The sequence below is a fragment of the Staurois parvus genome, unplaced genomic scaffold (assembly GCF_062004578.1).
Source record: "Staurois parvus isolate SC_StPar_1 unplaced genomic scaffold, SC_StPar_1.0 ptg000984l, whole genome shotgun sequence".
NCBI lineage: Eukaryota > Metazoa > Chordata > Amphibia > Anura > Ranidae > Staurois > Staurois parvus.
The window spans coordinates 19767-163945 of NW_028318780.1; the positions used below are offsets into that span (position 1 = coordinate 19767).

The window sequence follows — 144179 nt, forward strand, 5'->3', positions numbered from 1 at the left end:
GTGGCCGCGCATGCGCGGTCAGAGTGGGACGACGTCATATGAACGAGAGAACCCAGAACCACCTTGCGCCCGTCATTACCTTATATGGCGGGCGGAGGTGGTTAAAGAAATTTGGATTTGGTGACCTGGAGCAAGTAAACTGGTAAGAAAATTTTCTGACACTCCTTTACAGCCTGCTTGTTCCAGGTGTGCAAACCATTCAGTAAATATACTGTACTTTTTTTTTTTTTTTGTCTGAAATGAACTTTATATTGAATGTCCATCCGTGTAAATCATATTCATATTTTCTAACCTATCAATGCTCCTAATACTCTGGATCTTTTGTTCTGCATAGCTATTGACAATTTTTTTTTTGCTTATTGCTTTTACAGGTTCTTTAAATCACGCAGCCAGCAAGAAACTGGACTTGGAAGCGTGGTTTCCTGGCTCGGCTGCATTTAGAGAGTTAGTGTCTTGCTCAAATTGCACTGACTATCAGGCACGAAGGCTGCGCATCCGTTATGGACAAACAAAAAAGATGATGGATAAGGTAAAGTAATAGGCTAATTTTAGTCAGCAGTTCCCCTGAGAAGATTGCCTAGCTCACTCTACTAGTAGGAAGAATTTAAAAATTGGAGTGTCCAAAACTCTGAATTCCACCACAAACAAAGTGTCAAATACTTTGTTTTTGTTTATTTGACCACTTTCTTTTACTTTCACCTTTGGTGGTAATTATAGAGTACAATTTTTAGTGGCCACCTTTTGGAATAGAGGGAAAATATTCCAATGGGGACAATAGTTCTAGTGACGGGTGGGGGGGGGGATGAATTTTCTTTCACTTCCTGTTTTGGGTTTGGAACAGGAAGTGAGGAGAATCGCCAAAATGAGACACAGATGGCAAAAAAATCTATACCCCTACTCTATCCAAAATGGAAAAAAGTTTTGCCTTTAGTTTTACTTAAACTATTCAGCTGTGACACTTTTCTCAGTATTTTTTTTTCTATGGTGGGTTCTTGTCAAGAATATACTAGCCATGAATATGTTACGTTTATTTTGGCTGGGATCTGCAATAATCAGCCATCCAGACTGGTATGATACTATACAAAGGATTTGTTTTAATACCTGTGGGGGCTTAGAAATACATGTATTTTGCTGTTTACATAAGTATATCAGGAAACGCAGCAGCTGCTTGTATTGCTGTTAGCAAGTAGTCCTTGAGTGAGGCCTAAGGTGTGAATCAGTGTGAGGGGGGGGCTCCATTCAATGGATCTCCAGATGATAAAAGTGAATATTTAATGTTGAACTTGATCAAGCTAATCATTACATAGGATCCCTTCATGTCACTTGCAAACTAAGGGCTCGTTCACACTTGACTGTTTTCCAACTCTTGTCAAACACCCCTATAGCGTTTGACAAGCATTGGTTTGCGGAGCGTTTTTTAACGCTCTGCAAACGCTGCATGCGTGGATTAGCAGCGGTTGCTAGGCGTTTGCCAAGCGTTAAAAATGCCCCACAAACGCCTAAAATGAAGTTTGAATGGTGTTAACGCTCCGCAACCACATCACAAACGCCGGCCGGGCATTTGCGGAGCGGCACCATAGACCATAGTAAAAACGCTTCCCAAATGCCTGTCTGCCGCTTGCAAACAAGGCTAGTGTGAACGTAGCCTAACTCTTCCGATATTCAGAGAGTAAAGATGATCTATACTGAGAGAAATATGTAGGCTGCCTTTTCTGACCTCCTTGTTTTAAATGTTAGTTGCCTGGCTGTCATGCTGATCCAATTGTTTCAATACTAACCATAACTAGCATGCAGATCAGAAACAGTAGAATTCAACAATGGCTGCCCACATCTCTCTTTACTTTCTGTACTGTTTTCATTTAAAGTTGTATTAAACCTAAAAAATTGACAGGCAGGGAATTCATGGCAGAAGAGACCCTATTGGTCATGCCTGTCAGAAGCAATGTATACTGAACTGCACATGCACAGCTCAGAGTACATTGTGTACTCACTCTGTGGGAGTGATGTCATCATGGCCCGTATATTCAAGAGACTGAAATGAGTGAACCCAGAAGGAAGCCCGGGTGAAGTTGGAAGTGCTCTCCCTCTGACAGTGCACCACCTCCAGTGGTAGATAGGTCCGTTAAAAATCTAGGATTTGATGCATACTAGCACATTATGGTATAAAGCTGCAGGGGGACTGAATTTAAAAAAAAAAAAAACTTTCCGCAATTTACAGTGGGGATCAAAAGTTTGGGCACCCCAGCTAAAAATTTGTATTAATGTGCATAAAAAAGCCAAGGAAAGATGGAAAAATCTCCAAAAGGCATCAAATTACAGATTAGACATTCTTATAATATGTCAGCAAAAGTTAATTTTATTTCCATCATTTACACTTTCAGAATAACAGAAAACAAAAAAATGGCGTCTGCAAAAGTTTGGGCACCCTGCAGAATTTATAGCATGCACTGCCCCCTTTTGCAAAGCTGAGACCTGCCAGTGTCATGGATTGTTCTCAATCATCGTCTGGGAAGACCAGGTGATGTCAATCTCAAAGGTTTTAAATGCCCAGACTCATCTGACCTTGCCCCAACAATCAGCACCATGGGTTCTTCTAAGCAGTTGTCTAGAAAACTGAAACTGAAAACAGTTGACGCTCACAAAGCTGGAGAAGGCTATAAGAAGATAGCAAAGCGTTTTCAGATGTCAATATCCTCTGTTCGGAATGTAATTAAGAAATGGCAGTCATCAGGAACAGTGGAAGTTAAAGCAACATCTGGAAGACCAAGAAAAAAGCAACATCTGGAAGACCAAGAAAAAAGCAACATCTGGAAGACCAAGAAAAATATCAGACAGAACAGCTCGCAGGATTGTGAGAAAAACAATTCAAAACCCACCTTTGCCAGATCTTTCTGGAGGGATCGTGCAGTCAGACACTGGAGTTGTGGTACACTATTCCACTATAAAGACATACTTGTACAAATATGGTCTTCATGGAAGAGTCATCAGAAGAAAACCTCTTCTACGTCCTCACCACAAAAATCATCGTTTGAACTTTGCAAATGAACATATAGACAAGCCTGATGCATTTTGGAAACAAGTTCTGTGGACCGATGAGGTTAAAATTGAACTTTTTGGCCGGAATGAGCAAAGGTATGTTTGGAGAAGAAGGGGCACAGAATTTAATGAAAAGAACCTCTGTCCAACTGTTAAGCATGGGGTTGGATCAATCATGCTTTGGGGTTGTGTTGCAGCCAGTGGCACAGGCAACATCTCACGAGTAGAAGGAAAAATGGATTCAATAAAATTTCAGCAAATTTTGGATGGTAACTTGATGCCATCTGTGAAAAAGCTGAAGTTAAAGAGAGGACGGCTTCTACAAATGGATAATGATCCTAAACACACCTCGAAATCCACGGGGGATTACATCAAGAGGCGTAAGCTGAAGGTTTTGCCATGGCCTTCACAATCTCCTGACCTCAACATAATTGAAAATCTATGGATAGACCTTAAAAGAGCAGTGCGTGACAGACAGCCCAGAAATCTCAAAGAACTGGAAGACTTTTGTAAGGAAGAATGGGCAAAGATACCTCAAACAAGAATTGAAAGACTCTTGGCTGGCTACAAAAAGTGTTTACAAGCTGTGATACTTGCCAAAGGGGGCAGTACACGATATTAACTCTGCAGGGTGCCCAAACTTTTGCAGATGCCATTTTTTTTTTTTCTGTTATTTTGAAAGTGTAAATGATGGAAATAAAATCTAGACATTCTTATAATATGTCAGCAAAAGTTAATCTGTAATTTGATGCCTTTTGGAGATTTTTCCATCTTTCCTTGGCTTCTTTATGCACATTAATACAATTTTTTAGCTGGGGTGCCCAAACTTTCGATCCCCACTGTATATACTATATGGTCAGTACTTAACCACTTGCCTACCAGGCACTTTTACCCCCTTCCTGGCCAAGCCAATTTTCAGCTTTCAGTGCTGTTGCACTTTAAATGACAATTACGCAGTCATGCAACACTGTACCCATATGAAATTTTTATAATTTTTTTCACACAAATAGAGCTTTCTTTTGCTGGTATTTAATTGCCACTGGGTTTTTTTTGTTTTTTTCACTATAATAAAAAAAAAAATTTATAATAGCAAAAAATTTGAAAAAAATAAATATTTCTTTGTTTCTAACAGGTAAATTTTCTCCTTCACTGTTGTGCATTGATAAGGCGGCACTCATAGGCAGCACTGATGAGGCAACACTGGTGGGAATTGATGAGGAGGCACTGAGGATGCTGCACTGCTGGGCACTTTTGGGGCTGCAATGTGATTGGCCTTTTACCTTGTCATGTGATCCGTAGGTATTACAGACAGCGCTGGGTGAGCGCTGTGGGGGACGCGTTCTGGGCCCAGAACTGGAAAACTGCGCTGTAGCCATCATTCGGCTATAGCCCGGTTGTCAAGTGGTTAAAGCGGTATTAAACTGGCTGTACATTTTTGACCTATATTGCCTCAGAAAGATGATTGATGATGATGATTTTTGTCATTAGTTATAATAAAGCACAGCTTATTCAGTAAACAGTCCAAGTGGCAAAGCATTAAGTGTCAAGATCAGTGACCTTTACTAACCAATTTCCTCTAAAATGTCAGCCAGTCAGTGTTCTGTATATTGAAGTCCGAGTATAAATTAAGCATTGCACCAATAATTACCAATCAAAATTATTTCTTTGCTCCTTGCATTGTTTTAATGAAGTTTGTTTTGTCTCCGAATTGGTTGTGCTGAAGAGCTCAAAAAAAGTCATCCTCTCAGGCCCGCACCCTGTCAGACTTACAACGCACTGTTACTCTCCTTATGGCCTGCTCTGATGATGCTGAAAACAGATTACGCCGGAATAATGTACGAGTAGTGGGCCTGCCTGAGGGTGCTGAAGGGGACAATCCTGCTGTCTTTGCAAATTCAGCACTTGCCTAAAAAAACCCTCAGCAATCGATTTACCCGGCCTACCAGTTGGAATGGGCGCATAGAGTTCCAATGGGCTCCAGGACCCCATGCTCCTTCTTGGTCTGGTTACTGAATTACCTGGACCTTATTTTGGCGGAGGCAAGAAAACAATCCCTGAGGTTTGAAAATGCAGATTTGTACTTTTTTTTTTTTTTTCCTGAATTTTCATCTGAGCTGCAAAAACGTCGCAGATCATTTGTTCATGTCTGGCAGAGGCTCAGTGTCTTCAACATAGAATATTGTACCCCAGCAAACTTCACTATTTTGATACCCCTGCTTCTGCGGTGGACTGGTTGGACTCTCTTTCCTGATTGAAAGTCTACAAGTGTGCCTGATGCTTTCCTTTCTCCAAGGATGTGGTCGGTGAAATGTTCTCCTTTTTTATCCCCCCCCCCCCTTTCATTTTGCTATGTGGCCTCGATTCACAGACCGAAGCAATGAGGTTGGTCCTACATTCCACTGGAAAGGGGAGGGTTCCCTTCCTCCCACCATTGCCAAGTGCTTTAGTGTTTTACATGTTTAGGGCGATAGTCTCCTGGCTGAGTTGAATTGTTGGCTGGAGAAACAGGGATGTTATTCTGACTTTTTGGGGTTGTCCGGGTCCTGTCCACGCAGAAGTTCTGGAAGATTTGGCATGACCGCAGAAGCACACATCAGCCTCAGTTTGGTGCCAGATGGCCTTTATAAGGAGGCTCATCACTTCCTCAAGTTGCTAGATGATCTCTAGCCCCCCATGCCTTGTTCCTGTTTCCTGTGTTATTGTGACCTGGACTCGGCTTGCTCTTGGACCTGTCTACTTTGCTTAACCCCTGATCTGACCTTGGCTTGGTTCACGGAAACTCTCTCTCGCTCCTCTGTGTATGACCTCGCCTATCCCATCTGACTACGTCTGCTCTGATTCCCACGTACCTGACCTTGGCTTGAACCGGCTACCTAGTAAATCTCTAAATCCCGGCAGGGCTTGCATACCTTGCACATGCGCCACCTGTCTGCAGACCTATCTCCACACATCAGCTGTGAATTTGATAAAGTCTGGGGCGGCTGGGTTGCTTTAGTGGCAGATCATGTAATAATTATATTGGATTGTTAATGTACATTGCTTAGTGGTCTTTCTGGCCAGTGAATTCCTGTTCCTGGACTATGTGACAAAAATGCCTTTATTGAACTGGTGGGGAGAGAGTTTTTGTAACCTGTAGGATGTATGTGTTTTTGGGTAGGGGGGGGGGGTCTTATCTCTCCTGAATGTATACTGAAGTTCCCTGTACAACACGGGCATGTTTCTCCTCTCTTTTGTATATTGTATTTATTTTTTGTTTTGTAATTGGTCGACTTACTTGGCTTGTTAGCCGTAGCTTGTTTTTTGTTGTTAATTTGTATGTTTTCTAAACCATTTCTAATAAATAGTGCAATATTTAATTAAAAACTGAATCTCAAAAACTAAAAATGTTCCAACTTGTATGTTGCAGGCTGAATTTGTGCATATGTTAAATGCTACTATGTGTGCTACAACGCGAACCATCTGTGCAATTTTGGAGAATTATCAGACTGAAGAAGGAATAACTGTACCAGAAAAACTCAGAGATTTCATGCCTGCTGGTCAGTATAACAATTAACATCCTTTTTACATCTTGAATCTGATTCCAGTTCTGATTGTCCATATTTTTGTGTTAAATTATCATGCTGTTTGACTGTAAATTGCTTTTGAGCAATCTAAACCTAGCCTAACTGCTTTTCAAAGGAAAGGGGTGATATGATGTTCATCACTGTTTATTTTAACCCCATGCACTATCTGTACATGCTGCACCGCCATCAACTGAATGGGTTGTGTTCTGTGCAGTACTGCCTGCCAAATGGGGTGGGTGTGGATTTTTGCTGCAAAGCATCACTGTTGATGCTATATAAATGTATAATAATAAGAATCACAACTGTGCTATGTGAACATCCCCATCCACTGCCTTTTCAGCCTTTTAAGGAACCCTTAGTCTTAGATGATTTTGTCTATTTAAAAATCCACTAGCTGCTCAAAGCATGCACCCCACAAGTGTGAAAGTAGAAGTCCAGGGCTAAGTAGGTGTCCCCACCGTCCTGCCATGACTGAGGTTGATTTACTAAAGGCAAATGGCCTGTTCACTGTGAAGGTGTGTTGATATATATATATATATATATATATATATATATATATATATTTTTTTTAAATATTTTGTTTTTATTATTGTCAATATAATTATTTCCTTGCAAACAGTTATTCTTTGCTGGGGAATTTTATCAGAGGTTAGTGAAATTTCACTTTGCAAAGTGAACAGCCTATTATGGACATTTCCCAAAACATTTTTGGCATGTGATTTATCTGTAAAAGTATTCCATGAATAGACATCCACAAGCCCTGAGAATGATGCTGGGCACTGCCCACTTGGATGTGGCAAAATTAAATTCTTTAGTATTCTAGTTTGTAATTTTTCTGTCTGGGAAGGAGCAGTTTTGAATTTTCCATAATGTAGCTAACAAGGTGTTTCGCTATGACAGGTAAGTTAGAATTGCCAAGACTCCAGAACAGCTCTCTTAACTAATTGCCGACCGCAGATAGCCGAATGACGGCTGCACTGTGGCCGGCCAGTTCTGGGTGGACGTCATATGACGTCCTCCCAGAACGCGCTCTCCTGCGCGCCCCCCGGGGTGCGCACCCGGCGATCTCTGTGATCGTTGTGTCCTACGGACACAGCTGATCACGTGACGTGGTAAAAGGCCAATCACAGCGGCCTTTACCACGTGATCAGCCGTGTCCAATGACACGCTGATCACCGGGAAAATGCAAATGCCGGTTCTCGGCCGCACTTTCCTCACGCTGTCAGATCGTGAGGAAAGTACTGCCGAAAACCGGCAGTTGTCAGAGCCCTGATGATTGGTGCCCAGCAGTGCCACACACAAGTTCCACCCACCTGTGCCCAGCAGTGTCACCACCTGTGCCCAGAAGTGCCACCCACCAGTGCAGCCCAGCGGTTGTGCCAGTCAGTGCCCAGCAGTGATGTTAGTCAGTGCTACCTATCAGGCGACACTGATAATGGGTACTGAGACAGCACTATCAGTGCCGCCTCATCAATGCACATCAGTGAAGGAGAAAAATTACCTGTTTGAAAAATTTTATAATAGAAACAAAAAAACTTTTTTTTTTCTTTTCAAAATTTTTTGCAATTTTTGTGCTTAGAGCTTTCTTGTGGTGGTATTTAATCGCTGCTGGGCACTTTACTTTTTGTGCTATATTTGTGAGAAAAAAAAATGATAAAAATTTCATATGGGTACAATCTTGCATGACTGCGCAATTGTCAATCAAATTGCAACAGTGCTGAAAGCTGAAAATTGGCCTGGTAAATAAGGGGGTATAAGTGCCCGGTAGGCAAGTGGTTAAACAGCCTAATTCACTTTTCCACCAATATAGGGTGGCAGTAACCAGCCTATTAACTGACTGCCAGTCACCTTTCTAGTGGAAGTGAATGTTTCCATACACTTTTATATGCCACACACACCTCACCAGGTATTGTGTGTGTGTGTCATCCCAGGAAGGATTTTCACACAGCACACCTGAAAATTCATTCTAGGGTCATTATTCATGGTTAACTCGAAATTGATGGCTTTTAACTTTTTTTGCTGCCAGAGCTGTTTTTGCACGTTTAAAAAAAAAAAAAAAATAATAATAATAATAATTTTAGGCCTGAAGATTGCATAAACCTCCCAAAACGTATATTTTCTGAAAGTAGACACCTTTTTGAGAATAAAGTAACGATAGTTGCAATTTTTTGTCACAAAATTATAGTGAAGGTCTAGGAAATGCAAAATTTCAGTAAAAACCTAATTTTAGGGCACAAAAATGCATTAAATTACCCAATTTGTAAAATATAAAAGATTGAGGTTGTACGAAGTAAAGAGATACTCAACATGTCAAACATGCACCCATGAAATGGCAACAAACCTCAGTACCTTATATTTGTAATAGGCAAAGATTTAAAGGCCCCATATAGATCATCAGTTTGGCGTTAAGGAGGTCTGGTGCCAGGAATATAGCTCTCACGCCTGCGTGCATGGCGATATGCAACATGTATATCGCAACTGACATTTGACATTTTTACACGTGCGTTAATTTCTTAAAATTAAAAAAAAAATTACTTTTTTTTTTTTTTCCACCCATCGTATAGGGAACAGAAATTCCCATATATGATGATTTTTGGTGATAGGTCCTCTTTAACCCCTTCCCACCAGCGCCTCCTGGCCCTTTAAGAGCTTCAGAAGCCGGGATGGGCGGAGGTCGTCACGGCGGTTACATGATCGGGAAAGGTCACGATCGAAGAGCAGAGCGGGACCTTTCCGTGAGTACCGGACATGTGTGCTGTGAGCGCACAGGGTGTGCGCTCTCAGCACATGTTTTTTGTTAATTGCACACAAATATGTGGCTGCTCGGCATCTAGGCCCAGACGCTGGGAGGCCACAGATTGTGTGTGGCTGGCGTGAAGGGGTTAATGCGATGTCAGGGTCTTGTGCAAAGAATAGGGGAAAAAAAAATTCTAGTTTGGGCCTAGGCACTTACCTCTGTGGAACTAAAGGCTACTTGTGAACCAGCTGCTACTTCTACTATGCAGCTTGCTGCCTTACAAATTATTATACAGTGTTTATATAGCGCCAAAAATTTTGCTCAGCACTGTACAATATAGTGGGGGACAATACAGTAACAAAACAATATACGAGAGGTTTGAGGGCCCTGGTCTTTCGAGCTTACAATCTAGGAGGGAGGGGATAGTGGTACAGGAGGAAGTGGCTGTGGGGGATGGAGTGGTAGGTGGAGTGGAGGAGATTGGCTGTTAGGTGAGGGTGGGGTAGGCTTCCCTGAAGAGATGGGTCTTCAGGGTGTGCCTAAAGGTGAGGAGGGTAGCTGACAGTCTGATGGATTGTGGTAGTGAGTTCCAGAGGATGGGGGAAAGTCCTGCAGTCGGGCATGGGAGAAGGAGACCAGGGAGCTAGAAAGTAGGTGGTCTTGTGAGGAGCGAAGACTACGGGTCGGGTGGTATTTGGGTATCAGGTCGGTGAGGTAGTTTGGGGCAGTGTTATGAATGGCTTTGTACGTCAATGTTAGTAGTTTGAATTTAATATGTTTGTCATTCCCTCCATTGGCTTCCGATTGCCTGAGGGGGGTGGCAGATGTGGAGCAGTTGGAAAGGTGGATGAGTCTGGCCACTGAGTTCAGGATAGACTGAAGTGGGGATAGTCTGGGAGGAGGTAGGCCGGTGAGGAGGGAGTTGTAGTAGTTGAATCGTGAGATAAGGGAGTGAATGAGTTGTTTGTTGTGTCTGGGGTTAGGAATGTATGTATTTTGGAGATGTTACGGAGGTGGAGCCTGCATGAGTTAGCCAGCGATTGTACATGGGGTTGGAAGGACAGATGATATTTGGCAAGATTTTAGCTTAGGAGCTGGCTTGATCTGGGGCGATCAAAGGGTTAACTGTGTTTTACCACACTGCGTGCTGTGTGTATGCTTTACTATGTAAGCACGCTGCTTTGTATGGCGTTGCTATCGAGAGGCATACGAAGCAGCGTGCTGGTGCTGACGGGGGAAGAGATCTGTATTGTTTACATACAGACATCTTTCCCATCAGTGATACTCTGCGATCGCCGGGTGCCAGTGGGGAATCGCCCTCCGAGACTCGGTGATTGACAGCTGAAGCCGCCAACCCGGAAATACAAAATCACATATATAAACGTGATTTTGCGCTGCCCTGTAGCAGTAGTTCAGCTATAAGGCAGTTGGGAAGCAGTTAACTTCTTCGTGAACAACTTCACACAGAAAACAGTTGACAAGTTTCAATTCCTATGCCCTGTATTCACGTGAATATTTTGGAACCAAGAAGAGGATAGCATAAAACGCTCCCAATTTCTGAGAACGGACTTGAATTACTTTACTATTGCTTGTAAAGGAGATTTGATGTAGGAACATCTTTTGTCTCTAAATTTTGTAACTGCTCATTTAAAAGTTTTTAGCAGAATGTGGGCAGACTGGGTGGGTGATATCAATCTTACCTCCTTGGGCCTTAGAGCTGAGGTTCTTGATAGAGTACATTTTCCATGTTCTCTGCTACTCTTTGTCTAAAACATTTGAAGGCAACCTTAATAGATGATCTAACTAGGTATTTGTATACTGTGCTGCTTGTTTGTCTTGTAATGATGGGCTTACATGTTGTGGCTACAATTTGTAGTAAAATGGCTGATTGATTGCCCTATATCTATGTATTAAAGTAAAGGAATAAGTGAGCGTGCTTTTTTTTAGAAATTAAAGCAGCTAGGCACACGGGATAATCAACAAAAAATCCTCACAAGAAAATATCTATAAAAGTGCAGCGCTAAAAAGTTATCATACATATATGAAAAACACAATGATTAAATGTGAATAAAAATAGTCCCAGCAACGGTGACTTGGCGTAAAAGTGCACACTAACCCGATGTGCACATTAAAAGTGCTCATGGGGCAATCATCAGAGTAGAAATGGTGTTCTCTTGGTCAGAGAGGATCCCCGGGTGGTGCAGAGCTGGGCAGGAAGAGAGACTCCTTGACTACCGAGAACAGAATGATTATCCGCCTGAAGAAAACGACTCCTCCACTGGGCAAAAAAAGTATCTGGAAAAGGTTGCTCCCTACGGGGGGGGGGGGGGTCAAGAAAAGATGCCCATAGTGAAGTATTGCATAAACAATTTATTGTAATAAAAATGACAGTAGCAGAGGGGATGCAGCCAGTAAAAACAAGTAAGTACAGACAGGACTAACCGTCCTGTCAGATGTAATAGCCGCTGGAGCTCCACGATGTTCCGACGGCGTGTGTAGGCTCCTCCTTACGCGTTACGTGCCAAGCACATCCTCAGAGAAAGAACCAATGGGCGCAATGACATATCGATCCAAATTAAATAGACAAAATGGCACATGCGCAATTGCTCGGTGCCATTTTGTTGAAGTCCAAATAGTGCACAACCATTGAAAAGATGGCAGTAAAATAACAATTGTAAGTTGTCAAACAAGGTAACCAAATACCTGTTTAACAGAAGAATTAAACAGGAAAAAACAATAATGCAGGTAAAACCACACAGGGGAATGTGGAATCACAGGACAACAAAACAGGGGGAGGGGAGGAATAAAGGGGAAGGGGAGGAACATATTACTTACATTTTAAGTAACATATTAAAAAAACAGCCACAAATTAAAAGGACTGAATATATAAAAATCTTAACACTCATTAAGAGTTTAAACATCAATAAAAGCAAATAATAACTCCATTAAAAAGAAAAAAAAAGGGAATGAAAAAATTGAATACATAAAATGAGAATTGACAAGGAAGAAAGTTTGGGAAACTGTTGATTTCAACTATTGTCTATGAAGCAATTCACGTCGAGTTTGACGTTTAGACCCCTTGGGTATGAGGTTTCTAATTGGCAGATATATCTAGTTTCAAGTTGGGAAACTGCCCGAGTCTTATATGTGCCTCTCCAATGTGGGACAATAGTATCGATCTACTCTGATGATTACTCCATGAGCCTTATGAGCTCTACATTGCACTTTTAATGTGCACATCTGGTTAGTGTGCACTTTTACTCCAAGTCACCTTTGCTGGGACTATTTTTATTCACATTTAATCGTGGTTTTGATATATGTATGATATCTATCTATGTAAGTGTAGCGCGAAAAAGTTATCTATCGGTTCAGCTTGCTTGTCCTTATGCACCAAATGGACAAGACTGTTTTCTGTTCTGGATCACACAGCATCTGGCAAATGCCTTGCCATCCCATGCTAATGTAACAATTTTTCAGCTGCATGGTGAGTGCTGTGTGTATGTTTTTTGCCTGATTGCATGTCACATCTAATTATTTCCTGTGAAGAAACTCTGTAGTTCTCAACTGCACCAGCTGTACACAAACTATCTGTTCTCATATTTCACATGAAAGTCAGTGGCATACTGATTGCAATTTCTATACAGAAACGGCTGCCACAGGCATGTTAAAAAGGTACGCCACTATAGGCAACAAATTACACTGTGTGAAACTACATGATCTTGTGCAGGTAGGAATGTTTATAGTGACTTAACGAAAAGATTGTTGCCCGCTACTGAAATATTGAGGTATGAGATTTGACTCCCACCTTTCCCCAGCCTCTGTCCTTCACAGCATCACATGCTGACTATAACTACCCCACTCTTAGCCCTGAAGAGTGGTTGGGAGACCTGGCTTTCATCTTTCTTGCTGCTCCAAAGAAGCTTACAGAGAAGGCACAAGGCTGCATGATTATATGGATGTTTGGCAGCGTTTAGAGTAGGAGGGGGTAGGGGTTGTGCAGCTTGTCTGTCTTTGTAGGCAGAGGGCTGCAGAAAGAAGGGGAGGGTGGCTGAAGTGCTGGCTATAACTCCCCTATATGCCTACAAATTGGGCTTTAGCCTGGGCTGGAGGTAAAGCCATCACTGACCTAAATTAAAATGGCACTTACTTTGAAAGGGACCAACACAGGGTCCTTTGGGGGACAGTTTATGAAGCATTTTCATCATCTGGAAAGAGTATGTATGCAATAAGTGGAAAGTGTGCTAAATGGAAAAAACGACAACCAAGAATACTCAGAGCAAAAAGGAAAGTATACATGAAAAGCCTAGGAAGACATTTTGACAGAAGGGAGGTTAGAAACTGCTGAAGAGCAGAAAGACCTGCCAGCTACCAGGCCAGAGGTGCGATTTTAATACCTAGTCATCCTGGCTCCACCATGTTACTTCTGGTTCGAGGCTGAGATGGCAAGGTGAGCAAAGCCCCACAGGAAATTCTGCCTATCAGTTGCTGTGGTACTGTAATTATGTGCATACGGCCAGGAGGTAGCAAAGCTGGACCAGAAATTACACAGCACACCACTGTGTAAGGAAAGCAGCACAGTCGAGAGATAAAAGTAGTACTTCAACACTGCAGTTTAATAAATGCAGCATAATAATGCAGGAAATCCCTGCCACTAAGGGTGCCTGGAAGCCTTCCTCCTTTGAGAGAGTTCTCACAGCCACTGTCAGTCACCACTGTCTGTTCCTGGGCTAATCCTCTCCCAGTTCTCACACTTAGAGCCTCTGGGGGACAGATGCAGCATCCACCTAGGTAAGTATGGCTTAAAAAAAATAAACTTCTTTTTAATACTTGATGTAATTTGCTTTTTACCTGCAGTTTAAGTTGACAAATGGATCTCCTTAAATTATCACTGTTTTTCTTCCCTACAGGACTTAGGGATATAATAACATTTGTGAAGCCAGCTCCAATTGATCAAGAACTGACAAAAAAACAAAGGAAACAGGATGGAGGAAAAAAGAGTCAAAATAGTGATCTAGAATCTCAGATGCAGAAAATGGAAGTCAACAGTGCATAATCCATGCCGGTGCACAGGACCTATTAACCATTACAACAGACCATTACATTATTGGACTTTAGTCATTTTCATTTACTCCTGCAATATTAGTCATGCTCTTTTGTTTGTTCCTGTTTACAACAAAGACCAGTTGGACTGTTTAATTCAGGGGATATTACGGTGGCAAAGTGGAACCAAATGTACTCATATATATAAATAAATAAGAAAAAGCAGGCTGTTAAAACTGTGTTTGTGTTTAGTGCAATACAGGGCAGTTTGTTGACGAGAAAATTAGTGTGTATTTTTTATATATACACTTTTTTATATATATATACATACATACAATTTTTAAGAGCTTATATATTTTTTCTTGTTCAAGTATTTTTTTTTTTATTTGGAAAACGCAAAAAATCACCACCAGAAGTCTGCAAGTAACAGCAGTCTCCTCGCAGGGAGAGCCTCCTCCTGTAACACTGTATCCAAAGATGGCAGAGGTTAACACATTCACCTGGGAAACCTTTGGGAGTGTGTGAGCCAAGGACCAGATTGCATTTAGTATATAGGAGAAATGTAATTTAACATTTAATGGAATTTATGGCTCCAGCCAAGCTCTCTAATCCCACCGCATTGCATCCAAAACTAAATAACTTTAGTTATACTTTCATTTACAGTTTAGGGGTGAATCTCCTTAATGGGAGTACAGAGAGCAATAAAAACAGATAAGTGCTCTAAGCCCTCTGCACTTTATTCAAAACTATATAACTTTAGTTATACTAATTTACAGTTTTAGGTCTTTTGCCATAGATAATATTGCTACATTTCCATACACTAAAAATATAAACTTAGTCTAGGTACAGTTTGGTGATATTTTATAAAGTATTATATTTTTCTAGGTTTTTGTCTCTACACTATTATGATCTTTGATCTTCCATTTTGTTCAGGTAGATCTCCACCATGCCAAGGTTTGGTGGAGTCCCTGCTTTAGACCATAGGTTTGAATCATTATTCTAGGAATCCTCCTATAAATACTGGAACTAGAAGCCAGGGTACCCCTTCTTGGGATGCTTTGGGAGGACAGAAATTACAAACTGTCTTTCTAAATTAAGCCATGGCCAAGCTCAAGCAACATAAAAGCAATGAATAGAGCTGTCTCCCTCTTCTTCAACCTACCTTTTAACATTCTATGAGGTAAGCTGTAATTTGGAAAGCCTTTGGACATCTAGATTTCACTAAGACATTTGATACAGTAAGCGTAAACTTTAGGCAAAACCTTTTTTTTTTCCCACTTTGGCTAGAGCTAAGGAAATTTCTTGGGGACCCCCAAGTCACCAGAACTAGTTCCTCTATTGAAAGATCTTCCCTCTGACTTTTCTGGGGACAACCCAAAATGGGGAATTTTTTTTTACATTCACAGGTAATGGTAAAAAGGACAGAGAAGGTGAATCTCCTTAATGGAGTACAAACGGCAATAAAAACAGACAAGTGTTCTAATCCCTCTGCACTCTCTCCAAAACTAAACATTAGTTATACTTAAAATATCAAAAGACCTAAACTGTAAATTAATGTGTCTGGACTTGACAGCAGTGTTCCTCAGGGCTCAGTTCTGGGACCAAATCTGTTTAACTTGTTCATAAACGATATAGAGGTCTAGATATTTGATTGAATCACAGCATCTTCCAGTAACTGGACTAGGTCAGTATACCACACTGGCCGATCTGGGGCTATGAGTACTATTTAGAATGCCTTTCACCTTGATTCCACATGGACAAGGGAAGCATCTTCAGGGGATGAGAATTTTAATGATCTCACAGAAACTCCACTACAACTATTACTTCCACCAGTGGACTTACAGGAACTAAAGACAAACCTGTGCAGTCTTGTTGAACTGAGAAGCTAAGAGATGCACATTTAGCATTCCCAAGGAGGACAAATGTCCAGATGCTGCCAGCTAAACAAATCCACTTGACAATTAGCCAAGCAGATACACAGTGGCAACACCTAGAGCATGTCATCAAGCAGAGCTCAGAATGCACTCAATCTTTCTTGCTGCAGCAAGACCACTTGACCCTTGCTGATTCTTCACACCAAAGACATGTCATTTTGGATCAGAGGACACTAGATAAACAGGTAGCATATCTCCTCTATCAATGTGGATATTCATTTTTGCCCAGAAAGACGCTTTACCCCCTTCCTGTCCAGGGCAATTTTCAGCTTTCAGTGCTGCCACACTTTGAATGACAATTGCGCGGTCATGCAACACTGTACCCATATTAATTTTTTACCATTTTTTTTGAGACCGATTAAAGCTTTATTTTGGTGGTATTTATTCACCACTGGGATTTTTATTTTTTTTGCTATGTAAATGAAAAAGTCCAAAAATTGAGAATAAATATTTCATCAAATCTTGGCCAAAATTTATTCCGTTATCTTTTTAGTAAAAAAAAAAAATATATATATATATATTTTTTTTTTACATAGTCACCCTAGCAGTACAGTGTCACCATGGTGACCCTCTACTACTTGTGGGGGGTGATGAAGTTTTTTTTTTTTTTTACAGCGATTGCTTTTACACCCATATAGGATGTAAAAGCAATCATTTCTCTGTCTGCATTCTTGCAGCCATTGAGAACTACTGTGTGAGCTGTGATTGGTCAGAGCTTGGCACATGGTACAAGGCTGCTGTGAATAGCCTTGTACCATGTGACCTCTGATCATTCACAGATTTCACACGTAGTAAGCAATGAGGTCACGAGTGACATCTTGCTTACTACTTTGCATGTGATCACTGATTGGCCAATCAGTGATCACATGATCGGGACCTTGTACAGAGGACACAGCCGGCACCGGAGCGTGCGCAACTAGAAATAGCGGGTGCCGTTTATGAACGGCAACCCGCCCCTTGGAGTGCCACAGTCCTGCCGTTTAAAAACAGTAGGCGGACAGCAAGTGGTTAAATTGTTTATTACACAGAAGCTGTATATTAATGCCTTGAGATTTACCCTTGAAAATGTTTCTGAAATTACCAAAGATGCTCACATTTTTCTAACTGGATGCAATTGCTTTTCCTGGATGAAAGTTGTGTAAAGCATATGTGAAAACATAATGCAGCATAAAAAATGACTTTCTTCTATGGAGTCTGTTTATATTTACAGGAACACAAAAGATTTGTATATGTACTGGTAAAAAAATGCTAATTTCTTTAAAGTACATCCAAAAAAAAATCTCCAAGTTCTTATCTAAAATTTTAGAGCCTGTGTTCCAGGGTTCCCCCCCCCCTTCAACATTAGTCTATGGGAACACAACCTGTTTGAAGCAAGTCAATATGTGTGCTCTTTAAGGCTACGTTCACACTAGCCTTGTGTGCAGGTGGCAGAGAGGCGTTTGGGAAGCGTTTTTACCGCTTCCCCAACGCCTCTGCCAATTCTGCACATTACAGCACATGGTGCTGTTCTAACGGAAGCGTTTGCGTCGCGTTGCGTCAAAACGGACGCCTCTGGACGAGTCAGGAGGCTTTGAAGCCTCCTATTCTCGTCTATGGTGCCGCTCCGCAAACGCCCGGCCGGCGTTTGCGGGGCGTTTGCGGAGCGGTAACACCACTCAAACTGCATTATAGGCGTTTGTGGGGCGTTATTAACGCTCGGCAAACGCCTAGCAACCTCCGCTAAACCGCGCATGCGGCGTTTGCTGAGCGTTAATAACGCTCCGCAAACGCCGGACCAACGCTTGCCAAAAGCTATAGGGGCGTTTGGCAAGCGTTGGCAAAACAGCCTAGTGTGAACGAGCCCTTAAGCTCACATCGCTTCATTGTTGAATTGATTGCTCTGTCTGTTTGAAAAAAAATAAATCCTTTTGTAAAATAAGCAAGTCAAATGTAGGTCTGCTGTAGGTCAAACCCACCTTTCACCAAAATTGCAAATTAACCCATAAGTGGCTCAAACAGATACTATCAACACAGACCCTTACAGTGGTGGTAATTGAAGGCATCAGCCTGGAGTCTGCCAGTTTTATTCTGCATTCATTAACTATTGAAGGCCTGACCTGAAATGAACATGCAGCCAGTTGCATTGAGAAGTCTGAACTCTTGCCTTTCATGTTTGTTCCAGGTCACTCAGGGGTGCCCAACTCCAGTTTTTGAGGACCACATCCAAGCCAGCATTTTCATATAAACAGTAATTTCCTGTCAAACCACATTTTAACAAACAGTAAATTTTGGTAATGTGTGCAAATCCTGATCCTTAAAGACTAGAATTGGTCCTTTAGACTAGGTTGTGAAGCAAAGATACAGATCCTGCACTTACCACCACTGGCCTAAAAGAAGAGGAGCAAAAAAAAAAAAAGACATTCTGGCTGTACAACTTTCCTCTGAAGAGCCTCAAGCAAAGGATGGTCATAGTCATGGAGGGCCAAACACATCCTCTCCAAAACCAGCCACAGACTTGTGGATTGGGAAAAAAAAGCCCTGTCTGTATGCACTTTAGAGTAAAAAAAAAAAAAACACAACAACTACTACTAGTGCTGGTTGAAGCATAATAAAAGTTATGACAGATGTGACAAGTTTTAAAATGCCTGTCTGAACTTTTGGCATCCACATAATAGTCTTGACATATTAGTTCACAACAGCCTAAGTTTCTTTGTTGTGCTGTTTTTATAATGGAGACGCCCGGAGGATTTTGACTTCATCAAGCGGTCTGTCCTGGTTGTCTGTTTCCACCATGCCCAGTCTGTTCAGTGTTCCAAGGCCCTGGGAAACGCGTCCAAAAATAGTGTGTTTCCCATCCAACCATTGTGTAGGGGCCAATGTCAGGAAAAACTGACTTCCATTTGTATCTGGTCCAGCATTTGCCATGGCAAGAATGCCTGCCCCTGTGAAGAAGGGAAAAAACAAAATAACTATATCCAAATCTGTCATTTTAACACTGAACAAAAAGTTGACAGACCTTTTTTGTGTAAACAAAAAAAATTATTTCAAAAACATGAACAAAGTAAAAAAGGGAAATTATATATATCTTTGTAGAGAACTAGAACAGGATTGTATTATTTTTCTTTGGTAAAACATATTTGTTAGTTCTTTTGCAAAGCAGCTAATCTCCCAAATCAACCTGAAAGGCCGAGCAGAAAAATTCCTTTTTTTCCTAGTTCAGACCTGCTCAGCCATGGGATCATGTGTTGCGTTTGAAAATGAACCCAACTGTTAATTGAATGACTAACCCATAAAACACAAAATATGGGGTCCATCAAAAAACATGGCAATAGAAAGAACTGCTCAGGCATAATAAATATTAATGGGACCTATGCGAAACATTTTAACCAGTTCATTAAATATAAAAAAAATATATATATATAGTCACCCATGGACTTAGGTATCACTGCTCAAATGCTGTATATAAACCTTTAGAAGAGGTAGGCAAACACGCAGTGTGCCTGGGGCCGTAGGAGTAAACTTTTCTTCTGGCAGGAGAAAAATAGCATCACATATGCATTAAGGTGTATCAAGCGCTTGAGCATTCTCCCATTTAATGAATATCAATTTATATTACAATATTACAAATATGTTTTTGAACATATTGGTAATTTTTTTTGCGGCAAATCACTTCTCTCCTAAACATGCTGGCATTGGGGTTTTTTTTTTGCCTCTAAACACCTGTGTGTCCAGTATTAGAGTACCTCCACTCTAAAAGCAATAGAGTCACCTTTGTACAGTAGAATTGTCAGTCTGGAAAGAGGGTCATGTTAGATCAGTGTTTCTCAACCTTTTAACAGTTGGGGCTCCCTTGAAAAGTATATTCAGTCACAAGGCACCCTGTCCAAGGCTTGTGTGTCACGGAACGCACACAAAATTGCGCTCATTCCTGACACGCAGACAAATGCTCTGCTCTTTAGGGGTATCCCATACATTGGCAAAAGCGGGGTGTTTTTGGTGTGCTGCAATTTTAAAACTAGGGTCAGGGATGAGTTTCCCTGCATTTCTGCGGGTAAGGCAGCCCACTGAAATGAACGGGCTGCCCTACATACACACAGCCACACAGACGTGAACCAAGGGTTTGTTCACCTGTGAGGTTGGAGGGCAGTAAAACCACACCACTGAGCTTTTACCACCCCTAACGTCTCCCCCTTTAGCTGCAGAAACAGCAGCTGGGGGTATACACATGCTGTGGCCGCAGCTGGAAGTATACCTCCAGGTGAATGGAGTTGAACTACAACCATCTGCAACTGTGTGCGCATTGCACGCAGGTGTGGCGATTGATGCTGGGGTTAAACCAGGTGGTGAGGAGGCAACATATTGCCTCTTTACCACCTGTCTGTCAAATGCCTCTAAAAACTTATCCGAGCATGGATTGCTTTTCAGAGGAGCAGTAGTCCTTGCTGCTATTACAAACAAGTCCTAAATAAGCAGTTCTGATAAGACAGGAATAGGGGGTCGAGATTAAAAGTAAAATACATATATATAGAATTCACAGAAGATTCACAGAAAAAGAAAATTAAAAAATATTATCGAGATATGCAGGACTATAAATCCAATAATGTTTACAAATGGCAAGAGGATGTCACAAGTATTAATAGTGAATCCAGGAGTTCTTCACCAGGAATAGGAAATGAGAGGACGACAGGGAACTCACCTATAGTTAAAAATAAAAAATCCCCTCAGGGTAGAAGTAAATCCCCTATGAAAAATAAGGAACAAAAGCAAAATGGGACACCAAAATATAATGTACCAGTATTCAATAGGTTTGAACCTTTTAATAACTGGGGTACTTTAGTACCTCATGAGTATGGTTATCCGCCAATGAGGGAGGATTTTCAGAGGGGGGGGGTATGGGGGACCCCCATGGAGAGGGGGAGGTGGAAGGGGGTCATTTCAGATGAAGGGAAGAGGAGGACCCTTTTATCCACCCAGGAGAGGAGGAGGAGGGTGGAGACCTCCTATGAACCAACAGGGCCCCTATTGGCAAGATGTAAAAGGAGGGGATGTAGAGGGGGGAAAAGGAAAAAGAAAGAGGTTAACCTAAATCAAGGGATCTTCAATTTGAGTGATTCTGTTTTAAATGAAGAGTTGAAAGTTTTATCATTAGGATTGAAATATGCACCGGACAAAAAACTTAATAAATTGGAAACTTATATTGATTTACATAAGTTTGTGAGGAAAGTAAATTTAAAGAAGTATTGGATTAATAGAAATGACAAGAATTTTGAGTATAAGAGTGAAAAGGGAGAGGAAAATTTTCTGCATACGCAGTTGAGGAATAAATCTGTGTTTAATCCGAAAATTGCTAATAATTGTTTTGTAGAAACTTTTAGAAGAATGGTGGAATATGATCTGGAGGATCTATCCATTCCTTTTATGAGGAGTAAACAGGATTTAGTAACTGGTATAAGAAAATTGGAGGAAAATAAAAATATCGTTATAAGGCCGGCAGATAAGGGTGGTGGTTTGGTGGTATTAAATAAGGTAGATTATTATACAGAACTAAGTAGATTGGTAGACGATGTTGAAACATATGAGTTGTTAAGGGGTAACCCTACCAATAAATATAAGAATTTGTTAGTAAAACATATCAAAGAGGGTGGCAAAAGAGGAATACTTAATAATAAAAAGGAGATAAGATATTTGGTACCATCTGCCCCAATAATACCAGTGATCTATCAACTACCAAAAATCCACAAAGATCTTAAGACACCCCCCAGGAGACCCATTATTAGTGGGATAGATTCTTTGTTTTGTAGATTGGGTGAATATGTGGATAAGTTTCTGCAGCCTTTAGTTTCTATGTTTCCAGCATATCTGAGGGATAGTGGTGATCTGATCAATTTGATTAGGGGGATTGGGAAGAGGGGAGATGTGTGATGGCTAGTGTGGATGTAAATTCCCTGTATACTAATATTAGACATGCGGATGCACTAGGAGCAGTTAAGTGGGCTTTAGAGGCTAAAGCAGGATTGAAATCACAGCAAAATGAATTTATACTTAATAGTTTAAATTTAGCTATGTCACATAATTATTTTTGGTACTCTGGAAAATATTATAGGCAAGCAAGGGGTGTGGCCATGGGGGCCAAATATGCACCATCGGTGGCGAATTTGTTCATGAGTAGGTGGGAAAGTGAAGCCATTTTCAAGAGAAGAACTACAGAGTTGCTAGTCTATAGAAGATTTATTGATGATATTATTATAATCTGGAAAGGTACAAGAGAAACATTGGAAGAGTTTATCCGAGAGATGGGGAATATATCAATTACCAAAATTATTAGTGAAGAAGCAGTGGATTTTTTGGATTTGACAATTTATAAGAAAGATGATAGGTTTTGCACTAAAACACATTTCAAACAAGTTGATAGGAATGGATACATTCCAAATTTTAGTTGTCATCATAGAAATTGGCTAAAATCCATCCCTAAGAGTCAGCTTATTAGAATAAAACGCAATTGTGATGATGAAGGTACTTTCTTGGAGCAATCTGAGTTGTTATTGCAAAGGTTTAGGGAAAAAGGATATGGAGAAGAAAATCTGGCTGTTTCATTGGAACAGGTTAAAAGGATAAGTAGAGAAGAACTCTTAAAGAAAAAAGAAAATGAAAAGAAGCGAGGAGATTTGGCTTTTATTACAGGATATTCTAAGCATTATAAATTGGTTGAAAACATCATTAAAAAATATTGGCCAATTTTAATAAGAGATGAAACTCTGAGGAAAGTGCTACCTATGAAACCGTTGTTTATTTATAGAAAACCACCAACTTTAAGAACGCGACTTGTGAAAAATGTTCCAGATGCACCTAGGAAATTGGTAACATTTCTTGATAGGGCAGGTTTTATCAAATGTGGGAGATGTATGGCTTGCAGATCCTTTAAAGGGGATAGTAAAAGGCATTATGAGGATTTTCAATCCTGTTTTAATGGTGCATCCTATAAGATAAATAAGTTTATATCATGTGATAGTACGCATGTCACTTATTTGTTGGAGTGTTCTTGCAAACTCCAGTATATAGGGAGAACAACAAGAAAATTTGCCACCAGGTTGGGAGAACATATTAGAAACATAAAGAAGGGATTTAAACATCATAGTTTGTCATATCATTTTAGAAAATATCATAATAGGGATCCGGCATCGTTGAGATTTTGTGGGATAGATAGAGTAGAGGCCCCTTGGAGAGGGGGAAATATGGTAAAAAATGTTTCTCAAAATGAAACGAAGTGGATATACCAGATGGGTACATTGTATCCCAATGGGTTGAATGCAGATATTGATATAAACTGTTTCTTGTCAAATTGGTAGAATATAGTTAATGTCCAAAGTGCGGTTTCATGATTAGGGGTTATTTGTAATTTTATTATTTTATATTTATATTTATTTTTAATTTTATTTTTATTTATTTATTTTTATTTTTGCTTTTATTATTTTTTAATTTTTATTTATTTTTATATTTATTTTTATTTATTTATTATTAATTTTATTTTTATTTACATTCATTTTATTTTAAATAATTAATGTATTTTAAATTTCCTGTCTCTACACTTATGTTTAGGGTTAGAAGACATGAGGTTATGAATAAAAGTAGGGTTTTTAGTGCAATTGTAATTATTTTTTGTTGTGAGGAGACCTCACATGGGATGGCGGTGATGGATGGGTGGGCGGTTTTTTGTCCAGGGTAATTAGTGGGAGGGATCTCCCACTGCTTTATAATCGGCTTGGCAGAGGAAAAGAGCGTCTTGATAACGCCCTGTGGGTGGGGCGAAACGCGTTGACGTATTTCCGGTTGCCTGTTCCGGCGTCTGACGTCATTTCCGGTGAGTGGAACGCACGCCGAGCGGTGCGTTCCAAGGGGCCATTTTTGCATAGTGGATGAGTCTGCATCTGAGGTCTGTCATCCTGCTGTATACCTGGCTGTGGGGTCTCTATACAGAAGTCGCTGTATATGAAAGAAAGATTGTTTTTAAAGAAAGATCGTTTTGCTTCAATAAAATGCGGGTTAAATTCTGCTAAAATGTGAGTGGTCTGGAGAAAGTCTTTTGATTGGAAATCACTACGGTATCACACTATGGTCTTTTCTTCTTCCTGATTTTCTTTGGGGGATCCGGTGAGAGGAGTAACCAGAGGAGGTATCCATATCCTAGAGGAGGCAATATTTGGAGGTCATATACAAAGTAAAGGGGGTCCAGGAGCCCTTAATATCCCTGAAAGGCATTTGACTCACCATTATCTGGTGAGTGCGGTTAATGTTGGTTTTGCACTGGTGGATGGTGGAGGTATCACAGGCACGGAAGAATCCAATGAAAATATAATATAATAATTTTTTCACGGGACTGTTATTTTGGTATAATTTTTTCACGGGACTGTTATTTTGGGATTTTTGTCACTGGACTTATTCATTTTAAGTCATATATATTTTTTCATTAATATTTCAAAAACAAAAAAATTTTTTGTGTCACAGTTTTTAAGTTTGTAATATTTACCAATTATTAATTTTATGGGTTGGGTGATGCAATTTATTGTTTTGTGGGTTTGCGCTGGTATAAATTGATATAAGTTTTCTTGGTTTATGCACCTATGTACAGCAGCATCTCACGGGGAATAGTGTGTGTACTAAGAGAGTCCTGGGCGCTGAGGTTTTTTTCTTTTTTTTTTTTTTTCTTTTTTACATATATATATATATATATATATATATATATATATATACACACGTATATATATATACACATGCACAGCATTATGAAAAGTTACAGTACCTTAGCTTCCATCACACAACCAGGTACTACACTCTAAGGGGAAGCAGAAAGCACAGAAGACACTCCTTCTCTTTGGTTTCACTTTGCTCAGTGGTCTGACAGCTCCCAGTACCGATGTACAGCTTGGCTGGGGATCAGGAGCTCAGGCTCGGGCTCAAGTGACAGCCATTCTCCCCACGGCACCCCGGTTGAGAAAGGCCGTGTTAGATGCACGAGCAGATTTGAATATACTGACAAATTGAAGCTAATCTCTGTTGCAGTAACTGCTTAAATAGTGGTAGCCATCAGTTTTGTTCCTTTTGGAAGAAAGTTTACATAAAGTAAAAGCATACCTTACATTTTTATATACTCCAAAAAACACTCATGCAGTCTTGACTTCAGTGTTGCCCTGCTGCCCCCCCCCCCCCCAAATTCCACCCTTGGGATTCTAGGCTGTGTCGCACAGCCATACTGTTGTGAGTATTGTTTGATCAAGGCAACATCCTTTTTTTTTTTCTTGAAACCCAAGTGCCAGGCTTTGGACCTTCTCCCGCTTACAATAAATGATATAGTCCAGTAGACAGTAGTATGACCTGTCTCTGATTCTTGTTTCCCTCCATGGGTGAAGTCAGTTGTAGTTTATTGATCATTGAAAAAAAAAAACAAAAAACAAATGAGGGAGAAAAAGAACATTAGACAGCAGCACCGAAAAGGGGAAAAAAAAAAAAAAAAAGTACAAACCTGTAAATTTAAGGTCCGCATGCATTTCATCTGCAAAATGTTTGCCATCATATATAGAGCCTCCTCCACGTCCTAAATGAGATAAGAACAATAAAATCATTGGGGAACCCATAATATTTTTACCCTAAGTAAAGTTTTATCTGAACTCTTTGCACATTTGCATGAGGGGAGGAAGAAAAAAAAAAAAAAAAAAGATGTACAGCCGAAACTTCCTTTTTTTCGGCATTTGCATACAATTAGAGAAATTTCTTTTCATCCAGTCCCAGATGCAACAAGAAGTTAGAGGAAATCTTCCCACACGAGAGGAATTCCCCTCTTGCACGATGCACCTGGAAACAGATGTTCCCGTTGGAAGATTTCCCCGCAACTTTTATTCTGGGGGCAGCTCTAAAGTTTTGGATCCCCCCCCCCCCCCCACTTTCTGGTTTTGGTGAAAATATTAAATTAGAACAAACATACATTCAATAGCATTGAACTCTATGGAACACGATTTTGCATTGACGTCTATGGAACACCGCATGCAATTATCGGCAGCTTTTTTTTTTCCTCTGCAAAATGCAGATAACCCTACGATATATTGGTGCATCCCAAATATCTAAATCATAACCAGCATGAATCTTTTCAGCAATCTGAGCTACAGCAGCCATTCTATTGGATTGGACATGGGCCAGCTTTCACTGTCCACATACCATACTGTGCAAAAGTTTTAGGCAGGCGAGAAGAAATGCTGCAGAGTAAAAATGCTTTATAAAATATATGATCTTAAAATGAATACTTAGAAATGATGGTGCTGTGGTGGATGGCACAACCTACCCAGCCTAAATGGGGTATTGAGTGCCATTGGATAGGGTTTCCTGTTTGATTCCAGCAATCAAGGCTGGTGATGAAATGCAGGTACAGTTGTACAGATGGTGTCTTTCAGCTTTGGTATGGGTGAAAAAAAAAAATACAACCCATATGCGTGTGCTTGTAAACGCCAGTGTCAATGGTTTGCAGCTATAAGAAAGGAACCACAATCAATTGTTGCACAGTCAAAGTCATGGATTTTGTAGGATTAGAGTCAAGTAATTAACCAATTTCTGCCAAATTTTGGCTATAACATGGTAGTGTTTGACAAATGCATGATTATTGGACCAAACCACTGCTTGAGATGTCTTCCCAAGAGGCACCTGCCCTTTCTGCCCAGGAGGCTGCCAAGGCTCTTGTGGAGTGTGCATGCACCCTGGAAGGCGGCTGTTGCTCCAAGTTTTGTATGCCAACAAAATAGCTTCACGAATCCACCTGGCAACAGATCTTTTGGAAGGCCCTTACCAGTAAGCCCACTGAACAGAATCAGGAGATGGCTAGATTTCCTAAAATCTCTAGTAACATTAGTAAGCTTTAGTAAGCTAGTTACCATTAGTAATACTTTAGTAAGCATCTTCTTATGTCCAAAAGTTGAATAGTACCCTCTTTTTCATTTTTGGGGAAACTACAAAAGGAAGGTATGAAAATGATGAAAATCTGAGGACCCCTTCAAAAGGTACATAGGATCATAGGCCTAAGTATCACCGTATCTTCCAACACCGATAAGTAGGGGTCCTTACAGGAAAAAGGCTGCAAGTCCCCTACCCTCCTGGCAGAGGTAACAGGCAAAAAAAAAAATAATTTTCAGCATTCGAAGCTTGAAAAGAACAGCTTGACAAGGGCTCAAATGGATCCTTCATTAGGGCACCCAGAACTAGGGACAAATCCCAAGGGACTGTTTTAGGAGTGTGCCTTTGCCTAGCTACAAGAAACCTTTTAACTAGGGACTCGGCTGCTAATTTGCAGTCCACAAACACTGATAAAGGCCACCACTTGCACCTTCTTCAAGGTGCTGGTCGCTAACCCCCTATCTACTCCAGCCTGCAAAAAATACAGGACTATCAGGATGGAAACCCCGATTTTCCAAATCTAGTCCTCCATACCTTGGAGTAAATATGCCAAGTGCAAAGCATCCTGCTGCTCAGAAGAGTATCAATCACTTTTTCTGAACACCCTTTAGATCTGAGAATCCTCTTTTTCAGAGTGGTTGTGCCCCCAAGGACTTTATACATGTTGTTTGGACCCGCCCAGCAAAAGCAAAGTTTTGGTCACAAAGTAATGTCTGTCATTAATCTCATGGTGGATATTCCCTTGACCCCATCCCCTGGGGTCTGTTTGTTAGGTTTGGTGAAAGATCTGGTTCCTAGAGTGACAGATAGGACATTTAGTTGTCTTTTATGTCAGAAAAGTCATCACATTGTGTTTGAAAAAACAGGCTCCCCCTTCCTTCACTTTTTGGAAATAAATTAATATAATTTTGCCCTTGTATAAAAATACCTATTTGCACAGAGGGTGCTTCCAAAAGTATGACAGAGTGAAGGCAAAATGGTTAGTGGAACAGCTACTGACACTTTACCACCCTTCACCATCTGTATTCTTCATTGTGTCTCATTTCTGGATATGTGGGGTATGCCTTGGGTACAGTAGGTCTGTTTTTGTAACAAAGCAGAAACCACATTTGCTGTTTGTGGTCTGTTTTTGGGGTGTAGCCATACTCCCATCAGGATGCCCCTGCGTGGGTTTAGTGCCTGAGGTTGGTGAATGTTCTGATGTTGTTGCTGTATGCACTTGCACTCTTTTTGGAAAACAAAGAAATAAAAAAAAGAAAAAAGAAGAAGGATCTCTTCAGGGCTAAACAGAAATCCAGTCTCCATTTATGGCCTTTGGAAAGAAAATTTATTTTCTAGATCCTTCCATTCTATAAAAAAATCATTTCCCTAAGAGGTGTGTAGGTGTGTGTGTGTGTGTGTTACTTTTAACCACTTGCCCTGCAGATATTTACCCCCCCCCCACACTTAATGACCAGGCCTCTTTTTGCTGCTCGGCACTGCACTAATTCAACTGGCAATTGAATTTACAACCTTTTTTTCACACAAATAGAGCTTTTTTTTTCGGTGGTATTTGATCACCTGTGCACATTTTATTTTTCACGCTTTAAACAAAAAAATATGACCAAAAATGTTTAACAAAAATTATATTTTTTACTTTCAGCTATAAAAAAAATATATAGTAAAACCAAGTTAGTTATAAATTTAGGCCAAAATGTATTCTGCTACGTTTTTGGTAAAAAAAATCCCAATAAGTGTATGTTGATTGCTTTGTATGAAAGTTTTAGAGTCTACAAACTATGGTATAGATACTGCAATTATCGCCTTTTTTTGCTATACAGCGCTGCACTAGTTTAACTGACAATTGTGCGGTCATGCAACACGGTACATAAATTAAATTTATGCCCTTTTTTTCACACAAATAGAGCTTTCTTTTGATGGTATTTGATCACCTGTGCGCTTTTTATTTTTTGCGCTATAAACAAAAAATGATATTCTCATTTCGGTCATAAAAAATATCCAACAAAAACTAAAAGTTTGTCATAAAATTTAGGCCAAAATGTATTCCGCTACATGTTTTTGGTTAAAAAAATCACAATAACTGTATATTGATTGCTTTGTGTGAAAGTACACATATACCCATGGCATGTGTGAGCAGAAAATCATTTAAGTGACAATTTTGTATAAAAAAAAAAAAAAAAAAAAAAGGGTTTTTTTGTCATTTTCCAAAAACTTGTGGTAGAAAAATTCTTCTATTCATTCAACATGCCTCTCAGCAAATAGTTTGGGGTGTTTACTTTCCAAAAAGGGACTGTTTTGGGGGGTGGGGGCATTTTAAGCCCAGCATTAGCAGTTTATGCCGCACCTGAAGAGCAAACCTTTTCTGACACTTTGTTCACATGAAAAAAAATCTGTATTTTTTGCTAGGAAATTAATTTAAACCCCCAAACATTATATATTTTGTTTAAAGCAGACACTCTAGTGAATAAAATGGTGGGTGCTACAATTTTTTATGTCACATAGTACTTGCGCAGCGATTTTTCAAAAGCAAATTAAAAAGAAAAAAAAAAATTTTTTTTCATTACTTTTCATGCACAAAACCTCAATGTATTGGCCAGATATTTGGTAAACTATAAAAGATGATGGTATGCAGAGTAAATAGATACCAAACATGACATGCTTTAAAACTGCGCATGCCGGGGCGTGGCTTTGGCGCATGGAGCGAGAGCAGTGACACTGCACAGCTCCCAGCCCGGACTTCCGCTGCAGGCTCCCTCTCTTGCTCACGGGCCCTCCCATGGGGAGGAATCAATACCGGACCCCTCGGAGAACAACGGGGAGCCAGTCCAGCGGTGACATGAGCCGGTACGTGACCTGATCCGAGGCCTCGGGTGCCCCGTCTCCAAGATGGCGCCGGCATCTCTCCCCTGCTCGTCCCCTGTGGATACAGAGATCCATACAGAAGAAGGGCAGGTAAGCCCTTGGGGCTCTCTCTCTCTCTCTCTCATCCTGGGGACCCTGATCTGCAGGCACAGCACACACAGGGCACACAGAGAACATGCAGCCCCTCTCCAGCATCTCTCTGCTCTGAGGATGGCTGGGATCTGCAGTCCCAAATGAAATCCCTGCACTCCTATCTGAAATCCCTTCCTACAAAAGCAGATTTTGAGCTTCATGTGAAACGTATTGAAAGCACATACGAGCAGGAAATTTCTGATCTTAAATAAGACATATGGAAGAGACTGAAACTACAGCTGACAAGTTTGTGTAACCGCTTTACAAACCCACGAAGAGACCCTTAACTCCCATACGGTTCTAATACAACAGCTCATGTACCAGCAGGATGACATTAAGAATAGGAGCCGCCATAACAATATCCGTATCAGGGGTATTCCCGAATCCATTGAACCTAAAGATTTGGCCGCAGCAGTTACCACCATTTTCAATCAACTGCTCCAGCAAGCTAAAGACACCCATATTGAGTTGGACCGTGTACATCGCACACTGGACCCCCGGACACCTGACCCTTCTTTTGTCCGTGATACCCTGTGCAGGGTCCACTACTTTAAGGTCAAGGATGCCATTATGCGTGCGGCCAGCACGCAGGACACCATTCTCTTTAACGAAGTGCCAGTGATGCTCCTTCCTGACCTTTCCCACCAGACTGGCTATGCGCAGGGCTTTGCGCCCTCTCACTCAGATGTTGCAGGAGAGACATATCCGCTACCAGTGGCAGTTCTCGTTTCAACTTCACGCCTCCCAGAACGGTAAATCTGCTCAAGTCCCTTGGGGACTTGCCTAAATTTCTCGATGTGTTCAAGCTACCTCAGGTGTCCCTCCCTGATTGGCCCTTTCAACTACCGACCCTGGCCTTCCATTCCCCTCTTCCTGGCAGCGGTCCGATCGCAAGAAGAAGCGTTCCAGATCTTCCTCCCAAAAGTTCCCTCTTCCCTATCAGCGTGAATATGGAGGTTTTTCCTTTTCCTCCAGTTTTTGCACATGCTGTTGGTTACTTCTGTTAGATCTGTGCCTTATATTTGTACCGGATGGGTTTTTTTAGGTTCTGGGGCTGTGGCCTGCGGCTGGTCCCTGGGTTTTGCCACCATTTGCCATGACGGACAGGGACGCCTTCAGGCCCTAGTCTCTGGGGCTTTAGGCCCTTCCTTTGTTTCATCCTCACCTCATCCTTGCCATGCTCTGCTTATGTTTATTTGTTGGGGGCAGGGGCCTATTTTCTCATGCCCGTTTGAGGGATTATTGAAAACGTTTTGTAGAGGGGGTCGCTGTCACCTGAGGGTGACCTCCCTCAAGTTATCATTTGCCTGTGGGGGGCCTGGGTCGGGATTGGATACATGCGCCTTTGACGTTCCCCACCTAGGCCCTCAGTGTATTACGCAGCATCACACTATATGTTATTTTGACAGTTTGACTGTCTACTAGTTCTCTCTTTTTTTTTTCTGCTCTTCCTTCCTTGGCCCTTTTTTTTTTCTCTTATTTGTTCTCCCTCAACCAACTATGACTCTGATTAAATTTTCCTCTATTAATTGTAGGGGCTTTAACACACCATAGATGTGGAACGCAGATCTTGCTACTCCAGGAGACTAATTTTCGCTCCGATGGTATCCCAGCCCTCCACAATCATTACTATACTCAGTGGTATCATAGTACTAATCTGCAGGCTAGGTCTAGGGGGGGTGTCGGCGGCCTTTCATCATACCTTCGGCCCAGAGGACTCCCTAGTCGATCCAACTGGTCGCTACCTCTTTCTTAAAATTGAAATACCAAGATTTTGTTTTTACAGTGGCAAATATTTATGCTCCCAATATAAATCAGGCTCCGTTTCTGGCATGGGCCCTCTCCAGGCTGTCCGCTTTTGGGGGTCCCCGTTTCATCGTCAGAGTGGACTTCAACGTAGCTCTTTCGGCAGATTTGGACACTTCAGCGGGTAAATCTTCTCTATCCTTATCATCCTTATCTCAACTTAAGTTGCGTTTGCATGACTTACACCTGTTGGATGTTTGGCGCATCCAACATCCTTCGGAACGAGACTATAGTTATTACTCTGCGGCTCATGCATCATACAGTCGTATAGACTATTTATTTCCCAGTCTTTTCTAGATTGTCCTATTTCATCCTCTCTCGGTCATTTCTTATGGTCAGACCACGCCCCAGTCCATCTTATGATTCAGGACTGACCGTCTTTGCGCCGCTTTTCGTGGCGCTTGAACGGTACCCTACTCAAAGATTCTCTATGTATCGCAGAGGTCGTGAAGACTATCCAGGACTTTATTCTGGACCACACATCGGACACTACCGGCCCTCTTAACCAATGGGAGACCCTCAAATGTGTTCTTAGAGGGGTTCTTATTAAGCATGGCTCTCGCTTGAAAAAAGCTTGTACGACAGAGATGCGTCGTTTATGTTCGCTCATTGCACGCCTCGAATTGTCTCACAAACGTACGTTGGACCCGGTGCTCGCGGTGGACCTCTCTAACGCTCGTAGAGATTTACTCCAACTACTAGATTCCTCCTCCCTTGTTGCACGAGACAAAGCACGCAACACTCATTACTCCCTAGCTAACAAATGTGGTCAGCACCTGGCGAGTGTACTCCACCCTCGACCGTACCGTCGTCCTATCCAACACATCAAGACGCCTGACGATACTAAAATCTATCACAATAAGGGCATCTGTTCTGCTTTTGAGCGCAACTATTCTCAACTCTATCATCTCTCCGCAGCGAATCTTGATGCTCCTCCCGTTTCTCCCCTGCCGGCTATGTCCCAATATATTATGGAGATGGCGTTACCTGTTCTAGATCCCCAAGATGCATTGGATCTGGAGGAACCCATCTCAATTTTAGAAGTTCTTGGGGCAATTAAGGCCCTGAAAACTGGTAAGTGCCCAGGTCCGGACAGATTCACCCCACGCTTTTCAAAACATTCGCCACCCAATTAGCTCCGCTTCTGGCCCAAGCGTTTAATGCAATCGATGATCGAAACGTACCTTCATCAGTTTTTTTATCCGCCACTATTTCGGTTATTTCTAAGACGGGTAAAGACCCTTCTCATTGTGGTAGTTATCGCCCAATTTCTTTACTTAACCTGGACGTTAAGCTTTTTGCTAAACTTTTAGCAAACTGTCTTTCTCCTTTCCTACAAACCTTGATCCACCACGACCAGTTTGGCTTTGTCCCAGGTCGTGAGGCTAGGGATAATACTTCTAAAAAAATCCATCTTATCTCTTATATCAAGCAACACGACTTAAAGGCTTGCCTACTTTCATTTGACGCTGAGAAGGCGGTTACCTTGGAACAGATCAGTTTGGGTTCCTGGTTCCTTGCTCGGATTATGTCCCTCTATTCTCATCCTTCAGCATCTGTCCTGGTCAACAGTATGGTTTCTTCGCCCTTTCCCATATCAAATGGGACCAGACAAGGTTGTCCCCTTTCACCCCTTCTCTTTGTTTTGATAAGGGAACATCTTGCGAGAGCCATACGAGCCAATGACTCAATCTTGGGCATCCACACTCTCTCCGCACATCATAAATTATCCTTATACGCCAACGACCTTCTAGTTGACATTCAACAGCCACTTATTTCCCTCCCCAGTCTTTTCCATGAATTCCGTAGATTTGGTTCCTTCAGCAACTTAATAACTCTAAAACAGAAGCCCTCAATATTTCTTTACCTCCCAATGTACTGACGAATCTTCGGCCTAACTTTGCATTTCAATGGTGTCCGAAGGCTATCACTTACTTGGGGATCCAGATTTCGGCCGATCTTAATGCTCTATTTTCCCTTATTTACCCTTACTGTTCCGTATCCAAAGGGATTTGGCTTCATGGGGCGCTTCAGCCCTGCCCTGGTTCGGCCGCATCAACATCCTCAAGATGGATACTTTGCCTAAGCTTCTATACATTTTTCAGACTGTACCAATCACTGTCCCTAGAAGTTTTTTCCTTTCATTATGCTCCCTTTCGATTACATTCATTTGGCACCGTGGGTTTTCCAGATTAAAACATAGGTTACTTACTTATCCGAAACTCGAGGGTGGAATGGGTTTACCGGACTTTGAGCTTTACTACAGAGCCACATTGCTAGCCTGGATGCTTGATTGGTTTCCTAGACTCCGTAAAACCTCTTGTATGATTGAACAAGATCTCTCTGAGGGTGATCTTCGGGCATTACCATGGGGGTATGATTGGGAATATCTAAGTTTTCCCGGCTTGTCCCCTTTGACTTTAGCTGTTATAAGGTTGTGGTATAAACGAGGCATAATTACTCTTTTATCCTCCGATCCCTCTCCCTTATCACCACTCTTCCTCAGGAGTTGGGCTCTTCCATCATTGGACCCTTCACACACGCTTCTTGGCCAGTGGCTCGGGACTTTATCTGCCCCCAATCGGGTCTTCCGCTCCTTCAGGGTGGGTCTAGGGATTGGTTCACCACTCTACACCTATCCTCCTTTTGCAAGCTCTTGCACTCTTCCTCCAACATTCATCGCTCACTTTCTGAGATTGAACAGCTGTGTTCCCTCTCTGAACCACCGAGACACGTCCTAGCCTCTCTCTATAAAGTGCTCCACAACGCTCTTCACTCTGAACTCCCTCCCTACACTAAGGCATGGGCTCGAGACCTAGGTAAGGACATCTCAGCAGAAGATTGGTCCACGTCGTTCCACTTTTCTTGTGAGTAGCAAGAAATAGACGATGTATGAGTAAAGAATTTTAAGCTTCTTTCTCGATGGTACAGGGATCCCCTCTCCCTACACAAAATCTTTCCTTCTACACCTGATCTTTGTTGGTGCTGTAATACAGATGTTGGTACACAGCTCCACATTTGGTGGGATTGTGATCAAATACAACCCTTCTGGCGACAAGTCTATGCTATATATAACCGGGTCTACGGTGAGTTCTTGGCCCCTTCGCCAGAAATTGCCCTTCTATCTACCGGGCTCATGGGCAGCACAGAAGAAAAGTCTGTTACGCTTCTGTCTGCGGCCCGCCAATTGATACCCCTCTTTTAGAAAATGGCTACCCCCCCCCCCCCCTCCTTTACCGATGTGGGTCTCCGTGCTTAATGATACCATGCGTATGGAGGAAATGTTGGCGTTTACCAATGATACCTATGATAAACATAAGTTGCTTTGGTCGATCTGGCTCCATTTCTCCTCCTCTACGACTCTCCAAAATATGTGTTCTCCTGTTACACTCAAGTTGAGCCGTGTTCCCACGACCTATTTTTATTTTGGCTCATCCGCCGATTTGACAATACGGTCCGTGGCAGGCAGCGAGCTCGCTTCGGTGAGATTCGGTTGAGGAACCACCCTACTGTGGCTTTCTAATGTCCCCGTCTCCCAACTACCTCTGTTTTCCTCCCCCCCCCTTTTTTTTTTTATTTTAAGTTTACATTTTTGGTTGTATGGAGTTCTCTCATATTGTTTCAGACATCCGCCCGGGGATAACCCCGATACCTTATGTTATACCTCCGTAATATAAGCTATTGATCCTTTCCTCTGGCAATTTTACTGCATAATTTTATTATGTCCATAACCTCATCTGATTTTTTTTGTTATCTACTTGTACATGTTCTGTTTACATCTCATACGATGTCTGTTAAATTTATGCAAAATAATAAAGACAAATTTGCCTTTAAAACTGCGCATGCCCCTGTGTAATGGTGACAAACTGCATACATTTTTAATATCCATAGGCAACATTTTAAAAGCCGTTACAAGCTACCATTTTAGATTTACAGAGGAGGTCTAGTGTTAGAATTACTGCCCTTGATCTGACGTTCACAGCAATACCTCACATGCATGGTGCAACCGCTGTGTACATACCAGCACAGGGTCAATGTTTGCGCACACAGGTGTGCACGCGTGGGGGGGATGAAAGGGTGGGGTTTTTTTTGTTTTTTTTTCGTTATTTTGATTTTTTTTTTATTATTTTTACACTGTCTTTTTTTTTATCACTTTTAATGCTATCACAGGGAATGCAAATATCCCCTATAACTTCAATGGGCATTGTCATTCTTTTTTGAGAAATCTGGGGTCTATCAGACTCTAGATAACTCCTCTATCTAATCAAACCAAGATCGGTGTGATCAGATGCTTTCCCAATTTACAAATGGCAGTTTATATCCTACGAAACTGAACTGATGAAATGCTCGTAGCTTGCGATTTCTTAGGCTATAGAGATGATTGGCATCATTCTGGTCTCCAATCAGCTCTATGGTCAGCTGGCAGAAATACCAGCTGCATTCTCAGGTTCCTCCAATGGCACGGGACTGCCCGAGAAGGCTGTGGAAGACAGCAGGGGAGGGGGTCATCATTTTCCTTTGCTTGTAAAAGCAATCCTGCAGCAATTAGCCACTAGGATTGCTTTTACATGAAAGCCGATCGCCGGCTGAAAAAAATTATACCAGGATGATGCCTGCAGCTGTAGGCATCATCCTGGTATAACCATTCAAAGTCCAGTGATGTACCAGTACATCGCTGATCCTTGTTGGGTATTTGCATTTAAAAATCAGCACTGACATACACTTCGTATCATGAGAAAAATGTGTAAAAAATTTGTAAACCGAGGCATTATTTTCAATGGATTTTCATTCATAAACTGAAAATTACATTAACATAGGTATTTTTGTATGCAGCCTGTGGACTGAATGAAAAAAAAAAAAAAACGAACAAATCTCTGCCAGAAAAAGTGTGTGGTATGCCTATATTCTATACCTCCCAGCATCCACCCACTTCTAATGGTGGGCACACATTAGGTCGCGCGTTGCCACATGCGCCAGTTCCAAGATTGTACAAATGTCTAAACAGTAACACGCTTGAATAAAAATTGTCCACGTATAAGTGGTACCCCATATGAAAAAAGGATGGCACCAAGTCCCAAACTATCTTGCCACTATTCCCCATGTAGTCTGGGCATCTGGGGGGCTCCACGTGACTATCTTTTCCCTCGTAAATCCAAAACTTATACGTATAGCCTATTGCCCTCTCACAGCTCTTATACACCTTGACCCCATATCTGGCACGCTTGCTGGGGAGAAATTGTTTGAATTTAAGGCAGCCAGAAAAATTAATGAGGGACTCATCAACGCAGATATTTTGCTGGGGAGTATAGACATCTGCAAATTTTTGGTTAAGGTGATTTACGAGGGGCAGAATTTTGTGGAGACTGTCAAATTCAGGGTCACCTCTAGGATGACAGAGTGTATTGTCATTGCAACACAAACACATTGCATAAAACACATGATACTCTCATACCTATGCCTTGCTATGGCAGCACAGTACACGGGCATGTGAAGAATCGGGTCTGTGGACCAATACAACCGCAATTAATTTTTTTTAGTAATGCCCATGTTGAGGGTTAGGTCCAAAAAAAATAAAAAAATTTAAATTCGGAAACCGTAATAGGTTTCCATGCAAAATGGTCTGGTAAGGTTTGAATTTGGGTTTGCGGAGATAAATTGTTGTGCATATAAATTGCTTTGATCCACAATCAATGCGTACAGATATTCTGTGAAAAACAGCTCCAAAAAAAAAAAAAAAAAGAAGAGGTCAAGGGGAATAGTTATATTTGCTGTTTCCACCTGAATTCTGGGTTGGGCACTGAATTGTGGGGGGGAGGGGAGGGAGTATGGGTGCTGCAGAATTTGTAGGCTGCCAATCTGAATTTGCAAGCACATCCGGAAGGATACTAGGGGCTCTATGGGCCTGTGTGCGAATTCTTGGTGGTTGCGGGACAATACCGCACTAGCTTATACTACACTTGTGGGACTTGCCACATCACCAAGTTACACTGCGGTGCTGGTATGGGAAAAACCAGGATGTACTAGGCCACTGGTGCTCGCCAGTTCACCAAAAGGTAGCACGGCGCTAGTACTGGCACTCTGCTGCATACGAGAGTCATTAAAATTTACCGGCAAGTGCTAACAGAGATCAGGCCTGATTCTGTGAACACTGCGGTTTTGTGTGCAATGTGTCATGTATGACCTACTGACACTGCACTTGCTGGGGGAGAAAAGGGGGGGTAAGCGTAGGGGCTAAAACGCAGGTGCTGGCAGGTGCCGGAGCTGATTTCGCCAACACTGTGTGTTTCGGGAAACTATACGAATGTGAACGCTGGTATAGTGCTGATCTGATCAAAGATATTGATCCGTTCAAACACTATACTAGCAATGGAGGTTTATTGTGTATGAGAGTTACTGGCAATCAAGGGGTTAAATGTGATTACTGATATACTGACAGGCAATCTGGCTATCTGGGAGTGGCGGGAAAACCACGGGAGCGCGAATCATACATACATACATATATGTGATTTTGAGCATCCGTGCCGCCCTGTAGCAGTATTTCTGCTATAGAGCGGTCAGGAAGCAGTTACAAAAGCTGTTTGTGTTACGGCGCTGCGTTACTTTAACTGACAATTGCGCAGTCATGCAATGCTGCACCAAAATTAAATTTACGTCCTTTTTTTCCCCACAAATTGAGCTCTCTTTGGTATTTGATTGCCTGTGTGTTTTTTTATTTTTTGCGCTATAAAAAAAAAAACTGACAATTTTGAGAATGCAAAAAAACAATATTTTGGACTTTTTGCTATAAAACATGCCCAGTAAAAAAATTTAAAAATCTATTTTTTACATAAAATTTAGGCCAAACAAAATGTATTCTGTAACGTCTTTGCTTACAAAAAAAAAATAAAATTTGCAATACGTGTAAATGAATTCGTTTACGTGAAAGTTAGAGTGTCTACAAAATATAGATACTGGAATTTTTTTTAATTTTTTATACTAATATTGGCGGCAATCAGTGACTTATGCTGGGACTGCGGCACAGATTTTGACACGGGGGGGACTGACATCCCCAGTGACACCAATACAGTGATCAGTGCAAAAAAAAAAACACAACACTGACACTACCAATGGCACTGGGGAGGAAGGGGGTTAACATTTGAAAGCAATAAAAGGTTAACTGTGTAAAGGGAGAGTTTCACTGGGGGGGGGGGGGGGGGGGGTGGAATACACTCATCCAGAAGGCTCTGCTAAGCGTTCTGGACCAGTGTGCTCAAACTGACAGGGAGGAGAGAAGCAGTGTAAACACTGCAGCCGTGCTACCTGTCAGTGTTTGCCGGTAATAGCCGAGCTCCGGTGAGGACACCCGCGATCGGTGGTGTCGGTAGGGCGGGTGCGCGCTCCCTACCCGAAATGCAAAATCACATATATACTTGTGATTATGCGCAGTGGTGCCGCCCTGCTGCAGTATATGTACTGTGGCTGGTTGGAAAGCGGTTAATCTCGACCCCCTATTCCTGTCCTATCAGAACTGTTTTTTAGGACTTGTTTGTAATAGCAGCAAGGACTGCTGCTCCTCTGAAAAGCAATCCATGCTCAGATCACTTTTTGGGCAAATCTTCCTCAATCTGTTCAGAACATACACATGGGTGGTTGCCCAAGAAAACCTCATGCAGCAGATGAAAGACACATCATGTGTACTTTTCTTCAACATCGGAAGATGTCCAGTACTCCCATCAGCACAGAACTGGCGGGAACCAGTAGGACTAAGGTACACAGTACCAGTGATCTCATGGAGAAGAGAGAAGTTTGGCCAGAAGTGGTCTTCATGGAAAAATTGTGGCCAAAAACCATACCTCCAAAAGTAGAAACAAAGCTAAGCAACTCAACTATGCACATAGGAACTGTGGTGAAGATAAATGGCAGCAGATGCTCTGGACTTGGAAGTCAAAAGTTGAAATATTTGGCTTTAGCAGGAAGTAGATTGTTCCATTGTTGTAGATACCATAACCAATACCAATAATACCATTTCAGTCTTTGCAGAGGACACCAAGCTGTGCAGTGGAATAACATCCTTACAGGATGTCTTCAACTTACAAGCTGACCTCAATGCACTGTTTAATTGGGCAACTATGTGGCAAATGAGGCTTAATGTTGATAAATGTAAGGTTATGCAGTTGGGGGCTAAGAATATGCATGCATCGTACATACTAGGGGGAGTACAACTGGGGGAATCAATGGTGGAGAAGGATCTGGGAGTTCTGGTAGATCAAAAGCTTAATAATTGCATGCAATGCCAAGCTGCGGTTTCTAAAGCGAGCAAAATCCTCTTATATTAAAACGAGGTATAGACTCCAGAGAGAGATATCATATTACCCCTGTACAAATCATTAGTAATCCCTCATCTGGTTCAGTTTTGGGCACCAATTCACAAAAAGGACATTGGGGACCTGGAGAAAGTACAGAGAAGGGCAACCAAACTGATAAGAGACATGGAGGAGCTCAGGTATGAGGAAAAATTAGAGGAATTGAATGTATTCTCTCTTGAGGAGATTAAGGGGGGATATGATCAATATGTATAAATACATCAGTGGTTCATATAGTGAACTTGGTCTAGAGCTATTCAGCCTGAGGTCATCACAAAGGACAAGGGGGCACTCTATACATCTGGAGAAAAATTAAATGTAATCTCCAAACACGGAAAGGTTTCTTCACAGTGAGAGTTGTGAAAATGTGGAATAGACTCCCTCAAGAGTTGGTTCTGGCCAGCTCAGTGGATTGCTTTAAAAAAAAAAAAGCCTTGATTCTCTCTTAGATACACAGAATATAACTGGATACTAACATTCATAGGTAAAAGTTGACCCAGGGAATATCCGATTGCCTCTTGGGGGATCAGGAAGGAATTTTTTTCCCTGCAGGAGCAAATTGGATGGTGCTTTGCTGGGTTTTTTTCCCCTTCCTCTGGATCAACTGTGGGTATACGTTTATAAAAAAAATTTTAATGGTTAAACTGGATGGACTTTTGTCTTTTTTCAGCCAGACTAATGAGTGTCTGCAGGCAACAGAGAAGCATGGTGGAGGTTCCTTGCAAGTATGGGGCTGCATTTCTGCAAATGGAGTTGGAGATTTGGTTAGGATCAAATGGTGTCTCTCAATGCAGGCAGATACTTCATCACGCTATACCATCAGGGAAGCGTGTGATTAGCCCACAAATTTATTTTGCAGCAGACAATGACCGCAAACATACAGCCAATGGTCATTAATGTGGTTCTTACATGAAGGTAAAAATTGGATTTTTCTACATACTTACCTGTAAAATCCATTTCTTGGAATACATCACGGGACACAGAGCAGGCCACAATAATGACTATGTGGGTTATATAGGTGGACACTGGCCGACCAATCAAACATGAAGTCCTCCCCATATAACCCTCCTACACAGGAAGGACTCACTTTTTGTAGCAAGCAATGAAAATCTGAGGGGGCTTGTCCAAGATGGCGACCGGAGCGGCCGCATAATCCGGAGCTCTGACGACCCTGCATCTAATCCGCTGCCATCCTGGCGGCAGCAGATTGAAGGAGCCACCCAGAGGTCCCGCCGCACCTGCTTGTGCCAAGTGGTTTTGGCTCCCCTCCGCGGCAGCGGACCGTCGCGAGCCCGGCGTCCAGCGAGGAAACAAGTGAGTGCGGTTTGTGGTGGGAGGGGGTGTTTTAAGATCATTGGCCCCCCTCACTCGGACCATCGGGATACCTTACGCAGACCAACAGGCCCCCCCCCACCCGGACCCAGGGGACTTCAGCCTGGAATAAAGGCCTTGAGGGTCCCCCATTATAGGGAGCTGCAAAACGGCCCACGCTGGGCCTGGAGGCCTGCTAAACCTAACAGACAGCTACTTGGGGGATACAGCAGTGCTCCCTGCACCCCCCCTGAAAGGCTCTGGAGCCAGCACCATAGGGAGCCTATAGTTCTTTAGCCCCTGTGCCTGCCTGCCTCCCCACACAGTTTGAGGCCTACATTTGGGACCCTGGCCTTTACTGCGATTATATACTACAAGCTTATAATTACTGGGGGGCTTGGCTTGAGCCCAGAGAAGATGGCAGCTTAGTTCCAGGAGCCCTGACACACGGAGGTAGAAGCACGTGCTCACAACAAAGAGACACCGCTGATATGGGGAAAGCGGATAGGAGACCTGCCGCCCCACGATCGCGGTCCCCCCGCCAGAAGAGCGGTCCTGCCAATCGCAGCATTCTGGATTTATTCCGGTCCCAGACCCCAGAACACATTGAGACCTCCTCCCCTGCTGCCCCCTCCCATTCGCTTCACAGAGCACCCCATTCACAGAGCAGGAGCCCAGCCGCAGCACCCACAGCCTGCCATTCTGAAGCCTCCCCTCTCACTATAGGGGATTTGAAAGCAGTAGCATCAGATATTAAACAGACCTTCTCTGCAGCAATTGCTGAGTTACATATCGACATGCAGGCAGTGGAGGATAAAGTTATCACGCAAGACCTTGCCATCCATGATATACGCAAACTGGTAGATACGCACACTATGCACCTAAGAGAGCTTGATTGTCACATCGAGGACCTGGACAACAGGGGAAGACTACATAATTTAAAGGTTATGCGGTGTCCCTGAAGCAATTGAAAGGGGCCAACTCACCCAAACGCTCTTAAGCATTTTTAATGATCTTTTGGAAAGACCACAGGAATCTCTTATTGAGATTGAATGCCTCCATAGGGCTCTGCATCCTAGAGGTAGAGACACTGGTCCCCCGAGAGATATAATTTGCTGCTTAGTCCGACTTAAGGAAGAAATATTACGCAGAGCACGAGATCGAAACCGCGTGATATATAATGGAGCAGAAATCAAATTGTTTCAAGATCTCTCCCTTCTCACCTTACAACGCAGAAAGGAGTTACGCTCTTTACTGGACCTATTGCGTTCCAGGGGTATAGCATACCGCTGGAGATTCCCGTTTGGCCTCTCAGCAACACACGAGGCGATCAGCTCTCCTGAGATTCCCGGAAGATATTGCACCATTCTGCGAGATCCTAGATATGCCAATAGTGGAAATACCCAACTGGTCCGGTGAATCCCACCTCCCATCTCTGACGGATGAAGACCCAATGGAGGCCCAATCCGTTGGAGACCCTGGAGGAGCAAGGCAACGCAGACCATTTCACCGCACCTCGTCCTCTCCTGTACGACGAAGGCTCATCATTGGGGACAGCCTACCAGCTGATCGCAAGGCACGTCAAGAATGACACTTCTCCTTTCTCCCTCCTCCCCTCCCACCCGTGCATCACCATTCCCCCATTCTATAGCTACTTCCACACCTGAACATGTGATTTTCTTCTAAACCATGGTTCCATTTCACCTTCAATGGAAAACCTACTGTCCGCCCTGAGATAAGACACTAGGGTATGTGTATCGCATCAGATTGCTCTAACTCTCATGTATACTACCTGTTCATTATATGTTTATACTGCTTCTGAATGTATACACTAGGATTATATTAGCTCTTGCTCTCTGCGGGCTGCATGGTAGAGGTGCTATTAGAGCCGTGGTTCATAATCTTGCTGGCTCTGGAGTTTGTTTGTTTGGACAGTAATGCATAATGCATCCATGGATAGCCTTGGCTGAGACCAGAGTTTTGTTTTGTTTGAGATCCAAGGATGCAGACCACTCAATTGCCTTGATGTAAGTCTGCGTCACTGAATCTGTACTGCATTTTGCAATTGATGTCCTCAGACAGGGAATCTATGTGATTGAGATTTTGAGTTTGAATTGCTACGGTTTATTACGGCCTTCTTGCACTGCCTGTTGGGAACATATTCTGTGGTCCATGAGCAATTCCAGAACAAGCTTTCTCACTCTTATTCAATGTTTATATTGTGGTTCTGTGATGCTGTTACTGTGTGACCATGCTATACACTGATACACATTCTGCCCATAGCGTCTGTTCATGAGCTTTTTAACTACATATAAGCTCATAGGAACCTTTCTCCGAATATCATACTCTCCTACACGTTTATGATCATACCCAGATTTATACATGAACACTTGAGACACTATATGCAATGCACTCATACGCTTTTCTTCCCCCACCCATCCTTTGTACACCGCCTCCCTCTCCTCTCATATTTTGGCTGCCTTCACATTCTTCCCAGTATAAGGTGTGATTACCTTAGAAACCCATGTTCCAAGTCATCTTTAAACGCAAACCCCCTAACTGCCCTTGGACAAGGTGTTAAGATATGTCTAAGGCATAAGAGTTCTTTAATTGTTATGCATACTACTGGTTCAGGCTATGGTTGTGCAAGTTTCTGATAGGTTTACATAGATGATAATGGACCGCGCTCTCGACAGGACACAGATTCACGATGCTACCTCAGCGGTTTATCACAACCTTGCTTATTCTGGGGTTGACCTGCATAGCAGCCTGCTGCACAGTATGGAACGCCTTGGTTAGGGCCAATATTTCTCTTATATCAGAGTTTTAGGGATGCAGTTTGACCAGATGGTTTGCCCTCGGTCCGCATTCCTGAATATTTATGCGTTATGCAATTGCTGTTTCCTTGCAAGGTTTCTCATAAGATTAATATCTTCAGTCTGAACTGACACAGTATAAGGAGATCTTTTTGCATGGTCTTGTGATCGCACTGTAAGGCTCATGGACAACTACAGAACGAAACTTACTAATAATGTATACTACTTATCTTGTGATACTATAGTATTATAAATGTATGACTATGCCACATCCTGTGCCACATCCAACAACATAGCCCCACCTTGATGCCTTCCCAAGACAGTTAGTACATACAACTAGACACATAGGAACCGTCCTTCAGAACACCATACCTTCATATTTATTAATGAGCATCCCTAGATTTGCAAACGATTACCCACACTATTATAGCTAACACACCTCTACATATATCTCCTACCTGTGCCCCGTTACTATGAATTGGACACCTCTCCCTACAAAAATTTGCTGACATCCACCGTGTGTCACTGCTACCTTCCATTGGACCCTATCTGGTACACACTTTTCGTCCCTGAGATACCTAGTAGGTCCTAGATGGTCTTCCTGGGACTTTTCCGCGACCCGCCTCTGAGGCCGCCTCATCTCAGATTTGAATCCCATATCAATGGGATCCCACACAATACATTAAGTATCTCACCAACACATACGATTGTTAATACAGGACGGCGTAGCTGGACTACACTGTCCCCGGAGTTTGTTTCGTAAGAGAAATTTTAGGAATACTTACCACCACATTTGCATTTGAGTTTTTACTATGAGCGCCTAACACTTCTCACCTCTACTATTTTCTGATTTCTTGACTCTCCCTCTCTATCTTTTTCACTCCTATTTCTACTTTTCATTTTCTCTAAGGGGGCTGTTTGGTGGAGGGGGGGGGGGGTTGTTGTGTTTTTTTTCTTTCTCTTGCACCCATCTGCTACACTTATAGACCTTGAGTAGTACTTTTTCTCCCATACAAGACAATGTCTACTAAACCCACATCTGTACGAGCCCACCATACACTTTGTGGCATCTCTTAATGCAAGAGGCCTAAATATACCTGAGAAACACTCACAACTCCTGACTTAAATGAAAAGCTTGCGAGCAGACGTGCTCTTCATCCAAGAAACTCATTTTCGTGCTGATCATATCCCTAAATTTTCCAATGCTAATTACCCAACAGTCTACTATTCAGTTAACACAGGTAAAAGCAAAAAGGTGTGTCCATTTTGATCTCCAAAACACTCCCGTTTACAATTACTGATTCTCTTAAGGAAGAGGAACTTTCCCTCTGGATCCTTGAAAGGCACCATCTACAACAAACCGCTTACTTTAGCCAACATTTACAGCCCAATACGGCACAAGTGAGCTTTTTCCGTAAGGTTTCTAAAACACTTGCAACATTCCAATCGGGTATCTTGATTCTTGGGGGCGATTTTGATGTAGCACTGAATCCATTGGAAGACACTTCGACAGGCTTTTCATCGAAAGCCTTCTGAGCACTTAAACAGATTAAAATTGAACTGAATGACCTTCTCCTTCATGATACATGGAGTACCCTACACCCCTCTGACAAAGACTACACTTTTTTCTCCGCACCTCACAAGTGTCATTCCAGAATCGACTATACACTTTACACACATTAAAATCAGCCTCCATTGAAACAATGATTCTTTCTGACCATCACCCGATCATGATGACCATAAATCTTCCCGATGCCCCATTTACATCCAAAACATGGAGATTAGATCCCTTTCTCCTTATGGACTCATCCGTTACCCTACAAATTCGTGAATCTCTGACCAATTATTTTAAGGAAAAAGCATCCCCGGAGACAACACCTCTCATACAATGGGAAGCACACAAATGTGTGATACGTAGGCTCCTGTTTTCAATCACTGCTTCTCGAAAACGTCTCAGGCATCTTTTACTTCCATACTCCAAAAAGTACATAAACTTGAATGCTCACATAAACGCCCTAAGGCTGTAAACTCTGCGAACGAACTTGATCAGGCATGCAAACAACTCCGAGACATAGTGTAAAAGAAATCCAAGCGTAATTTTACTTTATCTCAGAAACTCTTATGAACATGGAAATAAGAGCGGCAAGTTTTTAGCCAGGGCCTTGCAATCTAAAAAAGCGGCTCACACCATTCATCAACTTAACTCCAAACAAGGTCACCTAATTAAAACTGAGCAGCTGAATTTGAGAAATATTATACTACCCTCTACAACCTACCCTTATAGCCCCAAAACCAGCAAGGGATACTAGACCACGTGAGGTCATTATCCAGACTTTTCTCGCCCAATATCTTCCTAACCCCATTTCCCAATCACAAGCAAGAGAACTAGATGGATCACTGACAGAACTACAACAGGCCATCACACAACTGAAACCAGGTAAAAGCCCAGGTCCAGACGGACTTATATTACAAATCTTTCAGACATCCTCGCACACCCATTCCTAAAGGCCTTCAATGCACGAGATACCCCAGGACAGTCCATGCACCATCTTTCTGAAGCCCACGTCACGCTTATACCGAAAGAAAACAAAGACCAGACATGGCCAGCGAACTATCTTCCAATCTCCCTCCTGAACGTTGCTTTAAAGATTTTTGCCAAAATACTGGCCAATCGCTTATTACGCATCATAAACCCTATTATTTCCACTGACCAGGTGGGGTTCGTACCCGGTAGGGAGGCTAGAGACAATACGATCAGGGCAATAAATGTACATCATTGGTTGACACAGAAGAAACAATCTGGCTTTTTCTTCTCTCTAGACGCTGAGAAGGCCTTCGACAGATTGGCATGGGACTACATGGAAGCAGTTTTGACAAGCCTTGGAATTCCTCCACGCCTCTTGACATTTATCATATCTTTATATACAATACCAACAGCTAAAGTGAGAGTCAATGGCCTCCTTTCAGATGCCTTTTCGATAAGCAATGGGACCAGACAGGGATGTCCATTATCCCCCCTCCTATTCATTCTTACGTTGGAACCTTTTTTGAACTGCATTAAACAGAATGACAACATCAAAGGAATATTAATCAATGGCAAAATTCACAAAATAGCGGCCTTTGCTGACAACATCTTAATTTTCCTGACACACCCACATATTACGCAACCTAACTTACTACACGATTTCAAATTATTCCAGTATTTGGCCAATTTTAAAATTAACTTCAGTAAATCCCAGGCCCTCAATGTTTCCCTAACCCAAGATACGGTCAGACAGGCAAAAGCGAACTTTCCTTTCGCATGGCAGTCCGAGGCCATCACTTACTTAGGAATTCAATTACCGACTCACCTTTCAGAACTCTATACTAAAAACTTTTTACCCATCCTACATAGCATCACCAAAGATATACAGACATGGGACAAAATGTTTTTCTTGGTTTGGCAGAGCAGCTATTCTCAAGATGAACGTGCTTCCTAGACTTCTATACCTGATGCAAATGATTCCTATCAAACTGCCTAATTCCTTCTTTAAGTCCTATAAAACATTATGTACCCCGTTTCTATGGTGTAATAAATGCCCCAGAATCGGTTTTGAACAACTTACCATGCCTAAGACGAGCGGAGGTATTGGACTGCCTGATATCACCCGCTACTACAGAGCCTGTCACATGGCAAGAATAGTAGATTGGGCACCAAACCAAAACCATAAGGCTTGTGTTAATTTGGAAGCTGCATTTTCAGGGACCCCGCTCGCCACCTCCCCTTGGCTGAAAAACTCCCACATTCCGTCTGAGTTCAGGGAACACCTTCCTTATAGGCCCTACTCTATCGTGTTATCACCTGATAAGCCAGAAACCAGGTTTCTCTTCCACCCCTGGCCCACTCACTCCTATCAAAATGAACTCAGACTTCCCCCCGGTATGACTCGTGCCTTTCTCGCCGGGTCTAACCCCACAGACAAATTTGAATTTATCAACTTTTCAAAGATGACACGTTATTACCCAGAGACCTCCTTCTGATTAAATGGCCATCCCTAACCCTGACGCCAAGGATGTACAGACAGCTCCATCACTTTATACATAGCTCCCCACATTTAAGAAATTTTACTAGACCACTTACCCCATTTGAAAAACTTTGCTCAATAGACTCCCCCCAGAGACGTGTTATATCGAAGCTCTACACATGCCTCGAAAACACCATTGACCTTTCGTCTAGAAAAGCTTGCAAGGCCTGGAGCGCTGACTGACAACTCCAACTATTGCCAGAGGACTGGGATCACATTTATGAACATATACACAAAGGGTCCATATGCTTCTCCACACAAGAAAATTTTAAACTATATTCTAGATGGTACAGAGTTCCGTCCCTGCTTCACAAATTTGACCCGAACATTTCAGATTCGTGTTGGAGATGTCACCAGGCGACGGGTACACTCTTGCATATCTGGTGGGACTGCCCATTGCTACAGCCTTTCTGGGGGAAAATCCAATCCATAAATCACACAAGTAACTACGTTCTCTCTAGACCTCTCCCCCGCACATTTCTTGCTCCACCACTCCACACTTCCATTTAGGACATACTGTAAATCACTCGTCATGCACATGGTAAACACGGCAAAACAACGTATCCCAGTCCACTGGCGCTCAACACGTTCCCACTATTCGACAATGGTTTGCTAGGATTAACAAAATTGAGTTAATGAAGGAGTTGATTTCTGTAGCAAAAGAGAGATTCAGGAAAACATGGGCTTGTTGGAGTCATTTCAAAACCACCACTACCCATCACCTATGCATGAACAGCCTACACCCCCTGACTGGTGGACAAGGCGTTGCCTAGAACAGCATTGTGTCTAATCAATCAAAGACGCATTTGATACACATTTGGATGGGCTGAAACGCAGCATCGTGTTCTTTCCTTTTGGGTTCTTGACCCACATGTTGCCCCATTGAATGATCTTGCACGTACTGCATCCTAAGCTATATGAATACCTTTCTGGCTCGTACAAAATAATGTGATTATTTTACAACTACCCATTCTAAAATCCCCTTTACTCATTTCCCATCCCCCCCCCCACTACCTCTCTCTATATCTCCTCCTCTAACTATTCTCCCTTCTATCTTCTTTTTATCTCACACCTTTTATACACTTCCATTATTATATCCCCAATAAAATACAGCATTTAATTTCTCATACAGGTGTGACTAATTTCACGTGGCTCACATGCTCCTGAAATGGACACACAAATCATAACATACACATCATCATGTGCTATCCTTACCCAACACCTCACATTCCCTTAACATAAGGGCTCACAACTAATTAGATCAGTAATCAATATACCAATATCAACTTATCTATTATACTCTTTGTATCTGCTGGTTCGCTATATACATTTGATGTAATGGTATATCTCACGTCGATTTGTACTGCAGTTTAAACCCGTGGCCCGTCTGCGAAACGGGATGCTACATGTTGTGTCTATGTTCGGACTGTGATCCGTATTTGTATGTATATTGATATGCCTTACTTTTTCTAATAAAAGTATTTTTGAAAAAAAAAAAAAAAAATCCAGAAAGAGGGGAGGGACCTCTGTGTTCTGTGATTTAGAAATGGGTTTTACAGGTAAGTATGTAGAAAAAAATCCAATTTTCTTCATCGTACATCACGGGACACTGAGTAGGTCATAATAATGACTATGTAGGATGTCAAAACGCAATAAAACCTTGAGGGGTGGGTGACATCACAATAACCACCACCAACATTCCAAAAGGAGCTGTTCAAAAACACTGCAGTCAAAGGCAGAATCCTCTGTGGCTCTGACCTGGTAAATAAAACCTAAAACCTGGTAAATGTATGAACCGAAGACCATGTAGCAGCCTTGCAAACCTCAGAAACTGATGCTTGGTGGTGGATAGCCCAAGATAAATGAATGTATCGGTATATTACTAAGTGATGATGCAAAATAATAAACCAATTTGTAACAAATTAAAAACCCCCGAGGCCAAAAACCACTTTCACCCCAAAAGTCCAAAACAGTCCAACTTTAATTCAGCGTCTCTGTGTAAAAATAACCAGTGATACTAATATTTTCTTAGTGAATATTCTTCTTCCACAAGTGCCAAATAATCCTCTTCCTCTTCTTAGTGACCTCAAAATAATATAAAATTGCATATAGTGCATTGTCTACAACGCACGATATTCAACATAGCAAAACGCATTTACAAAAATTGTGCCAAATGCGTGCAAAATCCACTCTACCATGTGTGCACCATCCGTCATCCTTACTCTTACCCTCTTGTATATTAAAAAAAACTTCCACACAATCTTCCTTTGTGGTTAGGTTACTAAATCCGTCCGCCTTTACATAGGAAATATACCTCCAAAGGAATCGCATATATTATTGTATCACAAAAATACTTTCATTCTGCTCTTGCTCCCCTCTTGACAAACTCCCAGTGGTAGTGTGCACATTGACCTCCACCTCTTATCTTATGCACCTTACCAGATGACAAGATCCGTAAGATTTTAGAAAAAGGGGGGCTCCTCTCATATAAATCATCCAGTTCTCGAATGGCATCAAAACATGTGACAAAGTACAACCAACATAGTGTAGTAGGCAAAGAACAAGGAGTCCTGGAAGTGATGGTTTGGCCCTCACAGAGCCCCTGATCTCAACATAATGTTTGTCTGTGATGACATGAAGGATTTGAGGCAGCATACATCCACAGAAGATCTGTGCAAAGATTTGAGCAACTTGATTTTATGGGAGGTTTTCTGTACAGTGAGTGGTTTGTTCTTTAGTCACTAGATTTTTTTAAAAATATTTTTAATTGATTTTATTCAGGGAAGTTTTGGGAATAGTATAATCATTGTCTCAGGATCAGACATCAAAAAAAAATTTTGATTTAGCTGGGTGGCACTCAGCAGCATGAAAAGGTAATTTACTTAGTAGCCAGATGTCTGGAACTACCTACCTGCCCCAGTTCCTTCAAAATCTGTGTCCAAGTATACCTAGAAGAATTGATGCTGTTTTGAGGGCAAAGGGTAGTCACACCAAATATTGATTTGATATGATTTCTCTTCATTTACCATTTTGGTAATTTATATACTTTTAATACTTCTATTTCTGAAAGCATTCATAATTTACATCAGTATGACTTGGTCACCCATGACCCTGTTGCAGATTTGCTGGTTTTCCTTCCTTGGACCACTTTTGATAGGTCCTGAACACTGCAGACCGAAACATCCCACAAGAGTTGCAGTTTTGGAGATGCTCTGACACAGCTGTTTAACCATTACAACTCGGCCCTTGTCAAAAGTTGCTCAGATCTTTGCACTTGCCCATTTTTATGCTTTCAACACAGTAACGTTAGGGACAATGTCTGCACTTGCTGCTTAATAACATCCCAACAGCTTTCAGATGCCACTGTAACAATTATAGATTGCAGGGCTCGACAAATCACAGGTTGCCATGGTGACCAGAAATTGTTCACACACTGCCTCCCATAGCCGTCAATGGGAAATTGCGCCCTGTGCTGATCACATGCACTCTCCCAAACTGAGCGATACACACCAAACTGAGCATCAAGAAGAGTCTATCAGCAGATGGATTGTGGACAGTGGAAGGAGAGGATCAGAGAAGACAGGATGAAACATCATTTTTACACAATGCGAAGGATTAACCCCTTAGGATCCACAGTGAGTATAAGAAGCATGCTTTACTGCATATACAGTCTGATTTTACGGTTGTGGGTTTAGTAACATTTTAATTCTTTACTAACATGATAGCTTTTGACTGGATGCATGTTCTATGAGTGTGTGTATATACAGTCAGGTCCATAAATATTGGGACATGGACACAATTCTAACATTTTTGGCTCTATACACCACCACAATGGATTTGAAATGAAAAGAACAAGATGTGCTTTAACTGAAGACTGTCAGCTTTCATTTGAGGGTATTTACATCCAAATCAGGTGAACGGTGTAGGAATTACAACAGTTTGCAGATGTGCTTCCCACTTGTTAAGGGACCAAAAGGGACAGAATAATAATCATAAATCAAACTTTCACTGTTTAATACTTGGTTGCAAATCTTTTGCAGTCAATTACAGCCTGAAGTGTGGAACACATAGACATCACCAGACGCTGGGTTTCATCCCTGGTGATGCTCTGCCAGGCCTCTACTGCAACTGTCTTCAGTTCCTGCTTGTTCTTGGGGCATTTTCCTTTCAGTTTTGTCTTCAGCAAGTGAAATGCATGCTCAATCGGATTCAGGTCAGGTGATTGACTTGGCCATTGCATAATATTCCACTTCTTTCCCTTAAAAAACTCTTTGGTTGCTTTTGCAGTATGCTTTGGGTCATTGTCCATCTGCACTGTGCAGCAGCGTCCAATGAGTTGTGAAGCATTTGGCTGAATATGAGTAGATAATATTGCCCAAAACACTTCAGAATTCATCCTGCTGCTTTTGTCAGCAGTCACATCATCAATAAATACAAGAGATCCAGTTCCATTGGCAGCCATACATGCCCACGCCATGACACTACCACCACCATGCTTCACTGATGAGGTGGTATGCTTAGGATCATGAGCAGTTCCTTTCCTTCTCCATACTCTTCTCTTCCCATCACTCTGGTACAAGTTGATCTTGGTCTCATCTGTCCATAGGATGTTGTTGCAGAACTGTGAAGGCTTTTTTAGATGTCGTTTGGCAAACTCTAATCTGGCCTTCCTGTTTTTGAGGCTCACCAATGGTTTACATCTTGTGGTGAACCCTCAAGATGGTGAAGTCTTCTCTTGATTGTTGACTTTGACACACATACACCTACCTCCTGGAGAGTGTTCTTGATCTGGCCAACTGTTGTGAAGGGTGTTTTCTTCACCAGGGAAAGAATTCTTCGGTCATCCACCACAGTTGTTTTCCGTGGTCTTCCGGGTCTTTTGGTGTTGCTGAGCTCACCGGTGCGTTCCTTCTTTTTAAGAATGTTCCAAACAGTTGTTTTGGCCACGCCTAATGTTTTTGCTATCTCTCTGATGGGTTTGTTTTGTTTTTTCAGCCTAATGATGGCTTGCTTCACTGATAGTGACAGCTCTTTGTTGCTGTCAACTCTCAAGATGAGATCCAGATTCCAAATGCAAATAGCACACTTGAAATGAACTCTGGACCTTTTATCTTCTCATTGTAATTGGGATAGTGAGGGAATAACACACACCTGGCCATGGAACAGCTGAGAAGCCAATTGTCCCATTACTTTTGGTCCCTTAACAAGTGGGAGGCACATATGCAAACTGTTGTAATTTCTACACCGTTCACCTGATTTCGATGTAAAAACCCTCAAATTAAAGCTGACAGTCTGCAGTTAAAGCACATCTTGTTCCTTTCATTTCAAATCCATTGTGGTGGTGTATAGAGCCAAAAATGTTAGAATTGTGTCCATGTCCCAATATTTATGGACCTGACTGTATATGCTAATACCTCTTTAATTCGTTCTGCGGGACCTTTGGTATAGCGGAAAATTTGTAAACTGAAACGCCGTTACCCATAAGAATGCACTGAAAACCAATTAATCCGTTCCAGAAGTCAGAAAAAAGTAAACGCTATTAAAATATTGCATGAGTTATTTTATCAAGTCATGCAGTATTTTAGTAGTGACAACCATGTGTTAATGCTTCAGCTGTCAGCGGGGTTCCCACTGCCGGAATTAAAAAAAACATAGTGGAGTCCCCCCTCCCATCCATACCAAGCCCTTCGGGTCTGGTATGGATTTTGAGGGGAACTCCTACGCCAAAATATAAAAAAAATTAAAAAAAAAAAAAAAAGGTATGGGGGTCCCCCCAAAATCCATAGCCCAGCAGGTAAGGAAAAGGGGGGTGGGGGAATGAGCGAGAGCCCCCCTCCTGAACCATACCAGGCAACATGCCGTCAACATGGGTGGGTGCGTTGGGGCAGGGGAGCCTGTTTTTAACCACTAGGGGACCGGCCACAGTACATTTACTGCTGCAAAGCACCCCCTGTAGGCAGGATCACGTATATAAACGTAATCACTGTTTACATGCTAGGAGCGCGATCGCTTTGCCTGCAGCACCGATCGTGGCCAAGGGTGTCAATTACCAGGTCCCAGCCGGTGATTACCCGCCGGCTCCCATTTCAAGGTCCTGGAGTGGCCTAGCCAGTCTCCAGATCTCAGTCCGTGTTGCCCAGCGACAGCCCCAAAACATCACTGCTCTACAGGAGATCTGCATGGAGGAATGGGCCAATATACCAGCAACAGTGTGTGCCAACCTTGTGAAGACTTACAGGAAACGTTTGACCTCTGTCATTGCCAACAAAGGATATATAACAAAGTATTCAGATGAACTTTTGATATTGACCAAATACTTATTTTCCACCATAATTTGCAAATAAATTCTTTCCAAATCAGCCAATGTGATTGTCTGGATTTTGTTTTCTCATTTTGTCTCTCATAGTTGAGGTCTACCTATGATGCCAATTACAGGCCTCTCTCATCTTTTTAAGTGGGAGAACTTGCACAATTGGTGGCTGACTAAATACTTTTTTGCCCCACTGTGTATATATATATATATATATCTTAGTTACATCTTTTTCTGTAAATATTTTTATTGCACCCGTTTGACCTTTTAGTAATAAATCTTTCCTTCTGAAGTGTTGAACTGTTTCTATAGCTCTGTATTGCAATTTACAAATTCCTGCCTCTAAAGAGAACGCTACTGTGTTTGTTTAACCCTCTGTATAACCGTGTTATACAGACGATTACCTCAAACAACCATTATAGTGTTATAACTGATATCGCCAAGTTTCCTCTTTCTCTGTACAAAAAGGAGGTGGTGGCAGTGTGAAAGGTTAATTGCATAATTAACCTGATCCAGTAACAATCGCTCAGGCTGCCGGTACATCGATGGTGGTCCAATTAGCTGGAAAATCGTTGTGCAGGGTGCAGCTGGGTGTGGCATTGTTACGCATGTGACATCGCGGTTTTAGATTGGCTAGTACTTCGGTCACGAGTTTGGTGAGAAGGGCTGGGGTCAACACCGTGGTCGTCACATATTGGTGACAGCGATCGTGGGAGCGTCACATATTGGTGGCAGCAATCGTGACACAGACTACATGGGGAGTAGTGGCAAGATAGTCTGGGACTTGGTGTCATCCTTTTTCCATATGGGGTACCATTTATACGTGGACAATTTGTATTCAAGTGTGCCACTATTTAGAGATTTGTACAAACTTGGAACTGTGTGCCCACGATTAGAAGTGGGTGGATGCAGGGCAGTATATTCTAATGGTGGGCATACTACACACTTTTTCTGGCAGAGATTTTTTATTTTTTTTTTGTATGCAGCCTGTGGACTGAATGGGAGAAAAAAAAAGAGAAGAACATAGCATATACAGTAATACCTCGGTTTACGAATGCCTCCGTTAACGTAATTTTCGGCTTATGAATGAAAATCCATTGAAAATAATGACTCGGTTTACAAATGTTTTACAAATTTTTTTTCACAATATGAAGTGTATGTCAGTGCTGATTTTTAAATGCAATTGCTGTCTTTTTTTTTCCTTCACTATAGCTCACAACATTAGCTGTCAGTTTCCCTGAAGCTAAAGGATACTTTGTATCTTTTAAGAAAGTGAAAGGAAAAATTTTCTTATGGGGAAATAAACTAAAAGAAACTCTTTTAGCTGGAGGGGGAAAGTGACAGATGAATTTCTGAACTACTGTATAGTGAAGAAAAAAAAACAAAAAACAAAAAAAACAAACGGTAATTAAATTTAAAAACTGGCACCTGACAGCTGAGTGTAAAAGAATTTTTTTAATTGCAAGCAATTCTTTTACATTCAGCTGTCAGTGGGGAACCCCGCTGACAGCTGAAACATTAACACATGGTTGTCACTACTAAAATACCGCATGAGTTAATAAAATAACTCATGCTGTATTGTAGTAGCGTTTATCGTTTTTCTGACCTTCAGAACGGATTAATTGGTTTTCAATGCATTCCTATGGGAAGCAGTGTTTTGGTTTACAAATTTTTTGCTATAGGAAATGTCCTGCAGAGGGAATTAAATTCGTAATCCGAGGTATTACTGTATACCCAACAAGGACCAGCGACATACTGGTACATCACTACACTGAATGATTATACCAGGATCAGGGGCGGACTGACCATTTGGAAACTCGGGCACTGCCTGAGGGCCCGGGGTCAGTAGAGGGCCCGGGGTCAGTAGGGGGCCCCATGAGATGCCCCTGGTACCTTTTTCATAGGTTTGAGTTTGGGCAAGGACACAGGGGCCCCCTGAGTTGTCAGTCCGCCCTTGACCAGGATGATGCCTGCAGGCATCATCCTGGTATGGTTTTTTTTTCAGCCAGCGATCGGCTTTCATGTAAAAGCAATCCTAGTGGCTAATTAGCTGCAGGATTGCTTTTACAAGTAGCAGGAGATGATGCTCCCCTCCCCCACCGCCTTCCAAGGCCTTCTCGGGCAGTGCCGTGCCATCGGGGCAACCTGAGAAAGCCGGTGTTTCTGCCAGCTGACCATTAAGCTGATTGGAGACCAGAATGGTGCCAATCATCTATATAGTCTAAGAAATTGAAAGCTACGAGCATTTCATCACTTCAGTTTCACAGGATATAAACAGCGCCATTTGCAAATTGAGAAAGCAGCTGATCACACCGATCTTGGTTTGATTAGATAACGCAAGAGCAGAGGAGATATCTATAGTCTGATAGAACCCAGATTTCTCAAAAAAGAATATATGACAATGCCCATTGAAGTTATAGGGGCAAATGCATTCCCTGTGAGAGCATTAAAAGTGATAAAAAAAAACCCTGTGCCAGTATGGAAACCGCGGTTGCACCATGCATGTGAGGTATAGCCACAAACGTCAGATCAAGGGTAGGAATTCTAACATTAGACCTCTGTAAATCTAAAATGGTAGCTTGTAAAGGCTTATAAAATGTTGCCAATGGATATTATAAACGTATGCAGTTTGTCACCATTGCACGGAGCATGCACAGTTTTAAAGCATGTCATGTTTGGTATCCATTTACTCGGCATGCCATCATCTTTTATATTTTACCAAATAATTGACCAATATTTTGTGTTTTTGTGCATTAAAAGTAAAAAAAGTGTATTTTTTTAAAAAAAATTGCATTTGAAAAATCACTGCATGAGTACTATGTGACAAAAAATTGCAGCACCCACCATTTTATTCACTAGGGTGTTTGCTTTAAAAAAATATATGTTTGGGGCTTAAATTAATTTCCTAGCAAAAAATACTGAATTTTCTTCATGTGAACAAAAAGTGTCAGAAAAGGCTTGATCTTCAGGTGGTTAGAAGAGTGAGTGATGTGTGGCATAAACTTCTAATGCTGGGCATAAAATGCCCCCACCCCCCAATACTACCCATTTTTGGAAAGTAGACACCCCAAACTATTTGCTGAGAGGCATGTTGAATCAATAGAAGAATTTATTTTTTTTACAAGTTTTTGGAAAATGACAAACCAAAAAAAATTTTTTTTTTTCCACAAAATTATCACTTAAATGATTTATTGCTCACACATGCCATGGGTATATGTGGAATTACTCCCCAAAATACATTCTGCTACTTTTCCCGAGTATGGGGATACCACATGTGAGAGACGGTTTTGGCAGTCTAGCCAAGTACAGGACCCCAAAATCCAATAAGCACCTTCAGGCTTTTAAAGGGCTTTATTTCCTCATCACACTTCATGACTACCTATCACAGTTTCAGAGGCCCTAAAAAGCCAGGATAACCTTCGAAACTGTGATAGGTAGTGAGGAAGTGAAATGAGGAAGTTACGCACCTTCAGGCTTTCAAAGTGATCATTGGATTTCAGGCTCCTGTATGTGAATTAGAATTAGCAGAATGTATTTTGGGGTGTAATTCCACATATACACATGGCTTGTGCAACTGACAACTTTGTGTGTAAAAAAAAAAAAAAAAAAAGTTTTTGCCATTTTCCAGAAACGTGTGGAAAAAAATAAATCTATGGACTCAATATGCCTCTCAGCAGATAGCTTAGGGTGTCTACTGTCTGAAAAAAGGTCATTTGGGGGTGTTTGTACTATCCTGGTATTTTAGCACCTCAAGAAATGTGATGGGCAGTCAGAAAGTAAAAGGTGTGTAAATTCTGTTTTCTATACCACAGTTTGTAGACGCTATAATTTTCACACAAAGCATGACTGATATATACACTTATTGGGATTTTTTTTTAACCAAAACATGGAGTAGAATACATTTTGGCCTAAATTTATGACGAAATTTAATTTTTTTGGGATATTTATCACAGAAATGAGAAAAATTTTTTTTCTAAAAACTTTGTTTAGAACGGCAAAAATAAAAAGTGCACAGGTGATCAAATACCACCAAAATAAAGCTCGATTTGTGTGAAAAAAGGACAAAATGTAATTTATGTACTGTATTGCATGGCAGCACAATTGTCAGTTAAACTAGTGCAGCACTATATAGCAAAAAAATGGCATAAATTGCAGTATCTATACCATAGTTTGTAGACACTATAACATTCACACAAAGCAATCAATATACACTTATTGGGATTTTTTTTTACCAAAAACATGTAGCAGAATACATTTTAGCCTAAATTTAAAACCAACTTTGAGTTTACACTATATTTTTTTATAGCCGAAAGTAAAAAATATTGTTTTACTTCAAAATTTACAGTCTTTGTTTATAGCGCAAAAAATAAAAAGCACACAGGTGATCAAATACCACCAAAAGAAAGCTCTATTTGTGTGAAAAAAAGGATGTAAATTTCATTTGGGTACAGCATTGCGTGACCGCAATTATCAGCTGAATTAGTGCAGTGCAGAGCAGCAAAAATTAAGGGGGGTAATCCTCTAGACGGCAAGTGGTTAAATGTAATTACCGTATTTTTTTCTCTTCACTATAGCTCAGAGATTCAGCTGTCACTTTCCCCCCAGCTAAAAGAAAGAAAGTTTCCTTTTAGTTTATTTCCCCAAGTTCAAAGAAACAATGTTTCCTTTTAGTTTCTTAAAAGAAACAAAGTTTCCTTTAACTCATGGGAAAGTCATAGCTAATTCTGTGAGCGATAGTGAAAAAAAAAAAAAAAAGCCGGCAATTGCATTTAAAAATTGGCACCGACATACACTTTGTATTGCAAAAAAAAAAATTTGTAAACCAAGTCATTATTTTCAATGGATTTTGTAAACCGAAAATTACGTTAACAGAGGTGTGTGTGTGTGTGTGTGTAACACATAACCCATGTATATTTCCAGCATTCTGATGGTGTCATGGGATTCTATAAATTAGAGCCAAGTTCTAATTTTTTGTATCGGATGTGGGAGGTTTTCTGTATGGTGGGTGGTTTGTTTTCTGGTCAGAGGATTTTTTTAAAAATATTTCTAATTGGTTTTATTCAGGGAAGTTTTGGGAATAGTATAACCATTGTCTCAAGATCAGACATTAGAAGAAAATTTCAATTTGGCTGGGTGGCACTCAGCAGCATTAAAAGGTAACTTACTCTCTTCTTACAGGATACATGAAGAATGTGAAGTAAAACAAGCTTTTAACCACTTGCCTACCAGGCACGAAAATTTATACCCCCCTTCGTGCCCTGGCCAAATTTTCAGATTTCAGTGCTGTCTCAGTTTGGATGACAATTACACGGTCATGCAACACTGCTACCCATATGAAATTTTTATCATTTTTTTCACACAAATAGAGCTTTCTTTTGGTGGTATGTACTCGCCGTTTGAGGTTTTATTTTTTGCGCTGTAAACAAAAAAAAGAGCAAAAGTTTAAAAAAAAGTTTCATTGTTTCTATTATAAAATTTTGCAAACAGGTAATTTTTCTCCTTCACTTATGTGCTTTGATGAGATTGCACCGATAGGCAACAATGATAGGCGGCACTGATCATTAGTGCCCTGATGATCGGTGCCGATCCGTCCTCTGACAATTGCCAGTTATCGGCAGTACTTTCCTCACGCTGTGACAGCGTAAGGAAAGCAAAGCCGATAACTGGCAAATGCATTTACCGGTGATCTGCTGTGTCATTGAACACGGCTGATCACGTGGTAAAAGGCAGCTGTGTTTGGCCTTTCACCACATCACGTCAGCTGTCTTTCTGAAATAAAATTGAAATACAGTGTTTTCACGCAGGGGACCAGGTATTCTTAGATGTACAATTTCAATTCAGAAAAAATAGCATTACAATGCTACAGACAATGGGGGAAAATAACATCTCCTGGCATGAGCAACAGGTAACAAAATGTCCTCTCAGGTGCGGTCCTGAAACATGTTTGGGGAAACTATGTTACAAGGGAACTCAAACAAAAAACATACTGCTGAATTACTACTAGTGACATACTATCATATGTAATTTTCAATATTGCTAACAGTCCCACTTTAATGGAGAAATAAAGAGAGCCTAGCAACATTGCCCTTCAAATCAGTAGATAAGACAAACAGAAACTAGCTGGTTGCTATGGAAGGACAAATGAACCCTTGCTATGAATTACTGACATGCAACAATTATTATTATTATACAGTATTTATAAAGCGCCAATAGTTCGCTCAGCACTGTACATTACAAAGGGGGACAGAACATGTGACAGAGCAATACCAATACATGAGGGGATCGAGGGCCCTGCTCTTTTGAGCTTACAATCTAGGAGGGAGGGGATGGTGGTTCAGGAGGCGATAGCTGTGGGGGATGGAGTGGTAGGAAGAGTGGAGGAGGTTGGCAAGTTAGCAGGGGGTGGGGTAGGCTTCCCTGAAGAGATGGGTTTTCAGGGTGCACCTAAAGGAGAGGAGAGAAAGTGATAATCTGATGGGTTGGGGCAGGGAGTTCCAGAGGATGGGTGACACCCTGTAGAAGTCCTGGAGGCGGGCATGGGAGGAGGAGACCAGGGAACTAGAGAGGAGGTCTTGTGAGGAGCGGAGTGTGCGTGCTGGGCAGTACTTGGATATTAGGTCAGTGATGTAGTTCGGGGCAGTATGGTGGACAGCTTTGTACGTCAGTGTTAGGATTTTGAATTTGATCCGTTGCGCAATCGGAAGCCAGTGGAGGGATTGGCAGAGGGGGGTGGCGGAAACGGAGCAGTTGGAAAGGTGAATGAGTCTGGCAGCCGTATTCAGGATCGACTGAAGCGGGGATAGCCAGCGGCGAGGCAGGCCAGTGAGGAGGGAGTTGCAGTAGTCAAGTCGTGATATGATGAGGGAGTGGATGAGCTGTTTAGTGGTTTCTGGAGTTAGGAACGCGCGTATGGCTCTTTAGTGCTGCAAGGGTTAAAATTTCACTAAATAGCTTTGTGCAGGATAGAGTAAAAACCCTGCTGTTTAAAAGCAATTTGATGTTTCTTTTTTTTTTTTTTTTTTAATTTAAATATTTATTAAATTTTTCATGTTAATACAAAAACCCAAAAAGGGAAATAATTCTCATACAAATAGACATTTATTACATTTCTACCTTTCCCTTTCTAAAAACTCTTTTCTTTCCCGTCCCACTACCCCCCCCCTCCCGCCCCTCCTCCCCCTCTGCAGACTCTAGCCCATTCTAATCTCTTGAGGCTTATTAATTTTTTGTTAACATCTTAGTTCATATTGTCCTATATTTCTCTTTCAATCCTGCTCTTTCCCACTTTTCCCATCTCCTGAAATAAACTCTCATCCTATCTTCCTGCATATGGTATGATCTTTCCATTCTACCTATCTGGTTTACTCTATTAATCCAGTCTACCTCCTTCGGTACCTCAGCTTTCCGCCAAAACTTGGGTATCAACCCTTTCGCTGCATTCAAGAAGTACCAAATACCTGAATCTTTATATTTATTTACAGACGTCTCCACATTGTGTAGGAGGCACGTCGTTGGGTCTAACCCTATGTCAATTTCAGTTATTTCTTCAATCAACTTGACTATTATCTTCCAAAAAGCCTGGATTTTCGGACATTCCCACCATATGTGAAACACCGTGCCTATCTCTCCACATCCTCTCCAGCACATATTTGAATTTTCCCCATTCATCTTGTGCTCTACACTCGGTGTAATGTGCCATCGTGTCACACACTTATAATTAACCTCAACCTCTCTCATACTAACATTATCGTGTATCAATCTAAACATCTTTCTCTGTCTATCCTCATCAAACCCAACTCCCATATCTCTTTCCCATTTTGTCATAAAGATTAACTTTGTGTTTGTGTCTAATTCTGTGAGTATTCTATACACTTTTGAAATACCGTGCTTCCCATCCCTTCGTGTCTCTAACAACCTTTCAAACATATTCCACTCCTGTTTTATTCTCAAAGGTTTCGGTAGATTTCCAATAAAACTTTTCAATTGATGATATTTCCACTCATCTATTCTAATAAAAATGTCTCCCTTCTTCTCTATTAACTCTTTAAGTGATCTCAGTTCCCCCTCCACCAAAACATCTCTCAGTTGGGTATCCTCCTTCCTAAACCATCTCCCTGATATCTTATTCTTTCCCGGGGGAAAGTACTCAGTATTTGTGAGAGGCATTAATATTGAATTAAATTCCCATTTCATAGTTTTGTGTAAATTGTCCCATACCCTAAAAACATTTAAAGTGTAGATACTTGTGCTTTCTTTAATTCCCCTGAACTGTGGTGGAACCCATATCATCTGACTCAATCTAATGCCACTAAGATCGTTTTCAATTGTTACCCAACTTTTTCCCTTATGGTTAAATGTCCAGTCATATATTCTTGCTAAAACCACTGCTTTATAGTATCTCTTGACGTCTGGTAGACCCAATCCCCCTTTCTCTTTAGTCCTACTCAATGTTTCATATGCTATTCTAGGTTTTTTATTCTTCCATATGTATCTTGTTAACAATTTTTTCATTATCTTAAAGAAAGCTTCTGGAATTTTAATTGGTACCATTTGAAATCTATACAGTATTTTAGGCATAATTACCATTTTGACTAAGTTTATACGTCCTATCCAGGATGGATTTCCTCCTTCTAGTCTTTTTAAATCTTCCCTGATCTCATTTATCAAAGAGATATAGTTTAATCTATACAAATGCTTAGATGAGGCAGTGAGTTTTATTCCTAGGTATTTTATCTCTTTTTCTCTCCATATAAAGGGGAATTCTTTTTGTAGTTTTTCTTTTTCTTCCTTTAATATATTAATATTCAGGATCTCTGTTTTCGTTGGATTAATTTTTAAATTTGATAGTTCACCGTACTCCTTCAGAATCTTCATTATATTTGGGAGAGTTATTCGGGGATTACCCACGTAGAACAATAGGTCGTCCGCGAAAGCCGCTACTCTATGTTCTATGGATTCTATCTGAATTCCCTTTACCGATCCACTATTTCTTATTATTGACAACAGAGGTTCAAGTGACAATACATATAGCAGAGGGGACAGAGGACAGCCCTGTCTTGTACCATTAGACATTCCAATGGGTTCTGATCTCTCCCCATTTACCGTGATGATTGCAGTAGGCTCCCTATATAATTTACTTATCCACTCTCGCATTCTATCACCTATCCCCAGCACTTTTAAGTTGTCCATCATAAAGCCCCAGTCTACTCTATCAAATGCCTTCTCTGCATCAATTGACAAGAGAACCACCGGGACTTTCCCTCTTCTACTTTTCTGAATAAGCATCAGGGTTCTCAAGCCGTTATCTCTACCTTCTCTCCCCGGTACAAAGCCCACCTGGTCTCCATGGATCCATTCAGGCATCAGATCTCTCAGCCTGTTTGCTAACACCTTTGCATACAGTTTAGTGTCTGTGTTCAATAATGAGATAGGTCTATAGCTGGAGCACTGAGATGGGTCTTTCCCCTCCTTGTGAATAAGTACTACATGGGCCTGTAGGGATTCTCTCCTCACTTCCATCCCACCTCCCAGAGCATTCATATATTTCTCCAACTTGGGTAACAGTACTTCACTAAATGTCTTATAGTACTTAACTGTATAGCCATCCGGGCCTGGACTTTTTCCCCCTCCTGTGCTTCTTAATGCTATTTTAATTTCTTCCTGGGAAATTTCTGCATCTAAAGAGTTCAACTGTGCTTCACTTAGTTTTGGTAATCCCGCATTTTTTAAGTATGTCATCTTTTTTTCATTAATTCCCTCTTGGGCTTCTTTTAGATGGCCTTGGGGGCTAATATTATATAACTTTTTGTAATACTCCGTAAACACTTTAATAATCTCTTTATTTGAGTGGACCAACTCCCCCTCTGAACTTTTTATCTTTTCTATATAGTTCCTATTTTTCTTTTTATTCAGAGCTCTCATTAGATATCTTCCTGGTCTGTCTCCCCATCTATATCTCTCGTTCAAAACCCTGTTGTATACTCTTCTCTTCTCCTCATCCATCAACCTCTCTAGCTCATCTTTTTTATCCATTAACTTCTGTCTCGTATCTTTTGTTATTTTCTTCTTATGGATCTGCTCCAAGTCCAATATTTCTTTTAAGAGCCCACTGACCCTCTCTCTTCTTTCCTTTTTCTTCCTTGCTCCTGCCGCAATCAAGATTCCTCTTATGAATACCTTGTGACTTTCCCAGACTGTAGCTATCGATACTTCCTCTGTTTCATTCTCCTTAAAGTATACCTTAATCTCTTTCTCGATTTTCTGAACTACATCCTCATCCAGAAGAAGAACCTCATTTAACCTCCACCCTAATCCTCCAGTCCATCTTCTTCCCCATCCCATCTTCATCACGACCGGAGCATGATCCGAGAACGTCCTTGTCTCTATGTCAATTTTTACCAGATGATCTATAAGTTGGTGGTTTATTAAGATGTAATCTAATCTCGAGTATATCTCATGTGCATTAGAGAAGAAGGTATAGTCTCTGTCTTTCATGTGCGTTATTCTCCAGGTATCCACTAGTTGGCACTCATGCATCACTTTTTTCAAGGCTCTCAGAGACCTACTCCCCTCTCTTTGCACGGAAGAGGTATTATCCTTTTGTGGGTCCATACAGAAATTTAGGTCTCCAGCTACTATCAAGCGCCCTTTTTTAAATTCCATTAATTTTTTCAACAGACCCTTCATATACATCTCCGAGTTTTTGTTGGGGCAGTATATATTGGCTAAAGTACACTCAATCCCCTGTAGTCTACCTTTTAAGAATAAAAACCTCCCCTCCGGGTCGGTTCTTCTATCCTCCAGCTCAAATCTCATATTCTTTGCCAAACCTATTGCAACCCCTTTTGCTCTTTTAATTGGAGAATCTGCATAGTACCATGTTGGATAGTATTTGGATCTCAATTTCACGTTTGCCTCAATCTCAAAATGCGTCTCCTGTAAAAACACCACTGACGCAGCCCTATGATGTAACTCATTAAACAACCTAAATCTCTTCCCTGGACAACTCAGCCCGTTCACATTATAGGTTATAAACTGTATTTCTTCCATCATTCCCAATTAACTCCATCTCTCTTCCAAATTGCCTCTTCCTCTTTATCCCTTCTGTCATGCAGAGTATTGACCCAATACCTCCTCCCCTCCCTCTCTCCCACCCAACTCTCATCCCCTCCCCCCTCCCCCCCCCCACTTCCCTCCCCCATCCCTCCACCCCCACTTCCCTCCCCCATCCCTCCACCCCCCCGTCCACTTCTCCCCTCCCTCCCACCCTTCCCATCCTTTAGGCTTACATTTTGCCTATATATCTTTTGTGGGGTCAAACCCACCATAGATTACCTCCTTGGGGTTGAACTCCAACCATGGACAGATCCCCACACCTCCCACCACCTCAGATACCCCAAAAGTATTTCCATCATCAATTCAAGATGTTCCACCTTTCTTAAGGTCCCGAAGGAGAAAAGAGAGAGAGAGAGAGGGTGGCGTCAAGCGGGAGAAGAGGAGAGGAGGAGAAAAAAAAAAAAAAAAAAAAAAAAAAATTATTAAATAAATAATTAAAAAAAAAAAAATAAATAAATAAATAAATAATTAAATAAATAAATAAACTTCCCCTCTCTCTCCCTCTCCTCCCCCTCCCTCCCAGCGCCCTCCCTCAATTCTCTACCTCCCTCTTCTAGCAAACTGCCACTCCTCTCTCTCTCCACCTCCCAGACCCCCTTCTTCCACCTCCCAACCAGGGACTTCCATCCTTTGTAATTCAAGTCTATCACAGAAGGTTCTTAAGTCCTCAGGAAATCTCAATTGAGCTGTAACTCCATTCTTCCATCCAATTAGGCACTCCGGCGTACCCCATCTATAGTGCACCTTTTGCTTTATCATCTGTTCTAACAGGGGTTTTAAAGTTCTTCTCCTCCACAATGTCTCTGGTGTTAAGTCTGCAAAAATCTGTATATTCTTTTCTCCATAATTAATACTTGATCTTCCCTTGGTCTTTCTCCATACTTCTTCTTTATCCTCCCATTTCTGAAATTGGACTATTATATCTCTTGGTTTCTCTTTTCCACTTCCTTGTTGATTTTTTCCTATCCTGAAAACACCTTCCAGGTTAATCTTTTCTGTTTCTGATCTTTCCATAATGGAGTTTAATATTTTACAGATAAGGCCTCTTGTTTCTTCTCCTTTTACCAATTCCGGAACTCCTCTCACCCTAATGTTGTTTCTCCTTTCCCTGTTTTCTTGTACTTCCATTCTATATAACAGCTTTTTTTGATCTTTCTTAATTTCCATTGTCCTTTTCTCCAGATCAGAAATATATTGAGCATGGCTTTTAACTCTTTCCTCTGTCTCCTCCACCCTTGATAGCATCCGGCCCAAATCATTTTGTATACTTGTCATTTCATGTTTTAATGTTTTTTCTAAGTTCTTGAACATATCTGCCATCTCTTTCTTGTTTGGAATTTGTAATTCACTTTCCGTGTCTCTGCTCTCCAATTTTTCTGTTAGATGCTGACTGTTATATTCTTTTCCCAGAGAGAGTCTAGGGCTACCTTCTGTACTCATTTCCATTTCACATTTTTCACCAACGCTTTGAGATCTATCTGGGGTCACATTTCCTTGAGATGTATATTTTTTTATCGTGCCAGTTTGAGACCCCCTTGGGCCACTATTTTTAACATTTTTATTTTTCATCTCTTCTATGCGTTCTTTTTTTTTTTTTTTTTCTTTAATAGGGGAAACACAAAGATTTATAACAATATATACCAGGGACTCCTATATTTTTTTTTTCCTTCGAGTTCTCTACTTAATATTCCTTCCAGGCTGCTTTTAATCTCCTCCTCTCTCTCCGTCAGACCCCCCAGGGAAACCCCCTTTCACAACACCTCCTTCGTCTTTAGACAACAGAAACAGTCATTTATATATCACAATAATCCATCCAGGCTGCTCTCACTCACCCTTCACAGCTGCAGCTCTAACAAGTTCCTTAGTTGTCACATTCCATAGCTCTCTTCAGGGAGGAGGGGGGGGGGTTTCCTCCGGGTCTCTTTGTTTTCACTCCTCTGTAACAAAGTCACTTCCATTCAGGGGGGGGAGGGAGGCATCTTGCTGCATACTTCTCCCATAAGAATGTCTCATGTACTGGGAGGGGAGCAATCCGATATCTTCCTCTCTCCTCTCAGCTCTAAACACCAGCCGGCATTTCCCCTACCCAGTAATTCTCTGCGGCTGACACGTGGGCAAGCCGAGCCTCCTCGTTTCCTCGGCAACCCTGCTCTCTCTCCCCTGGGACGAGTCTCCAGCCTGTCTTCAGTCCGACAGCACAGTTCACTTCCTATTCATAGTGCCCGGGACCACGGCTTCAGCACGTAACCCACCATACTCTGGTAGGTCCCCACGGTCTCTGTTCTCCAGTATCTGTATCCGAGGCGGTGGGAAAGGACGGAGAGCTTCCACACCACGCTCTCCTACACCGCCATAGTTAGGCTCCTCCCCCGGAGCAATTTGATGTTTCTAATAATAAAGGATATGTTCCCCATTTTAACAAAAATAAATGCACTTTTTTTGGATTTACTACTTTGTTTAAACACCTCCCACCCGTCATATAGTACAATGATGGGCGCAAGGTGGTTCTCTCGTTCTGGGACGACGTCATGACATGGTCCCATTATAACCACGCATGCGCGGCCCAGGGAGCGTGCGGCGATGCGCTGTGTCCCTCGGACACAGCAGATCACCGATCAACGGAAAGAGCCGAAGATGTTGGCTCGGTCATGTGATCTGCTGTGTCCAATCACAGCTGATCACATGTAAATAGGGAAATGCCGGTTATCTGCACTTCTCTCCTCACGAGCTATCACGCTGATAGCTTGAGAGGAGAGCTGGTAATCGGCATCCCTCAGAGGGGACATGTGCCCTGATCATCAGGGCACTGATGATCAGTGTGCCCTGATTTGTGTAGCCCCAGCAGTGCCACCTGTCAGTGGCCATCAGTGCCAGCTGTCAGTGCTCATCCATGCCACATATCAGTGCCCATCAGTACCACATCAATGCCACATATCAGTGCCTACCAGTACACATCAATGCCACATATCAGTGCCAAATATGAGTGCTGCCTGCCAGTGCCGCCTACCAGTGTCCATCAGTGCCGCCTACCAGTGTCCATCAGTGCCGCCTACCAGTGTCCATCAGTGCCGCCTACCAGTGTCCATCAGTGCCGCCTACCAGTGTCCATCAGTGCCGCCTACCAGTGTCCATCAGTGCCGCCTCATTAGCGCACATCAGTGAAGGAGAAAAATCACTTATTTACAAATTTTATAATACTAAGAAAAAACATTTTTTTTTCAAAACTTTCAGTGGTTTTTGGTTTAAGAAAAAATAAAAAACCCAGAGGTGATTAAATACCACCAAAAGAAAGCTCTGTCTCAAAAAAATGATAAAAATTTCATATAGGTACAGTGTTGCATGATCGCGCAATTGTCATTCAAAGTGTGATAGCTCTGAAAGCTGAAAATTGGCCTGGGCAGGAAGGGGGTATACGTTAAACAAATATAATTAGTGTAGCGCCATTATACAGTCCTTTCAACTTAATGAGATCAAAGTCCTCCACAAATACCACAATATCATGCACTTTTACCCCCTTCCTGCCCAGGCCAATTTTCAGCGCTCTCACGCTTTGAATGATAATTGTGCGGTCATGCAGTGCTGTACTCAAAATGTTTGTTCACACAGCTAGAGCTTCATTTTGGTGGTATTTAATCACCACTGGGTTTTTTTTTTAATTGTTGCTAAAATTAAGGGAAAAAAACACCAAAAATTTTAAGAAAAAAAAACACTTTTTCTTCGTTTGTTATAAAATTTTCCAAATAATTGTTCCTCATAAATTTAGGCCAAGATGTATTCTGCTAAATTTCTTTGGTGAAAATAACCCAAACCATTATTGATTATTTAGTCTGTAGGAAAGTTATAGAGTCTACAATCTATGGTATATATCTGAAAATCCTGAAGTACTGATGGCCAATTTCTTGAGGCCCAAAAATGTCAGGACAGTACAAATGATCCCTTTTTGCAAAGCAGACAGTCCAATGTATGCATGGCAGGTTTTTTGAAGTTGTAACTTTTTGTCATAATTTATCGGAAAATTAAGTAGTTAAAAAAATTTCACAATTTTTTTTTTTTTCACAAACTAAATCAGTGCAGTACAGCGTCATCATATAATTGGTGTGGCGGTCATCACGGACAGTGGTGACAGTACAAAAAAAAAAAAAAAACAACAAATTTCTTAAATTTTTTTTATTACACTAACAATTTTTTCCTCATAACACATTGAGACCAGAGTAGTGTATTGTTACCCTAGTAACTAGTGCCATTTTGGGGAAGCAATTTTTTATTTTTTTTTCCCCACACACGATTGCTTATAGCAAAGAATTTCATTGCTATAAGAAAGCATTTAGCTGAATGAAATCTATTTATTCAGGGTTTTTTTTATGAGTAGCCATGATTCGCCACAGCTAATCACATGACACAGATGGGATGTGATTGGCCTAGTCTGTACCATGTGATTACTGTAACCAATCACAGCTAGTGACAATTGTATACAATTGATGGAATGAAAGGAAGCCATCCATTATTTACAATTGTCATGTGACCTGCTGTGATTGGTCACATGGTACTGGCAATGGCCGGTACACAGATCTGTCAGCGGCTGTGTCCCTTGACAGCCGCTGACAGATCTCACCACAGCGGGGCCAGTGTGATCTGGGAGGACATCATATGATGCCCACCCCGAACGAAGAGAGTCCCTCTTGGCAGTCACTTTGCTACTGCCAGGCAGGAACTGGTTAATATGATTTCTTTGCCTTTAACCATTTCACTGTCAGAGCAGTTTTTTGCACACGTTTAAAAAAATTATTTTAGGCCTGAAGATTACACAAAACCCATTCTATATTTTCTGAAAGCAGACACCCTAGAGAATAAAATAGTGGTAGTTCCAATTATTTTATGTCACACGATATTATTGAAGGTCTAATAAATGCAAAATTTCTGTAAAAAAAACAAAAAAAACTAAATTATACTAAAGTGAATTTTAGGGCAAACAAACACAATAAGTGTAGTAGACTGGGTCATCACAGCATGCAAAAGAGTGAAAACCTTACTGGAGCAGCTGGTCACACAAGTACCACCGTAGTGGAGAGGACACCAGTGCCCATGAATGGTGCCAGGGGAAATATTCCCCTGCCCTGCACAAAACGGCCAGGAGACTTGCATCAGCATTTCATGCATCCGTCAATCCACGCACGCTGCATCTGGACCTGCAGAGCCACAGCTATCCAGCAAAAAGCAAAAACAGCACCAGGGTTGAACGGAGCAGCCAGTAAAAATCGTACACCATATGCAACACATACCGCAGTCTTGGTACCCAGTGAGAATACATCCTGGACTCGGAGAGTGACAGTGACAGGCCCTGGCCTGGGTGCTCCAACTTCCAGCACCAAGCTCCCAGCCATCTAATTTTAATTATTTACTTTTTCTTTTCTTTTTTTTTTTTTTTTTTTTTTTAATAGTTGGTTTATGACAGGAGGGAGCCACCAAAACGTGAACCTGCACCCTGCCGGCCACACAGCAGCTCCCTATGCAAGTTCTGCCCAACAGGGGAATATATGCCAACATCCCCAGAGCTCACCTCCGGCGCCCGAAACGACAGACCTGGAGGCAGGATAGAGAAGATGCCCTCAGGCAACATGGCATTGTGCCCCACCCCTACAGTTCCACCTCATAGGGCTTGGTTGCTTGCTCAAAACAAAGAACTGCCTCTGGCCCAGGAGCAGAGGGAGAGCAGAAGTGACTTAAAGCGGAGCTCCACCCAAAAGGGGAAGTTCCGCTTTAATGCATTGTTCCCCACTCCCCATTAAGGATTGGCACCTTTGGAGAGCGGGGGGGGGGGGGTGTTAGCAGGTACCTGAATTTGACAGGTAACCGCTCCCACTTCTGCTGCAATCGCCTAGGCGATCGGAAGCAGAAGGAAGTTGTCCTCCCTCCCCATAGGCTTCTGGGACACATGACAGGTCCCAGAAGACTAGGGAGCCACTCACAAAGCGCAGCCAGATGTGAAGCCGCAAGCTGTCACAGCCGGATGCCCACATTAAAGATGCCAGCGCTAGGGAGAAAAGACAGTTGGTGAAACCGCGGTGGTGAGGACACTGCTGGACCGAGGGACAGGTAAGTGGCTGTATTTTAAAAGTTACAGTTTTTGTAGCAGCTGGCCCCGATAGGCCAAAAACCCCCTGCCTAAATTTTTGGGGCAGCCCTACTGGGTATTTGGGACACCCACGGAGGGAGAAAGAGTGAACTGCAGGATGGATGGGGGTGGGTTCAGACACTCTTGTGCCCCAAACATTAAAAAGCCCCAGGAACCATATCTGCAACATATGTCTGCACCACAGTAGCCATTGCCACATACTAACCCAGGGAGGGGGACCACATGCAGGATAAATGCAAAGGCACTGGGGAACCCCTTGGATCTAACACCCTGCCTATAGGTGGTGATAGGACATCCAGGAGCCCCATGGTCCCAGAGTAGTACCCCATGTCACACCTGACACTCCTCACCCACAATAGGGTGGGGGATAGGAATCAGGGAGCGCAGGCCATTAGGGGAGAAGGAGAACCCCGCAGGGCCGACCACCTGCACCCCACCCTGTGTTTGGGGAGGGAAGGACATCCACTTACTAATCCAGTGGAACTAGCAGGTGTCACTCCTGAGACAAATCCTCCTCTCCACTGAAGTGGGGAGGCTGTCAGCCATAGTAAGACTGTGATGTGGACTACAGGCGCCCGGTCATATGTGTCCCCACGAGGCGTTTAACTCGTCGGCCTGCCGGTCTACACGCGCACGCTGGCCAGACTTGGATAACCACTGGATCTAGAATATTGAGTCCATCGACCAGCTCAGCTGTTTATTGAAGATTGCTTCAGGAAAAAAAAATCAGCTAAGGAACCACAAGTCCTTACTCCTGAACAATAGGCAAGGAAAAAACAAAAAAAAAAAAAAAACCTGAATTGCCTAGGCAGAGAACGGGGTTTATATCAGCCCGGACTGCCCATAGGCAGTGCAGAGTTTTATTCTGCCTACTGTCCTACTCCTGTAGGTGGTGATATAACCCTATGGTCAAGAATAAAAGACGCTGTGTTTATCAATGAACGCAAGAGAAATATAGTTAACCTCATGAAGCTGGAGAAGGCAACATTTTACATATTTTTCTGGATGTGCTGGGTGACATTTCCATTACAGTTTTCCTGCACTCAGGGTTTAGGGACTCTTTAAAATACCCTGTACTGACAGCACAGGGCTATTGCCTTCTCACACAAAGTAGAGTCCTGGCTTTTCAGCAATCTGACAAGTGCCCCCAAACAATATACTGTAAGAAATGCTGTTTATTGGCACAGTGTCTGAGGAATTGAGGGGGTTGGAATTATGGTCCCCTGGAGAGTCTGGAAATTGCTTTGTTAAAGGCTCTGTTCACACCTGTGTTTGAAGAAAAAAAGAAAAACCTAATTGCATCTTCAGTGCACTCTCATGAAAATGCACTCTAACGATCAGAAAATCGTACAAAAATACCGCTTTCGAAGCAAACGTACGGAAATCTGAGTGTTAGTACACAGCTTTTGTCTGAAATTATTCAAAGGGACAAGCACAAAAATTTCTCTTGTACTCTGCCAGCCAGGATCTCTCCAGAGTCGAGACGTCAGCCATCAGTGGGCTTTAGTCCACTGCCAGCTAAATCTGGGTCACACGAGAGCAGCACCAAGTGCACTCCTGTGACTCACAGAAGTATAGCCAAAAAGCTTTGGCCCTACTTCATTTAACCTTTTTGCAGCCCCCCCCTACATATGAAAGTAAATGCACATCGGGAGAATCTATGCATGAAAACATCGATTGCACATACACGTTACATATCGGAGTGAGAGCAACATTTCTAGCACCAGACCTAGACTAGATGCACTAGACCTAAACTGATTATTTTTTTGGTGACACTGCATTACATTCTTTCCTGGCCTCAATGGCCGGGGATACTGACAACAGGTACCCAGAAGTTACATCATGCATGTCAATTTCAGGTCAGGAAGGAGAGTGAACGAAACATTCACTCTCCTTCCTGACCTGAAATTGACATGTATGATGTAACTTCTGGGTACCAGATGCCAGTCTCGGGCCCGCAGATGGGCAAGCGGAGCCTGGGATATAGCGGGGGTGGGGGGGAGGGGTTTGGGCACTTTACTGGCGCGTGTAGAAGCAATTGTGCAAATCTGCCCGAATGCGTCCACCTGACAAGCCTTGCTGCTTGCTCTAAATGTAGAAGGAAAACCATTTGTTCCAAGCATTGGGCGATAGGAATTCTCTGTACTGAAATTTTGAGTTTCCTAGAGCTTTGTGGTAATATTGTGTGACATAAAAAAATGGAACTACCACCATTTATTCTCTAGGGCAATGGTCTCCAAACTCCAAACCCTTTGCTTGTCTTTATCCGGCCTTTATCCAGTCCCCTATTTCTGCTACCGATACAAGACACTATTCTGCCAAATAATCAACAATGTTTGTGGGGTTCCCCCCCCCCCCATTTTTTTGCACATTTAAAGAAATCATTAAAGATTACACAAAACCCCAAACATATTTTCTGAAAGCAAACACTCTAGAGAATAAATAACAGCTCCAATTTTTAATGTCACACGATATTACCGCAAAGGTAATAAAAAAACTATGAGGTTGCGTCGAGCAAATAGATACCAAACACCTTAAATTTGTGTGCACCTATAAAATGCAGACAAACTTCAGTACCCTATATTTTCTATAGTCGATACTCCAAAAGCCCCTACAGGTCATCAGTTTAATGTTACGGAGGAGGTTATTATTGCGGTCACATAGAACGTGTATCCCAATTGGTGTTTTCACGCATAGGCCCCCAGACCTGTGCATTTACGTTTGTACGTGCGGATATGTTTTTTGTTGGAGGGGGGGGGAATGTTATGTACTTGGGTGTAACTTTATTTTTTGCACTAAAGAAACATTTTTTTTACTTAACTTTTTTTCCCCCCATCACATAGGGGACACAAAGGTTCTCTTTAATGAGACATGCAGGGTCTAGAAGTCCCTGCATGTCTCCTCTGGGTGCTACTAGATGTGTTGCAATGCATATTGCATTGCAATAGTTTCCTCACCAGCTAGAATAGCATCACAGTACTGACCCAATAGCGTGACAGCGGTGACCCGGAAGTGACACCATATACATCACCTTCCAGGTCACATCAAGAAGGGGAGGAGAGCGGTTTGTCCTCTCTCCTGTCCACTTGCCAGCACCTGCCCTGTCAGTCCCTAGCCCGCAGATGAGCAAGCGGAGCACTGTTACGGGGGGCTGTGGAAGCAGGTGCCCATCTGATTCCACCTGACAAGCAGAAGACTGCCTGTCTTTTTTTTTTTTTATTAAACACAATCCCAGTGACTGCAACCACCAGATGGTGTATAAAAACACTCCAGCTGTCAGCAGCGAAAGGGTTAAGCATGTGTGCATAAAATGCAAAGACAGCTCTGGCAGCAAAAGGGTTAAAGCCGGCAGTGGACAGCTTCTACAGCATAGATGTAAAGTAAACTTCCACATCTCTACAGGATGAGAATTACATTTGCCTTCCTTTTCCCAGAAGGGGTATAGAAGTCCCAAACCTAACTGTGGCTTACAAATGCTGGTTCTCCAATAGAACCATTCAATAGGAGAAAGTTATTAAATAAGTTCTACTGAACAGACTGTGGTATACAGGAACAAAAAGTTTTCCAGTTAGGGCTCGTTCACACTTGAATTTATTTCTAACTCTTGCCAAACGCCCCTATAGCGTTTGACAGGTGTTAGGTGTTTGTGAAGCGTTTTTAACGCTCCTCATAAGCTCCCCAAACGCCCCATGCATGGTTTTGAGGTGGTTGATAGGCATTTGCCAAGCGTTAAAACCTCACCACAAACGCCTATAATGAAGTTAAATGGTCTTAACGCTCTGCAAACGCCTCGCAACCGCACACGCCAGCCAGGCGTTTGTGGAGGGGCACCATAGACTTGATTGGGAGGCTTCAACTCCTCCTGACTTGACACGAGGCATCTGTTTTTCCGCAAGGCAACGCTTCATTGTGAACAACACTGTGTGTTGCCAGGCGCAGAATTTTCTTAGGTGTTTGAGAAGCGGTAAAACTGCTTCCCAAACGCCTGTCTGACACCTGCTGACAAAGCTAGTGTGAACTGAGCCTTACTCCTGAAGCAGCCAGTTTTCGGAATGTGTATACCCTGCTTAAAGTGGAGCTTTACAAAAAAAAAAAAAAATAATAATAATAATAATAATAATAATAAATATATATATATATATATATAAATAAATAAATAATGTTCTCTAGCAAAGAACATGCATTCCACATTAATAATTATGCTACTAACATCAGTGTGTGCTGTAAATTGCCTCCAGCAGATCATCCGCTACATTTTCAGTGCCAAGAATAGAGAGCAACTGAGCATAGGCAGAGCAGTATGAGAGTGTATTATTGGATTTTAAACAGTATAGGCACTTATTAACTTTTACATAGCTATACCTGCTAAAGGGGACAGCTTGAAGAGACCTAGCAGGACTTAACCTCCCTAATGGTCCATATTTCTGTGCTCAAAGCGGTACATTTTTTTGCATGGAAATATGTCGTTTTTTTATTGTAGGCCTGTAATTTTTAGGAATAACTCACTGAAAATCTGTCCGAACAAGAGTTTAGTAAACATCCTGGGTAGGATAAAACTTGAAACACGAAATCATAAATTATAAATTTAATAAATCATAAAAAATAATATAATAAATTTAATTCAATATAATCAAACCAAAAACACTGAAGTTCGCACATCACTGAGCAAAGTTGCAAAATCGTTTTCAGTGTCTGATGACGAATTTCCCCACAAATCATTATCACTCAATTCTGCAAGTGGTTCTGATTTACTATCGCTGTTCTCTAGCTGGTCTAAAACCGCTTTTGACCTAAAGGGACGCTTTTTGGACACTATGGACGTTTCTCAGTTTCCAGGCAATAAGAACAGTAAAAATGCAGGCAGGGCACAGGACAAAGCACTCGGGACAAAATGTATGTGAAATGGTTTGATACAGTAATGTTTTACTATGTGATTTTAGTGAATGTCACTTTTTGTCATTTTCAAATTTCCCGCTGTTCCATCCCCCGTACGTCCCGACGCTCGCAGGGAACGGAACCCAGATGACAGATGCCCGCATCTGCCGGATTACATTGCCGGGAACACTGCAGGAGGGACATCGTGGGAGCGCAGGACAAGGTAAGTGATCGAGGGATCGCGGAGAAGCGCCGCATGGTAAGCCCGAGTGTAGCTCGGGGTTACCGCTTGTGGTACTGAAACTTTACCCCGAGCTACACTCGGGAATACCGCCAGGGAGGTTAAAGTATAAGTTCACCTTTGGAACATGTTCCATCCGTTTTTAGAAGGAAAACATGTTCCCATAGCCCGCCCCCGACAGATAGTATGTGGCTCCGCCCACATCACTCATTCACAGTGTTCTGTGAAAGAGTGCCTACAAGTCCCAACATCCTTAGTGGCTGTGGGTTTGTAGTTTTCAATGAACTACCACAGTGCTGTGGAGCGCCGTGGTAGTTCATTGAAGCTTCCTGTCAGTATGTCTGCTTCCTCATGCATCCTGTACGGCAAGCAGATATTCTAACAGGTCTGCAAGAGACCTGCATGGCAACAGAGATCTACCGATCACTGGTGTAATGCTTTACAGGCTCCTCTGGGCAAAAATAATAAATGCACATTTTTTTACCTGCAAAAAAAAAAATGTGCATTATTGTATGACTTCAGTTACACTTTAACAAAGACGGTGGGCAGGGGTGGGGTCAAAGGGGGCTTTAGTTCATTTGTAATAAGGCCAGCTCAAAATAGCACCATACCAGTCCCTGTTGGGTCTCCTCCTTGCACCATAAAGTCTTTAATGATGCGGTGAAACTTCGTCCCATTATAATATCCTCTTCGGGACAGCTCTGCGAAGTTCTTACACGTTCTGGGTGCGTGATTCCAGTACAGCTCCACCGTGATAGAACCCATGCTGAAGAAATACAATAGAGAACAACACCCGTGAGTCCACTGCTGACACCGCAACTCTCATTTCTCCCTCTCGTAGCCTCACCTTGTCTCCAAGCACACAACGTTCGGCCGCCAATTATCCCCGGGAATCACCGCCATTGTTTGAATCGCACACTAGGCAGCAGAACATGTGACTTCCGTCTACACTTTCTTCCGCAACACTCCCAGAGCTCAAGTTAGAGCGACATCCAGAGGCGAGATCAGTCCTTTCCAGCAGCACAGTGTCAGTTTATCTGTGCCCAAGCGTACACCTGTCGACTACAGAGATGGACGGAAGTTTGTGAATTCCTGTGCCGCGGATTTAAATGAAAGGGGGCTCAGCGCCATAGCGGTGTAAGCTGAGGACTAATGTGATAGAGTCTGAGCTGACTGGAACTGGTTGTGGTGTCCGCCTCAGGGAGGATTGAATGTTTATATCTTTAATAGCATCCTCCTCACATTGGCGAGCATTAACAGGTACACTATATTACCAAAAGTATTGGAACACTTATACACGCGTATAAACTTTAGTTCTTTAATTCTTTCACAAATGTGTGTAGAAGCAGTCTGTATGCCTAGGTGCTTGATTTTATACACCTGTGGCCATGGAGGTGATTGTAACACCTGAATCCAATGATTTGGAGGGGTGTCCCAATACTTTTGGCAATATAGTATATATTAAAAGCCTGTGTCATATGACTAGGATGCTATAGAAAGTGTACACATACTAGCAGAATACATTTTACTTGCATGCTTTCCATGCACGTAACTGCAATGTCACCCCAATGCACTAAATGCCATACACCTGTGCTGAAATGTGCTCCAACGCAGGACTATGAGTTTTGTTTTTGAAAAGGTTACAGGTGCAGTTTTAGCTATGGTGGCAGTCCATTCAAAATAAATTCCCTGTCTTAACGCAATGCGCCTGCCTCTCTCTCTCTCCCCCCCCCCCCCCCCCCTTCCCATGGAAGGGACGCTTAGGACAGGGGCAAAAATTTAGAAACCTACTACAGGACAATTTTATGGTACAGTTCATAGAGGCCCCAACTAGGAATGATGCTCTGCTCTACCTGGTAATCTCAAACCATGCGGAGATTACCTTACCTGTGTCCCACTTCAATCCGGTCCACGACGGTGCTGCTGGAGGAGAGGTAGAGAGGGTGTCTGACGTCCTCATTTCCCAGGGGATGATCATGGATCAGATGCCGGCACGATGTGGGTGGGAATTTTCCTTCTGGGTGACATGCCCATGGGACCACTGGTCGGCCTATGGCAGCCTGTCCCTCCTCGCTAGATCTGTAGCTTAGGGAAAGCACACATGCAAAGAGGAGGATCCAAGTGGAAGCATGAGGAGGCTGATCAGAATGAGGGAGCGTCCGGAGCTGGTGAAGAGGAGGAGAGTGGCGGGACAAGGAAGACAGCTGATCGGTAAGGTGGTTGTGGCGGGATTTAGGGAGAGCAGACGGTGCTGCTGCAGCCAGGTATGCTGGCTGTGGATGGGACAGGGAGGCAGCCTGGGCTGGAGCAGGGGTCAGCAATGTAAGCATCATTGGTGTCAGTGGGAGGAATAGTGCGCCATCTTTAGTGTCAGTGTGGGAGGAATAGTGTCACTGACACCAATGATGAGGCACTATTTCTCTCACTGACGCCGATGGGGCACTATTACTCCCACACTGACACCAATGATGGGGCACCAACGGAAGGCGGGTTCTCAGACGGCAGGCTGACCGGTTTGGATACTGGCAGGATGGTACTGGTTTGAAAGAATTTTCGCTTCTTGGGTTTAGTTACTGAAGCACTGTAAGTACAGGTCTGTAAACGGATGGAGCAGCTGAAGACAGGGAAGAGCTGGAGGATGGAACAGAGTAGGGAGCAGTTGCTACAGAGGACTTCTTTACAGGGTTAAAGGCAGGATATGTGCAGCGCGTGGGAACAGGGTACTGACATGTGGTTGATAGCATGGTATACTGTGCTGTAACTGGAGGTGCTGTCGGGAATGAAGGAATAGAGGTTTAAAGAAATAGGTTAGAAGCAGGACTGGGTTTTTGCAAGCTGAGTGAGGCTGGGTGTAACAAATCTGACCATGTCTGTAATACCGGTTGAACAAAGCTCAGCTTACAGATAGCCTGTCTGACCAAAGACTGCACTGCGTTTATGCAATCCATAAGCACATGTGATGGACAAGCTGCATAATGCTCATGGAAGCAATCTGGATGATCCTCCAACAACCATTTCAGTGATTCCACTTGATCTGCACTAAATGGAAAAAAGTCATCCCTGCTTTCAGTGGTACAGGACAGAGCCAACTCAGCACAAACCTGGATCAATGGCTGCACCTCAGAAAACTCCGTACCCCGATCCACAAGTGAATGAGCAACTTGTATGCATTCTAGCAGCTGATCCCTGGTATACTCCTTCAGAATCTGATTGCCATATTCTCTGTCTTCTAAGACTAACAGTGACATGTACACAACCTCCTCAGGATGCATCCTTCACAACAAGCCACTGTGCAGCCACTTCTGGTCAGGATTGGCCTTGGTGTAATGTCAGGGCTCCTGGTATGACCAGAGATGTGTGAACTGACACAGGGAAACGCAGGCTCAAGTATGGTGTAACAATATAGTTTATTAAAGGCTATATACAAATATAAAACGCAAAATATATACAAAACCAAAACTCCAACTGATAACGGAATGTACACAGAAAAGAGCAGTCAGGGCTGGTGAGGTGGAGTGGTCAGGCAGGCCGGGTCAGGAACCATCGGGCAGACAAGACGCAAAGGAGCAGGCAGAGCGTAGTCAGACGGGCCAGGTCAGGAACAATCAGGCAGACAAGGTACCAAAGGAGCAGGCTGGAAAGTGGTCAGGAATAGCCGGGGTCGGTGCAGGCAGAGTTCTATCAAAGTAGGGCAGAGGGATCAGGAAGGCAGACGAAAGGATCAGGCACAGGGGCTCATGGGCACAATACACCAAGGCACTGACTGCAGGCCTAGCCATTGCTTAAATACACCTCCTGAAAGCACCCGCTGGCCAGCCCTGGTACTGCAGCTCACACGGCAGGTGTGTAATTTCCTGACAGTGTGGGAGAGGCTGTGTGAGGAGATGCTCTGCTAAGAAGGCCCGAAAGCCTGGGGCTTGCCTGCCCCAACCCAGCCCAAGTGGGATGTCAGTCCCTGGGCCTGGTTCTACTGGCCTGAAGGCCCCAAAGCCTGGGACCTCAGGTGATTTATCCGGCTTGGACAGGATGGAAGACCCTGGGCCTAGTCCTGGAAAGAAGAAAGCCCCAAAGCTTGGGACCCCAAGTGCCCTGCCCGGCCCAGGCAGGAAGGAGGGACCTGAGCCTGGGTCCAGCAAGGTTAGTACCCCGGAGGGACCTAGTACCGGCCTCCATATCCCAGCAGTGGAGGACCTGGGAACAGCCCCAAAGACGGGAAACCTATGCCGCATATCGGGACCGTGTGGTTGTTCAGGCCCGGCTGATTGAGAGGGAGGAAGCTAAGCTGCAAAAGCTCTCATTAGAGCTAAAAAGGCTTCGGGCCTCTTATGCCCGGGTTTGGTCTAACAAGAGGCAGGCCATGAAGCCAGGCCTGGAGATCCTGGAGCTCCAGGTCTCCCAGCAGGGACGTTATGTTGCTGCACTGCAGCGGAAGAGTGGGGCCTTGTCGGAGAAATATCTGCATGAGGCTAGATTTAAGGCTGCAAGAGGCCGCAGAGTGGCAGCATTGCGGGGGCCAGTGGAAGGGATCTCCTCTGTAGCAGGCCTGTCAGAGGAGCAGCTGGTGGAAGGAGAGAAGGAGCAAAGGCAGGATGCATCTGCTCCAATGGAAGGAGACATGGTGTCTGCTAATGTGCAGGATGGCACGGGCGCTGGATTGCAGGAGTCCCCAGGGCAGCAACCCGTGGATTGGGGGACCCAAGTGGAGGAGGCAGAGTCAGCGGGAGAGCTCAGTTTTGTGTCAAGGGAATTTACGGAGTTCCGTGAATCAGACTTCCAGTTCACGACGAAAGAGGAGGAAGTGACGTCGTTCCCAGGAAGCCAGCCAAGATGGTGGTGCAGGACTGCGCCACGTACGTGAAGCTTGAGTGCATCCCTAAGGAGGTGGTCGCCAAGGCTGGTGAACTGCCTGGTGGTAATGGACAGGACTCTGCTAGGGTAAGGTAACTTTGGGCGCTGGGGCAGCGGGCAGCGCCCCCGAGGGTGGGATGGTGGCGCATGTTGACCCAGTGGCCCGGGTGGATGAGGTTTCTTCCCCGGAGGTAGTCCTGCTGGGCTCCGCCCCCTTGGTGATTGGGCAAGCCCCTGCTAGGGGATCTGTTGGGCAAGTTCCTGTGTCGGGGGTCTCCAATCCTCAGGGTCAGGCCCCAGAGGGCCGAGTTCATAAGGTTTCTGTCCCTCAGGTTGGGGTGCCACAGTCTCGGGGTCCCGTGCCCTCTGTTTCAGCTTCCCCTGCTCCTGGTGGTAGTGTGGGGGTCCCTTCAGTTCCGGCTCCCCCTGCAAGTGCCCCTGGGTCCGGGGCTGCTATTACTCAGCAGCGGTTAGGGGTACTGTGGGACCAATGGGGTCTGCCAGGGCAAGGGCGGGTAACTTACCCACCTCTGCGGCTCGCCGCAACGTGGTCAAGATAAAATGGACAGGGGAGGGCCCCCCCTGGGGAGGAGGGAAGTGGTAGACAGAATCCTGGAGATGGGTTTCAAAGCCAGTGAAATCTTTGCTTTTATAGCCCCTGTGGGAACAGGGGAGTATGATGTCTCCTTTGTGAAGCCGGAACACCTGGATCTCTTTTGGCAGAGGTTTGAGGCTACCTATATCTCTAGCCCCAGGTGGGCAGGCTTATCCCCCAAGCTTGTGTCCCGCAAGTCATTGGTAAAGAAAATACCAAACTGGTTCGGAATGAATCTATCCCAGCAGCAGACATCCTGGTGTGGTTAGGCCAGTTTGGGGAGGTGCTTGGGCCCTTGCATAAGGCGGTTGACAACAGGGGGATTTGGATGGGTGGGTGGACTACCACCATTCGCCTGAAGATGGAAGGTAATGTTATACAGCACGTCCCTTCTTCCGCCTTCCTGGGTAAAGACCGGCTGGTCATATTCTACGTGGGTCAACCCAGGGTATGCCACAGATGTGGGATGAAAGGGCACTTTGTGGCCACCTGTCCGGTACAGCGCTGCTCATTGTGCCAAGAAATTGGGCACCTGGCTAAGGACTGCACGGTCATACGGTGCAATCTTTGTGGTAAGGTGGGCTACTCATACAACAGGTGCCTGGAGGCTTTGCACAATCTCCCTGAGAGGGAACGGATTCAGGAGTTTGACAGGATGGATGCAGAGGAGGCAAGGGAGTCACTGGTTGAGAAGGCCGCGGCGCTTGTGGCAACCCTTGCAAGGGAGGTCGGGCCTGCTGATGCTGCAGCTGCCTCTGCCCCATCTGGCTTGGTCGAATCCCCTGTCCCCCCCTCTGGTGGGCCTATTCCCCCCCTAGAGTTAAGAAAAACCTGCTTAAGGAAGCTGCTAAAGGGGCTGGGGAGAGGAAGGCTGTAAGCGGGTCTAGTTTGGCTATGACAGCTCCCCCTGTGCTCTTACCACTGCGGAGGGAGAAGGCAGGTCAGGGGTCCCAAGATCCCATCCCGGGAGGGGTGCAGGTGGAGGAGGGATTGTCCCTGGTGTCCCTTGGAAGTCACTGGAAGCCTGTGCTGTCTTCAGCAGGGTTGGTTTCCTCACTGGAGGTGGAGGAAGTGGCCTTGGAAAATCGGTTTGGGGCTCTATCGGGGGAGGATATGTCCAGTGGTCATGCCACCCCGATGGAGGATGTGGGGGGGGGTCTCTCAAAAGAGGTAGGGATCCTGCCAAAAGGGCTAGGAGGAGGGTTAAGAAACATCCCTCTCAATTATCTTAATGGCAGTTCCCGCTCCGATAAAGGTGGCAACCATTAATGTTGCCAGCCTGAAGTCTGTAAGTGCTAGAGAAACAGCCTTATTTTTGATCAGTGGGATGGAAGCTGATATTTTCTTTTTGCAGGAGACCAGGTTGCCCACCTTGGCTGATGTCCATCTGGTCAAGCGTGAGTGGAGGCGTGGGCCCTCCTACTGGTCTCTTGCGGCTGAGCCTTACAGCGGAGTTGCGGTGCTTTTTACCAGCATGGTAACGTGTCGGCGGATAATTGAGGTAGAGATTGGAAGATGTCTGATTCTGGATGTTCTCGTAAGGGGGCAAGAGCTCCGTCTCATTAATATCTATGGCCCACAGTCCAAGTGGGACAGGAAGAACCTCTTTGCGAGAATTAAACCTTACCTCTTTACATCCCGGCTGGTGGTCTTTGGAGGTGATTTTAACACCATCACTAGGCCCAAGGACAGGAGAGGCTTTACTGACAGGCTGGGATATGACAGCGTTTTTCTAAATGCTATAGTCAGGGAGGCAGGTCTGGTTGACGCTTGGATTCAAAGTGTCCCAGATGGCACGGGTTTCACCTATAGGAGAGGTAACTGCCAGAGTAGGATAGATAGGATAGACACTCGGCCCCTGAATGTCGGGCGGTGGAGTTTTCCGATCACCTTATGCTATCTGTCACCTTGAATATTTCAGACATGCCGCTGAGAGGAAAGGGCATCTGGAGGATGAATTCGTCTCTGCTGGAGGACGAGGAGGTGAGACGATCTTTCGAGGAGTTCTTTTAGGCACAGGAGATGGTGCTGTATTTCTGTGGCAGTAAGTCTGAGTGGTGGGAGCTCACCAAAGTGCGGATCAGCAGGTTTTTCAAGGCCATTGGTAAGAGACGGCAGTTTAAACAGTATGACACCTACCAGCGGTTGCGGAGGAAGCTCGACCGCCTTGTTTCTAGCGGTGGAGATTTGGGGGCAATCTTGGAGGTAAAGCTTCTCCTTAGGAAACTCCAGTATGATCGGCGTGCCTCTTTGGTTCTGGAGAGGGATTATGGGAAATACCACTTGCCCAACCCTTTCCAGAATTGCAAACGGAGTGCAGCAGTTAAGACGATCTCTGCTCTGAGGGATAGTCCGGGTCCCTGACTAAATCCAGGTCAGGGATTCTGGAGGTCTCCAGGTCCTTTTATGCGGATTTACTGAGTGAGAAGCACCTTGACCAGACAGGGATGTGGAGCTTTTTGGAATCCACGCCCGGTCTGGACAGTGATATCCATCTGGCAAGTTTGACTGGGAAGATTACTGCAAAAGAGGTATCCAGAGCGATTGATAGTCTGGCCATTAAAAAGACTCCTGGGCCAGATGGTCTGACAGCCAAATTCTTTTAGGCTTTTAAATCCTGCCTGGCATCTCGTCTCGCGGAAGTGTATAACAGCTGTCTGGATGAGGGATCTCTCCCTCCTTCCATGAGACAGTCTGCAATTATCCTCCTGTCAAAGGGTAAGGATCCTTCGGCTATAGAGAACTGGCGCCCCACCCCATCAGCCTCCTCAATGTCGATAGAAAGGTTCTGGCGAAGATCTTGTTCTGGCGCTTGTCGTCAGTGGCAGACAGTTTGCTTTCTCGTCAGCAGCATTGCTCGGTTCAGGGCAGGAGTACCTTTACAGCGGTGTTAGCTGTCCGGGAGGCTCTGGAGCGATGTAAGGCTGAAGGATGGGGAAAGTACTTGCTGGCGGTGGATCAGGCAAAGGCCTTTGATCGAGTTGATCACAAGTACCTCTGGCATCTCCTGGACCAGTATGGTTTGGAGGGGAGGTTCATCGGCTGGTTGAAGACATTATACAGAAGGGCTGAGAGCTTCATGTTGGTGAATGGTTGGTTTGGGCAGCCCTTTGAGGTTGTATCTGGGGTGCGCCAGGGGTACCCGCTGAGTCCCTTGCTCTATGCCTTTGCCATTGACCCCTTCGTCAGGAGGCTAGATGGCGGGGCGGTGAGTGGGGTGCCGGAGGGTGCCACTGGAGATCCGCCTTTGAGAGTTGTGGCTTATGCTGATGACGTTTCTGTTTTCATTTCTGGACCAGAGGAGGCGCAGGAGGTGGTTTCAGTAATGGATCAGTATGCCGAGGCATCAGGTTCCAAGGTCAATAAGGACAAATGTGAAGTTCTCTGGATGGGCAGGGAGGGTGAGAGCTTCTCACTCCCGGACGCTTTCCCAGTGTCTCCGTCCGGGCCCCTGCTGTGCGTGGAAAACGATACCGAAGTAGGCCAGTTAGTTCCGGCAGCATATCACAACTTCCTAGATGTCTTCAGCAAACGTGGTGCAGACAGCCTTCCACCTCACAGGCCTTACGATTGCCCGATTGAGCTACTACCTTGAGCTGAGATCCCCTTCAGTCAGATTTTCCCGCTATCAGAGCATGAGTTGGAGGCATTAAAGGATTACATTGATGATAATCTCAAAAAGGGGTTCATCCGCCCCTCTACTTCTCCAGCTGGGGCAGGAATCTTTTTTTGTCGAAAAGAAAGACCATTTCCTCCGTCCATGTGTGGACTACCAGGAATTAGACAGTATCACGGTAAAGAATAGATATCCTCTGCCACTAATTCCAGAACTCTTTCAGAGGCTCACAGCAGTGACCATATTCACCAAACTAGACTTAAGAGGGGCCTACAACCTCATAAGAATCAGAGAAGGGGACAAATGGTAAACAGCCTTCCGTACAAGATTTGGGCATTACGAATATTTAGTTATATTGATAGCCCCTGCGTGGGCATGATTTGTTGCTCCTGTGTTAATTGTTTTATAACAATTTATATTAATAAAAACCATTGAAATACAAATATTTAGTTATGTCCTTCAGGCTGTGCAATGCTCCAGCAACCTTTCAGCATCTGGTGAATGACATCTTTGGGGATTTTCTAGACGTTTTCATGATCGTATATCTCGACGATATTCTGATCTTTTCTGCTTCCATCGAGCTTCACCGGGGTCATGTGCAAAGGGTCCTTGGTTGCCTCCGTCTACATGGACTATGCTAAACCAGAGAAATGCGAGTTTGTACGCCAGAGCATTCAGTTCCTGGGTCTAATTATATCCAAGGAAGGCTTCAAGATGGACCCTCAGAAAGTTTCTGCCATACTAGAATGGCCTGCACCAGCTGATAAGAAAGGAGTTCAGCGCTTCATAGGCTTTGCCAATTTTTATAGAAGATTTATCAGAGGATTCTCGGACATCATCACACCGATTACGCAACTGACCAAACAGGGAGTCCGATTCCATTGGACACCGGAAGCACAAGGTGCTTTTGAAACGTTAAAGAGACTCTTTACATCAGCACCCATACTAAGCCATCCAGATCCAGTACTACCCTTTGTGGTAGAAGTACATGCTTGAAGCTTGAAAAAGTGCTGTGGGGGGCCGTCTTCTCACAGCGACAAGGTTTAAAACTTCTGCTTCACCCTGTTGCTTTCTTTTCCAGGAAATTATCTCCGGCAGAAAGAAATGATGTAGGAGATCGGGAATTACTGGCCATCAAATCCGCCTTGGAGGAATGGAGATACCTGTTAGAAGGTGCAGCACATCCCATCCTAATCTACACGGATCATAAAAATCTGGAATACCTAAAGACGGCAAGACTTCTAAAACCTCAACAAGCCAGGTGGGCGCTTTTCTTTTCTTGATTCAGCTTCCATATTACCTACAGACCAGGCTCCAAGAATGTCAAACCAGATGCCCTGTCTGGAATGTTTGACGATCCGAGGAATCCACCTAGCCTGGATACAGTGCTCTCAGCAGCTAGCTTCTGCCTCCTACAAGCTGATCTTTTTTAGCAGATCCAGCAGGCATCACTCGGGGCTCCTTCTCCTCCAGGAATAACCCTGTCCTCCAGAGAAGGATTACTATGGTCAGGAGACCAAATGTTTGCACCTGAAGCCACCTGACTGACAATTTTAAGGCTTTGTCATGATCATCCGCTGGCGGGACATTTCAGCGTCCACAAGACCCTAGACTTAGTACAGAGTCTGTTCTGGTGGCCTGAGAGGGAGAGGGATTGCAAGGCCTACGTGTGCTCCTGTCCCACATGCATCTGGAATAAGGGCAATAAGAGCAAGGCCTGGGGATTATGGAGGCCTCTACCAGTTCCTGACCGTCCCTGGAAGATATCGATCTGTGTTATAGTGGATAGATTTTCCAAAATGGCCTACTTCATTGCCTTGAAAGGAGTACCATCTGCAGCGGAAACAGCCCAAGTCTTCATTAAGGAAGTGGTGAGGCTCCATGGTGTTCCAGGAAACATAGTTTCAGACCGAGGGGTGCAATTCACCTCAAAATTTTGGCGAGCCCTTTGTGAGAAATTGAGAGTGGGGCTCTCAGAGCGAGAGCTTATCACCCGACGGCCAGACAGAGAGAACCAATCAAACTTTGGAACAATATATTCAATGTTTTACATCCTTCTCTCAAGATGACTGGGTATCACTTTTACCCTTGGCAGAATTTGCCTATAATAACTCAAGACACTCGGCCACAAGACAATCTCCTTTCTTTTCGAATTATGGATATCACTGTGGCAGAACCGTTCCGCCTGGGCTTCCTCGTGCGGAGCAGCCAATGGTCCCCTTTTCCATCAAGTCTTCCAGTCCTCTGCCAGGGCAGGTATTAGAGCTCAAAGGCAATCCTTCCCCAAACCACGAGTCAGAACTTCGTGTAGGGTGAAAATGAATGATTCTTCATTAAACACAGTTCAGTATATACAGCTTCAACCCCACCCCCACCAGACAGCCTGGCACTAGGTTTTCCCCACCCAAAACAAACCCTATAACCAACAATACAGTAGGAACTCTATAGAAGTGAAATACTACAAGTTCAAATTACCCTAAACAAACAGTGTAGAATGTCTGTGAAACATATACAGCTTTACAAAGGGGAGAAAACTGAAACATAAAGGGCAAAATGTTATCACAAAGGGACAGTTCGTCACAATGCTCCCCCGTTGTGTAAGACCCGGCGAGACCTTCAAATGGATTTGCTTGGGGCTGGTCGGTTCAGAGGGTTACGTCTCCAACACGCTTGCCGGGACAACCCATCCATGTTGGCGTTTTGCTTCCCTGATCGGTGCTGGATTGTAAAGTTATAGGGTTGGAGGGCCAAGCTCCACCGCAGCAGATGACCATTGTCCCCGGAGACCCGGTTTAGCCATACCAGGGGGTTGTGATCGGTGAGTATGGTGAAGGAGCGCCCGTACAGGTAGGGCTGCAATTTCTTGAGAGCCCATACCAAGGCAAGACACTCTTTCTCCACAGCAGCGTATGCCACCTCCTGGGGTAACAACTTTCTACTTAGGTAGGCCACTGGATGGTCGTTCCCGTCGTTCCCGATTTGGCTCAGAACAGCACCCAATCCAAAGGTGGAGGCATCGGTGTAAACACAAAACCATTTGGAACGGTCAGGAGCAGCCAAAAACAGGAGCATGGATCAGATCATGTTTGAGCTTTTGGAAAGCCGTTTCACACTCTGGGGACCACACAACCTGTCGGGGCAGATTCTTCCGGGTCAGATCCGTTAGGGGTTTAGCAATGATGCTGTAGTTGGGGATGAATTTACGGTAGTACCCCGCAGTGCCTAGGAAGGCAAGGACCTGGGTCTTGGTTTGGGGAGTGGGCCAATTTGCTACCGCTTCCACCTTTGCCGGTCGTTGCTTCCCACATCCTACCCGATGTCCTAGATATTGGACCTCGGACACCCCAACATGGCATTTGTCCGGTTGGATGGTTAGCCCTGCTTGCCCAATGCGATCAAGCACTTCCTGGAGGTGTCGGAGGTGATCCTCCCAACTATCACTGTATATAGCTATATCATCTAGATAGGTGCAGAAGTCCTGCAGCCCATCCAGCAGCTTATCTATCATTCTCTGAAAGGTATCCGGCGCGTTCTTCATCCCAAACGGCATGACCCTGGCCTGGTACAAGCCACAAGGAGTGATGAATGCCGACTGGTACTGCGTCCGCATCCAGCGGAATCTGTCAATACCCCTTGCAGAGATCGATAGTGGTAAGAAAATTACCTCTGGCCATCTGGTCCAGCAACTCGTCTATCCGGGGCATGGGGTATCGGTCACAGTCCGGTCATTGAGCCTGCAGTAGTCCACACAGAACTGGACTGTTCCATCCTTCTTGGGTACCAGGATTACTGGGGAGGCCCAGGAACTGTCAGAAAGTTCTGTCACACCTTAATCCAACATTTCCTTAATCTCTCTTCTCATCCCTTCTCTGATGGATTCAGGCACTCAGTAGGCTGCTTGCTTCAGGGGGGGCCTGACCCTGCGTGTCTACCCGGTGGGCAGTTGTGGTGTACCCAGGTAGAGACGAGAACAGCCCTCGGCGCTCTTGGAGCAGTTGGCGGGACTGTCCGTCCCCTGACAGAAGAAGCATTTCTGAGTCATCGGTAGCTGGAGCGCAAATAGCAGCTACACTGACCTCCTGTCGTTCGATGAACGGTTTCAGCATATTCACATGGAAGGTTTGCCAGATCCTTCCATCCGAACAGCGAGCTACAATGTACTTGGTATCACAGAGTTGCTCCACCACTTGGTATGGGCCCTGCCAGGCAGCCTGTAATTTGTCATGCCTGACTGGTTTCAAGGCCAACACTTTCTGTACTAAGTGAAAAGTTCAGTCTCGGGCAGACCAGTCGTACCACCGTTTCTGTCGGCTCTGGGCGGCCTCAAGGTTGTCTCGTACTAGGGTCGTCAACCGTTGTAGCAACTCCCTGAGCTCCAGCACATAGGCCACCACCGAGGTCCCCTCCTCAGCCACTGCTCACTCCCAGTGTTCGCGTAAGAGATCACTCACCACAAGGACCACTTTGCAAAACTGGCTGTGGAAGCTGTTTTGAGACTAAAAGGCTCTGGAAATTTGGAAGCAATTCATGTCATTAAGAAGCTGGGAGGAAGTTTAACCGAGTCTTACCTGGATGAAGGTTTCTTGTTGGACAAAAAGATTGGCGTGAACCAACCAAAACACATTGAGAATGCCAAAATACTTATTGCTAATACAGGAATGGATACTGACAAGATACTCCGGCCGTACAGCAGCTCGAAGGGAGAGAACCCAGTAGACTCCTGCGGTACCTCTCGGTAGGCAAACAGGAGGTGGGGAAGATGCCGCTCCCAGTCCTTATGGGACATGGTGAACGTTCGGAGGAGCTGTTTCAGCGTACCGTTAAACCGTTCGCAGAGCCCATTGGTTTGGGGGTGGTAGGGAGAGCTGTACAGCGGTCTGATCCCACACAACGTCCAAAGTTGTTCGGTAAGCTGCGTGCCTTGGTCGGTCAGGATCTCCAGAGGAAATCCTACCCGAGTAAAGATCTGCAGCAGGGCTTGAGCAACTGTTTCTGCCTGCACATCTCTCAGCGCTACGGCCTCCGGGTACCGGGTGGCGTAGTTGACAATGGTCAAGATATACTTCTTGCCTGTGGGACTAGGCTGTTTCAGGGGCCCCACTAGGTCCACGGCAATACGACTGAAAGGTTCCCTGACTATGGATAGGGGCCTCAGAGTGGCCCTGGGCCTGTCTCCCTGCCTTCTGGCAGACCTCACAAGACCTACAGTAGTCCCAAACATCCCCCGATACTCCTGGCTAGAAGAAACTCTGGGTTAAGCAATGCAGGGTCCGTCACTTGCCCAAATGCCCAGCAAGGGGAATATCATGCGCAATCTGGAGGAGGTCACGCCGATACTTCCTTGGTACTACCAGCTGCCGGTGAGGTATTTGGGCAGCTCACACCTCTGCTCCCCCGTGGACCCTGTACAACTTGCCCTGCTCCCACTCATACCTCACATTTCCCAATCACTTCCAGCCCTCCGTCTATAGGGGTCTAAGGTCCGGGCACTGGCTGTTTCTTTAGCAAAATCAGCGGGGGAATCCCAGGTCAGGGCAGGGACAAGCTCAGCAGGGGGTGGGTATTCGACTCTTACCAGAACCTCGCCAGGTGGAGCGGCAGCATGCTCTCTAGCTTGGTGGCGAGTGCTGACTGGATGAGCTTCAGCAGGGGTCTCTGTGCCAAAAGTGGAGACCAGGACTCCCAGATGATTTCCAAGGAGAACCTCAGCTGGCAAGTTCTGCATTACTCCAATTTCAACGTCCCTGGCCCCGGCCCCCCAATTCAGATGAACCCTTGCGGTAGGAATCCTGTAGACATGGCCTCCCACTACCTGTACAGCCACAGACTGCCCGATCTTGGCCCAGTCTGGTACTAGTTGGGGTTGGACTAGGGCGAGTGTGGCCCCAGTGTCCCGTAATCCTTGGCCCCGATGGCAATTAACATGGGCAACCTGTTGGTGATGTCGGTGATTGTCCGGGATGGCAGCCTGGAGAGGGTTAGCCAATGCAGGTATTAGAGCTCAAAGGCAATCCTTCCCCAAACCACGAGTTGGAACTTTGTGTAGGGTGAAAATGAATTACTCTTTATTAAACACAGCTCAGTATATACAGCTTCAACCCCACCAGATAGCCTGGCACCAGGTTTTCCCCACTCACAACAAACCCTACAACCAACAATACAGTAAGAACTCTATAGTAGTGAAATACTACAAGTTCAAATTACCCTAAACAAACAGTGTAGAATGTCTGTGAAACATATACAGCTTTACAAAGGGGAGAAAACTGAAACAGGGCAAAATGTTATCACAAAGGGACGGTTTGTCACAATCACCCTGCATCTATTTCTAATTCAATACCTGAATCAGCGCTCCCAGCAGTCCAGGATATATCTGAATTCCCTCAGCAGAATAACAAAATACTACAGGAAACAATCTCAAAGGCTCAGCTGGATAAGTTCTTTGACAGGAAAAGGAAAGGAGAACTGGTCCTGGAATCGGGACAAGAGGTATGGCTGTCAACAGCCAATCTAAGATTAACCTGTCCTTCAGAGAAGTTAGGCCCAAAATTCATGGGTCCTTTTCCCATAAAGAGGAGAATCAATGACGTAGCATATGAGCTCATATTACCAGGTTCCCTAAAGATTCATCCTGTATTCCATGTGTCACTACTCAAGACTGTGCTCTCTAATCCCTTCCCAGGTCGGGAATTGGGGCCACCTGAACCAGTAATAGTCAATGGCGAAGAAGAATATGAAGTTGAAACCATTGTTAACTGCAGGAAGAGGAGAAACCAACTCCAATATCTGAATAAATGGAAGATAATTCTTGGGAGCCAGAGTCTAACATCCATGCCAAAGAGTTAATCAAAGCATTTAAACGCAGGCATCCAGGGAAGATGGCCCAGTTGGGCATCCAGAGGCTGCCCTGAGGGAGGGGGCATTGTCAGGGATCCTGTCGCCGTGCAGCAGTGCAATGGTGACGGATCCCCTCGAGTCACGGCGGTGCGAGTGCGCAGGTGCGGGAGCGTGCGGCCGCGCATGCACAGTAGCGCGGAAAACTCGCACATGCGCAGTAAGTGCACACGTCATGTCAGGCGGGCTTATTTAAACCTGCTTAGCAGTAAAATCACTGCCTTCTGGTCTACAACGTTCCTGCATACTGTATATTCCTAATACCTGTATTCTGCATTACCTGACTAGAAAGAACTCCGCCTGCACTGATCCCAGCTATCCCTGACCATTCGCTTGCCTGCTCCTTTTGTACTTTATCTGCCCGCTTGATACTGACCCGGCTTGTTTGACTCTGCTATATTATGCTGCCTGCACCTGACCTACATCTTGTCAGCTGCCATTCTCACCTGCCGCTGCACCCATGGCTCTGCATCCGGATCACCACCATACCTGTCAGCAACCGCATCCACGCACCGGTGCTCGGTCCCAAGTCCGCATCCCACAAGGCAGGTGAGTCCCACCACCACTGGCAAGTCCATTCCTGACAGTACTCCCCCTCCCTCAAGGAGCGGCCTCAGGATGCTCCAAACAGTCTGTAATGGCCCAAATGTTCCACCGCCTGTGTTCGGCAACTGGCTGGACATCCCACTGCCGGAATCAAGCGATTGGCTGGGTCTCCTGCTGATAGGCCTATCTTTTTGTAGGAGACTGCAGGAAGGCAGATTGGTGGACACAGGATTTCCAGAAGCAGGCTGGGCAGCAGGCAGAGGCACGTCAGGCTGGGCAGCAGGCAGAGGCACGTCAGGCTGGGCAGCAGGCAGAGGCACGTCAGGCTGGGCAGCAGGCAGAGGCACGTCAGGCTGGGCAGCAGGCAGAGGCACGTCAGGCTGGGCAGCAGGCAGAGGCACGTCAGGCTGGGCAGCAGGCAGAGGCACGTCAGGCTGGGCAGCAGGCAGAGGCACGTCAGGCTGGGCAGCAGGCAGAGGCACGCCACGCGGGACAGCAGGCAGAGGCACGCCACGCGGGACAGCAGGCAGAGGCACGCCACGCGGGACAGCAGGCAGAGGCACGCCACGCGGGACAGCAGGCAGAGGCACGCCACGCGGGACAGCAGGCAGAGGCACGCCACGCGGGACAGCAGGCAGAGGCACGCCAGGCGGGACAGCAGGCAGAGGCACGCCAGGCGGGACAGCAGGCAGAGGCACGTCAGGCTGGGCAGCAGGCAGAGGCACGTCAGGCTGGGCAGCAGGCAGAGGCACGTCAGGCTGGGCAGCAGGCAAGGCAGCAGGCACCGGGCCATCGGGCGGAGCACCGGGCCATCGGGCGGAGCAGCGGGCACCGGACCATCGGGTGGTGCAGCGGGCACCGGACCATCAGGCGGAGCAGCAGGCAAGGCAGCGGGCACCGGGCCATCAGGCAGAGCAGCAGGCAAGGCAGCGGGCACCGGGCCATCAGGCGGAGCAGCGGGCACCGGGCCATCAGGTGGAGCAGCAGGCGGAGCAGCGGGTACCGGGCCATCAGGCGGAGCAGCGGGCACCGGGCCATCAGGCGGAGCAGCAGGCAAGGCAGCGGGCACCGGGCCATCAGGCGAAGCAGCGGGCACCGGGCCATCAGGCGGAGCTGCAGGCAAGGCAGCGGGTACCGGGCCATCAGGCGGAGCAGCGGGAACCGGGCCATCAGGTGGAGCAGCAGGCAAGGCAGGGGGCACCGGGCCATCAGGTGGAGCAGCAGGCAAGGCAGCAGGCACCGGGCCATCAGGCGGAGCAGCAGGCACCGGGCCATCAGGCGGAGCAGCGGGCACCGGGTCATCAGGCATCGGGTCATCTGGCTCGACAGTGGGCACCGGGTCATCAGGCATTGGATCGTCTGGCTCGACAGCAGGCACCAAGTCATCTGGCATAATAGGACCATCAGGCTGGGTAGACACATCAAGCTGGGTAGGGTACACTGGGTCATCAGGCATCAGGGTATCAGGCTAAACCACGGAAGGTGGGTTCTCAGACAGCAGGCTGACCGGTTTGGATACTGGCAGGATGGTATTGGTTGGAAAGAATTTTCGCTTTTTCCTGGTTTTAGTTACTGGAGCGCAGGTTTGTAAGTGGATAGAGCAGCTGTAGGCAGAGAAGAGCTGAGGGATGGAACAAAAGGAGGGAGCAGTTGCTACAGAGGACTTCTTTACAGGGTTAAAGATAGGATAGGTGCAGTGAGTGGGAGCAGGGGATTGATATGTGGTAGTTTAGCAGAGTATACTGGGCTGTCACTGGGGGTGCTGTCGGGGATGCAGGAAGAGTGGCTTGAGCAGAGGAATGACGTTGCAAGCTGACTGAGGCTGGGTGCAACAAGTCTGACCATGTCTGCAGTATGGGTTGAACAAAGCTCAGCTTACACAAAGCCTGTCTGGTCAAAGACTACACTGCGTTTATACAATCTCTTAGCACCTGTTGTGAACATGCAGAATAACGCTCCAAGAAGTAATCCACATCATCCTCCAATAACCACACCAGGGACTCTACCTGGTCGGCACTAAATGGCGGCAAAAATTCATCCTTGCATTTTGGGGTACCAGATGAAGCCAACTCTACACAAACGTGAATCAATGGTTGCACCTCAGAGAACTCTGTGCCCTGATCTACTAGGCAATGAGCAATCCTTATGCTTTCTAGTAGTTGATCCCGGGTATACTCCTTCAGAGTCTGATAAGCATAATCTCTGTCATCAAAGACTAGCAGAGACAAATACACCACCTCATCAAGATGCATCCTTCCCAGCAACAATAAGCCTAGATGGGTTCCCTGTGCAGCCACTTCTGGTCAGGAATGGCCTTGGTGTTCTGTTAGGGATCCGGGTATGACCAGAAATGTGTGGACTGACACAGGGAAACACAGGCTCCAGGTATAGTATAAACAATACAATTTATTAAAGACTAAACAATACATAAACACAGTGCAACCAAACCTCCAACAGATAACAATAAGAACAATACTAAACATAGTCGGGCAGGCCGGGTCGGTAGCAAACGGGCAGGCAAGGTACAAGGAGCAGGCGGAAGCGTAGTCAGGAATAGCCGAGGTCAGGACAGGCAGAGTTCATGCAGAGTCAGGATTAAAGCAGAATCAGGATCAGACAGGATGCAGGTACAGGGGCTCATGGGAAACATACACCAAGTCCGCAAACGTGCAGATAATGAAAAAACCCGTAAGTGAATCACAAAAAAAGTGCAGGTGTAAAACACCACACGAAAAAGTGCACTTAGGGGTGTGCTTTGTCCTTCCCCTGGAGGGGAACTTCAGGGCAGGCCCGAGGACCCACACCCTCCATCCTGTGAGAAAACACACACATAAGTAAGAAAAGTGACAAAACGTGGGAAGTGAAATAAATTAAATAAATAGAAAATAAAAAAATGGTCGTGCCAGATAGTGCACAGACCAGGCCCTGAGGCCTGTAGCAAAAATTGCCCTTAACTTAGCCAGAAGGCCTGGTCCTAAGGGCGCTGTGCAGGAAAAGTGGTAAATACAGTGACCATGTGCCATTTTCACACTGTGAGGTCCCACACCCAGGTGTTACTAAGGGCACCCCTGAAGCGACTACTCAGGGGGCACTGGTTTGCGGACTTTCTGCCTTCCCGGCTCCTGGCCAGACAAGGTAGATCCGCTCGAATCAGGAGGAACTGGGTCCTTCCAGTCTTCCCGGGAGAATTACTCACGGGCCCCACCTACTACTCGTGGGCGCCACTCTTTCTGTTCCTGCCAGTACTAGCCGTCCAGACCCCCATCATTCCAGCAGGGGTACTATACAACCAGCCATCCCCACAAAGCTAGAATGGCCGTGGAGCACCCCCACTTGACACTGATAAGAACAGATACTACACTTGATCTTAGCCAAAAGGAAACATACACCAAGGCCCTGATCACAGGCCTGGCCATTCCTTAAATACACCTGCTGTAATCAGCCTCAGGTGATGGCTCATTGCAGGAGTGAGCCTCTGGTTGCTGAGAGCACCCGCTGGCCAGCCCTGGTACTGCAGCCCACAAGGCAGGTGAGTCCCACCACCACTGGCAAGTCCATTCCTGACACTGCTGCACCTACGTTCCTGCACCCACACCTGGCTTGTGTCCGGATCTCCTGAGTCCCCAGCTACCCACCGACAGCTTCAAAATCTACACGGCACTCCTGCCACTCCTGGCTCTGCGCCTCTGTTCCCACTTTCAGGGGCTCCGAGCGGGAGTTGTAAGAGGACGCCCTCTCTCCACATCAGGCTCCCCAACCAGGTATGTGACACCCCCTTTAACCATTAGCCGCCCGGCCAATGGCCGTTTGGCGGCTTCAAAACTGTCTCTGCACTCCGGGTGCACGCCATTTGGCATGCTCCCACACATGCGCAGTTTGCGCTAATGCAGAGCGGCGCAGCAGTGCGATCTGTCACCGGCCGTGTACCTCGGACATGGCCGATGACAGATCCGAGTACCGGCTCCCGTTGCTGGTACCATGTGACCTGCTGTGACCAATCACAGCAGGTCACATGACAGTTGTATACAATGGATGGCTTCATTCATGATGCCATCCATTGTATACTAGTGTCTAGCTGTGAATAGTCACAGCGATCACATGCACATGTCATGTGATTAGCTGTGACCAAATCACAGCTAAGCACAAAAAAAAAACAAAAAAAAAAACTGAATGAATCGATTTCATTCAGGTAAATGCTTGCTTATAGCAAAGTAATTCTTTGCTATAAGCAAATTGTGTAAAAAAAAAAAAAATACTGATCACTTCCCCAAAGTAGTACAATGTTACTATGGTAACATTGTACTACTTTGGTCATAGTAAAATATGAAAAAAAATCTTAAAAAAAATAAAAAAAAAGTAATACAAAATTAAATATAATAAAAAAAAAATATATATATATATATATATAGATTTTTTTCATACTGTCACCAGTCAGTGTCCCTGTTCACCGCCATGCCAGTTATATGATGACGCTGTACTGCACTGGTGACAGTATGTAAAAAAAAAAATAGTGAAAATAATTTTTTTTATTTTTTCATTTTCCGAACAATTATGACAAAAAAATACAACTTCAAAAAACTCGCCATGCCTCTTATGAAGTACGTCGGACTGTCTACTCTGCAAAAAGGGGTCATTTGGGGATATCTGTACTATTCTGACATTCTTGGACCTCAAGAAATTAGATTGCCTTTGAGTACTTCAGGATTGATCAATATTCAGATCTATACCATAGTTTGTGAACTCTATAACTTTCCTACAAACTAAAAAATACATCCTAATTTGGGTTATTTTCACCAAAGACATGTAGCAGACTACATCTCGGCCTAAATTTATGAAGAACAATTATTTATTTGTAAACTTTTATAACAGAAACAAAGAAAAATGTGGGTTTTTTTCAAAATTTTTGGTCTTTTTTTGTTAATTTAGCAAAAAATAAAAACCCCAGCGGTGATTAAATACCACCAAAAGAAAGCTCTAGTTGTGTGAAGAAAATGATAAAATTTTAGTTTGGGTACAGTGTTGTATGACCGCGCAATTGTCATTCAAAGCGTGAGAGCGCTGAAACCTGAAAAATGGCCTGGGCAGGAAGGTGTAAAATTGCACGGTATTGAAACGGTTAACAAGGGGGCCCCCAGATCCCGCCCCCCCATGTGAATGAGTATGGGGGTACACGGTCCCTCACTCATTCACAAAAAACAAAAAGTGTAGTGCGAAAAAAGACAGGACACGCTCGTCACCCCCCCCCCCCCCCCTTTCCTGACCTGCCGGGCTGTATGCTCAGATAAGGGTCTGGTATAGATTTTGAGATTTTTTTTAAATGTTTAAAACGAGGTATGCCTGTACTAATAAAACCTTCAGGACACTGGGACCTGTCCCTCCATATAAGTCATACTCCCATATTGCCTCTCACCCTTCTACTTCTGCTAATATCTGGAGACATTTCCCCAAATCCTGGGCCACCATCTTTTTCCTTTGATCAACAAACCCAGCACTCCCTATCCTCCAACAGCAGCCACAATCCACACAACTTAGTTACTATACCTCTTCTTCCTAGAACCAGCCTCCCCTTTTCCTGTGCCCTCTGGAATGCCCGCTCTGTGTTACAAACTCACCTGTCCTTGACCTTTTTATCACAAACTCCTTTAACTTGCTTGCAATTACGGAAACCTGGCTTCATGAATCTGACTTTCCCTCTCCTGCTGCCCTCTCCCGTGGTGGTCTCCTCTGGGCTCACTCTTCCAGGCCTAGTGGATGGAAAGGAGTTGGAATCCTCATCCCCTCAAAACACTTTTCAGGTCCTTCATTCACCTCCCTCTCCTCATTTGAAGTTCACTGTATTCGTCTATTCTCTCCAGTTTCCTTAAGAATTGCTGTGATCTATCAGCCTCCTGGACCGGTATCAAGATTTCTTGTTGACTTCTCTCCTGGCTGCCCTTCTTTCTCTCTTCTGAAATTCCCACAATCATTCTTGGTGACTTCAACTTCCCTGGTAATCTTAGGCTCTGAAGTTTGGAGATACCGTAGTAGGAGTGCTAACTACGTCTTTTGACTTAAAACAATGGACACATGCTTCTACTCACTCTAATGATAACTGCCTCTACCTTGTATTCTCCTACCCATCACTTCTTGCAACCTCACCAACTTTCCTTTTCCTCTCTCTGATCACTCTTATTAGCTTCTACCTCTGCTTGGCTTCCTCTTCCTTGTCTTCCAACTACCAAACAGTTACCCGTAGAAAACTTCGCTATCTTAACCCTTCTCTTCTTTTTTCGGCAACAAATTGTCTCTATGACAAAATCTCAGCCCTGTCCTGCCCCAACCTGGCCATTTCTGTATATAACAGTTCATTGTCATCCACTGTGGACACATTGGTCCCCCTCACTACACACAGAATTAGGCCCTGACCTGGCAAAGAGACAATACCAGATGCCTCAAAAAACATAGCCGTGCCAAAGCACAGCTAAGCACAATAAAAAAAAAAAAAAAAACCCTAAATGAATCGATGTCATTCAGGTAAATGCTTGCTTAAGTAATTCTTTGCTATAAGCAAATTGTGTAAAAAAAATAAATAAATACTGATCACTTCCCCAAAGTAGTACAATGTTACTATGGTAACATTTTACTACGTTGGACATAGTGAAATATAAAAAAATAAATAAATAAATAATTTTTTTCATTTTTTCATTTTCCCAAAAATTATGACAAAAAAAATACAACTTCAAATAACTCGCTATGCCTCTTATGAAGTACGTCGGACTGTCTACTTTGCAAAAAGGGGTCATATCTGTACTGTTCTGACATTCTTGGACCTCAAGAAATTAGATTGGCTGTCAGTACTTCAGGAATGATCAATATTCATATACCATAGTTTGTGAACTCTAACTTTCCTACAAACTAAAAAATACATCCTAATTTGGGTTATTTTCACCAAAGACATATAGTAGAATACATCTTGGCCTAAATTTATGAAGAACAATTATTTATTTGCAAACTTTTATAACAGAAACAAAGAAAAACGTGTTTTGTTTTTTTCAAAATTTTCGGTCTTTTTTTGTTAATTTAGTAAAAAATAAAAACCCCGGCGGAGAATAAATACCACCAAAAGAAAGCTCTAGTTGTGTGAAGAAAATGATACAATTTTAGTTTGGGTACAGTGTTGTATGACCGTGCAATTGTCATTCAAAGTGTGAGAGCGCTGAAACCTGAAAAATGGCCTGGGCAGGAAGGGGTAAAAGTGCCCGGTATTGAAATGGTTAACCAATGATACCACCAAGCTCCTAATTCACTCCCTGGTTATCTCTCACCTGGAATACTGCAACTCCCTCCTCATTGGCTTACCTTTACATAGGATATCCTTATATAGGATACCCTTCCAGTCCATCATGAATACTGCTGCCAGGCTCATCCACCTTACCAACCGTTCAGTGCCAATCCCTCCACTGGCTTCCACTTGCCCAACTAATAAAATTCAAAATACTAACAACTTACAAAGCCATCCAAAACTCTGCCCCCAGCTACATCACTAACCTGGTCTCAAAATATCAACCAAACAGCTCTCTTCGATCCTCCCAAGACCTTCTGCTCTCTAGTTCCTGTGTCACTTCCTCCCATGCTCACCTCTAGGACTTCTTCCGAGCTTCTCCCATCCTATAGAACTCCCTACCCCAATCTGTCCAGCTATCTCCTAATCTATCCACCTTTAGACAATCCCTGAAATCCTCTCTCTTTAAAGAACCCTATCCTGCTTCTAACTAGTCCCGCATAGCTATTTACCTTTTGTATCACTCAACCCTTCCTCCTAGATTGTAAGCTCTAATGAGCAGGGCCCTTTGTTTCCTCTTGTACCAAATTTTATTGTAACTGTAATGTCTACCTTCATTTTTTAAAGCACTGTGTAAACTTTTGCCACTATATAAATCCTGTAAATTAAAGGAAAAAAAAAAATGTATATGGGTACAGTGTTTGAGTAAATGTCACTCAAACTGTGATAGTGCTGAAAGCTGAAAATTGGCCTGGACTGAAGGAAGAATGTGTCTGGAGCTGAAGTGGTTAAATAACTAAGGGGTGGGGCATGCTGGGTCCATTATGTCACAAGGGGGCGGGCATAGTGATTGACGATGGATCTACACCAGAGTACTTTTTTTTTTTTTTTTAATAGAAGGACTGGTCAAAGGCTGCATATTGTCTTTTTTTTTACACTACACTTTTTTTGTGAATGAGTTGCGATACCATGTACCCCATACTCCTTCACATGGGGAGGGGTAGGATTTGGAAGCCCCGTTGTTAAAGCCAGGGGAAGAGGCCCTTGTCCCCATCAAGCCCCCTGCCACAAAGCACCCTCAATGTTGAGAGCATGTGGCCTGGTATGGTTTGGGGGGAAAGGGTGCCCTCTTGTCCCCCCCTTTCTTGACCTGCCGGGCTGCCCCACACCTTTTTTTTAATTTTGGAGTAGGGGTTCCTCTTAAGATCCATACCAGTCCCTGGCTCAATTTTTAATTGCCGGAACTTTTTTTTTTTACATTCAGCTGTCAGCAGGGAACTCCATTGACAACTGATACATTAACGCATGTTTTCACTACTAAAATACTGCATGACTTAACACATGCTGTATTTTAGTAAATGCCAACTATTTGTTGAAAAATTCTGTGCAGTATCTTACCCCATATTTGGATGCGGTAAGATACCACTTAGCAAATTGTCCCTATCGTGTGATAAAATAACTAAACATATGTCTTCGTGTTAATCAGCCCCAGAGAAAAAACTCCCATGGCGATGTCTCTTACATTGTCTTGCCATCCAGAGTGATCAGATAAATGAATGATCACACAGTAGCCTAAAGAGAAATTCCAAGATACCAGTCTGACACAGAGTTAAACACAGGTTATGTTAATGAAATACATACTTGTCATTTCTCATGGAGTCCATTTTAATTTATAGGAACGTAGAAGTCCATGAGCCGGTCAGTAACCCAAAAAACTGATGTGTCTGAGATGTCCACAGCAGGGACCGTGTGGAGGATCCAGGGATACTCCTGATGGCCAGTCTACAAGGACAACCCGTGGAGAATACCAGGACGAAAGGTGATCAGAGTGGTCCATTCCCCATCGCCAAAGAAGGAACTATATACAGTTGTGTTCAAAATAATAGCAGTGTGTTGAAAAAAGTGAATAAAGCTCAAAATCCTTCTAATAGCTTTTTATTTCCATACACACAAATGCATTGGAAACACTACACATTCTATTCCAAATCAAAACATGAAGAAAAACATCAAATTTGTGTTGTTCCTCTAATATTCACATTTCTTCAATTTTTTTAGACTGTTCAAAAAAATAGCAGTGTTTGTATTCTTCTTTACAAACTCAAACATTCACTATATAAACTGAAAAATGTTTGAAGATTTTGCTTTCCTTTGAATCACTTAATATTTAGTTGTATAACCACAGTTTCTGAGAACTGCTGTACATCTGTGTTGCATGGAGTCAACCAACTTCTGGCACCTGTGAACGGGTATTCCAGCCCAGGATGATTGGACTATGCGCAATCATGCTTCACTGTCTTCACAGTGTACTGTGGCTTGAATTCAGTGTTTGGGGGTCGTCTGACAAACTGTCTCCAGCCACTAGACCCAAAAAGAACAATCTTACTTTCATCAGTCCACAAAATGTTGCGTCATTTCTCTTTAGGCCAGTCAATGTGCTCATTGGCAAATTGTAACCTCTTCAGCATGTCTTTTTCACAGTGGGACTTTGTGGTGGCTTCTTGCAGATAGCTTGGCTTCACTTAGGCGTCTTCTAATTGTAACAGTACTCACAGGTAACTTTAGACCTTCTTTGATCTCCCTGGAGCTGATTGTTGGCTGAGTCCTTGCCATTTTGCCTATTCTTCTATCCATTCGAATGGTAGTTTTTCGCTTTCTTCCACGTCTTTCAGGTTTTGGTTGCCATTTGCGATCATTTTAGCTGAGCAGCCTATCATTTTCTGCACTTCTTTATATGTTTTCCCCTCTCCAATCAACTTTTTAATCAAGGTACGCTGTTCTTCTGAACAATGTCTGGAACGACCCATTTTCCTCAGAATTTCAGAGAGAAATTCACTGTAACCAGCATGTACAACATTTGCTGCCTTCCTTCCTTAAATAAAGGCAATAATTGCCACCTGTTTTTCAAAGAATGAATGACCTCACTAATAGAACTCCACACTGCTATTATTTTGAACATGCCCCTTTCAATTAGTGATTCAATTACACAGAATCAGCAGCATGCATGTCATGACTGTTGGGTCTGTTGGATTTCTATTACTCTACTACACCTGCTAGTAAATTATTTGCCATGTAGAAATATCATTTCTACCAAAAACAGTGATTGATCAGGTTAGTGATGTCTGACTGCTATTATTTTGAACACAACTGTATATTATTATTATGCAGTATTTATATAGCACCAAAGGGTATGCTGAGCACTGTACAGTAGCAATGGGGACATAACATGAGACAAGACAGTAACAATACACTACACAAGGGGTTCGAGGGCCCTGCTCTTTCGAGCTCACAATCTAGGAGGGAGGGGAAGGTGGCACAGGAGGAGATGGCTGTGGGGGATGGAGTGGTGGGTGGAGTGGAAGAGGTTAGTTGTTAGGTGAGGTCGGGTGTTAGGTGAGGTTGGGGCAGGCTTCCCTGAAGAGGAGGGTTTTCAGGGTGCGCCTGAAGGTGAGGAGGGTAGGTGACAGTCTGATGGATTGGGGTAGGGAGTTCCAGAGGATGGGGAAAGTCCTGGAGAAGTCCTGCAATCAGGCGTGGGAGGAGGAGACCAGGGAGCTAGAGAGCAGGAGGTCCTGTGAGGAGCGGAGGGCACGGGTAGGGTAGTATCTGGGTATCAGGTCAGTTATGTAGTTCGGGGCGGCATTGTGAATGGCCTTGTAGGTCAGGGTTAGCAGCTTGAACTTGATGCGTTGGGCAATCGGGAGCCAATGAAGGGATTGGCAGAGGGGGGAGGCAGATGTGGAGCGCTTGATGAGGTGGATGAGTCTGGCCGCTGAGTTTAGGATTGACTGGAGTGGGGATAGCATTCGTTTGGGTGGGACAGTGAGAAGGGGGTTGCAATAGTCCAGGCGTGAGATGATGAGGGAGTGTACGAGTTGTTTGGTGGTGTCTGGGGTGAGGAATGTGCGTATCTTGGAGATGTTGTGGAGGTGGAGCCTGCAAGATCTAGATAGCAGTTGGATGTGGGGTAGGAAGGAGAGGTGGGAGTCCAGGGTGACACCCAGGACTTTGGCGTGTGGGGTGGGAGAGATGGTGGCGTTGTTAGTAGTGATGGAGAGGATGGGGGGGCACGGGGTGGGGGGAAGACCAGGAGCTCGGTTTTGGATAGGTTAAGTTTGAGGATATATATATATATATATATATATATATATATATATATATATATATATATATATATATACACACACACACACACATCAGCTCTAACCCATTATTTTCCCAGAGGAACAACAAAAAACCCTCAGGTGTCCAAACATCAAAGACCGAGGACTGGGACACCAAGAGCCTACAGAGCGCCCTGGAACCATATTGGAACCTTGTTGGATCTACAGTCAGGTCCATAAATATTGGGACATCGTCACAATTCTAACATTTTTGGCTCTATACACCACCACAATGGATTTGAAATGAAATGAACAAGATGTGCTTTAACTGCAGACTGTCAGCTTTAATTTGAGGGTATTTATATCCAAATCAGGTGAACGGTGTAGGAATTACAACAGTTTGCATATGTGCCTCCCACTTGTTAAGGGACCAAAAGTAATGGGACAATTGGCTTCTCAGCTGTTCCATGGCCAGGGGTGTGTTATTCCCTCATTATCCCAATTACAATGAGCAGATAAAAGGTCCAGAGTTCATTTCAAGTGTGCTATTTGCATTTGGAATCTGTTGCCGTCAACTCTCAAGATGAGATCCAAAGAGCTGTCACTATCAGTGAAGCCATCATTAGGCTGAAAAAACAAAACAAACCCATCAGAGAGATAGCAAAAACATTAGGCATGGCCAAAACAACTGTTTGGAACATTCTTAAAAAGAAGGAACGCACCGGTGAGCTCAGCAACACCCAAAGACCCGGAAGACCACGGAAAACAACTGTGGTGGATGACCGAAGAATTCTTTCCCTGTTGAAGAAAACACCCTTCACAACAGTTGGCCAGATCAAGAACACTCTCCAGGAGGTAGGTGTATGTGTGTCAAAGTCAACAATCAAGAGAAGACTTCACCAGAGTGAATACAGAGGGTTCACCACAAGATGTAAACCATTGGTGAGCCTCAAAAACAGGAAGGCCAGATTAGAGTTTGCCAAACGACATCTAAAAAAGCCTTCACAGTTCTGGAACAACATCTAATGGACAGATGAGACCGAGATCAACTTGTACCAGAGTAATGGGAAGAGAAGAGTATGGAGAAGGAAAGGAACTGCTCATGATCCTAAGCATACCACCTCATCAGTGAAGCATGGTGGTGGTAGTGTCAAGGCGTGGGCATGTATGGCTGCCAATGGAACTGGTTCTCTTGTATTTATTGATGATGTGACTACTGACAAAAGCAGCAGGATGAATTCTGAAGTGTTTCGGGCAATATTATCTGCTCATATTCAGCTAAATGCTTCAGAACTCATTGGACGCTTCACAGTGCAGATGGACAATGACCCAAAGCAGACTGCAAAAGCAACCAAAGAGTTTTTTAAGGGAAAGAAGTGGAATGTTATGCAATGGCCAAGTCCATCACCTGACCTGAATCCGATTGAGCATTTCACTTGCTGAAGACAAAACTGAAGGGAAAATGCCCCAAGAACAAGCAGGAATTGAAGACAGTTGCAGTAGAGGCCTGGCAGAGCATCACCAGGGATGAAACCCAGCGTCTGGTGATGTCTATGCGTTCCACACTTCAGGCTGTCATTGACTGCAAAGGATTTGCAACCAAGTATTAAAAAGTGAAAGTTTGATTTATGATTATTATTCTGTCCCATTACTTTTGGTCCCTTAACAAGTGGGAGGCACATATGCAAACTGTTGTAATTCCTACACCGTTCACCTTATTTGGATGTAAATACCCTCAAATTAAAGCTGACAGTCTGCAGTTAAAGCACATCTTGTTCGTTTCATTTCAAATCCATTGTGGTGATGTATAGAGCCAAAAATGTTAGAATTGTGTCGATGTCCCAATATTTATGGACCTGACTGTATCTACAAAGAAGAACTTACAAAGCCCTTTTTAAATTGAAGTTCTACTTCTGAAATTCCAGCCCACTGGGCTGAATGAAAAAAAAATAATTATAGTGTGTACCCTGCATTAGGTCCAGGTGACATAAAGGTTATTTTCCTAAAGGCAAAGGCTGTTCACTTTGGAAGTTGCACTGTGCAAGTGAATCTTCCCCAGAGCTTAGTGAATGTAATAAAAGTTCACTTTGCAAAGAACATGAATCACAAACAGCATTTTTGCTTGCATATTTGCTTTTGCTTTTGATGACGGACATCATCAAAGCTTCTCCTCATTCACTAGACTGTGGGGGAAAACTCCCTTGCACAGTGCACCTTTCCATGTAAAGTGAACAGATGTTGTCTTTAGTAAATCAACCCTTACGTCACCTGGAACTACTAGTACACACTTTTTTTTTCACTCAACTTAGTGGGCTGATTGAAAAAAAATCATATAGATTGCCATACTAACACAAGTGATGTTAGTGCAGCGATCTCCTCTACTGAGCTATTGTATTCTGATAGGGGGGCTGCCCCCCCCCCCAAAACACACTGATCAGTGTGCACAGCTGTTGGCTACGAGTGCTGATCGGGTGCTGGTTTTCCAGCAGGTCCATTCAACAGAAGGTTGTGAGACCGGCTTTTGTCAGACAGGGAGCTGTACGCATGGGCCAAAAGTCGTCCGGTTCCTGCCAAACCTCTTTTCAGCTCGTGGGAACCAAGCTTAAAAGCAGGTTGGGTTGTAAGTTCTCATCGTACCTGCTAAACCATTTATTTTATAATCTAAGCTTTTGCAAAGCTAAAATTGTAAGAATTAAAAAAAAAGGTATTCTGTTTTGCAAATATAGCGAGCACCTTTTTTGATAGATGCTTAGATACTGCAGTGAATCACCCACACACTGTATTCCATAGTAGCAGTGCTAATTTCCCCATTTCTGTAAAATTGCCTATTCAGTTATCTGTATTTAAAATGCTGTATAAAGTAGCAGTCTTCCAGCTTTATAATAATTTTTTTGCAACCCAAGTAATTTTATGATTAGCATGCTTAATATTATTGCAAAAAAATGGCAGACACCATAAGAAGTTACTGTACACTATTATAGTACAGCTGTGTTGTCTGAGAAAAAGCCTTTTTCACTGATAGTCTTTTTTCCTCTGGATTACATACAAACAGAAATGAAAACATCAGAAAAAGCATTGAGTTGCCAAGGATGCTTGAGATCAAGAAGCACAGTTTTTGTTATATATACTGTACCTCCACAATATGTTGCAAATTGAATATGTAATAGAGGCAGCTTTTGGAATGTGAATGTTTACATTCAAACTTCAGTGCTCCAGTTTTAGTAAATTCCCCCCAATTCCTGCAGACATTGATGCTGAAGCACCAAATGGCACTAAACAGGCCATACCTCCTGCTCTGAAAGAGCATGGAGCAAATGGTACTGCCATTTGGTGTTGTAAAATGAATCTAATAGATTACATCTTTCACCATTTCAGGTGGTGGCCACCCACCATCTTGAAGCAACATTCAAGCAGCTGTTCTGGGTTTAGCCTTATATGTTTACAGTGACAATAGAAAATACAGCAACTTTTTAAGACTTGGAATCTGTTAATATAAGTCTGTATTTAGATAATTCTTAGGGTTAAATGTACAAAATAACAATAAAGAACAACAAAAATATGTATTTTATTTCCATACAAACAGCAATAGCATTTTACAGCACAGTGCAAAAAACTGTAAATATTAATGGAAGTTGAAATCCTCCTTTTGTTGGGTAAGGATTAAAGGTCTTAGTCCATTTTGGATTCTAGAGCCCCAGTTGTAACTTCTTCTAGTAGAGAATAGGGTATTGCAGGCAGTGGGTCAAATAGTTGTTTCATTGCTCCTTGGGCGATAGAAGTTAGGGAAAAATAACGTTAAGGGTAGAATATAAAAAAAAAATCAGTTGTGATAATTACAGAATGGATTAATGGGGAAAATTAAGGAAGACAAACCTGAACAGAAAAAGAGAACATATGAATCATACTGCAATTTCTAAACAACTATGAAAGAGAAAGATCTACAATATATAAATTTATACAAATGCAGTATTTGTGTTCAAAATTAAATGAATGCATGCCGATGCATGGAACACCTGTGGCATCTGGTGCAGGCAACACATGGCACTCAAGTGACAGAATGCATAAAAGAAGTATGGCCAAAGCTTTTTTTGTCTGTACTTCTCCTCTGGGTCACAGAAGTGCACTTACTTTTGTTCTGCTGGACCCAGAGTCAGCTGAGAGCGTGCTATTGTCTAACATCACAGAGCCACTCTAGAGTCAACTTCCTGAGAGGAGTGAAGCGTAGTAATAGATACAGTGGATATAAAAAGTCTACACATCCCTGTTAAAATGTCAGGTTTCTGTGATGTAAAAAATGAGACAAAGATAAATCATTTCAGAACTTTTTCAACCTTTAATGTGACCTATAAACTGTACAACTCAATTGAAAAACAAACAAATCTTTTAGTGGGGGGAAGCAAACATACAAAATTAAATAATGTGGTTGCATAAGTGTGCACTACCTATACTACTCCAGTATAACTGGGGATGTAGCTGTGTTCAGAATTAAGCAATCACATTCAAAATCATGTTAAATAGGAGTCAGTACACACCTGCCATCATTTAAAGTGCCTCTGATTAACCCCAAATAAAGTTCAGCTGTTCTAGTAGGTCTTTCCTGACATTTTCTTCGTCGCATTATACAGCAAAAGCAATGGTCCGCAGAGAGCTTCCAAAGCATCAGAGGGATCTCTTTGTTAAAAGATATCAGTCAGGAGAAGGGTACAAAAGAATTTCCAAGGCATTAGATATACACAGTTCACAGAACACAGTGAGGACAGTCATCACCAAATGGAGAAGATATGGCGCAACAGTGACATTACCAAGATCTGGATGTCTCTCCAAAATTGATGAAAAGATGATTAGAAAATTGGTCTGGGAGGGTGCAAAGAGGCATACAGCTACAGGAATATCTGGCAAGTAAAGGCTGTGTGGTACATGTGACAACAATCTCCTGTATTCTTCATATGTCTGGGCATGACGGAAGCCTTTTCTTACGAAGAAAAACATCCAAGCCCGGCTAAATTTAGCAAAACCACATCTGAAGTCTCCCAAAAGAATGTGGGAAAATGTGTTATGGTCTGATGAAACCAAGGCTGAACTTTCTGGCCATAATTCCAAAGATATGTTTGGTGCAAAAACAACACTGCACATCACCAAAAGAACACCATACCCACAGTGAAGCATGGTGGTGGCAGAATCATGCTTTCTTCAGCTGGAACTGGCGCTTTAGTCAAGGTAGAGGGAATTATGAACAGTTCCAAATACCAGTCAATATTGGCACAAAACCTTCAGGCTTCTGCTAAAAGAGGAACTTCATCTTTCAGCATGACAACGTCCCAAAGCATATATTCAAATCAACAAAGGAATAGCTTCACCAGAAGAAGATTAAAGTTTTAGCCCAGCCAGAGCCCAGACCTGAATCCAATTGAAAATCTGTGGGGTGATCTGAAGAGGGCTGTGCCCAGGAGATGCCCTCACAATCTGACAGAGTTGGAGTGTTTTTGCAAGGAAGAGTGCGCAAATATTGCCAAGTCAAGATGTGCCATGCTCATACCCAAAAAGATTGTTGAAGCACCTTTTGATTTTATTACAGCACTCAAAGTTTATTTTTACTTTACTTACCCTCCACCTAAAAGATTTCAGTTTGTTCTTCAACTGAAATGTACAGTTTATAGGTTACACTAAAGTCTAAAAAGTTCTGAAATGATTTACCTTTGTCCAATTTTTTTACAGAAACCTGACATTTTAACAGGGGTGTGTAGACTTTTTATATCCACTGTAGATAGCACATCTATCCTTTTGGATCCCAGGATGTCACAACTGTTTGGCACTATGATATAGCATAATATAAGATGTTTACACTATTGGGAGCGTGCAGTTCTTATATATATATATATATATATATACACACACACATACAGGTATATACTGTGTGTGTATACACACACACTGCTCAGCATAAATCAGTACAACCCTTTTGAGAAGTAAGATTTTAATCAATATCTCACTGAACATCTTCCAAAATTTTGCCAAAACTAGGTTTTATACAACATTTGCTTAGATTATTACATGAAAGTAAGGTTAATAATATAAATTAGATAGCAAAATCTTCAGTTTTAATCAAATTAGCGGATGCAAAAATGAATACACTCCACAACAAAAACTACTACATCTAGAATTTTGTATGACCTCCATGATTTGTAAGGACAGCACCAAGTCTTCTAGGCATGAAATGAACAAGCTGGCGACATACTGCAAAGTCTATCTTTTTCCATTCTTCAAGAACGACCTCTTTTTCAGTGGATGGAGATGCTGGATGAAGAGTGATGCTCAACTTGCCTCTTCAGAATTCCCCATAGGTGTGTGATTGGGTTCAGATCAGGAGACATACTTGGCCACTGAATCATTTTCACCCTGTTGTTCTTCAGAAATGCAATAGTGGCTTTAGATTTTGATCATTAGTTTTGGATCATTGTCATGCTGGAAAGGTGCATGACGACCAAGGGCATAGAGTGATGGTAGCATTTTTTCTTTCAATATAGAGTGGTACATCTGTGAATTCATGATACCATCAATGAAATTCAGCTCTCCGACAACAGCAGCACTCATGCAGCTTCACAGAAGGACGCTGCTACCATGTTTCACTGTAGGCACCGTGCATTTTTCTTTATACTCCTCCCCATTGCAATGCCATATAACTATATGGCATTGGTTATATGGCATTGGTTATATATGCCATATAACTATATGGCATTGGTTATACTCCTCCCCATTGCAATGCCATATAACTATATGGCAAAGCCATCAGTTCCAAATACATTTATCTTGGTCTCATCACTCCAGAGTACAGAGTCCCTGTAGTAGTCTTTTCAGCATGGGCCCTTGCAACTTATAGGAGGGCTTTTTTGTGCATGGACTTTAGGAGAGGCTTCCTTCAAGGACGACACCCATGCATGCCATTCCTCTGCAGTGCACGCCATATTGTGTCACGGGAAACAATCACCTCAGTTTGGCTTTCTGCTTCTTTAGCTAACTGCAGTGAACTTGCATTCCAATTTTCTTCAACCCTTCTCATCAGAAGACGCTCCTGCTGAGGTATTAATTTCTGTAGATGGCCTAGACATCTCTGTGAGATGGTTGCAGTTCCATCTTTGGTAAATTTTTGTATCACTTTTGCTACAGTATTCTGACTGATAAGTAAAGTTTTGCTGATCTTCTTGTAGCCTTCACCTTTCTTGTGTAAAGAAATTATTTTCTTTCTCAGGCCTTGTGACATTTCTCTGCCATTGCTGACAGCATAAAATGGGAAGGGTTTTCTTTGTTAAGTGGCGCCCCTTTATAATCAGCTGTCTGCCGGACACTGTCTGTTTAATGAATAATTAGACTCACCTGTAGTTGAATTCTTGTTAATTAGGAGTTTGTCTAAAATTTATCTTCGCTCCTAAGACTTTCATTGGGGTGTATTCATTTTTGCAACAAGGTCTTGAATGAATTTGTTAGGAAAAAAACTAATGCAAATTAACAAATCTTTTTTGCAATCAAAGGCCTGCATTTGTGGGATTATTGTGTAGTATAGTGTCCCATAGAAAATGTTTCTGAAAGGAAAGGAAAGGTTTTCCGACGAGCCTGTTAGGGTGTACTCATTTACGTTGAGCACTGTATATATATATATATATATATATATATATATATATATATATACATATACATACATACATATACACGTGTGGTTTGCAGAGGAGAATTTTGAGAAGTGGTGGAACCCCAGGTCCATGCAAGCAGTGTTACGGTTATATTTAACAGGCGCAGTTTGACCACTCATAGCTGGAGGTCATGCCCTTCGGTTAAGCCTTCCCGTTTGGCACACGTGTGAAATGGTATTGTGTAGTGGAGCACATTGGAAGATTTTCCCCTGTGATGGATGAAGTCACATGAGGACTTTATCTGATTATTTTGAGTTTGTCACAGAAGGACATATTCATTTCATTGCAATTTGTCACATTTCTATTGTTGTTCACCGTCACTTGATGAACATTTTTTTTTGTAAAGTTATATATATGCTATACCCAATATTGTGTAAGCTGCTTTTTTTGTACGGTCACTTTAATTTTTTTGTATTCTCATTTGCTTGGACCATAAGCACAGTTTCATTTTGGATTCTATTTCTTTGTAAATTTGTAAGTGATTAATACTACACCAAAAGATTTCTAAATTTGTTGTAAAATCTGCAGTGCAGCACACCTCAACTATTATAAAACATCACACCGATTAAACTTTTGGTTAACATGGAGCATTTCTTGCTGATAGTAAAATAGAAGCAAAGAAGTGCCACTTAGAAAGAGTCCATCCAGTGACTAGGCTTAACTGGCTGCCTGGTGATTGCAGCATAGAGAAAAATATACAGTCAAAATTGATGCTTCAGCGCTCAGAAGTGAATGGGAGCATTAATCACATAAACCATATACAACAAGCAAGCATTTAAGCATATATGCATATATATATATATATATACACTCACAAACATAGTGAGTTTGTAGGCATAAAGATGCATAAACCACACATCGAAGAGTCTGCTCTCCACCTCTACCTGGAGGCAGTATGACAAGAACCAACTGACGCATTTCAGAGATCAGGTCCCCTTCCTCAAGGATAAGCATATTTATGCTTACAAACTCACTATACAGTATTTGGGAGTATATATATTTTATGCTTGTTTTGCAAAATAAAATGCTAAGGGTAATGCACTAGGCGTTTGCACCCTCTTTGTTTCTTATGTTTTGTAGAGAAAAATATACTGTGGTGCCTGGCAATTTTTCACTGCAAACATAAATATTTAAGCCAGTTATGTTGTACATGTATTGTTTTTTTTTTTCTAACATGCTCATATCTTTGAATATTCACCTACTCTGATTCAGAGGACTCTTTCCTAGCTGTGTCAGTGACATTTATAGGTATGGTTGTGACCCCATTGACTTGTCCCTGTATGCTTTGTTTTTCTCTACAAGACGACTTCTGTCCAAGTTCGTTATGGATCTGATTAATAACAGAGCGCTGCCTCTTCAGAATTCCTGCAACAAGCAAGGACAAACATAAGCATTTGGTTTCTGATCATAAAGTACCGCAGCTCTGTTAGTTTCACTTACCTTTTTGTGGCTGAAGTGCTGCTGGTTTAGGTGATGTGTCAGGTAGGGTCATTGGAAGCAGGTCTCCATTAGCTATAGTCTTTTCAGGTGCGGTGTTATCTATAGAATTTGAGGAATTAACCAGATCTTAAAAACAAAACACCAAGGTGCAAAATGCAGTTACCATGCATTTCTTTCAATTAACACATTTAAAGGACAAGTGTGGGATTATAAAAAATATGTATTTACACTCACTGTCCCCTGCCGGCCCCAAGACTGAGAACTGAGAGATCACATGACCGCTGATTGCTCAGTTCTCGGTCTGCTCTGCCCCTCCAGTGCTCACTGGAGCGCCAGGCTGTGGAGGCGGCGGGAGCCTTCCAGAGCCTACCCCAGCTCTACGATATCAGACGACAGTAACTGATTCTGGGTCAGAGAAGTGCAAAAATAGGTGCACTTCTATGACACACAAGAAAAATATGGCTGCAGCTCATAGCTTGTTATGATTCACTATTAATGATTATTTTTTTAAACAAATGTTTGTCCTAGTCTAGTTTCTAAATTTCAGTCATCGCAAAGACCTTCGAATAGTAACAAATAAAATAATCATTGCTTCTGTTAGTGTTGAAGTTCAGGCTAGCATAATAACAAATTAATCTTTTTTCAGATTAATTTATAAAAATGTATTTTCATATACATTTGGCAAAAGTAACAATATATCTCTTGAGGTTCTCCTCTAAGGATGCCTCTTTTAGGCTGCATTCACATTATAGCACTTTGTGATTGCATGCATTTTGTGTCAGAATTTGCACATATTCAAGATATTTTTAATTAAATTAACTACAGTTTCTCAAATTCATATTCTGACTACATGAAAAGTCTAGCTTTAAATTCTTACTTAAAGTGCCTCCACCTTGACTAAGGGAAACCAGCAGTGAAATATTGCGGCTTCACAGTCGGTGTCCTACTGCGCTTGTGCGAAGTACGCTGCGCTTTGTGAATGGGCCGCAGTCTTCTGGGACCTGTAAAGTGTCCCCGAGGGCAGCAGGGGGAAGAAGGGGAAGAAGGGGAAGCAAGCTTCCAGCTCAGTTTGCCATGGTGAACTAGGTGCCCACTCCCCCCCCCAAAAGGTGACAAATGTGGCAGTGGGGGGGGGGGGGGCAGATAAGTGAACTTCCACTTTTGGGTGAAACTTCACTTTAATACATACCATAAAATCAACTTCCTATTTATTGAGGAGCACAGGAAATTAAGTTAGGACACCAGTAAACAAAAAAACATCCCTGTCAGATATAACCTCTCTTATCCCAGCATGCCTTAGTACTGTAAAAAAGCAGTAGCAGTACAGTAGCAAGAGCATGATCATAGACACAGTGGGGTGGTATCTGTGACCCCTAATGAACTGCAAGAAATTGGCTTTTATGGTAAGTACAAAAATGCCATTTTCTTTAGTATTCGTTGAGAGACACAATAAGTCAATGATTGTTTGGACATTCAAAAGCAGTGCAACTAAGGGATAGGCAACAGCAAAAAAACACTGAAAGATTCAAAGAACAACATAACTAGGACCTGCCTGCAGCTCACAGGGCTGCCTGGGGGACCTTATGCTCAAAGCCAGCATCAGAAAAAGCCTGAGCATCAACCTGGTAAAATCTGGAGGGGATGTGAACAGAACAACTGGTGGCAGCGTTGCAAATCTAGAAAACATGAAACTCTCCTTGGCCTCCCTGCTAGGAGAGGTGAACCTTCCCAGTGTCAGTGCTAGGTTTTTTCCTTATCAAGGTTCTGTATCAACCTTGATAAGGGTGTCCAGGGCAGCTTTGAGAGGCTGTCCTTCAAAGGTCATGTCCAGCAAGCTCTTTTTTGCACGCCAGTTTGACAGTCCCAACACTTTAGCCAAACTAATAAATATTACTGACAGGAGACCCATACAGGAAACACGCTTGGAGACATTAACTTCCCTAGCAGTCTGATTATGTCAGTATTTCTGTGCTCAAAACGGTACATTTTTTTGCACGGAAATATGTTGTTTTTTTATTGTAGGCCTGTAATTCTTAGGAATAACGCACTGAAATTTGTCCGAACAAGAGTCTAGTAAACATCCCGGGTATAATAAAACTTGAAACACAAAAGCATAAATTATAACATAATAAATAATCACAAAAAATAATAATACATTTAGTTCAATAATGTAATCAAACCAAAAAAAATGAAATTTGAAATACAGCGCCAAGTTCGCACATCGCTGAGTTCAGTGGCAAAATCGTTTTCAGTGTCTCATGACGAATTTCCCCACGAACCATTACCACTCAATTCTGCAAGTGGTTCTAATTTACTATCGCTGTTCTCTAGCTGGTCTAAAACCGCTTTAGACTTAAAGGGACGCTTTTTGGATGCCTTGGACGTTTCTCAGTTTCCAGGCAGAAAGAACAGTAAAAATGCAGGCAGGGCACAGGACAAAATGTATGTGAAATGGTTTGATACAGTAATGTAACAATATCAGATTTTAGTGTATTTAGTGAATGTGAAATTTTGACATTTTTGAATTTCCCACCGGTTCCGTCCCCCGTACATACTGACGTTCGCAGAGAACGGAACCCGGAAGATGAGCGCCGGCAGGGGGGACATCGCGGGAGCGCAGGACAAGGTAAGTGATCAAGGGATCCCGGAGCACCTCTGCAGGGTAATCCCGAGTGTAGCTCGGGGTTACCGCTTTTGATACTGAAACTTAACCCTGAGCTACACTCGGGAATACCACCAGGGGGGTTAAGCAATCTGTCCACACAGTAGCTTAAGGCTGGAAGCATGAGCTCTAAATGTTCAGCAAGGGATAAGCTTTAAAGAAGATGGAGTTCCTTCTCATTGCCTTAGTCCAGTTAGCTAAAGTTTGGCAAACTACTATTAAAGCCAAAGCAGGTTGCAAGGCTGGGCCTGTCAGAGAAAAAGGTTTTGGAAAGAATCTTAACCCTAATTTCAATCCTAAAGTGGTTCATTCTCTGCATTCAGATAAAAAACCGTTGGCATCCACCATCTTTCCCCCAGTCTCTGGGCCTACTCTTGATCCAGCGATGTGCGAAGCCGAGCCATGCTCTATGTATCTATTGACACACAGAGCAAGCTCAGGAGGGAGCACGCAGGAGTTGCCACCATAACAAGCAGCTTGCTATGGGGGAACTTAACAAGGAGGAGCCAGAAGAGCTGGCAGGGGACCCGATAAGAGGAAGATTGGAGCTGCTCTGTGCAAAACCATTGCAGAGTGGGTAGGTATGACAGGTTTGTAATCCTCTTTGGAGATCATCAAGGCTCTGTTAAAATGGTAATAAACTCTGCTTGGTCACTTTTCCCTACAGGTAAGCTTATAATAAAGCTTAACTTTAAATACAAATGTGCACCATTTAGGAGATTTTCACATGTTCTGCAGCCAGTGATGTCACCGGCGCATGTGCACCACACTCAGAATTGAGGGCATACTGAATGTGCTGTCAATCCAGAGCACTGTGCAATATGCACAGGAAGATGTCATCGTGGCTTGGCCATTCAAATGGCCCGCAAAGGAAGAGCGGGTGAAAATGGAAGCCCAGCCAGCGGTGACAGCACACCAATAGATGAATCCTTTTTACATGTAGGTCTGTCATGATGTAGTAGTGTGTAATGCATACTAGCACATTATGCCATGAACTTGCAGATGGAGGGCCAGAATTTTTTTTTTTCATTTTAGAACGCAAATACCACTTTAAGTTGGAATACTGCAGGGTCTAAAGTGGGCATGGCCCATTTTTTAACAAAGCTTTACTCAAATGGGTACAAGACTACAAGCCATTTAGGAGAAGTGAATAGCCTGTCAGGATTTTCCCAGCCCCCGTAAAGGTTGACTGGAAACAACGGGTGACTTTCTTCTTGCCACTCTTCTATAAAATTTGTGGAGTGCACAACTAATAGTTGTCCTGCGGACAGGTTCTCCCATCTGAACTGTGGATATCTGCATTTCCTCCAGAGTTACCATGGGCCACTTGGCTGCTTCTCTGATTAAGGCTGTCCTTGCCCGCCCTTTCAGTTTAGGTGCATGGCCATGTCTTGGTAGGTTTGCAGTTGTGCCATACTCTTTCCATTTTTGGATGATGGATTGAACAGTGCTCCGTGAAGTTCAAAGTTTGGGATATTTTTTATAACCCAACCCTACTTTAAACTTCTCCATGACTTTATTCCTGACCTGTCTGGTGTGTTCTTCGGCCTTCATGATGCTGTTCGTTCACTAATGTACTCTAACAAACCTCTGAGGGCTTCACAGAACAGCTGTATTTATACTGAGATTAACTTACACAAATTACACACAGGTGGTGTCAGGAATGGACTGGCCAGCTATGGTGGGACTCACCTGCCTTTTGATCTGCAGTACCAGGGCTGGCCAGCGGGTGTTCCCAGCAATCAGAGACTCAACTTTGCAGCCAGCTAACACCTGTAAATGATTATGCTGGGGTATTTAAGGGATGGCCAGACCCACAGACTCTGCCTTGGTGTGTGTTTGTCCTGGGCCCTGTATCCTGTTTCTGTCCTGCATCCTGTTTCTGAACCGCTGCTGACTTCTCCTGCTCCGATCCCGGCTCGCTCCTGACCATCCCTCTGTCTGACCCTCTGTACCACGCTGCTTGCTACCTGTTCTGATCCCTGGCTTGTGACCCTGACCAATCTCCGCTTGCTCCCCCTGTACCTACCTGCCCTATTGATATTGACCCGGCCTGCCTGACGACGCTTGCTTGTATGTACTGTTATCTGTGGGTGGTTTGGTTTGTTTGCACTGTATTATGTTTTAGTATTGCACTGCGTTTATGTTTGTATTGTTAGTGTTAATAAATTATATTGTTTATAACATATCTGAGGTCTGCGTTTCCCTGCGTCAGTCACACATCTCTGGTCACACCTGGGAGCCCTGACAGGTGGACTCTATTTACTAACTAGGTGACATCTGAAGGCAATTGGTTCCACTAGATTTTAGTTAGGGGTATCAGAGTAAAGAGTCTTGAATACAAATGAACACCATACTTTTCAGATATTTGTAAAAAATGTTGAAAACCATTTATCATTTTCCTTCCACTTTGTGTTGGTCGATCACATAAAATCCCAATAAAATACATTTATTGGCTGTAGCATGACAAAATGTGGAAAATTTCAAGGGGTATGAATACTTTTTCAAAGCACAGTAAATAGGGACATGTGCATTTTCGGTACGTTTTTGATGAGTTTTACCTTGTTCCAATACAGTTCTGTGCAGGAAAAATGTAGCCTGTTCTACTTTTTTTTTTCTGCAACTGGAACTGCAAGCACTAATGTGAACTATGACATTGACATCCATATAAACTACTTCCTGTGCATTTTGGATGCAGAAAAAAAAGCACACCGAAACGCATGTAGTGTGAACTGGCCGTGAAAGTACTGCAAACTACATCTGAGGCAGTCAATAAGTTTGGAAGTAATGGTAATGGCCTGCAAGATCATTAAGGGACTCAGTGGCTGAAGGCTCAGAGTCCGCTAAGGCCACAGACAGGTCAGATAAAGGTCCTACATGGAAAGTAGTGGAAGTTATGCTTATGGCCTCTATAGTTGGGTTTAATAATCAAAGTTGCAATTTAGCCCGTAACGTTAGCATGACTGCAGTGAAATCCTCAGGGGAAAGAACCAAAGAGAGGGCCATGTTGGACAGAGCTGAAGGAGACTCCAAGGATTGCACAGATTCAAGCAGAGGAAAAAAAAAAAAAAGTCCTGGCTGCCAGTATCAAGCCCTTCAGGGGGTGCACTGTAGACAGTACCAGAACAAAAAATGAAGATTGAGCTGGAGGCCCGAAGTACAGCAGCTGGACTGTTCCCTATGTATCAAAGGTCTGACATGTAGCACTGCAATGCAGGGGCAATGTAATCCACAGTTTAAGGCTAGGCCTTCAATATTCATGAACCAGCTGCTGGCAGCAGAAGGGGTTCAAGAGGCTGGAGGTAACCAGATCACTATAGCAGCATGGACCGACCTAGGATAAAGTTACATACTGCTTGCAACAGGAGCAGCAGAGGTAAGACGCCTCCTCAAAGTTGAATGGCAGCAGGAATGAGAGATCAGAGGGTACACATGCAACACTCCACCCAGTAGTTTGACGTTAGTGCTCAGCACCTCCTCGTTAACTGCCTTTGTGGTAAACCACCAGAAAGTGGAAATTTAAAATGGTGCCCAGCTGTGTTTGTAACAAGTAATTTGAGTGAGCGCACAAAACAAGAAAGCTGCTAGCATAGAAGGATAAACCCCTTAATCCTCAAGTGAATCATAGAACAAAATATGCATCACTAGGAACAAAGTGACTAAGTGCATAAAGCGCAAGAAATAAATTGCGCAAAATTAGTGAAATCCAAGGTTGTCAACAAAATGACAAGTGCAAATGTGAATGGATGAACAAACATCTATAAATAAAGTGACAAAAAAATAAACACGAGCAACTGATAACCATATAAAATTAAAAAAGGATCAATATTGACATATGATATAATAAAATATAGTGCTTCAAAATGAGTCCAGTGAACTTGTGAATGGATGAGAACGAATATTTATCAATGTAGTACTCCAGCACTTTTAGTGACATCAAGGTTCGGTGCAGGTGACTTCTCGTGGCAAAGAAAATGAAGCACAAGTTATATGCGCTTATCATAAATATAATCTCCAGAAGGGGACCCTGGTGGTCATCATGGATCTGGCCACAACCTGGGGGGAGGGGGGCTCCAATGGCACACACACACCGGAAAGCACTCCAAACCTCGCAGCAAACCAATCCAGCACACAAGGATAACTCCTTAAACGAATCCAGACACTTTGCACTGTTTGTACCAAAAGGTATTACTCCACCTTAAATGGCTCAGAATGAAGCCACCAAACAGAGGTATTTTGATAGTGCAGTACGTTTATTGGCACATTTTTCAATCAAGTATAAGGGAGATGGTAAAATCCAGCTTACAATTCAGAGTGTCTAAAGATGTCTAAAGATGGCCGCTGGACCAACATGCGGCGTCGAAGGCGTGACTTCAGCGCAGCAAGGCTCCTCCCTGACGCATTTTGTGTGAAGACACGTTATCAAAGGGATGGCCTTGCCGCCAACGTCGTCCGCTATTTATAGCATGCGCGACACGGGCGCCATTTTGTAGAAGCATAGACAAGTCTGTCATATCAATGCAGAGACCGAGGGCTGAGGCAAAAACATTATGTTCATCATAAATCCTGCGTTGTGGATTAAACAGAAGGCTGATACTATTCATTAGGTGGAAAGAGTACGTAACTAAAGGTGTAATAGCAAAATACTTGAAAAATCAATTATAAAAACGGCTACCATTTTGTTGTGGTCCTGGCTATAAATAAAAATGGCTATTAATAAACAGAGCATAAATAATTGGTTAAATAGATGTATACCTTGTATAAGGATTTACATAATAAGATATATAGTGTGTAAAAGAAAATGCTAACAATATTATTAATAATAGCCTGGATCGCAAGTCGGCCATTTTAGTGAGGATCTGAGGAACTACAAGAACCTGTATTCTTGTAATGAGTAAATGTCCAAAAAACATGGTTTATGACCAAAAATAGATTAATAGATCAAAAAATTAATACTTTATTAAAAAAACATAGACTTTATTAGATCTCTATTGGATAAAAATAAAAATATAAAATAATAAAATTAAAAAAATATAAATAAGATGGTCTATTGAAACTGTATGCACACTAATGTGACATCCAGGAAAAAGAACCATGTTATAAAAATGTTATGAAAAAATATATATTAATATTGATTACATTTAGAAATGGATGAATAAGATATTAAGAAAAATTGGAATAAAAATTTGAATAAAAACCGGTCTCTAGATTGATAGGTGACCTGCCGAATATTAATTAATCCATATTCAACATAAAAAGACATGAAATAACTTAATAATGAAATTAATATGCAATAAATCTCAAATATAATAAATCTCAAGTAATATAACCATATTAATCATAAGGAATAGAATAGATATTAATAAATACAATAGACCTAAAAATAACTTAACTAGTATCTATAAAACAATTAATATCCATTTCAACGTTATGTCCTAAGGGGGACAAAGATCTTAATTTGTAAATCCATTTGGTTTCTAATTTAGAAACCTCTCTCTTTTTATGATTACCCCTCCAGCTATGTCTGATCAAATCAATACCAATAAATTTTAGGCTGGCTGGATTTCTTTGATGATAGTACCAGTAATGTTTAGATAACGCATGATCGTTAGGAGAAGCGATCTACACCGATTCATGAACAGGCATTCAGAGGAGAACTGTCTCCTATGAGAATGCCAGAGAACTGAGCATCGGTCATTTACCACTGCATGATAAAAGGACACCTATATGTAGGCTTGTGATCAGGGGCGGACTGACAACTCATGGGGCCCCCGGGCAACAGGGAATCATGGGGCCCCTGTGTCCTTGCCCAAACTCAAAAAAGCCTATGAAAAAGGTACCAGGGGCATCTCATGGGGCCCCCTACTGACCCCGGGCCCTCGGGCAGTGCCCGAGTTTCCAAATGGTAAGTCCGCCCCTGCTTGTGATTATATTTCTTCAATACCAGTGTAAATTAAGTCAACTAAATCTTGTCCATAGATTTTGCAACTTACATCATTTCAACATAAAAACAAACATCTGATTGGCTATTAGAGGTAACTGAAGCTTTTTCCAAATCAAGAGCTTCCTAAAATTCCAACATGAATATACCATTTTGAGAATTTTGGAAATGTTTCTCATTGTTGAGACTTGTTACAATATCCCAACTTGGGACCCTTGGACTATCACCATCTTCTTCATCACTGTCTGAGGACTGCGTGGATGCAAAGGAGCCGCTGTGGTCATCATCATCATCCACTGAGAAGTCACTTTCTGAGTCTGAATCTGTAAAATATATGGGACGTGTTAACACAATAAACCCTGCTTAAATTCCAGAACAGATATAAACCTAAATCAGTATGTTATGCTTTGAGATGCCATTATTTCTACAACAGCCACATTGTATCCAAGGTTTTATATATATATATATACACACACACACACACACACACACACACACACACACACATATATATATATGTATATATACACACACACACACACACACATATACATACACAGTGTATATATATATATATATATATTTATATTAATTACACTCATACACACACACACACACATACATACTTACACATATTCATGATTACTTATACGAGAACATAATTGACAACATAAAACTACTACTAAATTTCCTGTAAATCAATAACTGTTCAAAACCCACACTACAATGAGTATACATAGACAAATGTGTAACTCTACTCTTAAGAATAGTAATTATAATATACATACAATAGTGAATGCAACTTAAAAAAAGTAATTGCAAAATCCACACACAACCTCAATATAAGCTTCAGTCCACCACACTGATTGTGAAATATTATGTAAAAGTCCAATTAAATCATATAATGTATTATAGTAATGTGTAATAGTGACCACTTGTGTTCTCCAACACCCAGTGAATCACCATCGGGGACATCACCACAACCATTAAAAATATACCTCTAAATGAATCCACAGACCATTTTTTATGAAGTTCACAATCAATCTTGTAATATTAAACAGATGGTAGCCAGCACAGATATCACCCCAACATCACTAGGTTATTCCTCTTCACTTCGGAGAATTCTCATGTTATATGTATCTCAACAAATAAGAGGTCATACATAGCGTAGCCAGGAAAATGAATTTATATTTATTGTAAACATAATGTACTCACAAAGCAGCAAAAGAAATTAAACTCATCACATTCCGCCATACAGCTTGCATATGTACTGATGTCAGATCATGTGCTCACTTTACGCACGTTTAATCAGAAGTGTCATCTTCAGGTTCCCATTTTCCCTGAGACAGGGCGGGGAACCTAATGTCATCACCTGTTTAGACCACTAAAAGCCATACACATAGTTAAAGCATGACCCTATTTTCTTGAATGAGTCACTTTCATTGAGAAGTACTTCCCACTGATTGTGACAGGGAATACACTTCTTGTTGCTCTGAGAAGCAAATCATCACAGCTACAGCAAGTGTACAACACTGTGGCTGAATTTGCAGCTTAATGAGGGGATTGTAAAAACAGATGCAAGTGTAAACTTAGCCTAGAATAGCTTTAAAACAAGCCATCTCTGTTCTTTTGAGCCTCATGTACTGTACATCCTCAAAGATCATAACAAAGACTCTAAACAGGAGTTTTAGTCAATTTCTAACACAGGGGTAGGCAACATTTTGAGCATGGTGTGCCGAAAAATGTTCTAGAAGAAATTGAGAATGCCAATTATATAAAAATGTCAACTTTATAAACTCAATCACTAAACATAATTTTATACAGCAATTGCTGTAATCTATTTAAATAATTGTAAGAAAATATTGAGCTTTCAAGGATGGTATAAATGGTAACTTACCCCTTTTCCAGAACACATGTGCTGTGAGGCAAGTATGGTAAGGTTGAAATGAATATGTCAACCGAGGACCTCTGCGAAATATACAGTTGCAAGTGAAGTGTGAGGTGACAGTGGTCACCCTAATAATGTTCTTTCAGATCAAACCCAATCTCAGTACCTTCAGACCCTAAATCAGCCCTCATTACTGCACCTTCACACCTCAGATCACACCAATTCCTGCACCTTTACCCCTCAGATCACCCCATTACCTGCGCTTTCACACCCCAGATCAGCCAGGATTCCTGTACATTCACACCTCAGGTTAGCCCAATTTCTGTACCTTCACACCTTAGATCATCCCAAATCCTGCACTATCACACCCCAGGCAGCCCAATTCCTATTTCTTCAGCCCTCAGATTAGCTCCAATTCCTTAAACTTTCACACCTCACCCCAATTCCTCCACCTCTAGAGCTCAGATCAGCTCCAATTTCTGCATCTCCAGGCCTCAAATAAGCCTTAATTCCTGCACCTTTCCCACCTCAGATCACCCCAAATCCTGCACTTTCACATCTCAGTTCACACCAATGCCTGCACCTTCTCCCATCAGATCATCCCAATCCCTACACCCCAACTCCTGTACCTTCGCATCTCAGATCAGCCCCAAATTCTGCACCTGCACACCTCAGATCAGCCCCAAATTCTGCACCTTCACACCTCAGATCAGTCCCAATTTGTGCACCTTCATACCTCAGGCCAGTCCCAATATCTGCACCATCACACCTCAGGTTACCCCAATTTGTGCATGTCCAGACCTAAGTTCACCCCAATTCCTGCTTTTTTACAATCCAGATCAGCCGCAATTCCTGTTCCTTCAGGTCTCAGATTAGTCCCAATTCCAGCACATCTCAGATCACACAAATACCTGCACTTTTACACCTCAAATCATCTCCAATTCCTGCACCCTTACAGCTCATAGTTCCCAGTTCCTGAACCTTCACACTTCAGCTCACTCCAAATACTGCACCTTTACACCTCAGATCAGTTCCAATTCCTGCACCTCTGGGCCTCAGATCAGCCCCAATTTCTGCCCCTTGAAACCCCATTCTCCAGCGACAACTCCTGTGCTTCCAGGCCTCAGATCAGTCCCAATTGCTGCCCCTTCAGGCCTCAGATAAGCCCCAGTTCTAGAACCCCCAGAACTCTGACCACAATTCCCTCAGCTTCACTCCTCAGGTCACCCCAGTTCTTGCATCACCAAACCTCAAATCAGCCCCATTTCTACACCTCCAAGCCTCAGATCAGTCTCAATTTCTGCACCTCCAGACCTCAGTTCACCCCAATTCCTGCATTTTTACAACCCAGATCAGCTCCAATTCCTGTTTCTTCAGGCCTCAAATCAGTCCCAATTCCTGCATTTTCTCACCTCAGATCACGCAAATACCTGAACTTTTACACCTCGGATCATCTCCAGTTCCTGCACCCTTACAGCTCATATCACCCCAATTCCTGCACTTGTTACTCATAGAAGATTGCTGTGGAAGGGGTTAATAGCCATTTGAAGATAAACCTCTCTGGCTATATCCCCTCCAAGCTGAGCCTGGGGCATGGATGGTAAGGGACAGAAATGTACAGAGGGAGGGCAGGCACACCGATAGTAAAAAAAAAGACAGGCTAAAAGAGTGCTGTACCACGGAGGAGGAAAAATACAGAATATATTTACCCTTTCAAAGTGAGAACAAGCAGACTGGGGAATTCAACTCGACACAGCTGCAGTATGGAGAGAGCAGTGGATTGCTTTAAAAAGAGCCTGGATTCATCCTTGGATACACAGAATATAACCGGATACTAACATGTATAGGTAAAGTTGATCCAGGGAATATCCAATTGCCTCTCGGGGGATCAGAAAGGAATTTTTTCCCTTGCAGGAGAAAATTGGATCCTGCTTTGCTGGGGGTTTTTTTTGCCTTCCTTCCTAACTTTTTTTTTTTTTTCAGCCAGACTAAGTAAGTAATAATGCAGGAACCGACACCAGCGGGAATAGAGATGGGCGGGCACCAGCCACGCTGCTTATTCTGTATGCAGCCGCTGGTCAACTTTATTGTTTGGGAGGACTCCCCTTCCAGGACTCCCCTTGGATGCTGTCCTTGATGCTGTTGCGTGCCACCTCTGGCACTAGTGCTGGGGGTTGCCTACCCCTGTTCTAACAGCTTAGAGACACCTGCTGTGTATTTACAATTGCAGATACAAACACAGAAAATGTTACAAAATTCCTGCTAAATTCCTAATATAAAAGCGTAACCTGTGTTTAGTTAACAAATAACAAATGTTTGTAAATTTTTTATTGCACATTTTTGGGGAAATGGTGAAAATTGAACATACGCAAACATTTGTCTAAAAATCTGGAGATTTTAATTTTTCACTTCCAGTTTTCACGGCCTGTAAAAGACCCCACCAAACCATATTTTTTCTGAAGCATATGACCAGTAGAATGAAAACAAAGGTGCTACTGATTGTTTTAGGTCTCACAATAGTTGAGCAAATGTTTATCAAATAGTTATTTTCACTAAAAAAAACCCACAAAAATCCTTATTAGCACACAAACACAACATAACTTACAAAATTCCTGCTAAATACTGTACCTACCAAGGTCTCATTCAATAGGATGTGCTAAAGCGTATGCCCATGAAGGGCCATGTTTACCTGCATGGGGATGCACAGGTGTTCTGTGCATCCCTGTGTAGGCAGCCTATTCATGTCAGCTGAGAAGCAGCGGCTGCAAGGACAGATCTGACATGCAGGTATAGGTGCATGGCCTCAAACCAAACAGGGACATGCGCCCACATGGATGTCAAGTTGGGAGCAGTGGCTGTGTCCATGTAGCCGCTGTGTCTCAATTGATATGGTAGGGACAGAACACCTTTACATACCTGTGCAGCCGCTGTGTCCCAATTGACATCAATGGTACCACCTGCATGGATTCCCATGTTACCTGTTCACGTGGGTCCTGCATGAACAAGGCTTTAGGCTTTGTCTAGACCTGCGGTTGTGGGGAGGGGGGCAGCAGAAATGCACGGTTGAGCTGTGTTTCTGCTGCCCACCAACCATCCCTCCTTAAGTTGCAATAGGCAGTGGACGAGGGTGTTTACATACTGGGGCTGCAATGCTTCACGACTGTGGCAAAGTTGACCTGACTTGTAAGCGATGCTGCCTGCCAAACGTTACATATTCAAATCAAGTGGGAAGTACTGCAAATGCCTCACAACCACATGCAATGCATGCGATTGTGGCGCAGTTGTCTGCAAAAATGGGGTTAAAACAGGTGGTGAGGTGTCGAATCGCTTCCTCGCTGCCTGTCAGTAGCCTCTGGAGTGTAGTCTTAGGTTTCAGAGGTAAAGGGGATTTAGAGGCATGTCTAAATCTACCCTTAGTCCTAGTTCACACTAGTTCGTAGGTTGAGGGCTGGCTGCGGGTACAGGAATCACACCTGTTCCCACACCCGCAACCACCTGCAGCTGAATTGTGCTGCTCTTGCAAGATGCACAGGGAAACCACATGGCCAAAAAGACCATGTGGTTTACCTGCGAGTGTGTTTTGGAAAAGATGCATGCACTGTTTTTAGGTTGAAACACGGCCATAGCCGCCCATTAACATTTATTTAGAAGTATGCAACAGTTACAATGAAGCAACATGGAGAGGCATTAGCCTGAATCATAACAATAGTGGTTTAACCAAAAAGCAAATACAAACTTTCCATTTAAATAAAAACACCGTACGTTGCCCCCCACTGGATAACTACAGAAACGCCATTAAATTGCCAGAGCAGAGTGAAGTCAACTGCGATATTAGTTCCACTGCAACTGCACATACCAGATTTTCTGATGTTCTGGGAAAGAGAGGAGAGGGGGAAAGAAAGGCACAGGGAAGAAAGAAAAAAAAAAGGGGGGCTGGGGGAAGAACCAGCTAGCACATATTGCCCATGGCTCAGACGGAAATTGCACATTGCATATATTAAACATATTGGAGGTATTCGTCTGAGAAGTGAAAAAGGTCCCAATAAAACCATCTGGACTTATGTTCCTCCGATTTGTCTCTGATATCAGAAGTCAAATTCTCCATCTGTTCGATGTGATTCACCCTGGCAAACCATTGAGTCACAGTCGGGGCTGCCTGTTGCTTCCACTGAGATGGAAAACACGCACATGCAGCGTTGAGAAGCTGCTTAAGGAGAGATTTCCTGACATAGGAATGGGATTAAGGAGGACCACTGCTGGGTTATTGTGTTGAGATATGTCCATAAATTTGTGTATGAGATGGAGCACTGGTTGCCAAAAGGACTGAAGTTTGGGACAATCCCAAAAAATGTGAAGGATAGTCCCCGGGTGTTGTTCACAACACCTACACCGGTCCTATTGGTTGGGGAAAAGTTTGGCCAAGACCGATGGGGTTCTATACCATCAGGTAATTAGTTTATATGAAGACTCTTGGTATTTGCTGCAAAGGGAAGACTTATGCGCAAATAGGAGAATGCGGTCCTTCTGGGGTACGGTAAAACTCAACTGTAAGTCCCGATCAGCAGGCGAACAGTTTGATGGGTCACTCTCCTTGTCTCGGGTGCACGGGAAAGCAGAAAAATAGATCTCGTGAACCGTTTAGCATGCAACTTCATAATTCATATCTGGTCAATCCTCAGAAATGTCTGCATAATGATCTACCCGCGGGTGGGAGGTCCCTGGTGCAGATGGAAGGTTATGGACCAGAATATGAGTTATGAAAGATGTTGGCTCCAGTTTAGGAACACAAAAGAGGCTGTCAGGCCTAAGAAAGTTGAGTTGAAGACATCTTCCATTTTTTCCATAGTAACATAGGGAGATCAAAGCCCTTCTGCTCAGAAAGTTGATCTGCTTACATCCAAGGCTTAATGGCAAGTATCTTAACCCTTTAACCTCTCCCTGATATCTCTTTGCTGTGCTGCTAGTCTCTGTATGTTTATATATATATATATATCTTAGTTACATCTTTTCCTGTATATATATATATATATATATATATATATCTTAGTTACATCTTTTCCTGTATGTATACACATATATATATATATATATATATATATATATATATATATATATATATATATCTTAGTTACATCTTTTCCTGTATGTGTATATATATATATATATATATATCTTAGTTACATCTTTTTCTGTAAATATTTCTATTGCACCCGTTTGACCTCTTAGTAATAAATCTTTCTTTCTGAAAGTGTTGAACTGTTTCTATAGCTCTTAATTGCAATTTACGAATGCCTGCCTTTAAAGAGAACGCTACTGTGTTTGTTTGAACCTCTGTATAACCGGCCTGCGGACCGTTTTGTACAGACAATTATATATTATTATTATTATATCAAATAGTGTTATAGCTGAACGCCGAGTTTCCTCTTTCTCTGATCAAAAAGGAGGTGGTGGCAGTGTGAAGGGTTAATTGCGTAATTAACCTGACCCAGTAACAATCGATTCAGGCTGCTGGCACATCGATCAGTATCCATTAGCTGGAAAATCGTTGTTCAGGTTGCAGCTGCGTGTGGCATTGTTATGCACGTCACATCATGGTTGTAGATCGGCTAGCCCTTCGGTCACGAGTTTGGTGAGAAGGTCTGGGGTCTGACGCCGCGATCGTAACATATTGTTGGCAGCGTACGTGGGATAGTTGCATTAAAAAATTGGCTCTGCACTGAAGGATTGTAACCTTTGTGGAAACAGTCCTTAGAAACAAGCGGTGCATATATATATATATATATATATATATTGAGAGAGAGAGAGAGAGGGGGGGGGGAGAGAGAGAGAGACACACACACACACATAGCAGCAGCTACTTCCTTTTCCTACTTTCTATTCTATCTTTGCTTGCAATTATGCCCGGTGCCACAGAATACGAGAAAATGAACAAAGGTGATTTGAAGGTGGAATGTACCTACCGAGGATTGGACGTAGGTCGCAAAAATCGTGTGAAGATTTGATTAGTGATCTAGTGGAGTATGATATCCGAGCAGATCAGAACTCGGGGGAACTTGAACATGAAGAGGTTCCCGCTACCCACAATCCCAGTGGCTCAGAGACGGCCTTGCAGGATGGGCATACAGAGACTGACACTGGAAGATCACCGAATGGTATCGTCACACCACCGCCTGAGCGGGCCAGCACCGGAGTGCCTGTAATCAGCACATACTCTCCTCAGACGCAGAAAGCCCTGAAACGTGTCATGGAGATGGATCTCATGGCATACCTGCTGTTCCTTGACTGCCAGACTGAGAGAGCGGCTGACAGAGAAGCTGCGGAACGCCAAGCAGCGGCGGAGAGAGAGGAATGCCGAGCAGCGGCGGAGAGAGAGGAATGCCGAGCAGCGGCTGAGAGAGGCGGTGCAGAGGGAAGCTGTAAGAAATTAATTCACCATAAAACAGACGTCTGTATCTTTTCATATCAGTGTCTCCTCTAAAATGACAAGTAAAGTAATTTTTAACTTTGCGTGTGTATGAAAGCTTTGGAAAACAGGTGTTAAAGATGAACCATGGTATATTCATGTCTAAGAGGTCAGCAGGTCATAAGCTTGTTTTAAGAATAGCAAATTGGAATGTAAAAAGATATTGGTATGCAGTAGAGCAAAGAAAGTATATGTCTTTTATAAAGAAAATCATGTCTAATCTATAATATAGTTAGTTGGATAATTATTTCATATAATTAATTTATTAGTTAGGAATAGTGTGTGATAAGTTTAGTATCAATTATTGTTGGTTATATGCATTTATGTGATCAATTGTCCCTTTCTAAAGATATGTCAAGCCATTGTATATCATGTAACAGTATCATGTATTTCTGTCGTCTAAGAGGTTTGAAGATAACATCACACTAAGAGTGATAAGTATAGAAGCTTTACAAATATGGACACTAAGACTTACAAGTTTAGAAGGTTTACAAATATGGACACAAAGAGTTATAAGTATAGAAGAAGTACAAAAAAGGCTTTTACTTATTTAGCTCACACTGAATTAGGAAATAACTGTTTAGTGGGTTGGTCTGGTAAAATATATATAAGATGTGCCTTAGAGATAGAGAGACACATACACACACTCACAGACATACATCAATACATTATACAGCTGACACGCACTGACATTTTTGTTTTCTTAAGGCCTACAAAGCCTTGATACACCTGTTGTCTTCCTTGCCAAGACTGAAACACTTGTCATAGAACAGGCAAGAGATTAGACATTTCTCCAAAGCTTATTTCTTTTTCCATAATCTACAACTTTTGTTATATTTTACTCTGTATTTTATTTTATCTTTTGTATTCATTTTATGTTGATGCCAAGTGTGAATTAAATAAAAGTCACACTGTTTTAAATCAGCCTGGCACTAGAACACTTTACCTCAAACGCCTAAGACAGACACTTAAATAATATAAGTGTCGCAATATTTAACAGAAGCTGATCATCAGCACGAGCTGGAGATGGCAAGGCTCCAGCCCCAGCAACAGGTGCAGAACATCGGGTCCCTAGAGCACAGGGATGCCACTCTGGCCGTGGGCGCAGCCAAAATTCCAGTGATGGAAAAAGATAGCGACATTGACACGTACTTACTGTCATTTGAAAAAACGTGCCGTCAATACCATGTGCCCCCAACTCAATGGGCTCAGTACCTGACACCAGGGCTACAAAGCAAGGCGCTGGATGCGTTTGTTGAAATGCCAGAGGGGCAGGACGACGATTATGAAGCTCTAAAAGATGGCATCATCCGGAAGTACCAAATTACCCCGGAAGTGTACCGCAAGCGGTTCAGGTCCATGCAGAAGGGACCTGGGGACTCCTACACGGATGTGGCAAGTCGCTTACGCACCACATTCCGACAGTGGACTAAGGGACTGAAAGCTGACTCCTATGAGTCTTTGGAAGATCTCATGATACAAGATCAACTTTTGCACATTTGCCCGGCCGACGCGAGACAGTTTGTCTTGGAGAGGGAGCCAGCATCTACTAAAGATGCAGCCGATTTGGCAGATACCTTCGTCCACACGCAGGTGCCTGACCCTCGCAAGGCTCCTCCAAACAGCTAGGGGGGAAATCGCCCCTAGCAACCTCTCCTACGTCGGTGAGTCAAGCTTCCCATCTGCTCACACCTGCAGCTCTTGGAGCCAAGCCATTCCTGCCTGACAACCGCAGATGTTTCACCTGTGGGAAAGCCGGACATCTCAGGACGCAGTGGCCTGAGCAGAAGTAGACGACATCATCTGGCCAGCCGGCCAGCAACTCTTCTTCCATGCTGTTCGTTTGCAGGAAGATGCGGGTAACCCCCGCCAACTTGCAGCCAGTCACTGTGGGCAACCGGTCTGTAACTGGTTTCCGGGACACCGGGCAGAAGTCACCTTGATCCGGCCAGAGGTGACTGAGCAAAGGAACTTCATCCCAGGAAAGTTCCTTACCCTCACAGGAGTTGGCGGGACCCGTTCACACATACCCTGTGCAAAGGTATTCATAGATTGGGGTGCGGGAAGGGGGATGAGGGAGGTGGGGATCTCAGAGGAAATTCCCACACCTGTCTTGTTGGGTGCTGATCTAGGCCCTCTTGTTTCTCATTATGCCCCTGCCGAGAATACTCGGAAGGGCCCCCTGGAACTCTCTGGACATGCCAAGGTACTGTGTGCGGATATTGGGGTAATGTCTGGGCAGCCTGTGGATGGACCTAGGGAGGGGGCTGGGAATGGAGTGGGGCTACAGGATTCTCCATTAACTGGAGAACGAGAAGAAATCCCCTTGCCTGGGGAGGTATCGAACTCATGTTTCATTGATATTATAAACGTGACTGTTGATAATGGTAATAATGACAATGGGGATGATAATGTCAGTAACGTTGATGGTAATGTCAGTAATGTCATTGATAAAGTCAGTAATGTTGATGAGAATGTTGGTAGTGCTAACGATGATTATGATATTCATGAGGAAACAAATGATGCATTTTCAGTGTTGGGGGTCACCCACAGTGCTGTGAAGGGGGCAGAGGTACAATCTCTGGGGGCTGAGCCAAGGGAGGGTCTGGATAGGCTTGTCCCTTACCCAGGCTCAAAAGATTATGCCTTGATAAGTGCCCAGGCGTTGGCCTTGCATGGGACTGGGCAGCCGGCTGGGACTGGTAGTTCCACGCCTCAGGCAGCACTGAAAAGCGATTCCCAAAGGAACTTCAGAGGTCAGCTAGCTGTGAGTTGCCCTGCTAAGAAGGGTACACAACAGCCGGCTGGGACTTGTAGTTCCACATATCAGGCAGCACTGAAAAGCGATTCCCAAAGGAACTTCAGAGGTCAGCTAGCTGTGAGTTTCCCTGCTAAGAAGGGTACACAACAGCCGGCTGGGACTTGTAGTTCCACACATCAGGCAGCACTAAAAAGCAATTCACAAAGGACCTTCAGAGGCCAGCTAGCTGGGACTTGTGGTTCCACGAGTAAGGCAGCCCTGGAAAATCAATCATATGGGGATTTCAGCCTCTGGTTAAATGTAAGCTCCCCTGCTGGGAAGTGTAAACAAAGGAACAGGGAGGCGGGAATGACTGGCCTATTCACTGGGGGCTGGGAGCCTGAAGGCATGTTATTTGATCTCACCTGTCATGGTGTGTCAACAAGCAGACAAACCTATGTCCTAGGCACTCATGTCCCGAAGCTGCTGGCCATGCCTATGATAGATGGTGTCTGGACTCAGGAGGTGCAGGCTGAATGGGCCAAAGAGACCGAGGGAATGGCGCAGTCAGGGATCCAGGGGTCAGCTAGAGTCTGGGCATCCCCGGTAGTCTCAATCCCCAAACAGGATCAGATGACCAGGTTTTCTGAGGACCTTGGAAAACTGAGCGCCAGCCCTGTGGTTGTGGCCTACCCCATGCCCAGGAGCCATGAGGTCATGGAGCATCCGGAGGGTGCCTGCTGTTTTACCATCATGGACCTGAGCAAGGGGTATGGGCCACCATCTCTAACCCAGCAGGCTCAGGACGAGCCAGCCTTCCCTACCACATGTGGCTTGCCTGAATCCACGAAAGAGCTCATTGGGGTTGAGAATGCACCTCTCCAGGGGTCAGGAATGACCTGCAATGTGGAGTGGAACTGAGTGCAGTTGCCCACTTTAGGGGCCTTGCAGTGTTCGGCCCCATCTGGGAAGAGCAACTCGGGCCCCTGTCACTAGTCAGGAACAAACTGCCCGTGCCTAGTTTGCCAGTCGAGAAGGGTAACTGTCAGAGGGGCATGTCAGTGGTTCAGTTTTGGAACACACCAGTAGGAAGAGGCCCCCAGAGGTCTGGGCATGGGGAGACTGAGGCAGTGGTGGCCTGGTCTGCTCCCCAGGCCAAAAAAACAGGTGACGTCAGTCGTGGGTGCAGCTGGCTACGGTAAGAAGCCTGGGTGAAACTATCATGGCTCAGCTGGACCTGTGACGGACCTAGTAGACATGAAACTGGCAGAACTGGTGTCCTGGATGCTAGCAGGTAACGAGGACTGTCCATCTTGGATGAAGGTGCCTGTGGACACCACTGGGAGGCGAGTTCCAGAACTCGCCTGTCCGGTTCCGATGCACACAGGCGCAGATGTAGTCCTAGGCCTGAGGAAGAAGATGGGAGAGGGAAATCTCCTCTACCTCGACAAGAAGCTACATATTAATATGTTAGCAGGTGACACCCCTAAGCCGAAGTGCTTTGTGAACAGGTGGGCACCCCGGCAGTCGCCACGGTATTCGGACAGCCACAGCCGACTGGTGCCCACCCGTGACCACTCACTTGGTCGGCCCAGCAGTGTTGCCGGGGAGAGACGATTCCTTTCCAGACGGAACTTGATTCTCAAGCAGTGCAGCGGTACCAGGTCGACCCAAGGGGAACCTCTGGGCAGAGGTCGGTTGCGTCAGGAAGGAAATTGTAGTTCCCTCCCATGCAACCACCTGAGGGGGAGTTGTCGCAAACATGCGCATCAGAGATGGACGCGGTTAAACCATTTTGTTAGGCATCTCCATTTTCTCCCCTCATCTTTCCCCCCTCCCTTCCTGAGAGGCCCAGCAACATGTGGCCAGTATGTGTGTGAGTTAGGAAGGTCACAGGAGGGTCATAGGAGCTGTAAAGGCCCCAAGAGAGTTGGAATCTCCCTGACTAAAGAACCTGTGTAATTTCACACCTTGTAAAAAGATAACAGAGCCTTCCCAGGAGTTCAAGGCTTTTTATGTATGTCTCCCATATTCCAAGATATGAGACATAGGGGAAAAACGGATCTTTTAAAAATGTTATCTGGTGTGTGCTTCTTGGGAATCCAAGAAGCACACACCAGATAACATTTTTAAAAGTACCGTTTTTCCCTATGTCTCATATCTTGGAATATGAGAGACATACATAAAAGCCGGACATATCATCAGATGGACGATGAGCAGGCGAACAGTTTGATGGGTCACTTGCCTTGTCTCGGGTGCACGGGAAAGCAGAAAAATAGATCTCGCAAACCGTTTAGCATACAACTTCATAATTCACATCTGGTCAATCCTCAGAAATGTCTGCATAATGATCTACCCGCGGGTGGGAGGTCCCTGGTGCAGATGGAAGGTTATGGACCAGAATATGAGTTATGAAAGATGTTGGCTCCAATTTAGGGCTCCGCCTGACGATTCCTCCCTAAACAGGGGATTGGTCCTTGACTTCAGAACCACCCCCTGCTGGGGAACACAAAAGAGGCTGTCAGGCCTAAGAAAGTTGAGTTGAAGACATCTCCCATTTTTTCCATAGTAACATAGGGAGATCAAAGCCCTTCTGCTCAGAAAGTTGATTTGCTTACATCCAAGGCTTAATGGCAAGTATCTTAACCTTTTAACCTCTCCCTGATATCTCTTTGCTGTGCTGCTAGTCTCTGTATGTATGTATGTATATATATATATATATATATATATATATATATATATATATATATATATATTTTTTTTTTTTAGTTACATCTTTTTCTGTAAATATTTTTATTGCACCCGTTTGACCTCTTGGTAATAAATCTTTCTTTCTGAAAGTGTTGAACTGTTTCTATAGCTCTTAATTGCAATTTACAAATCCCTGCCTTTAAAGAGAACGCTACTGTGTTTGTTTGAACCTCTGTATAACCAGCCTGCGGACCGTTTTGTATAGACAATTATATCAACCATTATAGTGTTATAGCTGAACGCCAAGTTTCCTCTTTCTCTGATCAAAAAGGAGGTGGTGGCAGTGTGAAGGGTTAATTGCGTAATTAACCTGACCCGTTAACAAACGATTCAGGCTGCTGGCCCATCGATCGGTATCCATTAGCTGGAAAATCATTGTGCAGGGTGCAGCTGCGTGTGGCATTGTTATGCACGTCACATCGCGGTTGCAGATCAGCTAGCCCAGTGGTCGGCAAGCCGCGGCTCGCGAGCCACATGCGGCTCTTTACACATTTTAATGCGGCTCTTCTGTGTGTCGGGCGCCCGCTCCCCTCCCTCCTCTCGGGCGGCGCCCCAAAAGTTAGGACTCTGCAGCTAGCCCAGCAATGGGCAAACTACGGCCCGCGGAGCGTGGCAAACATTGGCTGTCAGGATGTAGGCGGGGCAGCGTGACGAACTCCTCTCCTCTCACAGTCCACCCTGAAGACCGGAACGGCGCGGGAACACGGCGAGAGGAACGCGCGGAGCAAAGGTAAGTGAATCGACACAATATGGGGAATGAATTACTATAGGGGGGATGAATTACTATATGGGGGATGAATTACTATATGGGAGATGAATTACTATATGGGAGATGAATTACTATATGGGGGATGAATTACTATATGGGGGATGAATTACTATATGGGGGATGAATTACTATTTAGGGGATGAATTACTATATGGGGGATGAATTACTATATGGGGGATGAATTACTATATGGGGGATTAATTACTATGGGGGATGAATTACTATATGGGGGATTAATTACTATGGGGGATGAATTACTATATGGGGGATGAATTACTATGGGGGATGAATTACTATATGGGGGATGAATTACCATGGGGGATGAATTACCATGGGGGATGAATTACCATGGGGGATGAATTACTATATGGGGGATGTATTTTCAGTTTTAAAAATGTGGCTCTCAAAATAAATTTCAATCGTGGTTTTGGCGAGATTTGGCTCAGTTGAAAAAAAAGGTTGCCCACCACTGAGCTAGCCCTTCGGTCATGAGTTTGGTGAGAAGGTCTGGGGTCTGACGCCGCGATCGTGACAGCCAATACCTGGTGTCATCGGTGAAGGGAAGCCAGATACGGAAGATAGACGTAAAAAATCTGTCCATCTCTGCTAGTGTGGGGCTAATGACCGGGTGTGAGGCAGTATGCATCTTGCCTGCCCTGGGTAACCCTGCTAGTGGAGCTTGGGCCATCTCCCTCTCCAGTCCCACCCATAGTTTCATATGCCCATGTCTGCACCAATCAACCACCCCTGTCATGTGAACAGCCGTGCAATACAGGGCTGGATCCGGGAAGCCCATACCCCCTTTAAGCTTGGGGCGTAGTAACAGAGCACGATCAGTACGTGGACGTTTTCCTCACCACAGAAAGCAAGTGAATGCAGAGTGAACAGCACGAAAAAAAATCACTGAGGTATCCTGATCGGTAACATCTGCAGCAAGTATAGAAGTCTGAGCATGGCATTCATATTTAAAATATTACAACAGCCAAACCAGGAGAAAGCCAGCCCATCCCATTTCAGAAGGTCTGCCTGCAATTTGACCAAGAACAGTTGAAAATTACAAAGGAAGACATCAGATAAATTGGCGGGTATGTTTGTCCCAAGATATTATAGGGAACAGGTTGCCCATTTAAATGGGAAAGAAGGATGAAGGCTCCAAAGCGTGGATTCTGGCATGAAGACATTCAACGCTTCCGATTTTTGGAGATTAACTTTAATCCAGTCCGGACACTTTTACCCCCTTCCTGTCCACGGCAATTTTCAGCTTTCAGCGCTATCACACTTTGAATGACAATTGCGCAGTCATGCAACACTGAATATGAATTTTTTACCATAAGAATATGAATTTTTTACCATTTTTTTGAGACAGATAAAACTTTATTTTGATGGTATTTATTCACCGCTGGGATTTTAATTTTTTTTGCTATGTAAATGAAAATGTCCAAAAATTGTGAAAAAAGGTGTTTTTCTTATAAAGTTTTGCAAATAAATAATATTTCATCATAAATCTTGGCCAAAATTTATTCCGTTAACTTTTTAGTAAAAAAGAAAAAATAAGCCAAATTAGTTTATAACCAAAAATTATAATTTTTAAACTTTTTATTTTACATTTTTTTTTATATTATTATTTTATTTTTTTATGCATACTGTCACCCTAGCAGTACAGTGTCACTATGGTGACACTATACTACTTTTGGGGGGTGATGAAGATTTTTTTTTACACTGCTTACCCATATAGGATGTAAAAGCAATCATTTCTTTTTCTCTCTGTCTGCATTCTTGCAGCCATTGAGAAATACTGAGTGAGCCAAACCACTTGTCACATGGTACAAGGCTGTTGTGAATAGCCTTGTACCATGTGACCTCTGTGATCATTCACAGATTTCACATAGTAAGCAATGATGTCACAAGTGACATCTTGCTTACTACTTTGCATGTGATCACTGATTGGCCAATCAGTGATCACATGATGGGGACCTCGTACAGAGGTCCCGTCCGACGATCGGTGTTTCACTGTGTCCGGAGGACACAGCGGGCACCAGATCGCGGTGCTGTGCGCTCCTGGGGAGCGCGCACAAGCAGGGTGCGGGGAGGCCGTTTATAAACGGCCACCTGACCCTGCAGTGCCACCGTCCGGCCGTTTATATACAACGGCCGGTCTGGAAGTGGTTAAACTTGGCAAGAGCCCCATACAGTTTCAATTCTTGTAACAAAGAAGGCAGTGAAGTCATCGGATTGGAAATATAGAACAAAAGGTCATCAGCATAGGCCGCTCCTTTGTGTTGCAACGCCCCCGCCTGAACCCAGCTAATGTTTGGGTTAGAGTTGGCATGATGGAGAAAAGGTTCTAAGGTAGTAAAGGCGACAGGGGGCAACCCTGTCTTGTGCCATTAGAAATTGGGAAGGGGTCAGATTCTAGACCATTCACGCGAACAGTGGCGGTGGGGTTAGTGTATAAAGCGGAGACCCATCGTAAAATGTGAGAGGGCATCCCAACATGGTGTAGTGTCTCCTGAAGGAACCTCCAGTCTACATGATCGAACGCCTTCTCAGCGTCAGTGGACTAAAGCATGATAGGGATGCTAGATCTCCTAGCTTGCTCAATAACATTTAAATTACGGATAGTGTTGTCTCTAGTTTCTCGCGTCACTATGAAGCCAACTTGATCAGGTGCGATAAGAAGTTGCATCAACACATTCAGACGTGAAGCCAAGATTTTAAGGTCACAATTCAGAAGGAAGATAGGCTTATAAATGCAGCATAACAGGGAGTCCTAATCCAGTTTCGGAATGACTATGGTGGCAGCCCGTAACATATCCTGAGGAATGGCATGTCCTTCTAAAATAGCATTAAAAGAAGACAGGAAATGAGGCGCTAAACAATTACGGAACGTTTTATAATAAAGCAGAGAAAAACTGTCTAGTTCAAAAGCCTTCTTTGTTTGGGTAGAGGCTATGGCTGCAGCAAATTCCTCTGCTGAAATGGGTTGAGAAAGTGACTCCCGTTCTCCCGAATGGAATCCAAGTAAGGACAGGTCGAGGAAGTAGGAGGGACTGGGTCTAGGTTATAAAGTTTGAGGTAAAATTCTCTGAAGACCTTCATCATATCCGAAGAGGTATGGAGTTTGCTACCAGCGGGATCAAGCATGGTTGGGATATAAGACCGAGATCGCCTTTCTCTCAACACATTAAAGAATAATCGACCGCACTTGTCACCGTATTCATAAAACGTTCGGCGTGTATTAAGCAAGACCTGCTTCGCGTTATGGAAAAAATGGTCCCTGATCGTTTCCCGAATCCGCACCAATTCCGCCTCAGAAGCAAGGTCTGATTTGTCTTTATGTCGCCGTTCCAGGGTATGAAGTTTCGTCAAGAGGTCAGATAGAGTCTTGGCACACTGTTGTTTACGGATACGCCCCAGCTTTATTAAAATACCTCTAATGTAACATTTGTGAGCAGCCCATATAGAAAGGGGATTGTCCACTGAGTTCACGTTAGATGCAAAGTAAGAGGTTAGTTCCCTCTGAAGCTCTTTAGACAAGTCAGGATCCTTGAGGAGACAATCATTGAGTCGCCATGACTGGGGGGGTCACATTGGACAGGACTAGTTCCAAAAAAAACTGGCGTGTGATCTGAGAGTGCAATGTGACCTATATCAGACTTAGGGAGCATGGGTATCGTTCGATGTTGTGTCAGGAAAAAGTAAATCCTAGAGTAGGAGCCATGTACCGCAGAATAAAAGGTATAATCACGCTCTTGTGGGTGCATGATCCTCCAAATATCGACTAATTGGCAGGCGTGTAAAAGGTCTCGAAGACGAAGTCAATCTTTCAGCAACATCGGGGATGAGCCCGTCGAGGAGTCCTTATGGAGGTCTAGAGTGAAGTTGAAGTCCCCTCCTAATACCAGAGCACCCTCAAGGAAGGACTCCAAAACGTAAGAAAGGTTCCAGAACCTCCAATTGGTTTGTGTTAGGAAGGTAAATGTTCACCAGGGTGAAAGTCTGAGAATTGATCGTGCCCTTTAAGAGCAAGAACCTGCCCTCCAAATCATTCATTGAGAAACTGCCAGGCAAGGGTTTTTGCTATAAGGATACTCATCATACTAAAGATTTAGACGTAGGAGACGGGCAATGGTAGGCCAGACTGAAATGTTTATCAGTGAGTTTTGGGACCCAATCGGCCTGAAAATGGGTCTCCTGGAGTGAGTTTTGAGACCCGATCGGCGCAAAAATGGGACTCTACTTTCTGCGTCTCCAAAGTTCAGTGAGGCAACTGGGGTGCTTCTCAGGTGAATTCAACCCTATGACATTCCAAGAATGAAATCTGAGGGTTACGGCAGCTAAAAGGAGTGCAGCACCGGAATGCACCATCTCCCTTACCCAGGGGGGAAAAAAAAAAAAGAAAGAAAGGGGGGGGGGGGGGGGAGGGAAGGGGGAGAGAAGGGGGCAGAAAGCAGCAAAATGTAGAAGAAAAGAGAGAAGACAGTCTACAGAGAAAGTTTCCTAACTAGGAAAGCTACTACCGCCAGGGCAGAGTGACCATAAAGTGGGGGGTGAAAGGGCACAAACAAGCAAAGAGTCCCGGCCAGGTGGGCTCCCCATATCAGTAGTAGACCAGATCCGGCAGGCTAGCATGATATATCAACAACAATACATGTTGGATAACATTAAGCTGTGGTAGTCCCAGGAGAGGAAAAAGGTAAATAGCAATTCTACGGAGTGCAGAAAAACTTACAGGCGCAGTCAACACTCGAAACGTACTTGTAGACATACAGTGGGGCAAAAAGTATTTAGTCAGCCACCAATTGTGCAAGTTCTTCCACTTAAAAAGATGAGAGAGGCCTGTAATTGGCATCATAGGTAGACCTCAACTATGAAAGACAAAATGAGAAAAAAAAATCCAGACAATCACATTGGTTGATTTAGAAAGAATTTATTTGCAAATTATGGTGGAAATTAAGTATTTGGTCACCTACAAACAAGCAAGATTTCTGGCTCTCACAGACCTGTACCTTCTTCTTTAAGAGGCTCCTCTGTTCTGCACTCATTACCTGTATCAATGGCACCTGTTTGAACTTGTTATCAGTATAAAAGACACCTGTCCACAACCTCAAACAGTCACACTCCAAACTCCACTATGGTGAAGACCAAAGAGCTGTCGAAGGACACCAGAAACAAAATTGTAGACCTGCGCCAGGCTGGGAAGACTGAATCTGCAATAGGCAAGCAGCTTGATGTGAACAAATCAACTGTGGGAGCAATAATTAGAAAATGGAAGACATACAAGACCACTGATAATCTCCCTCGATCTGGAGCTCCACGCAAGATCTCAACCCGTGGGGTCAAAATGATCACAAGAATGGTGAGCAAAAATCCCAGGACCACACGGGGGGACCTAGTGAATGACCTGCAGAGAGATGGGACCAACGTAACAAAGGCTACCATCAGTAACACACTACGCTGCCAGGGACTGAGATCCTGCAGTGCCAGACGTGTCCCCCTGCTTAAGCCAGTACATGTCCGGGCCCGTCTGAAGTTTGCTAGAGAGCATTTGGATGATCCAGAAGAGGATTGGGAGAATGTCATATGATCAGATGAAACCAAAATAGAACGGTTTGGTAGAAACACAACTCGTCGTGTTTGGAGGAGAGAGAATGCTGAGTTGCATCCAAAGAACACCATACCTACTGTGAAGCATGGGGGTGGCAACATCATGCTTTGGGGCTGTTTCTCTGCAAAGGGACCAGGACGGCTGATCCATGTACAGGACAGAATGAATGGGGCCATGTATCGTGAGATTTTGAGTGCAAACCTTCTTCCATCAGCAAGGGCATTGAAGATGAAACGTGGCTGGGTCTTCCAACATGACAATGATCCCAAACATACCGCCAGGGCAATAAAGGAGTGGCTTCGTAAGAAGCATTTCAAGGTCCTGGAGTGGCCTAGCCAGTCTCCAGATCTCAACCCCATAGAAAACCTTTGGAGGGAGTTGAAAGTCCGTGTTGCCCAGCGACAGCCCCAAAACATCACTGCTCTAGAGGAGATCTGCATGGAGGAATGGGCCAACATACCAGCAAAAGTGTGTGCCAACCTTGTGAAGATTTACAGGAAACGTTTGACCTCTGTCATTGCCAACATAGGATATATAACAAAGTATTGAGATGAACTTTTGATATTAACCTAATACTTATTTTCCACCATAATTTGCAAATAAATTCTTTCCAAATCAGCCAATGTGATTGTCTGGATTTTTTTTCTCATTTTGTCTCTCATAGTTGAGGTCTACCTATGATGCCAATTACAGGCCTCTCTCATCTTTTTAAGTGGGAGAACTTGCACAATTGGTGGCTGACTAAATACTATTTTGCCCCACTGTACCTGTCAACCTAAACAGGTACTAACATATACAACCCTACAATAGAGCAGGACAAACCCCCTGGGACAAACTTATGTCACAGGCGAGTACAATAAGGACAATAGTTACTGTTCAAAAAGGAAACACTCCCCTGGTCCCAGGGAAACCCCAGGTCCATGCGTCCGGCCTGCGGGGCAAGGAAGGACCAAGGAAGGAGAGCAAATTCCACCCTCGGCAGGCAGGGCAGCAAGGATGCAAAGCCAATATGCCCACGCCTCCAATAGAGGCTAGCACTCCGGGCACAGCAACGCACCTCAGAAGAGGGCAGCGCATGCCCCCGGGCAAAGACACCTTGTGGAGGCCATAGGACAGGCAAGTGGACCAAGGTACACAGGTGGAATGC

The 144179-nt window shown here is 43.6% G+C and overlaps 3 protein-coding genes across 5 annotated transcripts in view; 1 reads left to right on the forward strand and 2 right to left on the reverse strand.

Moving 5' to 3' along the window:
• The first annotated feature begins 343 nt into the window (after positions 1-343).
• LOC149441441 (serine--tRNA ligase, cytoplasmic-like) lies at positions 344-14612 on the forward strand. The gene is made up of 3 exons (XM_089657334.1): positions 344-529; positions 6443-6572; positions 14244-14612. The coding sequence occupies exons 1-3, from the start codon at positions 518-520 to the stop codon at positions 14387-14389; spliced, it is 288 nt and encodes a 95-aa protein (XP_089513460.1). The 5' UTR covers positions 344-517; the 3' UTR covers positions 14390-14612.
• Positions 14613-17310: 2698 nt separating this feature from the next.
• Positions 17311-78349, reverse strand: PPIL1 (peptidylprolyl isomerase like 1). Its single transcript, XM_089657333.1, has 4 exons — positions 78076-78349; positions 77840-77994; positions 25807-25878; positions 17311-19231 (listed from the first exon to the last, which is right to left on the reverse strand). Exons 1-4 carry the CDS (start codon positions 78129-78131, stop codon positions 19014-19016), a joined length of 501 nt encoding a protein of 166 aa, XP_089513459.1. The 5' UTR covers positions 78132-78349; the 3' UTR covers positions 17311-19013.
• Positions 78350-108631: 30282 nt separating this feature from the next.
• Positions 108632-144179, reverse strand: part of LOC149441443 (cadherin EGF LAG seven-pass G-type receptor 2-like) — a 465765-nt gene continuing 430217 nt past the window's right edge. For 2 of the 3 annotated variants that reach the window (XM_089657338.1, XM_089657336.1), the window contains exons 33-36: positions 122963-123136; positions 114211-114309; positions 113973-114135; positions 108632-108849 (exon numbers count right to left, since the gene is read on the reverse strand). In XM_089657338.1, coding sequence (XP_089513464.1) covers positions 108828-108849; positions 113973-114135; positions 114211-114309; positions 122963-123136 — 458 coding nt within the window. In that variant the 3' untranslated portion in view covers positions 108632-108827. Of the gene's footprint in view, positions 108850-113968; positions 114136-114210; positions 114310-122962; positions 123137-144179 lie in introns of all 3 variants that reach the window. The other variant, XM_089657337.1, reaches the window with a different exon arrangement.

Excerpts from the sequence above, each read along its gene's own strand:
- PPIL1 (XM_089657333.1), bottom strand. The coding sequence starts at position 78,131 with ATGGCGGTGATTCCCGGGGATAATTGGCGGCCGAACGTTGTGTGCTTG. Across the intron at positions 25,879-77,839 it reads AGGAGACCCAACAGGGACTG|GACGTGGAGGAGGCTCTATA; the intron begins GTATGGTGCTAT and ends TATCTCATTTAG. Across the intron at positions 19,232-25,806 it reads TGCGGACCTTAAATTTACAG|GGGCAGGCATTCTTGCCATG; the intron begins GTTTGTACTTTT and ends CCTTCTTCACAG.
- LOC149441441 (XM_089657334.1), top strand. Across the intron at positions 6,573-14,243 it reads CAGAGATTTCATGCCTGCTG|GACTTAGGGATATAATAACA; the intron begins GTCAGTATAACA and ends TCTTCCCTACAG.